Genomic DNA, 144,179 nt, shown 5'->3' on the forward strand with positions numbered 1-144,179 from the left:
AACACACCATACAGGATACTGGTCCCCATATAACGCTCCATACAGAGTACTGGCCGCCATAAAATGCTCCATACAGGATACTGGCCCCCATAAAATGCTCCATACAGGATACTAGCCCCCATAAAATGCTCCATACAGGATACTGGCCCCATAAAATGTTCCATACAGGATAATGGCCCACATATAACGAACCATAAAGAATACTGACCCCCTTATAACACTCCATACAGAGTACTGGTCCCCATATAACGCTCCATACAGAATACTGGCCCCCATATAATGCTCCATGCAGGCTGTTCCTCCCTTATAATGACCCATGCTGGATGTCACCCCCCTTATAATGCCCCATGCAGGATGTCGTCTCCCACCCATATAATGCCCCATGCAGGATGTCACTTCCCCCCCTTTTAATGCCCCATGCAGGATGTCACTTCCCCACTCCTTTTAATGCCCCATGCAGGATGTCACTTCCCCTCCCCTTTTAATGCCCCATGCAGGATGTCACTTCCCCTCCCCTTTTAATGCCCCATGCAGGATGTCACCCCCCCATTATAATGCCCCATGCAGGATGTCACCTCTCCCACCCCCTTCCTTATAATGCTCCATGCTGGATGTCACTTCCCCCCTTTTAATGCCCCATGCAGGATGTCACCCCCCCTTATAATGCCCCATGGAGGATGTCACCCCCCATATAATACCCCATTCAGAATGTCACCCCCCCCATATAATGCGCGGTTTAAAGACATCACAGTGCAGCAGTCGCGGAAGAGACCGGAGCTGCTGTGGAGGCATGGGGTGAGGTAAGTATTGTGCCGGGGCCCTGAGCAAGCGGGGGGAAGCGGAAGCTGACACAGCTCTCCTCTGCTCATGGATCCCATAGCGCGGCGGCGTGCCCGACGGTGAGTGGGTCCCCCCGCCTTCTCAGGGCAAGGCACTTGCCCGGGTGCGCCGGGTGCTGATGCCGGCCCTGCTCCAATGTTCCTTGCAAGAGATGTAGATATGTTGATATGGTACATATGTTGGTGATATAGTGGTGGTGAAGGATGAGGATATGGAGAAGGAGGAGGACACGAGCAAGTAGACAAAATCAGGAAGTGTGTACCTATGTCTGGGTGTGAAGACAGAGGTGCATGGGAATAGAGTTAGACCTCCCCAAACAAAAGACACTGTATTTGAGTTTATGTTACGCTGCTATCATTCATTGGTGTTGAGAAGTCTGGCCCAATCCAGCCCTTGTTCATTTTTATAAGAGTCAGCCTGTCAGCATTTTCACTTGACAGGCGGATGTGCTTATTGGTTATAATTCCACCAGCGGCACTAAAAACCCGCTCTGACTAAATGCTAGTGGCAGGGCAGGCCAGGACCTCCAAGGAGTAGACAGCCAGTTCATGTCATGTGTCCAGCTTTGATACCCAATAATTATAAGGCACAGAGGAATCACGGAGGACGTTGGTACGGTCGGCAAGGTAGTCCCTCACCATCTTCCGAAATGTTTCCATCCTTGTTAGAGTGCCCCGCGCCTCAGGGCCTGTGCGATGGGAGGGTCTGAAAAAAACTGTCCCAGAACTTTGACAGTGTTCCCCAGCCTCTGCGGTATTGCATTTGTGGCTCTCTAGCCAGTCCTCGCTGGTTGTCCAACAAACTGTGACCTCTGCCGCCAGCGTTTTCAGATGGGAATTTTTTAAATAATTCCACAACAAGAGCCTTCTCGAAATTCCCCATTTTATTAGGCCTGTGCTGCACAGGAATAAGAGACAGAAAGTTCTCCTTGTAGCGGGGGTCTAGAAGTGTCACCAACCAATAATGACTGTCACTCAAAATTTGGACAACGCGAGGGTCACGGGAAAGGCAGCGTAACATAACTCAGCCATGTGTGCCAGACTGCAAAGAGGCAAGACTTCCATGTCCTCACCAAGATGATGACTGACCATGCTCTCATCCTCATCCTCTTCCACCTCCTCCCTGTCCTCAGGCCATCCACGCTGAACAGACGGTATGACAGTTGTGCAGGTAGTACCGTCTTTAGCGAAGGAAACTAGCTCATATTCTTCTTTCTCCTCCTCCTCGTCCTCCTCATTGTCACCCAATCCACATTGGGATGAGATGAGGCTGGGCTATGTGGAATCACACTGTATGGTTCCTTGCTCCATCTCATCATGCTCCACCTGCAATGCATCCTCTTTAATTGTGAGCAGAGAGCGTTTCAGAAGACAGAGAAGCGGGATGGTGACGCTAATTATGGCATCATTGCTGCTCACCATCTTGGTGGAGTCCTCAAAGTTTTGGAGGATGGTACACATGTCTGACATCCATGTCCACTCCTGAGGTCTTTTGTGTGGAGTCTGATCTGAATACTGACGGCCATATTGATTCTGGTAGTCAACAACTGCCCTATTCTGCTCACAAATCCTTCCCAACATCTGTAATATGGAGTTCCAATGCATGGGGACATCGCAAATCAATCGGTGAGCTGGAGGCTGTAAACACTGCTGTAGCACGGCAAGGGTGGCAGAAGCTGTAGCTGACTTTATAAAGTGGGCACACAGGTGGCGCACTTTAACAAGCAGATCCAACAGATCCGGGTAGGTTTTGAGAAACCCCTGAACCATGAGGTTAAGCACATGGGCCAGGCATGGTAGGTGTGTGTCAGAGCCGCCACCAGGTTTTGGCCATTGTCACACACATACGACCATGCCTGGCTGTAGGGTAAGTGGTGTCTGCCACAGATCTGCCTGCTCTTTCAGAGCTGTCCACAACTCTTCAGTGTTGTGCGGTTTTTCACCTAAGCATATTAGCTTCAGCACAGCCTGTTGCCACTTGGCCGAGGCAGTGTTGCAGTGCTTCCTGCTTGCGACTGAAGTGGTCATTTCAGAGATGGAGGCTGAAGAGTAGTAGGAAGTGCAGGAGCTGTAGAATGTGGGGGCAACCCTGATTGACCCAGGGTCTGCAATCCTCGGCGTTGGGAAGGTCCGACTGGGTCCCGGCTTCCACTATATTAACCCAGTGTGCTGTCAGCGAGATGTACCATCCCTGCCCACAAGCACTTGTCCACGTGACCGTGGTTAGGTGGACTTTACCAGTAACTGCATTGTCGAGGGCATGGCTAATGTTGTGGGACACGTGCTCGTGTAATGAAGGGACAGCACACAGGGAAAAATGGTGGGGACCGAGTACCGAGGGATGGCCGCCACCATCAGGTTGCGGAAAGCTTCAGTCTCCATGTGCCTTAAAGGCAAAATTTCGAGCGCAAGCATTCACAAAATGTGTGAAATTAATAGTGTGGCCTGTGGGGCATTGGCTGCGTATTTGCGCTTGCTTTCCAAGGACTGGGGTAGGGACAACTGAATGCTGCACTGGGACAAGGATGTGGGCGTGCTTGCTGATGATGCTATTTGAGAGTGTGCAATGACTGGTGCAGGGCGGGAGGCATCTTGGCATGCACCATGGATAAGGGATTGTCGTACACGCCCAACAGCGGAAGCAGTGGTGTCACTTGCAGACACTGTTGCTGGAACCTGGGGTTTCACCAACTTAGTTTGATGCTTTGCTATGATGTGCCTGATCATGCTGGTGGTGGTCAGAGTGCTAGTTTTGCTACCACTGCTGATGCTGGCCTGGGAGGTGGTGCAAATGGTCTTTTTGGGGTTATCTGCAGAGTCTTTAAAAAATAACCAGACTTGGAAAGACTTAACAGTTGTACTGGCAACTTCCGTCGTGTTGGCGTTACGAGGAATGCTTTCCCGACTTGTGTCTGTGGCCACAACACTGCTTCTTCCTGCCTGTTGTGGTGCTACACCTCACTCTTCCTGTGTGCTGCTGTCCTCGCTCTGTATGTCCCCCTGCCAGGTTGTGTCAGTTACTATATCATCCACCACCTCTTTTTCCACTTCCGCACCTTGGCCCTCCTCCTGACTTTCTGGCAATTGTGTCTCATCATCATCCACCTATCATGACAGTAATTGCATTTTCACATCGTCGCCTTCATGTGACCGTAGCTGTTAAAATATTTGGGCATCGCTACAAGAATTCTCCTCTTGACTCGCTTGAAGCTGGCCAGGTCGAGAGGCCCAAATCTACATATGGAAAAGTGAACAGCTCTTTAGAGTGTCCAAGTGTCGGGTCAGTTGTCTCTGGGCACTCGGCATGGTGGGAGGAAGGAGGATCAGGATGAGGAATATGCGGTCCAGACTCACGGTTACTGAGACTTGATCGTGTGGAAGACAGGGTGGTGATGGTGGTGGCAAAGTGACTGGAAGCATTATGTGCTATCCAACCAACAACCTTTTGACACTGCTCTGGGTTCAATAGTGGCATACTGCGGTCCCCTAGTAATTGAGACAAGAAGGTGGATCGACAAGATGTGGGTGTTTGTTGTAGCACAGTTTCAGCTTGCCCACGGCCATGTCCTCGGCCTCTACATGCTCCATCACCATCATGTCCACTTCCCCGTCCCTTGCCACGCACCTTGCCCATTTTAAATGGAGGACAATATTTTCCACGTTCACGAGAAATGGCTGATTTTGGAACGCAGTTATATGTGATACGTCTGACAGAGAACCACGGTTTTAAATTGCAGGCCTGTAATTTACTAATATTATTCTACACAGAGACCTAGCGTGAATAGCTTGACAGACACACTGCAACAGTATTTAAATGGAAGAAATGGCTGATTTTGGAACAGTCTTAAAATTGATATATCTGACAGAGAACCAAGGTTTTAAATAGCAGGCCTGTAATTTACTAATACTATTCTTCACAGACACCTAATGTGAATAGCTTGCCCGTCACACTGCAACAGAATGGAAATGGAAGAAATGTCTGATTTTGGAACAGTCTTATAGGTGCTATGTCTGACAGACTATCACGGTTTTAAATAGCTGGCCTGTAATTTACTAATACTATTCTTCACAGACACCTAGTGTGAATAGCTTGACTGACACACTGCAGCAGAATGGAAAAAGAGGCCAATATTTTCCACGTTCCATTCAAATTTCTGGATTTTTATTGCTGAAATATGGAACAGATAACTGGCTTTATTCTGCAGTGCTAACAAGCAAATGGACCAGAAAAATGTTGTATTCTGGATTGCTTTTTAAGCAAATAACCAATATTAAGCTAAAAAAAAAATTGCCCTGGCCCCTGATATCTGGAGCTATGTCTACAAATATCTGTAATTATTACAGCAGCAGACAGGACGCTCTTGTGCTGTATCATACACTGCAGTCTGCCACATACCCTGCCTGCCTGCCTATCTCCTGCTATCACCACTGAATATATGCAGCTGGATTAGTCCTCAGAAGGACTGTTAGTTTAGTTGGATATATATATATATATGTTGTGGAATACTTATACTAACTATAAACAAGCAAATCTCTCCCTGACTCAGCAGCACCTCTCCCTACTCTGCCTGTTTCCCGGGTAGAGTAAGACGAGCATAGCGCCAGGTCTTATATAGACCTGATGATGCTGTGCGGCCAGCCAATCACTGTAATGCCCACAATCAACATGGCTATGGCATTACAGTGCATGGCAGGCAATCCCTGCATTTTCATATGCTCTCTAAAGAGCGCCAAACATTCAGGGACGGAACCCGAGTTCCCGCCCGTGCAACCCGGAAATACTCGCCAAGCTTGTCGAGCACCGTGATGCTTGGGTGAGTACCGAGCACGTTTGCTCATCGCTAGTGATTTGAAAACAGCATTTTTAATGTCTTAGGGTTTATTTAAAAATCTTGTCATGCCATTTGAGTTATCCAATGCACCTTCTTTGATTGCACTGGAAGATATGTTGTAATTTACCTGGGTGATATTCTGTTTTATTTCACCCAATTTGGGCTCTCACCAGGAATATATCCATATACTATTACAAGGATTGAGTGTTGCACAATACAAAGTTATATTGTGGTACCATGTTAGCCAGAAAAATCGATGTAAATACTTTTAAGCCCAAAAATGACAAAAGTATTCTCGGAGTGATACCATTATTGACTAACCAGAAAAAAAAAATATATACAATCTTTCAGAGCACAGAGGCTCCTTCTTCAGGCCGTATTACAACTGAATTGATAAGACAAAAGGCATAACATTTAAGAGATGTCACAGTAAGACATTTGTTCATGAGGTGTAAGGGGTGATGCCTCCTAATGATAAGTCAAAGAGATCAAATTTATGACCTTTCATTTCAAGGACGACAGAGAAAAAATGTTGTAATATTGCCTGAAGAAGGAGCCTCTGTGCTCTGAAAGCTTGCACATATATATATTTTTTCTGGTTAGCCAATAAAGGTATCACTCTGAGAATACTTTTGTCATTTTTGGACATAAAAGTATTTACAAGGAATGAGTGAAAACTGTTGCTAAATTAGAGAAATGTGTTGTTTCTGTTCAGGAAAATTCGTTCTTGGGGTTTATTTTGTCAGAAGAAGTTGTTTAATATGGACCCTGGGAGGGTGCAGGCCATAATTGATTGAATTCAACCTCATGAATTTAAAGCTTTGCAACATTTTCTTGCATGATAAAGTTGTAATGTGTAGGGTCACTGGTTTCCTTTTGTTCTTTGAACCTTCTGTAGTTTGGTGACATCACTGTTTCGGGTCCGGATGGTGGAACCACTGTGCCGTGGAACAATGAGAGTTTGGGGGGGCATAACTAGGGGCCTCATCCAGACCAACCCTGCCAATACAGCGGCTTAGTCGACACCATGAGCCAGGGAAGGACCAGAAAGGTGGGCCAGGTGCTACTCCACGACCGACTTTGTGTGAGAGCAGGTGACTACCACAGGAGAGATGACAGACTCCGACTGACACGGCAGATAGACTGGCAGATGAGCACGGTTGGTAGGCAGGAAGGCACTGCTGGTAGGAGGATAGGTACGACTGGTAGGCGGACAGGCGAACACGGCTAATAGACAGGCTGGCTGGCTGCACTGGGACCTGAGGTCTGAAGAGAATGTTACTGCACAAATTAAAACATTGCACAGGCACCTCCATTTTGGGGGAGGTGCCTTAAATAGAGGATGTCCTCCGGCCATTGGCCAGGGACATTTTAGGACAGCACGCGTGGCCCCTTTAAGAAGCAGGGAGCACGCGTGCCCTCAGCACAGTGCCCTGGGATCTATGCGTGGTGCGCACAGAGTGGGAGACAGGAGGAGGAGTGGCGGGCGCAGGACCGGGGCAGCGGCTGTAAGGGGGTCAGCATCTCTTCCGGGTAGGAGGCAGAGACGCCGGTGCTACAGTACTCCTTTATGCCCCATCTTCTTCAAGCCCACAAGAAACTTTTCCAGAAGAAGAGGAGCGTGAATGTTCTCCCTGGGCTCCCATGACCTCTCCTCAGGACCAAACCCCTTCCAATCCACAAGAAAAAACGTTTTTCCTTTTACCCTCTTAGTAGCCAGAATGTTCTCTACCTTAAAAATGTCCTCAGTGCAGACTGGAGCTGGAGTGGTCCCCGGATCATCAGAGAAAGGATTGCGATTGACATGTGTTTTGGAAAATGGGAAAAAAATCCAAGTGCAGTGAGAAAAAAACAAATTTTAACATTGTTTTTTTGGAATTGTTTTTATGGAGTGCATTATGTGGATTTTCCTTGTCAGTAGGGTTACAGTGATACCAAACTTATCCATTTTTGAAATTATTTTAGTGGTGAAAACAAAATCCTAAAAAATAAATAAAAAAAAATCATGTTGTCATTATCCAAGACACGTAGCATTTGAATTTTTTGGTCAATATTGCTGTATGAGTGCATATTTATTGTGCAGCAAGAGTGGTTTATCCTGATGAAGAAGTATGTTTACGTTGACAAATAAAAAACGTATTTAAACAATTCTGGTCTCCTATTCTATTTTGGACCATTGGCAGCGTGGATTTCTACCCACTTCCAGTCTAAAAAGTTTCTAAGACATGATGTGAACATAGAACAAGGTGGAAAATGAAGATGACTCTCGTTTGTGTTTAAACTCCCTGATAGCTTATAACACTCCCTTTAGTTTATGAGTTTACATTAGAGTCAATTATTTATTTGACCTTTAATTATCTCTTTGTTGCAGTAATTGCACAATTTTGAAGACCTTTAAATGAAAAGCTTCAAGTATAAAGGCAGTTTGCGATAAGCTGTCATATTATCTTTGGCACGCCCTGAACTATTGCTGTGTCTGAGAGTACCTTTTCTGTCACAGTAATATTTCTGTACAATGCAAGAATCACTTTCAAATACTAAAATTATACCAGAGAACATTTCCATTATGGAAATGTCATCTAGTCCTGTGGTTTCTCATGCTCTGTAATGCCATCAATTTTACATTAATAACCATTTATTTTGTTGTCGTAGCTTGTCGTCCCAGGGGTTCACTATGTGAAACATTCCATAAGTGCAGTACATGCTCGTGAAGCCAGGGCAGGCGTTTGATAACCATGCATACACATTGTCTTCTAAGCCGTCTACAACTCAGTACCATGTAGAACACTAGCCCTATAATAAGTAATGCTCCCATGGACAAGTATAATAGAGATTTTCTGTTTGGCTTTGCTGATCTTATGCAGTGATAAAGAAAATGATAGAGTACACATGAAAAAATGAAAGTGTGTGTTTAATCTTAAAATACTGTCTTTGTTGAAATGTCCCTTTGATTGTTAACTATAAAAACAATTTCCGAATTCTAAGGATATTAGGTTAATTTAATCTGTTAATTCTGAATCTGTCACCTCCCTGGGCGATATCAGACTATGGCCATACAGGTGATAGAAAAGAATCTCTACATGCCTGTATGGCCCATAGTAGAGGTCTGATTGCAGAGAAATCAGTTTTTATAAGCTCTGTTTTCCAGAGGCTTGGCTTCAGGGGGACTCCAAGCAAACCCACCCTATCTGCTTATTATTCCCCTAAATTGCCGCCTCGGTGATAAATTATCATACTCCCCCCCTCCCCTGTCCTGTGACGTGCCCTGTTCTGCCATGGAGAGCGCTTTGCTTCCCTCCGGCCCCGTTTGGCTACGTACTGCGCCATAGTCTTGTATTGCGCAAGCGTCGGGGAGTCACTGAGACTTCCACTCCAGTGACCCCCGGCACATATTGGGAAGGTCTGATCCCCATTTCCGCTCTCCACTCTGAATCTTTTCGGCCATACGATCTATATATAAAGGTACATATGTGTGTGTGTATATGTATATGTATATACACTGCTCAAAAAAATAAAAGGAACACTCAAATAACACATCCTAGATCTGAATGAATGAAATATTCTCATTGAATACTTTGTTCTCTACAAAGTTGAATGTATATAAGGAAAAAAAAGGGAAAATTTCAGCCTACCATGCATATGCCATAAGGGTCCACTGGTGCACGGAAATCCTTGGTAGCAAATCCAGGGATGAGAAGCAGTAGGAAGTAGAATAGAAAAACTCCAGCACCTTCTCCGTATCCATCACAAGAAATGTAAAGGTAAAATGTCCATTTTATTATTTCCATTAAAAAAGTGCCATATGTAAGGCAGACCATACGCGTTTCGAACCAAACAAGGGTTCTTAATCATAGATTACATTGCTATAGTTAAAAGACACATATATACATATGGACTGAAAACAAAAGAGAAAATAGGGTGGAGACAACAAAGAACAGGAAGTTCATTAGTGAATGAAAATCCTCCTGAGGATAATTGCTCAATAATATGCATAAATGAAACTTATGTGCATGGTATGCTGGCAAATTAAGTACACCATTAGAAAAAAGTATCAAAAAATGTACATTAGATCATTGCAAAAATTGAGGACATTTGCAATGCGAGAGTTAAGTTTGAGAATCCATGAGGCTTCTCTGGCTAAGAGAAGCTTGCCTCTATCTCCTCCACGTATTTGTCTTTGCACCTTATCTATACCAATAACCTTAAAGGTACAGTCACACTTAGCGACACTACAGCGATCCCGACAACGATACGACCTGGCAGGGATTGTTGCTGCGTCGCTGTGTGGTCGGTGGTGAGATGTCAAACAGTCAGATCTTCCCAAAGACGGAGCAATGATAGGGAGACCCGTAGCGACCTGTATAACGATGCAACGCAAATGCACGCCTATGTGTCTCAGTTCTGAATCGCCAACGAGGTCGTTGGTAAGGTGTCAAACACACCGATGCATGCTGCCCAGCGAGACCTCAACGATGAAAAAATGGTCCAGGCCAGCGATCTCACAGCAGGATCTCACGACCAGCGATCTCACAGCAGAGACCTGGTCGCTGCTGCGTTTCAAACGTAGCGAGATCACTGCTGAGGTCGCTGTTGCGTCACAAAACTTGTGACTCAGCAGCGATCTCGCTAGCGATCTCGCTTAGTGTGATGGGGGCTTAAGTGTGGAAAAATCAGCAGTGAAAATCAGTAAAATGTTTGCTGAGCCCTGACATGGAGCGACTCACTGCATTAGGATTCGGAGTCGCTCCAGTAACATGCTCTGCGATGCGTCTTCTGAGCATGCGGCTAGTGCAACCCACAGAAAATTTTTCAAGATGTGCACAGTGCTTGATAAATGACATATGAAATAATAAAGTGCTTGATATTATATATTTTGCCTGCACTGTCAGTAAATGTCTGGGTCTTAAACATAAATTTGCAAATATTACACTTGGCGCCTCCACATTTATAGGATCTAGTGTTGAGCGAGCATGCTCGACACTGCTCGGCATCTCACTACTCGGGATGTTCGGCGAGCACCGAGCATTTCCGGGTTACTCGGGTGGGATCTCGGGTCTCTGCCCTGCATGTTTGGCGCTCTTTACAGAGCAAATGAACATGCAGGGATTGCCAGCCAGTCACGGTAATGCCGCAGCCATGTTGGTTGTGGTCATTACAGTGATTAGCTGGCCGCACAGCATCACCTCAAGTATTTAAAAACGGGCGCTGCCATCTTGTACACAGTCGCTCCAGATCACACAGTGTAGGGAGAGTGCTGCTGAGCTAGAGAGAGATTTATACTGCGAAATACAGTGGTGGCCAAAAGTATTGGCACCCCTGCAATTCTGTCAGATAATACTCAGTTTCTTCCTGAAAATGATTGGAATCACAAATTCTTTGGTATTATTATCTTCATTTAATTTGTCTTTAATGAAAAAACACAAAAAGAATTGTCCTAAAGCCAAATTGGATATAATTCCACACCAAACCTAAAAAAGGGGGTGGAAAAAAGTATTGGCACTGTTTGAAAAATCATGTGATGCTTCTCTAATTCGTGTAATTAACAGCCCCTGTAACTTACCTGCGGCACCTAACAGGTGTTGGCAATAACTAAATCACACTTGCAGCCAGTTAACATGGATTAAAGTTGATTCAACCTCTGTCCTGTGTCCTTGTGTGTACCACATTGAGCATGGAGAAAAGAAAGAAGACCAAAGAACTGTCTGAGGACTTGAGAAACCAAATTGTGAGGAAGCATGAGCAATCTCAAGGCTACAAGTCCATCTCCAAAGACCTGAATGTTCCTGTGTCTTCCGTGCGCAGTGTCATCAAGCAGTTTAAAGCCCATGGCACTGTGGCTAACCTCCCTAGATGTGGACGGAAAAGAAAAATTGCCGAGATTTCAATGCAAAATTGTGCGGATGGTGGATAAAGAACCTCGACTAACATCCAAACAAGTTCAAGCTGCCCTGCAGTCCGAGGGTACAACAGTGTCAACCCGTACTATCTGTCGGCGTCTGAATGAAAAGGGACTGTATGGTAGGATACCCAGGAAGACCCCACTTCTTACCCCAAGACATAAAAAAGCCAGGCTGGAGTTTGCCAAAACTTACCTGAGAAAGCCGAAAATGTTTTGGAAGAATGTTCTCTGGTCAGATGAGACAAAAGTAGAGCTTTTTGGGAAAAAGCATCAACATAGAGTGTACAGGAAAAAAAAAGAGGCATTCAAAGAAAAGAACACGGTCCCTACGGTCAAACATGGCGGAGGTTACCTGATGTTTTGGGGTTGCTTTGCTGCCTCTGGCACTGGACTGCTTGACCGTGTGCATGGCATTATGAAGTCTGAAGACTACCAACAAATTTTGCAGCATAATGTAGGGCCCAGTGTGAGAAAGCTGGGTCTCCCTCAGAGGTCATGGGTCTTCCAGCAGGACAATGACCCAAAACACACTTCCAAAAACACTATAGAATGGTTTGAGAGAAAGCACTGGAGACTTCTAAGGTGGCCAGCAATGAGTCCAGACCTGAATCCCATAAAACACCGGTGGAGAGATCTCAAAATGGCAGTTTGGAGAAGGCACCATTCAAATATCAGGGACCTGGAGCAGTTTGCCAAAGAAGAATGGTCTACAATTCCAGCAGAGCATTGTAAGAAACTCATTGATGGTTACCGGAAGCGGTTGTTCGCAGTTATTTTGGCTAAAGGTTGTGCAACCAAGTATTAGGCTGAGGGTGCCAATACTTTTGTCTGGCCCATTTTTGTAGTTTTGTGTGAAATGATCAATGATTTGATTTTTACTTCATTCTCTTTTGTGCTTTTTCCTTGCAAGCAAATTATATGAAAATAATAATACCAAAGAATTTGTGACTGCAATCATTTTCAGGAAGAAACTGAGTATTATCTGACAGAATTGCAGGGGTGCCAATACTTTTGGCCACCACTGTAGGTAGTGCAAGGTCTCCAAAGCCTGCAAAATCAAACAAACAGTCCTTCTTAGGACTAATATCCATCCCAGATATCAAGCAGGCAGGCAGGCTGTATAGGAGACGCAGTAGTTATACCAACAAACACTGCATTACAGTCCTATGTGCTACCGCTGCTCCAAATTGCTAGACTTAGCCCCAGGTCTCAGGGGACAGGAAAAATCCTTTTTTTTTCATCTAAATCCTCTTTTTTTTTTCCTCAGTCAGACTGTACAAATGCCCGTCTTATTAACCTTTTGGTATTTTTTCCCCAATAAAAAAAAATTGAGTGTGTCTGTGAGTGTTCAGACACAAATATATCTGTTTAAAAGAGTCTGGTTTTGGCCAGATAACTAGAACTGTGGTTTTTCAGTTCCACGGTTCAAATCTCTGAATTATCCACTTTTTGCCTTTTTTCCATAAAAAAAACAGTTTGAGTGTCTCTCTGACTGTTCAGACACAAATATATGTATTTAAAAAAGTCTAGTATACTCCAGGAAATTAGAACTGTGGTTTTCCACTTCCACGGTTCAAATCTGGGTGTAATCCACCTTTTTGCCTTTTTTCCTTTAAAAAAAACAGTTTGACTGTTCAGACACAAATATATCTGTCTAAAAGATTCTGGTGTAGGCCAGAGAAATACAACTGTGCTTTTCCTCTTCCACGGTTCACATCAGGGTGTAATCCACCTTTTTGCCTTTTTTACATAAAAAAAAACTGTTTGATTTTCTCGCTGACTGTTCAGACACAAATATATCTGTTTAAAAGGTTCTGGTGTAGGCCAGAGAACTAGAACTGTGGTTTTCCTCTTCCATGGTTCAAATCTGGGTGTTATCCAACCTTTTTGCATAAAAAAAACAGTTTCAGTGTCTTGCTGACAGTTCAGACACAAATATATCTGTTTAAAATATTCTAGTGTAGGCCAGAGAAATAGAACTGTGCTTTTCCTCTGCCACGGTTCAATCTGGGTGTAAACCACATTTTTGCCTTTTTTCGATAAAAAAAAAATGTTTCAGTGTCTCGCTGACTGTTCAGACACAAATATATCTGTTTCAAAGATTCTGGTGTAGGCCAGAGAACAAGAACAGTGGTTTTCCTCTTCCACAGTTCAAATCTGGGTGTAATCCACCATTTTGCCTTTTTTACATAAAAAAACATTTTCAGTGTCTCGCTGACTGTTCAGACACAAATATATCTGTTTAAAAGATTCTGATGTAGGCCAGAGAAATAGAACTGTGGTTTTCCTTTTCCACGGTTCAAATCTGGGGGTAATCCACCTTTTTGCATTTTTTACATAAAAAAAAACAGTTTCAGTGTCTCGCTGACTGTTCAGAACAAATATATCTGTTTAAAAGATTCTGGTGTAGGCCAGAGAACTAGAACTGTGGTTTTCCTCTTCCACGGTTCTAATCTCCTTTTTATTACCCTTTTGCAATTGATAGTGCGAGTGTAAGCTATTTTACTTCATTTACAATGGGCAAGGCGCGTGGCAAGGGACGTGGAACTGGACGTTCTGGTGATGGTGATAGTGCAGAGGATGGGGCCAAGGCCAAGGTGAAAATGTGCCACAACCAACAGCCACATCTTCTCGCTCCCAGTTCTTGACCAAATTACTAGGGAAGCACACAACAACACCACTATTGCAAACTGATCAGTGTGAACAGGTTATTAATTAGATAGCAGATAAGACTTCCAGTCACCTGGGCACCACCACCTCCGGTGTGTCTTCCACACGGTCAAGTGTTAGTAGCCGTGCATCTCGACCGCATACTCCTCCTCATACTGATGCTCCTTCCTCCCACCATGCAGAGTGTCATCAGACAGCAACTGATCCCACCCTTGCACACTCTGAAGAGCTGTTCACTGGTCCATTTCCATATTTGGACCCCCGCCTGCTCCGCTTGAAATGGTGTAGGAGAAGATCCCATGTAGCGATGGCCAAATATTTGAACAGCCATGGCCACAGGAAGTTGACGCTGGCAATTTGTCACAAGTGGTGGACGATGACGAGACACAATTGCCACGAAGTGAGGAGGAGGACAGTGGTGCGGAAGTGGAAGAGGAGGAGGTGGTGGATGATCTAGTAACTGACCCAACGTGGCAAGAGGACATGCAGAGCGAGGCCAGCAGCAAACAGCGGGAGGGAGGCAGAGTACCCCAGCAGGCAGGAAGAAGAAATGTGGTGGCTGCAGACAGAAGGCAGGCAACAGTTCCCCGTAACACCAACACGAGGGACGCTGCCAGTACAACCGGTAGGTCTTCCAGAGTCTGGAATTTTTTTAAAGACTCTGCTGATAACCCCAAAAAGGCCATTTGTACCACCTGCCAGGCCACCATCAGCAGGGGTGACAAAACTACCAGCCTGACCACCACCAGCATGATCATGCACATGTCAGCAAAGCACCCGACTTTGTGGGGCGAACCCCAGGGTCCACAACCAGTGTCAGTGGGTGTCACCACTGCTTCTTCCGCTGTTGTGCATGTATGCGAACCCCATGTTGTGCATGCAAGGCTATCCCCTGTCCATACTGCATGCAAAGATGCCCCCTCCTCTCAGTCTTCACTTGTTATGGCAGTTTCTCAACAAACAGCATCAAAGTCCACGATCACGTCCCAACGCAGCGTTCAATTGTCCAAATCCGAGAGCTTTGAACGAAAGCGCAAATTCGCAGCCAACGCCCCACAGGCCACAGTCCTAAATTCGCACATTTCACGACTGCTTGCGTTGGAAATGCTGCCTTTTAGGCTGGTGGAGACGGAATCCTTCCGTAACCTTATGGCGGTGGCCGTCCCTCGGTACTCGGTCCCCAGCTGACACTATTTTGCCTGGTATTTCATCCCCGCACTACACAAGAACGTGTCCCAAAACATCTGCCGTGCCCTCAACAACGCAGTTACTGGCAGAGTCCACCTGACAACGGACACGTGAACATGTGCTTGTGGCCAGGGACGGTGCATCTCCCTGACGGCAGACTGGGTAAACTTAGTGGAAGCCAGGACCCAGTCGGACCTAGAGACGGAACACATCCTCCCCACACCGAGGATTGCGGGCCCTATGTCAGTCAGAGTTGCCCTCACAGTGTGCAGCTCCTGCGCATCATCCTCCTCCTCCTCATGTTCAGCCTCCATCTCAGATATCACCACATCAGTTACAAGCTGGAAGCACTGCAGTACTGCCTCAGCCAAGTGGCAACAGGCTGTGCTGAAAGTCATAAGCTTAGGTGATAAACCTCACACTGCTTGTGAGTTGTGGACAGCTGTGAAAGAGCAAGCAGATCTGTGGCTGAGACCGCTGAACCTACATCCAGGCATGGTCGTGTGTGACAATGGCCGTAACCTGGTGGCGGCTCTGATGCGAGATCACACACGTACCATGCCAGGCTCATGTGCTTAATCTCGTGGTTCAGCGGTTTCTTAAATCGCACTCTGCTCGTCAAAGTGCGCCGCCTGTCAACTCATTTTCGGAAGTCAGCTACAGCTTCCGCCGCCCTTGCTGCGTTGCAGCAGTGTCTGCAGCTTCCGGCACACCGACTGGTGTGTGATGTCCCCACACGTTGGAACTCTACCCTTCACATGATGCAAAGGGTTTGTGAGCAGAAGAGAGCAGTTGTGGAGTACCAGCTGCAACAAGGCCGTCGATATTCTGGTCAGACTCCACACATAAAACCTCAGGAGTGGACCTGGATGTCTGACATATGTACCATCCTGACAAACTTTGAGGAGTCCACCAAGATGGTTAGTGGGAAGACCCCATCATTAGCGTCAGCATCCCACTTGTCTGTCTTTTGCAGCGCTCTCTGCAGAGAATTAAAGAGGAGGCATTGCAGCCAGAGTATGATGAGATGGATCAAGAAGCCGTAGCGGGCAATTACACACAGCCCAGCCTCACCTCATCCCAATGTGCATTGGGGGACAATGAGGTAGAGGAGAAGGAGGAGGAGGAGTGTTACACACATGCCCGGACTGACTGGCGTGAGCGTGATTAGTGATCCCACTGTACCATGAACCGAGGAGTGCCTGGAGGGGCATAACTGAGTATAGACCCGATTCGACCAAGGTCGCACGGCGGCTTAATCGACTCCGTGAACCAAGGAGGAACCGAGCAGAGGGACCAGGTGCTACTCCAGGTCAGACCCCGGTCACAGTTGTTGACCCACACCGGGGAATGCAGGAACAGGCAGGTTAGACTGGCATACAGGCAGGTGGGTATTGGCAGGCACGGCTGGTATGCAGACAGGTGGATACTGGTAAGCACGGCCGGTATGCAGACAGGTGGGTACTGGCAAGTATGGCTAGTATGCAGACAGGTGGGTACTGGCAAGCACGGCTGGTATGCAGACAGGTGGGCAATGGCAAGCACGGCTGGAATGCAGACAGGTGGGCACTGGCAAGCACGGCTGGTATGCAGACAGGGAGGTACTAGCAGGTTGGAGCGCAGGCTGGATAGGGTCCAGTACAGACTGTGAGACAGGTACAGAGCCGCAGATGCGGTAGTCAAGCAGAGTAGAGCGAAACCGCCGGAGCGGAGGACAAGGCAGAGCAGAGATGAGCTGCTGGTGTGGTGAGCAAGCAGAGCGGAGTGAAAACCTCAGATGCGGTGGGCAAGGCAGAGCATAGCGGAACCGCCGGAGTGGTGGACAAGGCAGAGCAGAGATGAACCACCGGAGAGGTGGACAAGGCATAGCAGAGCAAAACCGCAGGTGCGGTGGACGAGGCAGAGCAGAGCGAAACCGCAGGTGCGGTGGATGAGGCAGAACAGAGCGAAACCGCAGGTGTGGTGGACAAGGTAGAGCAGAGCGGAACAGCCGGAGCGGTGGGGAAGGCAGAGCAGAGAGAAGCCACCAGAGCGGTGGGTAAGGCAAAGCAGAGGGAAGCCGCCGGAGCGGTGGGCAAGTCAGAGCAGAGAGATCCCGCTGGCGCGGTGAGCAAGTCAGTGCAGAGAGAAGCCGCCGGAGCGGTGGGTAAGGCAGAGCAGTGGGAAGCCACCGGAACTGTGGGCAAGTCAGAGTAGAGAGAAACCGCTGGCTCGGTGAGCAAGCAGAGCCGGACAGGGCTGAAGGTGCACACAGAGAGGACAGGGCTCTGTTTACATGGAACAGACTGGAAAATACAGGAAGATGGCTAGAACACAGGAGGAGGATACGGAGGAAGGGAAAAGGGACAAGCAGAGCCAGATACACACAAGGTACTTACTATGAAGTAGCGAGTGGACACAAAACTCACAAACAGAAGTACAGAGACAACGAGTAGGAGTTAGGTGCAGGTTCAGATACTGCAGGAAAAGGGAAGGTACGGACATAGAGACAAAAAGGTAACAGGCTAGGATATAGTTCAGACAGGAACTGCTACTGCAATGAGATACAAGAACGGGCCTGGGTATACAGCCCCCAGAGTGGCGGAAACAGACTAGAAGTCACAGATAACAGGTCTGGGTATACAGCCCCCAGAGGCGGAAACAGACAAGAATTCACAGATAGCAGGACTGGGTATACAGCCCCCAGAATGGCGGAAACAGACAAGAAGCAGAACTGGACCTGGCAACTTCAGAGTCAAGGAGCACACTGAAAGTTAGTGTTGCTCAGGCACCTCCTTCTGGGTGGAGGGGGTTTAAATATCCAGTGACTCACAGCAATAGGCTGGAGACACACTAGGTGTGCGCCCACAGCAGCTATAAGAATCAGGAAGTAACCAGGCCACCGCTCTAAGCAGTCAGTCAAGAGACAAGCACACAGCATGAACTGGAGCAAGGTTTGCAGGCTGGACTGACAGGTAAGATTGTGGTCTTGCATAGTGGGAGGTGGTGCACTATGCAAGCACGCCGCCAGGGATGTTACAAGGAGGAAGAACAGTAGCTGGTATCATGCGCTGTAGACGGTAGTACCTGTACAACTGTCATACCGTTGGTTCAGCGTGGGTGGCCTGAGGACAGGGGGGAGGAGGAGGAGAGCATGGTCAGTCGTCATCTTGGTGAGGACACGGAAGTCTTGCCCGTTACCAGTCTGGCACTCATGACTGACTTTATGTTACGCTGCCTTAACAGTGACCCTCGCGTTGTCAAAATGTTGGGTGACAGTCATTACTGGTTGGTGACACTTTTAGACCCCAGCTACAAGGAGAACTTTCACTCTCTTATTCCTGAGGTGGAGAGGTCTACAAAAATGGGGCAGTGCCAGAAGGCCCTTGCTGCAGAACTGTTAAAAAAAAATTCCCATTTGAACACGCTAGCGGCAGAGGTCACAGATCGTTGCCCAACCAAGTCATACAGGCGAGAGAGACGCAACTCCAATCCAGCAGAGGCAGGGGAACACTGTCAACATTCTGGGACAGTTTTCTGAGACCCGCCCAGCTTACAGGCCCTGAGGCGCGGGATACTCTCACAAGGAGTGGAAAGTTTCAAAAGAAGGTGACGCAGTACCTTGCCGACCGTACCAGCATCCTCCGTGATTCCTCTGTGCCTTTTAGTTATTGGGTATCCAAGCTGGACACTTGGAATGAACTCGCTCTGTACGCCTTTGAGGTCCTGGCCTGCCCTGCCGCTAGCGTGTTATCGGAGCGTGTTTTTAGTGCCGCTGGGGGAATTATAACTGATAAGCGCACTCGCCTGTCAACTGACAATGCTGACAAGCTGACCCTTATCAAAATGAACAAGGGCTAGATTGGGCCAGACTTCTCATCACCACCAAATGACAGCAGAGTAACATAAAGCCAAATCCATTGTGTTATTTCGGGAGGTGTATTCCCATGCAAAGCTTCACACCCACACATGGGTATACGCTTCCTCCTTTCGACTGTCTTTTGCTCTTCTCTAGTGTTGAGCGAGCACTAATATGCTCAGGTGCTCGAAGCTCGGGCCGAGCACACTGTGATACTCGGGGGCTCGACCCAATGTTAGTGTATGGGAGAACCGAGCATTTTTGCGGCGGCAACCCCGGCAGTCTGTAGAAAGCCTAAAAAGTGCCCAAAACGATAGTGACAGTGCTCAAATGACATGTGGACAGCATGGGGATCGCCCCAGGAAGCATTTCTGACCCCCAGGTCACTGCTGTCAACAACGTGGTCAGAGGTATTAAGCCACTTTTACGGGCTCACAATAAAACGTTCAAAAACGAAACTGAAACTGCTTTCCTGTGAAATATGTTTAGGAACATCCTTTCCATGGTAAAGACTTGTGTATAAGGTAAAATAAATAACCAAAAATAAAAATACTCCTCCAAACCTTGGGCTATGTTCACAAGTAGCATTTTTTATGAGTTTTTGAACTTTTGTATTGCTTTCAACCGTGACAAATGTATTCTCCGGGAAATGTCATTTTAACATTTTACTACCTTATCTGGTCATGTGCTGTGTGACACATGCATACAGTGCTGAAAAGACATGGGAACAGCATGGGGAAGACCCCTGGAAGCATCTCTGACACCCAGGTCACTGCCTAAAAGTGTGCCCATCAGAAGTGATCCTTGCCGCATCAGAAGATGCAGACTTGCAACTATATGTAACATACCTGGCGGCGTCCTTGCATAGTGGTCCATCTCCCACTGTGCAAGAGCGCGCACTTGATCTCCAGTCCAGGGTGTCTCTTTGGCTTCTCTCCATGCTGTCTGTTTGCTTCTGTGTCTGCTGCTTAAGGGCGGCGCCCGATCACTTCCTGCTTTTTGTACCTGCTGTGGGCACACCCCTTGTGCGTCCTCAGCCTATTGCTGTCTGTCACCTGTTATTTAAACAGCTGCCCCAATTAACCTATGCCTGAGCATCTTGCCCTGTCAGTTGGCTTTTGTCTCTGACATGCCAGGTCCTGTTTATGTTACCTGTCTTGCAGTATCTGTTCCCATGTCTGTACTGTGTGCGATCTGTGTATCTTAACCTGCAGTCTGTACTCGTTCCTTGCCTGTTTGTTCCGCCTTCCTGGAGGCTGTATTTCCAGGCTAGTCTGAACACGCTCCTTGCCTGTTCGTCTCGCCTCTCTGGGGGCCGTATTCCCAGACCCGCTCCTGTATCCCGCTGCAGTGTCTGTCTCCTCCGTACACTCAGTACCAGTCTGAACTCTCTCCTATCTTTTACCTGTTTTTTCTCTATGTCCGTTCCTTTCCTTTTTCTGCAGAGTCTGAACTCGTACCTAACTCCTGCTCGTTGTCACTGTACTTCCGTTTGTGAGTTTGTGGTCCACTCGCTACTTCTCTGCAAGTACCCTGTGGGTATCTGGTTCTGCCTTTCCCTTCTAGTCTGTTCCGTGTGAACAGAGTCCTGTTCCCTCTGCGTCTGCGGTTTTCGCTTTGCTCAGCTCTGTCCGCCGCGTCTGCGGTTTTCACTTTGCTCAGCTCTGTCCGCCGCGTCTGCGGTTTTCGCTTTGCTCAGCTCTGTCCGCCGCGTCTGCGGTTTTCGCTTTGCTCAGCTCTGTCCGCCGCGTCTGCGGTTTTCGCTTTGCTCAGCTCTGTCCGCCGCGTCTGCGGTTTTCGCTTTGCTCAGCTCTGTCCGCCGCGTCTGCGGTTTTCGCTTTGCTCAGCTCTGTCCGCCGCGTCTGCGGTTTTCGCTTTGCTCAGCTCTGTCCGCCGCGTCTGCGGTTTTCGCTTTGCTCAGCTCTGTCCGCCGCGTCTGCGGTTTTCGCTTTGCTCAGCTCTGTCCGCCGCGTCTGCGGTTTTCGCTTTGCTCAGCTCTGTCCGCCACGTCTGCGGTTTTCGCTTTGCTCAGCTCTGTCCGCCGCGTCTGCGGTTTTCACTTTGCTCAGCTCTGTCCGCCGCGTCTGCGGTTTTCGCTTTGCTCAGCTCTGTCCGCCGCGTCTGCGGTTTTCGCTTTGCTCAGCTCTGTCCGCCGCGTCTGCGGTTTTCGCTTTGCTCAGCTCTGTCCGCCGCATCTGCGGTTTTCGCTTTGCTCAGCTCTGTCCGCCGCGTCTGCGGTTTTCGCTTTGCTCAGCTCTGTCCGCCGCGTCTGCGGTTTTCGCTTTGCTCAGCTCTGTCCGCCGCGTCTGCGGTTTTCGCTTTGCTCAGCTCTGTCCGCCGCGTCTGCGGTTTTTGCTTTGCTCAGCTCTGTCCGCCGCGTCTGCGGTTTTCGCTTTGCTCAGCTCTGTCCGCCGCGTCTGCGGTTTTCGCTTTGCTCAGCTCTGTCCGCCGCGTCTGCGGTTTTCGCTTTGCTCAGCTCTGTCCGCCACGTCTGCGGTTTTCGCTTTGCTCAGCTCTGTCCGCCGCGTCTGCGGTTTTCGCTTCGCTCAGCTCTGTCCGCCGCGTCTGCGGTTTTCGCTTTGCTCAGCTCTGTCCGCCACGTCTGCGGTTTTCGCTTTGCTCAGCTCTGTCCGCCTCGTCTGCGGTTTTCGCTTTGCTCAGCTCTGTCCGCCGCGTCTGCGGTTTTCGCTTTGCTCAGCTCTGTTTGCCGCGTCTGCGGTTTTCGCTTTGCTCAGCTCTGTCCGCCGCGTCTGCGGTTTTCGCTTTGCTCAGCTCTGTCCGCCGCGTCTGCGGTTTTCGCTTTGCTCAGCTCTGTCCGCCGCGTCTGCGGTTTTCGCTTTGCTCAGCTCTGTCCGCCGCGTCTGCGGTTTTCGCTTTGCTCAGCTCTGTCCACCGCGTCTGCGGTTTTCGCTTTGCTCAGCTCTGTCTACCGCGTCTGCGGTTTTGAATTTGTCTCCTAGTCTGTACTGGACCCTACCCAGCCTGTGCTCTAGTCTGCCTGTTCCTGTATTCCCCGGTGTGGGTCAACAGCCGTGTCCGGAGTCTGACCTGGAGTAGACCCTGGTTCCTCTGCTCGGTTCCTCCCTGGTGCACTGGCGTCGTATGCCGTCGTGCGACCTTGGTCGGATCGGGCAGATACTTAGTTACGCCCCTCCAGGCACTCTCCGGTTCATGGCACAGTGGAATCACTACATAAACACGCACACGCCAGTCAGTCCGGGCGTGTGCATTACAGCATGCTCAGGCCATGGTTCCCGTTGAGCCCCACGGCCTTCGCTCTCTGAGACTTTTTCCAGCGAATACGTGCATTAAAAATAAATAAAATTTTTTTTTTTTTTTCTCTAGCTGAGTTCCAGGCGAATTACGCACCCGTCCAGATGGATCTATCAGCTCTCGTTCCTTCGGATCCACCACGTTACTATGGGGATCCAAGACAGAGTCGTGCATTTGTGGAGCAATGCATGCTACACTTCAAGTTCTACCCTCTTTGTTTTCCCACCGATCGGGTTAAGGTGGGATTCATTATGTCTAACCTAGCGGGTGATGCCTTGGAATGGATCAACCCCCTATGGGAAACACAGGATCCTATTGTCCTGGACATAATGGCCTTCCTGGTGGCCTTTCTAATGGTCTTCGATGATCCTAACCCGGAGGCTCCTGCTGAAGCTTCACTTCCCAGTATCCCGGAGCAGCAGCGATGGGTAATGTGTGTGGGTAGCGCAATAGTCCTCCAGCCCAATGAGACTACTGCCCACCCAGAATCCTCACAGGGTGACTACACTCTCCGGAATACTTCTCCCAACCTCAAGAGGCAGTCTAGACGTAGAGGCAAGCCGTCACGCCAGGGTCTGTCCTCCCTGAGACCTCCTGACCCCAACCTTGAAGTCCCTACTGAAGCTTCATCTCCCTGTATCCTGGAGAAGCCCCAATGGGTAATGTGCGTGGGTAGTGCACCAGTTCTCCTGCCCGAAGAGACTGCTGCCCACCCAGAATTTACACCGGAGGACCCCCTGATGCCTCCTGAATCCCCCGGGATACCACTTGAGGACAATTGGAGAGAGACTTCCCTATACCCTGCACCTGATACCTCGCCCGCTTCGTCCAGTGAGTTCGACCTAGTGTTCTCCGAAGCAGAGGTTACCCCTGAGTCTCTATACCCCTCCGATCAGGCGGAGGATCTCCAGTTGTCTCCTGAACCCTTCCGGGTGCTACCTGGTAGCGAATGGACAGAGACTTTCCTATACTCGGTACCTGATATCTCGGCTGCTTCATCCAGTGAGTCCAACCTAGTGTACTCTGAAGCAGAGGTTACCCATGAGTCTCTTCACCCCTCCGACCTGGCGGAGGACCTCCAGTTGTCTCCAGAACCCTTCGGGGTGCCACCTGGTAGCGAAAGGACAGAGACTCTCCTATACTCTGTACCTGATACCTTGCTCGCTTCATCCAGTGAGTCCCACCTAGTGTACTCCGAAGCAGAGGTTACTCCCGAGTCTCTACATCCCTCCGACCAGGCGGAGGACCTCCAGTTGTCTCCAGAACCCTTCGGGGTGCCACCTGGTGGTGAATGGACAGAGACTTTCCTATATCCTGGATCTGATGCCTCGCTTGCTTCGTCCAGTGAGTCCGACCTAGTGTACTCTGAAGCAGAGGTTACCCATGAGTCTCTACACCCCTCTGACCAGGCAGAGGACCTCCAGTTGTTTCCTGACTCCTCCGGGGTACCACCAGATAACAAAGAGACAGTGACTTTTTCTCACCCTGTACCTGATAACCCGTCTATTTCTTCCTGTGAATTTGACAAGATGTACCTCGAAGCAGAGGTTATCCCCGAGTCTCTACACCCCTCCGACCAGGCGGAGGACCTCCAGTTGTCTCCTGAACCCTTCGGGGTGCTACCTGATAACGAATGGACAGGTTCTCTTCTATATTCGGTACCTGATACCTCGCCCGCTTCATCCAGCGAGTCCGACCTAGTGTACTCCGAAGCAGAGGTTACCCCCGAGTCTCTGCACTATTCCGACCCGGCGGAGGACCCCCAGTTGTTTTCTGAATCCTCCTGGGTACCACCAGATAACAAGGTAACAGGGACTTTTCTACACCTTGTACCTGATACCTCGCCCATTTCATCCTGTGAGTTTGACAAGATGTACCCCGAAGCAGAGGTTACCCCCGAGTCTCTGCACTCCTTCAACCCGGCGGAGGACTTCCAGTTGTTTCCTGAACCCTCTGGGGTGCTACCTGATAATAAGTGGAGAGAGACTTCCCTGTGTGCTGTTCCTGGTACTCCACATGTTTCGTCTGTTGCTGAGGATCGCTGGATAGGAGGTAGCATCCTAGCTAACCAGATGAGACCAGTTTCTCTAGTGGACAGTGGAAGTGATCTCCTTGAAGTAAAGGATTGGCCCTCGAATTCCCTGCGGAACATTCTGGCAGGCCTGAAGAAGAGGGGGCGTAAGGGGGGGGTACTGTAACATACCTGGCGGCGTCCTTGCATAGTGGTCCATCTCCCACTGTGCAAGAGCGCGCACTTGATCTCCAGTCCAGGGTGTCTCTCTGGCTTCCCTCCATGCTGTCTGTTTGCTTCTGTGTCTGCTGCTTAAGGGCGGCGCCCGATCACTTACTGCTTTTTGTACCTGCTGCAGGCACACCCCTTGTGCGTCCTCAGCCTATTGCTGTCTGTCACCTGTTATTTAAACAGCTGCCCCAATTAACCCATGCCTGAGCATCTTGCCCTGTCAGTTGGCTTTTGTCTCTGACATGCCAGGTCCTGTTTATGTTACCTGTCTTGCAGTATCTGTTCCCATGTCTGTACTGTGTCCTATCTGTGTATCTTAACCTGCAGTCTGTACTCGTTCCTTGCCTGTTTGTTCCACCTTCCTGGAGGCTGTATTTCCAGGCTAGTCTGAACACGCTCCTTGCCTGTTCGTCTCGCCTCTCTGGGGGCCGTATTCCCAGACTCGCTCCTGTATCCCGCTGCAGTGTCTGTCTCCTCCGTACACTCAGTACCAGTCTGAACTCTCTCCTATCTTTTACCTGTTTTTTCTCTATGTCCGTTCCTTTCCTTTTTCTGCAGTCTGAACTCGTACCTAACTCCTGCTCGTTGTCACTGTACTTCCGTTTGTGAGTTTGTGGTCCACTCGCTACTTCTCTGCAAGCACCCTGTGGGTATCTGGTTCTGCCTTTCCCTTCTAGTCTGTTCCGTGTGAACAGAGTCCTGTTCCCTCTGCATCTGCGGTTTTCGCTTTGCTCAGCTCTGTCCGCCGCGTCTGCGGTTTTCGCTTTGCTCAGCTCTGTCCGCCGCGTCTGCGGTTTTCGCTTTGCTCAGCTCTGTCCGCCGCGTCTGCGGTTTTCGCTTTGCTCAGCTCTGTCCGCCGCATCTGCGGTTTTCGCTTTGCTCAGCTCTGTCCGCCGCGTCTGCGGTTTTCGCTTTGCTCAGCTCTGTCCGCCGCGTCTGCGGTTTTCGCTTTGCTCAGCTCTGTCCGCCGCGTCTGCGGTTTTCGCTTTGCTCAGCTCTGTCCGCCGCGTCTGCGGTTTTCGCTTTGCTCAGCTCTGTCCGCCGCGTCTGCGGTTTTCGCTTTGCTCAGCTCTGTCCGCCGCGTCTGCGGTTTTCGCTTTGCTCAGCTCTGTCCGCCGCGTCTGCGGTTTTCGCTTTGCTCAGCTCTGTCCGCCGCGTCTGCGGTTTTCGCTTTGCTCAGCTCTGTCCGCCGCGTCTGCGGTTTTCGCTTTGCTCAGCTCTGTCCGCCGCGTCTGCGGTTTTCGCTTTGCTCAGCTCTGTCCACTGCGTCTGCGGTTTTCGCTTTGCTCAGCTCTGTCCACCGCGTCTGCGGTTTTCGCTTTGCTCAGCTCTGTCCACCGCGTCTGCGGTTTTCGCTTTGCTCAGCTCTGTCCAACGCGTCTGCGGTTTTCGCTTTGCTCAGCTCTGTCCACCGCGTCTGCGGTTTTCGCTTTGCTCAGCTCTGTCTACCGCGTCTGCGGTTTTGAATTTGTCTCCTAGTCTGTACTGGACCCTACCCAGCCTGTGCTCTAGTCTGCCTGTTCCTGTATTCCCCGGTGTGGGTCAACAGCCGTGTCCGGAGTCTGACCTGGAGTAGACCCTGGTTCCTCTGCTCGGTTCCTCCCTGGTGCACTGGCGTCGTATGCCGTCGTGCGACCTTTGTCGGATCGGGCAGATACTTAGTTACGCCCCTCCAGGCACTCTCCGGTTCATGGCACAGTGGAATCACTACATAAACACGCACACGCCAGTCAGTCCGGGCGTGTGCATTACACTATACCTGTGCAAGTCCTTGTCCCAGGGCAGTGTTCAATTGTACCTCCCCCATTCCTTGCAATGCAAGCGCAAGTATGCAGCCAGCCACCCACCCACCACCAGGCTGCAATACCATACTGCTTGCTTGCACTTGAAATTGGGCCTTTTAGGCATGTGGAAGCGGAATCTGGCCACCACATCATGGCTGCGTCGGCCGTCTGGTATCCATACTCAGTCCCCAGCCGCCCGGCGGTCGGGTGTCCACGCTTGGTCCCCAGCCGCCAGGGGGCAGCCGGGTGCCCACACATGGTACCCAGCCACCCCGCGGCCGGGTGCCCACACACGGTCCCCAGCCGCATGGGGGTGGCCGGTGTCCATAAACAGTCCCAAGCCACCCCTATTTCAAGGACAGCCTAAATACAAACATGTGGACAAGTGAATGTGGCCAGGGATGGTCCCTCTGACTGACGACGTTACACTGGGTTCATATTGTGGAAGCCGGGACACAGTTGGACATTGGGATGCAACACGTCCTCCAGACATAGAGGATTGCGGGTCCTGGGTCAATCAGGCTTCAACACAAAGTTCAGAAGGTAGACACAATGAGTAAATTATTCATGATCATGAGTGAATCCATCTCCTTAGCTTTCTGTTCCTTGGAATGCAAGCGCATGTATGTAGTAGCGGCTACGCCTGAGGTGATCAGCGTTTTGGCGCATATCCTACCTCCTCCGAGGATTGCTGGATGTTTTCCTGCTACTATCCCAGTTCTTTGACTCCCGTTAAAACAAAGCTTCAGGTGATGAATGATGGATGAGGTGGTGGCACATCAATATCAGGCCAGTCAACCACACATGTCTTGTAGGATATGTTTCTGTACCAAAAGGAGTGGTTCGGCTACACAGTTATAGGGCATACAGTCAGTGCAATGCCTACCAAAAATTTCGAGCCACTCCAATGCCCCTTGTAAGTGACATAGAGGTTAGAGGGCCTTAACTAAACCATTTTTTCCATTTATAGCAAATGGGTCTCCTGTACACTTTTGGCCTAAGCAGTGAATGGAAGGCTTTCCAAAAATTATGAGGAACTGCAATGCCCCTTGAAACAGACGTGGATTACAGCCTACTAAAAACCTACCCATTATTGGGGAGTGGGTCTCACTTAGTGTTCGCCTACTATGTATTGAAAAGCAAAAGCTGACTAAAATTAGGAGGAAATGCAATGCCCGTTGGAAGAGTCGTGGAGGATATAGTTAATTAAAAACAACATTTCAATGCCCCTTGGAAGAGCTGTGGAGTTCAGAGTGGTTTAACAAGACGGTTTTAATGCCCCTTGGAAGAGACGTAGAGGTCACAGTAGCTTAACAAGACAGTTTTAATGCCCCTTGGAAGAGTGGTGGTGGTCGCAGTGGAATAAAAAGACAATATCAATGCCCCTTGAAAGAGTGGTGGAGGTCACAGTAGCTTAACAAGATGGTTTTAATGCCCCTTGGAAGAGCTGTGGAGTTCAGAGTGGTTTAACAAGACTGTTTTAATGCCCCTTGGAAGAGTGGTGGAGGTCACAGTAGCTTAACAAATCGGTTTTAATGCCCCTTGGAAGAGACGTTGAGTTCAGAGTGGTTTAACAAGACGGTTTAATGCCCCTTGGAAGAGAAGTGGAGGTCACAGTAGCTTAACAAGACGGTTTTAATGCCCCTTGGAAAGGTGGTGGAGGTCGCAGTAGCTTAAGAAGACGGTTTTAATGCCCCTTGCAAGAGCCATGCAGTACAGCATATTAAAAACATTATTCCCATAATTGGAGAGTCGGTCTCCCATAGTCTTTGCCTGTGCCTTCCAAGCAAAAGCTGACAAAAATTAGGACGGAGGAACTTGCAATGCTGGCAAAAACGGACCACGGTCACCCTGGTGGTATAGTGGTGGTGGAGGCTGAGGATAAGGAGAAGAGCAAAATACGGCCGAAATGAGTAAGCGTATACCAATGTGTGGGTGTGAAGCGGTGCATGGGAATACACCTCCCGAAATAACACAGTGGATTTGACTTTGTTACTCTGCTGTCATTTGGTGGTGATGAGAAGTCTGGCCCAATCAAGCCCTTGTTCATTTTGATAAGTGTCAGCTTGTCAGCATTGTCAGTTGACATGCGAGTGCGCTTATCAGTCATAATTCCCCAAGCGGCACTAAAAACATGCTCCTTTAACACGCTAGCGGCTGGGCAGGCCAGGACCTCCAAGGCGCACAGAGCGAGTTCATTCCAAGTGTCCAGCTTGGATCCCCAATAATTAAAAGGCACAGAGGAATCACGGAGGACGCTGGTACGGTTGGCAAGGTACTCCCTCACCATATTTTGAAACTTTCCACTCCTTCTGAGAGTACCCCGCACCTCAGGGCCTGTAAGCTGGGCGGGTCTCAGAAAACTGTCCCAGAATGTTGACAGTGTTCCCCTGCCTCTGCTGGATTGGAATTGCGTCTCTCTTGCCTGTATGCCTTGGTTGGTCAACGAACTGTGACCTCTGCCACTAGCGTGTTCAGATGGGAATTTTTTTAACAGTTCTGCAGCAAGGGCCTTCTGGTACTGCCCCATTTTTGTAGACCTCTCCACCTCAGGAATAAGAGAGTGAAAGTTTTCCTTGTAGTGGGGGTCTAAAAGTGTCACCAACCAGTAATGACTGTCACCCAACATTTTGACAATGCCAGGGTCACGGTTAAGGCAGCGTAGCATAAAGTTAGCCATGCGTGCCAGACTGGTAACGGGCAAGACTTCCGTGTCCTTACCAAGATGACGACTGACCATGCTCTCCTCCTCCTCCTCCCTGTCCTCAGGCCTCCATGCTGAACCGACAGTATCACAGTTGTACAGGTACTACCGTCTACAGCGCATGATACCAGCCAGTCAGTCCGGGCATGTGTGTAACACTCCTCCTTCTCCTCCTCCTCTCCCTCATTGTCCCCCAATGCACGTTGGGATGAGATGAGGCTGGGCTGTGTGTAATCGCCCATTACGGCTTCTTGATCCATCTCATCATACTCTGGCTGCAATGACTCCTCTTTAATTCTCTGCAGAGAGAGTTGCAATAGACAGACAAGTGGGATGCTGATGCTAATGATGGCGTCATCGCTACTCACCATCTTGGCGGACTCCTCAAAGCTTGTCAAGATGATACATATGTCAGACATCCAGGTCCACTCCTGAGGTCTTTTGTGTGGAGTCTGACCTGAATATCGATGGCCTTGTTGCAGCTGGTACTCCACAACTGCTCTCTTCTGCTCACAAATCCTTTGCAACATGTGGAGGGTAGAGTTCCAACGTGTGGAGACATCACACACCAGTCGGTGTGACGGAATCTGCAAACGCTGCTGCAACACATCAAAGGTGGAGGAAGCTGTATCTGACTTCCGAAAATGAGCTGACAGGCGGCGCACTTTGACGAGCAGATCTGGCGACTCGGGGTACGATTTAAGAAACCGCTGAACCACGAGGTTAAGCATATGAGCCAGGCATGGTACGTGTGTGATCTCGCCTCGCCCAGTTTATGGCCATTGTCACACACGACCATGCCTGGATGAAGGTTCAGCGGTCTCAGCCACAGATCTGCCTGCTCTTTCACAGCTGTCCACAACTCACAAGCAGTGTGAGGTTTATCACCTAAGCTGATGAGTTTCAGCACAGCCTGTTGCCGCTTGGCTGAGGCAGTACTGCAGTGCTTCCACCTTGTAACTGATGTGGTGATATCTGAGATGGAGGCTGAACATGAGGAGGAGGATGATGCGCAGGAGCTGTACACTGTGGGGGCAACTCTGACTGACATAGGGCCCGCAATCCTCGGTGTGGGGAGGATGTGTTCCTTCTCAAGGTCCGACTGGGTCCCTGCTTCCACTATGTTTACCCAGTGTGCCGTCAGGGAGATGTACCATCCCTGGACACAAGCACTTGTGCACGTGTCCGTTGTCAGGTGGACTCTCCCAGTAACTGCGTTGTTGAGGGCACGGCAGATGTTTTGGGACACATTCTTGTGTAGTGCGGGGATGGCCCACTGGGTAAAATAGTGTCGGCTGGGGACCGAGTACCGAGGGATGGCCACCGCCATAAGGTTGCGGAAGGATTCCGTCTCCACCAGCCTAAAAGGCAGCATTTCCAATGCAAGCAGTCGTGAAATGTGCGAATTTAGGACTGTGGCCTGTGGGGTATTGGCCGCGAATTTGCGCTTTCGTTCAAAGGTCTGGGATATGGACAATTGAACGCTACGTTGGGTCGTGGACGTTAATGCTGTTTCTTAAGAAACCGCCATAACAAGTGAAGACTGAGAGGAGTGGGCATCTTTGCATGCAGTATGGACAGGGGATTGCCTTGCACGCACAACATGGGGTTCTCTTACACGCACAACAGTGGAAGAAGCAGTGGTGACACTCGCTGACACTGGTCGTGGAACCTGGGGTTCGCGCCACAAAGTTGGGTGCTTTGCTGACATGTGCCTGATCATGCTGGTGGTGGTCAGGCTGGTAGTTTTGTGATGCTGGCATGACAGGTGGTACAAATGGCCTTTTTGGGGTTATCAGCAGAGTCTTTAAAAAAGTTAAACTGTTGCCCGCCTTCTGTGTGCGGCCACCACACTGCTTCTTCGTGCCTGTTGGGGTACTCTGCCTCCCTCCCCCTGTGTGCTGCTGGCCTCGCTCTGCGTGTCCTCCTGCCACATTGGGTCAGTTACTAGATCATCCACCACCTCCTCCTCATTTCCTGCTCAATCCTCCTGCACCACCTCTGTGCACCACGATCCTCCTCCTCACTTCGTGGCAATTGTCTCTCGTCATTGTCCACCACTTGTGACGAATTGCCAGCGTCGTCTTCCTGTGGCCATGGCTGTTCAAATATTTGGGCATTGCTATATGGGATCTCTTCTTCCACCACTTCAAGCAGAGCAGGCGAGGGACACAAACATGGAAATGGACCAGTGTACTGCTCTTCAGAGTGTCCAAGTGTGTGACCAGTTGCTGTCTGACGACACTCGGCATGGTGGGAGGAAGGAACATCAGGGTGAGGAGGAGTATGCGGTCAAGACTAACGGCTACTAAAACTTGACCAACTTGACCGTGTGGAAGACAGACAAGAGGTGGTGGTGCCCAGGTAACTGGAAGTATTATCCGCTATCCAATTAATAACCGGTTCACACTGATCATTTCTCAATACTGGTTGTTACGCTCACGCCCGGACTGACTGGCGTGAGCGTGATTAGTGATCCCACTGTACCATTAACCAAGGAGTGCCTGGATCCGACCAAGGTTGAACGGTGGCTCAGTCGAATCCGTGAACCAAGGAGGAACCGAGCAGAAGGACCAGGTGCTACTCCAGGTCAGACCCCGGTCACAGCTTTTGAACCACACCGGGGAATGCAGGAACAGGCAGGTAGACTGGCATACAGACAGGTGGGTATTGGCAGGCACGGCTGGTATGCAGACAGGTGGGTACTGGTAAGCACGGCTGGTATGCAGACAGGTGGGTACTGGCAAGCACGGCTGGTATGCAGAGAGGTGGGTACTGGCAAGCACAGCAGGTATGCAGACAGGTGGGTACTGGCAAGCACAGCTGGAGTGCAGACAGGGAGATACTGGCAAGCACGGCTGGAGTACAGACAGGGAGGTACTGGCAGGTTGGAGCACAGGCTGGATAGGGTCCAGTACAGACTGGGAGACAGGAACAGAGCCGCAGATGCGGTAGACAAGCAGAGTAAAGTGAAACCACTGGAGCGGAGGACAAGGCAGAGCAGAGCGGAACCGTCGGAGCGGTGGACAAGGCAGAGCAGAGCGAAACCGCCGGTGCGGTGAGCAAGCAGAGCAGAGCGAAACCACAAGTGCGGTGGACAAGGCAGAGCAGAGCGAATCCACCGGAGCGGTGGACAAGGCAGAGCAGAGAGGAACTGCCGGAGCGGAAAACAAGGCAGAGCAGAGGGAAACTGCTGGTGCGGTGAGCAAGCAGAGTGGAACGAAACCGCAGGTTGCAGAGGACAAGGCAGAGCAGAGTGAAACCGCTGGAGCAGTGGACAAGGCAGAATAGAGAGGAACCGCCGGAGCGGTGGACAAGGCAGAGCAGAGGGAAACCGCAGGTGCGGTGAGCAAGCAGAGAAGAGTGAAACCGCAGGTGCGGTGGACAAGGCAGAGCAGAGCGGAACTACCGAAGCGGTGGGCAAGGCAGAGCATAGAGAAGCCGCCGGAGCTGTGGGTAAGGCAGAGCAGAGGGAAACCGCTGGCACGGTGAGCAAGTCAGAGCAGAGAGAAGCCGCCGGAGTGGTGGGTAAGGCAGAGCAGAGGGAAGCAGCCGGAGCGGTGGGCAAGTCAGAGCAGAGAGAAACCGCTGGCGCGGTGAGCAAGCAGAGCCGAACAGGGCTGAAGGTGCAGGCTGAGAGGACAGGGCTCTGTTCACATGGAACAGACTGGAAAATACAGGAAGATGGCTAGAACACAGGAGGAAGATACGGAGGAAGGGTAAAGGGACAAGCAGAACCAGATACACACAAGGTATTTACTATGAAGTAGCGAGTGGACACAAAACTCACAAACAGAAGTACAGAGACAACGAGTTGGAGTTAGGTGCAGGTACAGATACTGCAGGAAAAGGGAAGGTATGGACATAGAGACAAACAGGTAACAGGCTACGATATAGTTCAGACAGGAACTGCTACTGCAATGAGCTACAAGAACGAGACTGGGTATACAGCCCCCAGAGTGGCGGAAGCAGACTAGAAGTCAGAGATAACAGGCCTGGGTATACAGCCCACAGAGTGGCGGAAACAGCTTAGAAGACAGAAATAGCAGGCCTGGGTATGCAGCCCCCAGGGTGGCAGAAACAGACAAGATAACAGGCCTTGGTATGCGGCCCCCAGGGTGGCAGAAACAGACAAGATACAAGACAAGACCTGGCAACACAGAGGCAAGGAGCACACTGAAAGTTAGTGTTGATCAGGCACCTCCTTCTCGGTGGAGGGGGTTTAAATATCCAGTGTCTCACAGCAATAGGCTGGGGTCGCATAAGGAGTGCGCCCACTGCAGCTATAAGAATCAGGAATTAAACGTGCCGCCGCCCTAAGCAATCAAACAAGAGACATGCACACAGCATGAACTAGAGCAAGGTTTGCAGGCTGGACTGATGGGTAAGATTGCGGCCTTGCATGGTTTGAGGTGGTGCACTATGCAAACACGCCGCCATGGATGTTACACTGGTGTTGTAGTGTGCTTCCCTAGTAATTCGGTCAAGAAGTTTGAGCAAGAAGATGTGGCTGTTGGTTGTGGCACATTTTCACCTTGGTCACGGCCCCGTCCTCTACACACACCGTCACCAGAACATCCAGTTCCACGTCCCTAGCCACGCGCCTTGCCCATTGTAAATGAAAAAAGGAGATTAGAACCTTGGAAGAGGAAAACCACAGTTCTATTTCTTTGGCATACACCAGAATCGTTTAAACAGATAGATTTGTGTCTGAACAGTCAGGGAGACACTATTACTGTTTTTTTTACGGAAAAAATGACAAAAGCAGGATAGTACAGAGATTTGAACCGTGGAACTGCAAAACCACAGTTCTAGTTATGTGGCCAACACCAGAATCTTTTAAACAGATATATTGGTGTCTGAACAGTCAGGGAGACACTATTACTGTTTTTTTTTATGGAAAAACGGCCAAAAGCTGGATAACACAGAGATTTGAACCGTGGGACTGCAAAACCACAGTTCTAGTTATCTGGCCTACACCAGAATCCTTTAAACAGATATATTGGTGCCTGAACAGTCAGGGAGACACTATTACTGGGTTTTTTTATGGAAAAATGGCCAAAAGCTGGATAATGCAGAGATCTGAACTGTGGAACTGCAAAACCAAAGTTCTAGTTATCTGGCGTACACCAGACTCTTTTGAACAGATATATTGGTGTCTGAACAGTCAGGGAGACACTATTACTGTTTTTTTTTATGGAAAAAATGCCAAAAGCAGGATAATACAAAGATTTGAACCGTGGAACTGCAAAACCAAAGTTCTAGTTATCTGGCCTACACCAGACTCTTTTAAAAAGATACAGTATATTGGTGTCTGAACAGTCAGGGAGACACTATTACTGTTTTTTTTATGGAAAAAATGCCAAAAGCAGGATAATACAGAGATTTGAACTTTGGAACTGCAAAACCACAGTTCTAGTTATGTGGCCTACAGAAGAATCTTTTAAACAGATATATTTGTGTCTGAACAGTCAGGGAGACACTATTACTGGGTTTTTTTTACGGAAAAACGGCCAAAAGCTGGATAATACAGAGATTTGAACCGTGGAACTGCAAAACCACAGTTATAGTTATGTGGACTACACCAGAATCTTTTAAACAGATATATTTGTGTCTCAACAGTCAGCAAGACACTATTACTGTTTTTCTGTACCGAAAAAATGCCAAAAGCAGGATAATAAAGAGATTTGAACCGTGGAACTGCAAAACCAAAGTTCTAGTTATCTGGCCTACACCAGACTCTTTTAAACAGATACATTGGTGTCTCAACAGTCAGGGAGACACTATTACTGTTTTTTTTTACGGGAAAAATACCAAGAGCAGGATAATACAGAGATTTGAACTGTGGAACTGCAAAACCAAACTTCTAGTTATCTGGCCTACACCAGAGTCTTTAAACAGATATATTGGTGTACAATCTGACTGAGAAAAAAAAAATACAGGATTTAGATTAAAAAAAAAGGATTTTTCCTGGCCCCTGAGACCGGGGGATAAGTCTAGCAATTTGACCGGCAGGAGCACACAGGACTGTAATTCACTGTTTGTTGGTATAACCACTGCGTCTCCTATACAGCCTGCCTGCCTGCCTGATAACTGGGATGGATATTAGTCCTGAGAAGGACTGTTTGTTTGATTTGGCAGGCTTTTGAGACCCTACACTACCTCTTTCGCACTATATATCTCTCCCTAACTCAGCAGCACTGACCCCACACTGTCTGATCCCGGGCGACTGCGTCCAAGATGGCGGCGCCCGGCTTTAAATACTCGAGGTGACGCTGTGCGGCCAGCCAATCATTGTAATGCCCACAAACAACATGGCTGCATTACAGTGACTGGCTGGCAATCCCTCCCTTAATATGCTGTACTGCATGGCTCTTGTAAGGGGCACTGCAAGTTCCTCCGTCCTAATTTTTGGCAGCTTTTGCTTGGAAGGCATAGGCAAAGACTATGGGAGACCCACTCCCCAATAATGGGAATAATGTTTTTAATATGCTGTACTGCATGGCTCTTGTAAGGGGCATTGCAAGTTCCTCCGTTCTAATTTTTGGCAGCTTTTTCTTGGAAGGCATAGGCAAAGACTATGGGAGACCCACTCCCCAATAATGGGAATAATGTTTTTAATATGCTGTACTGCATGGCTGTTGTAAGGGGCATTGCAAGTTCCTCCATCTTAACTTTTAGCAGCTTTTGCTTGGAAGGCATAGGCAAAGACTATGGGAGACCCACTCCCCAATAATGGGAATAATGTTTTTAATATGCTGTACTGCATGGCTCTTGTAAGGGGCATTGCAAGTTCCTCCGTCCTAATTTTTGGCAGCTTTTGCTTGGAAGGCATAAGCAAAGACTATGGGAGACCCACTCCCCAATAATGGGAATAATGTTTTTAATATGCTGTACTGCATGGCTCTTGTAAGGGGCATTGCAAGTTCCTCCGTCCTAATTTTTGGCAGCTTTTGCTTGAAAGGCATAGGCAAAGACTATGGGAGACCCACTCCCCAATAATGGAAATAATGCTTTTAATATGCTGTACTGCATGGCTCTTGTAAGGGGCATTAAAACTGTCTTGTTAAGCCACTGTGACCTCCACGTCTCTTCCAAAGGTCATTGATATTGTCTTTTTATTCCACTGGGACCTCCACCACTCTTCCAAGGGGCATTGATATTGTCTTTTTATTCCACTGCGTCCTCCACCACTCTTCCAAGGGGCATTGATATTGTATTTTTATTCCACTGCAACCTCCACCACTCTTCCAACTGGCATTGATATTGTCTTTTTATTCCACTGGGACCTCCACGTCTCTTCCAAGGGGCATTAAAACCATCTTGTTAACCTATTGTGACTTCCACGTCTCTTCCAAGGGGCATTAAAACCGTCTTGGTAAACCACTCTGAACTCCACACCTCTTCCAAGGGGCATTAAAATGTTCTTTTTAATTACCTCTAACCTCCACGACTCTTCCAACGGGCATTGCATTTCCTCCTAATTTTAATCAGCTTTTGCTTTTCAATGCATAGGCAAACACGAAGGGAAACCCACTCCCCAATAATGGGTTGAAGGTTTTTAGTATGCTGTAAGGGGCATTGCAATTCCTCATACTTTTTTGAAAGCCTTCCATTCACTGCTTAGGCCAACAGTGTACAGGAGACCCAGTTGCTATAAATGGAAAAAACGGTTTAGTTAAGGCCCTCTGACCTCCTTGTCACTTCCAAGGGGCATTGGAGTGCCTTGAAATTTTTGATAGGCATTGCACTCACTGTATGCCCTATAACTATGTAGCCGAACTGCTCCTTTTGGTACAGAAACATATCCTACAAGACATGTGTGGTTGACTGGCCTGATATTGATGTGAATGGTCCCTGTTCCTCCTGCTCTTTCTCCTTTGCCACCACCTCATCCATCATTCATCACCTGAAGTTTTGTTTTAATGGGAGTCATAGAACTGGGATAGTAGCAGGAAAACATCCAGCAATCCTCAGAGGAGGTAGGATATGTGCCAAAACGCTGACCACCTCAGGCCTAGCCGCTACTACATACATGTGCTTGCATTCCAAGGAACAGAAAGCTAAGGAGATGGATGGCCCCATGATCATGAATAATTTACTCATTGTGTAGGAGGCCGACCACTACTGCTGTCTACCTTCTGAACTTTGTGTTGAAGCCTGATTGACCCAGGACCCGCAATCCTCTATGTCTGGAGGACGTGTTGCATCCCAGTGTCCAACTGTGTCCCAGCTTACACAATATTAACCCAATGTGAAGGTGTCAGTGAGGTGGACCATCCCTGGCCACATTCACTTGTCCACGTGTTTGTGGTTAGGCTGTCCTTCCCACTAAATGCACTGGGGAGGGCACACTCTAATGTTTTTGCATGTTCGCTTGTGTATAAGGTGCACCGGGACAAATAGGGGTGGCTGGGGAACGTTTATGGACACCCGGCTGACCCCAGGTGGCTGGGGACCGTGTGTGGGCACCCGGCCGCAGGGCGGCTGGGACCGAGTATGGACACCCGGCCGCCGGGCGGCTGGGGACTGAGTATGGATACCCGGCCGCGGACGCAGCCATGAAGTGGTGGCCAGATTCCGCCTCCACATGCCTAAAAGGCCCAATTTCAAGTGAAAGCAAGCAGTATGGTATTGCAGCCTGGGGGTGGGTGGGTGGCAGGCTGCATACTTGCACTTGCATTGCAAGGAATGGGGGAGGTACAATTGAACACTGCCCTGGGACAAGGACTTGCACAGGGATAGTTGCAAGTCTGCATCTTCTGATGCGGCAAGGATCACTTCTGATGGGCACACTTTTAGGCAGTGACCTGGGTGTCAGAGATGCTTCCAGGGGTCTTCCCCATGCTGTTCGCATGTCTTTTCAGCACTCTATGCATGTGTCACACAGCACATGGCCAGATAAGGTTGGAAAATGTTGTTTCCCGGTGAATGCATTTGTCACGGTTGAAAGCAATACAAAAGTGCAAAAACTCATAAAAAATGCTACTTATGAACATAGCCCAAGGTGTGGAGGAGTATTTTTGTTTTTGATTATTTATTTTACCTTATACACAAGTCTTTACCCTGGAAAGGATATTCTTTAACATATTTCACAGGAAAACAGTTTCAGTTTCGTTTTTGAACATTTTATTGTGAGCCCGTAAAAGTGGCTTAATACCTCTGACAACGTTGTTGACAGCAGTGACCTGGGGGTCAGAAATGCTTCCTGGGGCAATCCCAAAGCTGTCCCCATGTCATTTGAGCACTGTCACTATCGTTTTTGGCACTTTTTAGGCTTTATACAGACTGCCGGGGGTGCCGCCGCAAAAATGCTCGGGTCTCTCATAGACTAACATTGGGCTTCTTTGCTTGGGTCGATCACCAGAGTATCATGGTGAGCTCGGCCCGAGTTTCGAGCACCCGAGCATTTTAGTGGTCGCTCAACACTAATAGGATCCATTAATATGAAGCCAGGTGTCTGACCTTGGGCTTTTGGTGGGCAAAAAACTTGGAGATAATACATTTCCTATATTGGGGGATTTTTTAGCCACAAAATTAATTCCTTCCTTAAGGATGTTCTGAAGTGCTTTGTTCTGAAACGCAGCAAATCTACATATACCTGCGGGTTTGCTGCGTTTCAATGTTCCTCAATGGCAGCGAATTTGCAGCGTAATCGCGGTAGAAATGGTCATGCTGCGTTTTGCAAAGCAGTGCGAATTTGGCGCGCAAAGTAGCGCATCATATGCACAGCACATCCAAATTCACATTGCTTTGCACGGCAGACTGTTTTACAAGCGTTAAAACGCCGCAAAAACGCTACAAAAACGCTACGTGGGCACATAGCCTAAAGGTTATTGGTATAGATAAGGTGCAAAGACAAATATGTGGAGGAGATAGAGGCAAGCTTCTCTTTGCCAGAGAAGCCTCATGGATTCTCAAACTTAACTCTCGCATTCCCAATGGTCTCAATTTTCGCAATGATCTAATGTACATTTTTTGATACTTTTTTCTAATGGTGTACCTAATTTGCCAGCATACCATGCACATAAGTTTAATTTATGCTTATTATTGAGCAATTATCCTCAGGAGGATTTTAATTCACCAATGAACTTCCTGTTCTTTGTTGTCTCCACCCTATTTTCTCTTTTGTTTTCAGTCCATATGTATATATATGTCTTTTAACTATAGCAATGTAACCTATGATTAAGAACCCCTGTTTAGTTCGAAACACGTAAGGTCTGCCTTACATATGGAGCTTTTTTAATGGAAGTAATAAAATGGACGTTTTAACTTTACATTTCTTGTGATGGATACGGAGAAGGTGCTGGAGTTTTTCTATTCTACTTCCTAGAAAGTTGAATGTGCTGACAACAAAATCACACACAAATCATCAATGGAAATCAAATTTATTAACCAATGGAGGCCTGAATTTGGAGTCACCCCCAAAATTAAAATGGAAAAACACACTACAGGCTGATCCAACTTTGATGTAATGTCCTTAAAACAAGTCAAAATGAGGCTCATTATTGTGTGTGGCCTCCACATGCCTGTATGACCTCCCTACAACGCCTGGGCATGCTCCTGATGAGGTTGTGCATGGTCTCCTGTGGGATCTCCTCCCAGACCTGGTATAAAGCATCCGCCAACTCCTGGACAGTCTGTGGTGCAACGTGACGTTGGTGGATGGAACGAGACATGATGTCCCAGATGTACTCAATCGGATTCCGGTCTGGGGAACAGGCGGGCCCGTCTATAGCTTCAATGCCTTCATCTTGCAGGAACTGCTAACACACTCCAGCCACATGAGGTCTGGAATTGTCCTGCATTAGGAGGAACCCAGGACCAACCGCACCAGCATATGGTCTCATGTGTGTCTGTATACACAACTATGTGTGTGTGCATTTATACGTGTGTGTGTGTGTGTGTGTATATGTACAGCTCTGGCAAAAATTAAGAGACCACTGCAAAATTTTCATTTTCTCTGATTTTTCTCTTTATAGGTATATTTCGGAGTAAAATGCAGATTGTTGTTTTATTCTATAAACTACTGACAACATGTCTCCGAAATTCAAAGCTAAAAATGTTGTATTTATTTGCAGCAAATGAGAAATCGTCAAAATAATAAAAAAGAAACAGTGCTTTCAGACCTCAAATAATGCAAAGAAAACAAGTTCTTTTTCATTTTAGAAACAACAATACTCATGTTTTAACTCAGGAAGAGTTCAGAAATCAATATTTGGTGCAATAACCATGATTTTTAATCACGGCTTTCATGCCTCTTGGCATGCTTTCCATCAGTCTTTCACACTGTTTTTGGGTGACCTTATGTCACTCCTGGCACAACAGTTCTTCTTTGTTTGATGGCTTGTGACTATCCATCATCCTCTTGATTACATTCCAGAGGTTTTCAATGGGGTTCAGGTCTGGAGATTGGGCTGGCCATGACAGGGTCTTGATGTGGTTCTCCTTCATCCACATATTGATTAACCTAGCTGTGTGGCATGGGGCATTGTCCTGCTGCAAAAAACAGTCCTCAGAGTTGAGGAAGCAAGTGTTTTTCAAGGATAACCTTGTATGTGGCTTGATTCATACATCCTTCGCAAAGATTAACCTGCCCAATTCCAGCCTTGCTGACGCATCCCCAGCTCATCACCGATCCTCCACCACATTTCACAGTGGGTGCAAGACACTGTGGCTTGTATGCCTCTCCAGGTTTCCGTCTAACCATTAGACGACCAGGTGTTGGGCAAAGCTGAAAATTAGACTCATCAGAGAAGATTGCCTTACTGCTGTCCTCTATGGTCCAATCCTTATGGTCTTTGCAAACTTCAGCCTGGCTCTCCTTTGCTTCTCATTGATTAAAGGCTTTTTTCTAGGTTTACATGACTTGAGGCCTGCCTCTAGGAGCCTGTTACAAACTGTTCTTGCCGTGCACTTCACCCCAGCTGCCATTTGCCATTCCTTTTGTAGGTCACTTAATGTCATCCTGCAGTTGCTGAGTGACATTCGAATAAGATGACGGTCATCCCGGTCAGTGGAGAGACGGTTTCGCCCTCTGCCGGTCTGTAGCTTTGTTGTCTCCAATGTCTGCTGCCTGATCTTGTTGTAATGGACTGCCATCTTTGAAATTTTAAGGATGGAGGCAACATGACGCTCACTGCATCTCCCTGCTAGTAAAGCCAGAATCGAGCCCTTCTTTTCCTCATTCAAGACTTTTCTTTTCAACTCCTTTGTCATGGTTAAAAGTTATATTTTCATTCAAATTACTTTTGGGCTATTTCTAGCACTTGTTTTGCCATCCAGCTTGTCCTATTGCAAGAGGATTTGTGAAGACCACAGCAGTGTTTTTAATAAGATTTGGTTCAGGTGATCACCTAATCAGAAGCACATTAAGTAGAATGAGGTATACTTTGGTTGGAATTCAACTGACACTGGAATGGAATGGCTGTCAGACATGTAGAGATGGGAATTTTTAGAAAACTGTGCAGTGGTCTGCAATGTATGTATATATATATATATATATATATATATATGTGTGTGTGTGTGCATAAAAAAAAAAAAATATATATATATATATATATATATATATATATATATATATATATATATATATATGTGTGTGTGTGTGTATATATACATACACATACACACGATATATGCGTGCCCACATCATATTGTAAAATTGCACCATCTGGAGCTCATTGGGCAGCTTTTATTGATTAAAAACATCAATTTAAAAAATAAAACGTCCCCCACCCCTCTTTTTTGTACCAGTGAAAGGTTAAACAGACAGTTGGGAGGCTTTTTTTTTTAAATAAAATGATTAATCACGTAAATTGTGTGTGTGTGGGATGGGGAGGGGTATTTAATTACATGATTTTTGTGTGTGTATTTTTAATTTTATTACCGGGTTAGTAATGGGGGTGTCTGACAGACGCCTTTCCATCACTAACCCCAGTGCTTGATGCCTGCGGACATTACATAGCTGTCATCAACCCTAAATACCATGCACTCAAACACACACATATATATAATAATATATATATTATAATATATATATATACACACACGCACACACACGTGTATACACACACACACAAGTATATATACACACACATACATGTACACACATGTATATATATATATATATATATATACACACACACACACATATATACACACACACACATATATATACAAACGTGTATATATATACAAACACACACACACACATATGCAGGCCTGGACTGATAATTAGAGATGAGCGTTGTTCTACTCGAACTGTTCGCCAATCTCAAATTCGAGCTGTTTTGGGCGGTGTTCGAGCCGTTCGGCGAACACGAACAATTTGAGAAAAATTCGGCTGTTCGAGGTTATGTTCGATAACTGTTCGTGCACCAAAATCATAACTGGATTTTTTCTCAGTAATGATGAAAATTAATGTTAATACGCAGTTTGAGTGTACAACGGGGTGGGGGGAGGGGCAGGGGATGGATCTCTGCAGGAACAATGAAGATCTCCATTTTTTTTTTCTCTTTCCCGCATTTACTGTGGGGAGGTGCAATCTGTCAGCCTATCAGCAGCGCACACACGGAGCGAAGTGCTTTTTTTCACACAAGCAAGGGCATGTGTCATTAGCAGTGTATGTCACATGTCCTTGCCCTATAAGACCAAGCCATTTTCCCCGTCGCCACCATTTTCTCACTGCTGCAGCTGCGTGTTAGACGGCACCGCTGTTGCTGTGTGCGCTATACCTTGTTAATTTCAAGCCAATTTTCGCACAAATCTACAGATAGCTTGGGAGTAGGGAATAGAGATGAGCGTTGTTCTACTTGAACTGTTCGCCAATCTCAAATTCGAGCTGTTTTGGGCGGTGTTCGAGCCGTTCGGCGAACACGAACAATTTGAGAAAAATTCGGCTGTTCGAGGTTATGTTCGATAACTGTTCGTGCACCAAAATCATAACTGGATTTTTTCTCAGTAATGATGAAAATTAATGTTAATACGCAGTTTGAGTGTACAGCGGGGTGGGTGGAGGGGCAGGGGATGGATCTCTGCAGGAACAATGAAGATCTCCATTTTTTTTTCTCTTTCCCGCATTTGCAGTGGGGAGGTGCAATCTGTCAGCCTATCAGCAGCGCACACACGGAGCGAAGTGCTTTTTTTCACACAAGCAAGGGCATGTGTCATTGGCAGTGTATGTCACATGTCCTTGCCCTATAAGACCAAGCCATTTTCCCCGTCGCCACCATTTTCTCACTGCTGCAGCTGCGTGTTAGACGGCACCGCTGTTGCTGTGTGCGCTATACCTTGTTAATTTCAAGCCAATTTTCGCACAAATATACAGATAGCTTGGGAGTAGGGAATAGTTGTGATTGCAGTCCTTTTAAGGACTAGGTTACAGCATTTCCTACGACTTTTATCAGGGAGGTCTGTGCTCTTAAATAGATAGGTTGTGGGAGTAAAGACTAATTGTAATTGGAGTCCTTTTCAGGACTAGGTTACATGAGTTCCTATCAGTTTTTGCCAGGCAGGTCTGTGCCAGTGCTGTGCAAGTTTTTTTCACAGCATTTGGCTGAATCTAGCAAAGCTAATCCTTTTTGGCCTATTGCAGAGTGTGTTAGTCAGTGGAGTAGCCTATCTGTGTTGCAAGATATAACACCTGTGTATAGAATACCAATTTTTTTACTGCACCTAGTGAAGTAAAATCTTTTGGGCATAGCATCATTCTATTAGTCCATCTATACTGACCTCCATCAGGTTGCAAACTGAATATAATTTTTTTCTGCATCTAGCTCTGAAAAAATATTTGGGCTTCTAGCAGTGTGTGGGACTTGGTCTATTAGTCCATCTATACTGACCTCCATCAGGTTGCAAATTAAAAATAATTTTTTTCTTCATTTAGCTCTGAAAAAATATTTGGGCTTCTAGCAGTGTGTGGGACTTGTTCTATTAGTCCTTCTATACTGACCTCCAGCAGGTTGCAAATTGAATATAATTTTTTTCTGCATCTAGCTCTGAAAAAATAGTTGGGCTTCTAGCGGTGTGTGGGACTTGGTCTATTAGTCCATCTATACTGACCTCCATCAGGTTGCAAATTAAAAATAATTTTTTTCTGCATCTAGCTCTGAAAAAATATTTGGGCTTCTAGCAGTGTGTGGGACTTGGTCTATTAGTCCATCTATACTGACCTCCATCAGGTTGCAAATTAAAAATAATTTTTTTCTGCATCTAGCTCTGAAAAAATATTTGGGCTTCTAGCAGTGTGTGGGACTTGGTCTATTAGTCCATCTATACTGACCTCCATCAGGTTGCAAATTAAAAATAATTTTTTTCTGCATCTAGCTCTGAAAAAATATTTGGGCTTCTAGCGGTGTGTGGGACTTGGTCTATTAGTCCATCTATACTGACCTCCATCAGGTTGCAAATTAAAAATAATTTTTTTCTGCATCTAGCTCTGAAAAAATATTTGGGCTTCTAGCAGTGTGTGGGACTTGTTCTATTAGTCCATCTATACTGACCTCCATCAGGTTGCAAATTAAAAATAATTTTTTTCTGCATCTAGCTCTGAAAAAATATTTGGGCTTCTAGCAGTGTGTGGGACTTGTTCTATTAGTCCATCTATACTGACCTCCATCAGGTTGCAAATTAAAAATAATTTTTTTCTGCATCTAGCTCTGAAAAAATATTTGGGCTTCTAGCGGTGTGTGGGACTTGGTCTATTAGTCCATCTATACTGACCTCCATCAGGTTGCAAATTAAAAATAATTTTTTTCTGCATCTAGCTCTGAAAAAATATTTGGGCTTCTAGCAGTGTGTGGGACTTGGTCTATTAGTCCATCTATACTGACCTCCATCAGGTTGCAAATTAAAAATAATTTTTTTCTTCATTTAGCTCTGAAAAAATATTTGGGCTTCTAGCAGTGTGTGGGACTTGTTCCATTAGTCCTTCTATACTGACCTCCAGCAGGTTGCAAATTAAAAATAATTTTTATCTGCATCTACAGTACCTCTGAAAAAATATTTGGGCTTCTAGCAGTGTGTGGGACTATTTGTATTAGTCCATCTATACTGACCTCCATCAGGTTGCAAATTCAAAATAATTTTTTTCTGCATCTAACCCAGCCAATAGTTTTGGCCTAATACCACAGTTTGGCCACTCAGCTCTGCTCGGTTACCATCCATTGTTTTTTTGTGCAAACAACTCCAGAGTTGTGAATTAGTTAACCACCAAAATGAGTGGAAAAAGGCCTGCTGCTGGTGGAAAGGGGAATAGGTGTGTTGGGAAGGGTAAAAAAGGTTGCGTCCGTGGGGTAGGTGTTAAAGCAACAGTAACATCTGCAGAAGAAAGACCATCTTCCAGCCAAACTAAAATGTCTACTTCTTTTAGCGGACAATGTGATAAGATCCCTTTCTTACGGCCACGCCAATCGCTACAAATTCCAGATGAGGCACAAAAACAGCAGGTGCTTCAACGGATATCAAGTGCTCCTTTAAGTGGGCTCTCCTCCACATCAACTTCAACATCACAAATACTCCAGTCCTCAAAGGTGTCACCCAAATCGCACTTGCTTCCTCACAGCTCCCAAATCTCCAGCTGCCCGTCTGAGTATGAGGTAGAACAGATGGTTGAGTCTGCAGAGCTGTTTACTCATACTATAGCCTGGGAATCAGAGGTCGACTCCAGCGCTTCTGTGAATCCAGACGAGGAAATGATCTGCACTGATGCCCAGAATCTTTATGAGTCGGATCCAGGACCAGACGCAGAAGGTTCTGACCATAATGTAGACCCTCGTTCCCAAACTGTAACTCCTGTTGGTGGAGACAATGAGGAAGACGATGATAAGACTCAAATACCTGATTGGAGCGACAACTTTAGTTTTTTGTCAGGGCAGGAACAGGTTGGCTCTGAGGACGACGGGTGTGATAACGCACAGGGTGATGATGATGAGGTCGGAGATCCCACTTACTGTCAACCCACAGTCAGCCAAGAGATGAAGTCAGCAGAGGAGGTGGAGGAAGATGCTAGTGACGACGAGGTCAGGTTGCGCCTTCCTGGACAGAGACGTAGTACTGGAAGCACGTCAACAACTGCATCCTCAAACACAACTCTGCCTCTCACCACAAGTCGTGGTGGCTCTTCAGGTCGCATGGGTGCTAAGCCTTGCATAGCCTGGGCATTTTTTCAGATCGATAAAGATGACCCAACTCGTGTTATCTGTAACATTTGTCAGCAAAAGCTAAGTAGAGGCCAAAAAATACATAGTTTGAGTACTTCATGCATGAACCGGCACATGGACATGAAGCATAAGTTGCAGTGGGAAGCTCAGTGTGCTACAATGCGGCCTAGCCGGCCGGGCCAATCACCGTCTGCCATATCTTGTGCATCCGCGGCCTCTTCATCCTCTGTGACTGGGGGGACAGCAGTCACACCTATTTTGGGGCGCAGACCTGCCACCTCTTTACCCGCAACAGCCAGCGTGATTGGCAGGTCATCATTTTCTGTGGAGGTGGTAACACCAGCTGGTGTTGAGCGCTGTCCGACATCGATAGCACCACCTTTGGATCAAGGTAACCTAACATGTCCGCCTGCATCTTCCTCACAGACCGGCAGTTTGCCGGGGACACCCTTATCAACCCCGTCTAAGCACAATAGCCAGCCCTCGGTCCCTCAGATGTGGACAAGTAAAAGACCATTTCCTCCTAGCCATGAGAAAGCTAAGAGGTTGAATTTCACCATCTGCAAGCTCTTGGCTACAGAAATGCTGCCTTTCCGCCTGGTGGACACAGAGGATTTTCGAGACCTTATGTCCGTCGCAGTGCCCCAGTACCAGATGCCCAGTCGGCACTACTTCTCAAAGAAAGGTGTGCCTGCGCTCCACCAGCATGTCGCACACAACATCACCGCTTCTTTGAGAAACTCTGTGTGTGACAGGGTGCATTTCACCACAGACACTTGGACGAGTAGGCATGGACAGGGGCGTTACATGTCGCTGACTGGGCACTGGGTAACTATGGTGACAGCAGGACAAGGGGCTGCTGTCCAAGTCTTGCCGTCCCCACGAGTTGTGCGTCAATCCTCTTTATGTCAAAGTTCCTCCACTGCTTCTACCTCCTCAACCTCCTCTCGGTCTTCCACCTGCACCCAACCCTGTCTGGTCATGCCACAAGCTTTCTACCTGCGCAGAAGGGATCCTGCACACCTCCTTACTATGCTGGCAGTAGGGCTCAACGTCATCAGGCGGTTTTTACATTGAAATGTCTGGGAAATGTGAGTCACACAGCTGAGGAGTTGTGGTCAGCTCTGGAGAACCAATTTCATGAATGGTTGTCTCCACTGGACCTGAAACCAGGGAAGGCCGTGTGCGACAATGCTGCAAACCTGGGTGCGGCCCTTCGCCGGGGCAATTTCACACACGTGCCTTGTATGGCTCACGTGTTGAACCTGGTTGTCCAGCAATTTTTAGCCCACTATCCTAGACTAGATGGCCTTCTGCAGAGGGCACGGTCGCTGTGTGCTCACTTCCGCCGTTCGCATCCCGCAGCTCAGCGACTTACATCTCTACAGAAGTCGTTGGGCCTGCCACTTCACCGGCTAAAATGCGATGTGCCTACCCGGTGGAATTCAACTCTGCACATGTTGCAGCGACTGTGGCAGCACCGACAAGCCCTGGTGCAATACGTTCTGACGTATAGCCTGGGCCAACGAGATTCAGAGGTGGGGCAAATCACGCTGGAGGAGTGGTCTCAGATCAGGGACCTATGCACCCTTCTGCACAGTTTTGAAATGGCGACGAAGATGTTTAGTGCTGACGATGCCATTATCAGCATGACTATTCCGGTGATTTACATGCTGGAGCACATGTTAAACAGAATTCGGAGTCAGGTGGTGGCACAAGAGGAGGTGGAGGAAGTAGAGGAGGAGGAGTTGTATGCGGAAGGGCTAACATCTGCAAGGTCCAGACGGTCGGCAGCACCAAGGCGGCAGGCATGTTAGGGTGGGGGAGATGGTTTTACCAGGGCGCATGGTAGCAGCCAAACTAGTGAGGAAGGTGCAGGAGCCCAGGAAGAAGTGGAGGACGAACTGATGGAAGACTCATCAGATGAGGGAGACCTTGATCACATTTCTGTTGTGCGAGGTTGGGGGGAGAGGACAGAGGAAGGAAGCATGATTGTTACCTCGCCACCAACACAACAGGGACTTGGTGCTCCTGGATGCGCAACACACATGAGTGCCTTCTTGCTGCACTACCTGCAACATGACCCTCGAATTGTGAGAATTAGAAATAATCCTGACTACTGGGTTGCCACACTGTTAGATCCCCGGTACAAAAGTAAATTTGCCGAAATTATTTCTGCCATAGAAAGGGATGCACGCATGCAGGAGTATCAGCAGAGACTGTTGCAGAATCTTACATGTGCTTTTCCACAAAATACCAGTGGTGCACGTAGTGAATCTCACAGTTCCAACTTGCCAACCGTGGGACCGTCAAGTGTTCAGCACTCAAACCGTAACAGAACCACAGTATCTGCTGGTAACATCAATTTTGCGGAATCATTTCACCACTTTTTTAGCCCATCCTTTGCAAGGCCACAGGAGACAAGAAGTCTGACACATAGTCAACGCCTAGAGACGATGGTACAGGAGTATCTCCAAGTAAACATTGAAGCCACGACTGTGTCACTGGACCCTTGCTCTTTTTGGGCTTCCAATCTGGATAAATGGCCGTAGCTAGCCACTTACGCCTTGGAGATCTTGTCATGCCCCGCAGCCAGCGTTCTGTCTGAACGTGTGTTCAGCGCTGCTGGTGGTGTGCTGACAGATAAGCGCACGCGGCTCTCCACTGATAATGTAGACAGACTCACGTTCATAAAGATGAACAAATCATGGATCCGAAACGACTTTTCTACCCCTGTGTCATCCTGGGGAGAGTAAAAGCTTGATGATTGGTTAAAATCACCCTACCAACCGTTTTAAGCTTTCAAATTACTAATCATGTTTATCTGTATCTTGACTGGAAAATAATTTGGGCTTTGTAGCAGTGTGCAGCACTGATCCTATTAGGCCATCTATACTAAAGCTTCACCAGATTTAAAATTAAAAATAATTTTTAGCTGCATCTAGCCCGGAAAATAATTTTGGGGCTCCGAGATGCGCAAGGCACATAAGTGCCTTCTTGCTGCACTACCTGCAGGATGACCCTCATATTGTCAGAATTCGAAGTAATCATGACTACTGGGTTGCCACACTCTTAGATCCCCCAAACTTTTCGATCAACCTTTTCATTTTAATAAAGACCAAAAAAATGGTCATTTTTGAAATTATAAGCATTAGCAGGTTGTTAGAAACTGAAATCAAACAGTTTTCAACTCAAAACTTTATTCTAGGTGATGTTACATTTTCACATAGGACCCCTTGTTCGAAAGGAGCTTCTGAACTCTCTCGTCCATTGAATTTGTCAGGTTTTGGATGGTTTCTGCTTCAATTGTTTTGCATGAGGACAGAATACCCTCCCAGAGCTGTTGCTTAGATGTGAACTGCCTCCCGCCATCATAGACACTCTTTTTAATGATGCTCCAAAGGTTCTGAATGGGGTAGAGGTCAGGGGAGCATGGGGGTCACACCATAAGTTTGTCCCCTTTTATGCCCATATCAGCCAGAGATGCAGATGTTTTATGTGCAGCATGAGATGGTGCATTATCATGCAGAAAAATGATCTTGCTGTGAAATACACGGTTCTTCTTCTTGAACCATGGCAGGAAGTGCTGTTTGAGAAAATCCACATACATTATGGAGTTCATCTTTAGCGCCTTCAGGGATCCTAAAGGGGCCGACAATCTCTCTCCCCATGATTCCAGCCCAAAACATTACTCCACCTCCTCCTTGTTGGCGCTGTAGCCGTGTTTGCGTGGGGTGTCCATCAACCAGCCATCCTCCACTCCATCCATCTGGACCATCGAGCGCTGCACGGCACTCATCCGTGAACAAAACAGTTTTGAAATCAGTCTTCATGTAATGTTTGGCCCACTGGAGCCGTTTCTGCTTGTGTGAAGTGGATAGAGGAGGTCGACAGGATGGCGCATGCACAGCTGCAAACCTCTGAAGGACCCTGCATCTTGTTGTTCGGGGGACGTTGGAGGCACAAGCAGCTTCAAAAACTTGTTTGCTGCTATGACAAGGCTTTTTTGCCGCTGCTCTTTCAACCTGACGTAATTGCCTGTAGGAAAGAGTCCTCAATTTGCCCTTATCAGCACGCACACGTGTGTACTGTGAATCAGCTACATACTTCTTGATTGCCAAGACACTTCATCCTGATCATCGCACAATGTTGATTGTAGTCATGCCTTGACCTAAACACTCCACAATTTGTTGCTTCTCAGCAGCCGACACATCCTTTTTCTTTCCCATTTTGGCAGAAAATGTAGGCTGCTTAATAATGTGAGAGAGCCTTCTTAAGTAGTCTTGCCTTTCATTGGACACACCTGCCAAACTAATTAGCACAGGTGTCTGCAATTGCTTACAGTGATATAAAGAGCCCTGACACACATCACCATCAATGAGTTTAACTGACAAACAAACAAATTCTTCCCTTATCACTCCTAAACACTTTTTGTATAATAATTTGGAACGCAGTGTACATGTGCTTTTCCACAAAACACCAGTGGTTCACGTAGTGAATCTTACAGTTCTAACTTGCCAACCGTGGTCTGTATGGAGTTGTTCAATAAAGGGCCCAAAATTAAGATAACATAGATGGGAGAGGTCTCTATGAATAGGAATTCCTAAGTATTTGATACCCTGTGAGGGCCAGGCAAAGGGAAAGTTGGATGGATGGAATCCTATATGGATTTGGGGAGGGAGACATCGAGGGCCTCAGACTTCGCTGCATTGATTTTAAAATTTTACCATGTAACAAAGTGATCTATTTCAGCCATAACAGCATGGATGGATATATGTGATTGAGTGATATATACTAGGACATCATCAGCAAATAGAGAGCACTTGTACTCGGTGCCTCCCACCTCAATCCACCTAATATTGGGGTTATGGCGAATTGATGAGAGCAGGTGCTCCGTCACTAGGATGTATAAGAGAGGGGACAGAGGACATCACTGCCTTGTCCCATTGGTGATTGTGAAAGGTGATGAAAATGTTCTGACGCACACCCTGGGCCTTGGGACACCCGGAGCCGGACCCTTTTTGGTGGATGCTGGTGGTTGTAGTCTTCGTGGCGGCGACCCAGTTCCGTGGCTCAGGGCGGTCAAACCAGTGGCGGAACTATTTATGTGGTTTTCATGTTTAAATGTCCGACTACGCCACCCGTGGATTGCGGTCAGAGTGAATCGCCGCTACAGGGCAGACCACTGAGGCTGGTGTTGTGGGTGCAGCAGAGCGTAGCATAACTCCCCACGGGAGGAGTATAGCCTCAGGGCAGTGTATGCGGAGGATGGGGGTGATGGTGCAGGGCAGCAGCAGTAACGACACAGAGTCAGTGATGCAGTTCAGGGCCTTTACTCACAGTTCTTATTATCCAGACCACGTCTGCAGGTAACGGCTGCCCACGTCGTACTGTGCTCACCAGGTGAGGGGCTCAGACAACTCCCAGATAACTTTGGAGCACTTCACAGGACCCCCTTTGTGTGTCCTTTGTCTGGCCTTTCTTACCAACACTTCTGTCCGGCTGCCTCGGGCCTCCTCTTGGTAAATTTGGCGCCAGTTTCCCTGACCCTATGTGGTGCTTTCCTAGCGGGTGTAGCGAGGGGCTGCGCCACATAAAATGTCAGAGCCTCCGGTTTCTAGCTGAGGGTCGTTTCCTGCCTCCACTAGTTCGGGGACCGGTCTCCCCCTTTGGCCTGACCCCTCCACGCAGGTGGATTCGGGCGTGCGGTGGCGACTCGCCCGTCCGCACCCCTGGGATCCCTTCATTCCTCGTTCCTGGAGCCTTCTCCGCTCCTCTTCCTTCCTTCTCCCTCTTCCAGGCCTGGGCCTCTGTTACTAGGCCCGCCTCCGGAGCAGAGCTCATGCAGAGCCCCTGCTCCCTGCCACTTCTGCTCAGACTTCTCTGCACTGAACTAAGATGGTGCCCAACTTTTATACTCCCTTCTCAATGCACCCAGGAACTGCTTCCTCCCTGCTCCTGCACTACAGGGTTCCCCTTCCTCAGTGTTCCCTCCCCCCACTCCAGCCAGGGACAGGGACTGTCGTGCCCATCTCAGGGGCATATTGGTCGCCCTGCCCCACGGCAATGTGGTGTAATGCATGCAGGTGTCGGGTCCTGATCCACACTCCATCCTTACCTGAGAGTGAGATATCACACCTCTGGGTGAGGTGAAATACGTCTGTAGCAACCGAGCCCTCAGGGTGCTACAGTTCCATTTATCTTCAGCCTAGGTGACGTATTGCGATACAGGGCCGTGATTTTGGCTATAAAAGGGTCCCCTAGACCCCTACCCCAAGCTTTTTAAGAGAATCATATATGGCGTGCCAGGAGACTCTATGGAATGCTTTCTCAGCATCCAACGAGAGTATCTAATTACAAATTTTTAACTGCATCTAGCCCAGGAAATACTTTGTGCCTAGTAGCAGTGTCTGCTAGTGAGCGGATTATGCCGGCTGTTAAGCAAGCTGCACCACCTGTAGTTTAGACACTTAATTTTTTCTAAGGAAATGCTTCGGGACCATGGGATACTTAGTGAAGAGCATCAGGAGGCACCCCAAGGCATAGGGGCTGGGACTGGCAGTAGGATGCCTTGCGGTGGACAGCCGAGCTCGATCCTTATAAAAGCTTTTTAACTGCAGCAGCTTTAGTGGACGCTACTGGAGCTGGAATTACCGCGGCTGCTGGCATGAGACTTGCCCTCCAATAGATCCTTGTAAATGGATTTAAAGTGTATTCATTCAAATTAGAGAGACAATTTAAATTAAAAATCTTAGAGCTGCCTCCACCACAGGGGGGCTTGCTTGACCCACCAGCGGACAGGCACCAGTATTGGGAGAGGGGGGCTGGCCGTCAGGGTTCACCGCGGCTCTGGCACAAACCCGGCGACACGGAGGTGGCACGGGCAGGAGCGGACTGGCCGTGTCGGCTTCTCACTTTTTGGATTTTAGAAGGGCATGACATGCCTATATCTGTGTCTCCCCCTCCTTTTACTCCTCCACCTCTTTTATTTTCGCATGACTATATGTACTTGTCACTTTTCCATGTGTTAGTTATGTCTTCTGAGCAGTTTGTCAGCTTTTGGACACCTTTGAAGGTGTTTTCTATGTGTTTCTATGTGCTTTTGTTTGCCTGCCATTGGTTTTAACGGTGTTCGAAGGTGTTCGACGAACAGTTCGACGAACAGTTCGGCGTACACACGGGTGTTCGACGAACCGAACCGAACTCGAACACTACGGGGGTGGCTCAACACTAGTAGGGAATAGTTGTGATTGCAGTCCTTTTAAGGACTAGGTTACAGCATTTCCTATCACTTTTATCAGGCAGGTCTGTGCTCTTAAATAGATAGATTGTGGGAGTAAAGACTAATTGTAATTGGAGTCCTTTTCAGGACTAGGTTACATCAGTTCCAATCAGTTTTTGCCAGGCAGATCTGTGCCAGTGCTGTGCAAGTTTTTTTCACAGCATTTGGCTGAATCTAGCAAAGCTAATCCTTTTTGGCCTATTGCAGAGTGTGTTAGTCAGTGGAGTAGCCTATCTGTGTAGAATACCAATTTTTTTACTGCACCTAGTGAAGTAAAATCTTTTGGGCATAGCATCATTCTATTAGTCCATCTATACTGACCTCCATCAGGTTGCAAATTGAATATATTTTTTTCTGCATCTAGCTCTGAAAAAATATTGGGCTTCTAGCTGTGTGTGGGACGTGTTGTATTAGTCCATCTATACTGACCTCCATCAGGTTGCAAACTGAATATATATATTTCTGCATCTACCTCTGAAAAAATATTGGGCTTCTAGCTGTGTGTGGGACTTGTTCTATTAATCCATCTATACAGACCTCCATCAGGTTGCAAACTGAATATATTTTTTTCTGCATCTACCTCTGAAAAAATATTGGGCTTCTAGCTGTGTGTGGGACTTGTTGTATTAGTCCATCTATACTGACCTCCATCAGGTTGCAAACTGAATATATTTTTTTCTGCATCTACCTCTGAAAAAATATTGGGCTTCTAGCTGTGTGTGGGACTTGTTCTATTAATCCATCTATACAGACCTCCATCAGGTTGCAAACTGAATATATTTTTTTCTGCATCTACCTCTGAAAAAATATGTGGCCTTCTAGCAGTGTGTGGGACTTTCTCTATTAGTCCATCTATACTGACCTCCATCAGGTTGCAAACTGAATATAATTTTTTCCTGCATCTAGCTCTGAAAAAATATTTGGCCTTCTAGCAGTGTGTGGGACTTTCTCTATTAGTCCATCTATACTGACCTCCATCAGGTTGCAAATTAAAAATAATTTTTATCTGCATCTACAGTACCTCTAAAAAAATATTTGGGCTTCTAGCTGTGTGTGGGACTTGTTCTATTAGTCCATCTATACTGACCTCCATCAGGTTGCAAATTGAATATAATTTTTATCTGCATCTAGCTCTGAAAAAATATTTGGCCTTCTAGCAGTGTGTGGGACTTTCTCTATTAGTCCATCTATACTGACCTCCATCAGGTTGCAAATTAAAAATAATTTTTATCTGCATCTAGCTCTGAAAAAATATTGGGCTTCTAGCTGTGTGTGGGACTTGTTGTATTAGTCCATCTATACTGACCTCCATCAGGTTGCAAATTAAAAATAATTTTTATCTGCATCTACAGTACCTCTGAACAAATATTTGGGCTTCTAGCTGTGTGTGGGACTTGTTCTATTAGTCCATCTATACTGACCTCCATCAGGTTGCAAATTGAATATAATTTTTATCTGCATCTAGCTCTGAAAAAATATTTGGCCTTCTAGCTGTGTGTGGGACTTTCTCTATTATTCCATCTATACTGACCTCCATCAGGTTGCAAATTAAAAATAATTTTTATCTGCATCTAGCTCTGAAAAAATATTTGGCCTTCTAGCAGTGTGTGGGACTTTCTCTATTAGTCCATCTATACTGACCTCCATCAGGTTGCAAATTAAAAATAATTTTTATCTGCATCTACCTCTGAAAAAATATGTGGGCTTCTAGCTGTGTGTGGGACTTGTTCTATTAATCCATCTATACAGACCTCCATCAGGTTGCAAACTGAATATAATTTTTTTCTGCATCTAGCTCTGAAAAAATATTTGGCCTTCTAGCAGTGTGTGGGACTTGTTCTATTAGTCCACCTATACTGACCTCCATCAGGTTGCAAATTCAAAATAATTTTTGTCTGCATCTAGCTCTGAAAAAATATTTGGCCTTCTAGCAGTGTGTGGGACTTTCTCTATTAGTCCATCTATACTGACCTCCATCAGGTTGCAAACTGAATATATTTTTTTCTGCATCTACCTCTGAAAAAATATTTGGGCTTCTAGCTGTGTGTGGGACTTGTTCTATTAGTTCATCTGTACTGACCTCCATCAGGTTGCAAATTGAATATAATTTTTTTCTGCATCTAACCCAGCCAATAGTTTTGGCCTAATACCACAGTTTGGCCACTCAGCTCTGCTCTGTTCCCATCCATTGTTTTTTTGTGCAAACAACTCCAGAGTTGTGAATTAGTTAACCACCAAAATGAGTGGAAAAAGGCCTGCTGCTGGTGGAAAGGGGAATAGGCGTGTTGGGAAGGGGAAAAAAGGTTGTGTCCGTGGGGTAGGTGTTAAAGCAACAGTAACATCTGCAGAAGAAAGACCATCTTCCAGCCAAACTAAAATGTCTACTTCTTTTAGCGGACAATGTGATAAGATCCCTTTCTTACGGCCACACCAATCGCTACAAATTCCAGATGAGGCACAAAAACCGCAGGTGCTTCAACGGATATCAAGTGCTCCTTTAAGTGGGCTCTCCTCCACATCAACTTCAACATCACAAATACTCCAGTCCTCAAAGGTGTCACCCCAATCGCACTTGCTTCCTCACAGCTCCCAAATCTCCAGCTGCCCGTCTGAGTATGAGGTAGAACAGATGGTTGAGTCTGCAGAGCTGTTTACTCATACTATAGCCTGGGAATCAGAGGTCGACTCCAGCGCTTCTGTGAATCCAGACGAGGAAATGATCTGCACTGATGCCCAGAATCTTTATGAGTCGGATCCAGGACCAGACGCAGAATGTTCTGACCATAATGTAGACCCTCATTCCCAAACTGTAACTCCTGTTGGTGGAGACAATGAGGAAGACGATGATAAGACTCAAATACCTGATTGGAGCGACAACTTTAGTTTTTTGTCAGGGCAGGAACAGGTTGGCTCTGAGGACGACGGGTGTGATAACGCACAGGGTGATGATGATGAGGTTGGAGATCCCACTTACTGTCAACCCACAGTCAGCCAAGAGATGAGGTCAGCAGAGGAGGTGGAGGAAGATGCTAGTGACGACGAGGTCAGGTTGCGCCTTCCTGGACAGAGACGTAGTACTGGAAGCACGTCAACAACTGCATCCTCAAACACAACTCTGCCTCTCACCACAAGTCGTGGTGGCTCTTCAGGTCGCATGGGTGCTAAGCCTTGCATAGCCTGGGCATTTTTTCAGATCGATAAAGATGACCCAACTCGTGTTATCTGTAACATTTGTCAGCAAAAGCTAAGTAGAGGCCAAAAAATACATAGTTTGAGTACTTCATGCATGAACCGGCACATGGACATGAAGCATAAGTTGCAGTGGGAAGCTCAGTGTGCTACAATGCGGCCTAGCCGGCCGGGCCAACCACCGTCTGCCATATCTTGTGCATCCGCGGCCTCTTCATCCTCTGTGACTGGGGGGACAGCAGTCACACCTGTTTTGGGGCGCAGACCTGCCACCTCTTTACCCGCAACAGCCAGCGTGATTGGCAGGTCATCATTTTCTTTGGAGGTGGTAACACCAGCTGGTGTTGAGCGCTGTCCGACATCGATAGCACCACCTTTGGATCAAGGCAACCTAACATGTCCGCCTGCATCTTCCTCGCAGACCGGCAGTTTGCCGGGGACACCCTTATCAACCCCGTCTAAGCACAATAGCCAGCCCTCGGTCCCTCAGATGTGAACAAGTAAAAGACCATTTCCTCCTAGCCATGAGAAAGCTAAGAGGTTGAATTTCACCATCTGCAAGCTCTTGGCTACAGAAATGCTGCATTTCCGCCTGGTGGACACAGAGGATTTTCGAGACCTTATGTCCGTCGCAGTGCCCCAGTACCAGATGCCCAGTCGGCACTACTTCTCAAAGAAAGGTGTGCCTGCGCTCCACCAGCATGTCACACACAACATCACTGCTTCTTTGAGAAACTCTGTGTGTGACAGGGTGCATTTCACCACAGACACTTGGACGAGTAGGCATGGACAGGGGCGTTACATGTCGCTGACTGGGCACTGGGTAACTATGGTGACAGCAGTACAAGGGGCTGCTGTCCAAGTCTTGCCGTCCCCACGAGTTGTGCGTCAATCCTCTTTATGTCAAAGTTCCTCCACTGCTTCTGCCTCCTCAACCTCCTCTCGGTCTTCCACCTGCACCCAAAGCCAGTCTGGTCATGCCACAAGCTTTCTAACTGCGCAGAAGGGATCCTGCACACCTCCTTACTATGCTGGCAGTAGGGCTCAACGTCATCAGGCGGTTTTTACATTGAAATGTCTGGGAAATGTGAGTCACACAGCTGAGGAGTTGTGGTCAGCTCTGGAGAACCAATTTCATGAATGGTTGTCTCCACTGGACCTGAAACCAGGGAAGGCCATGTGCGACAATGCTGCAAACCTGGGTGCGGCCCTTCGCCGGGGCAATGTCACACACGTGCCTTGTATGGCTCACGTGTTGAACCTGGTTGTCCAGCAATTTTTAGCCCACTATCCCAGACTAGATGGCCTTCTGCAGAGGGCACGGTCGCTGTGTGCTCACTTCCGCCGTTCGCATCCCGCAGCTCAGCGACTTACATCTCTACAGAAGTCGTTGGGCCTGCCACTTCACCGGCTAAAATGCGATGTGCCTACCCGGTGGAATTCAACTCTGCACATGTTGCAGCGACTGTGGCAGCACCGACAAGCCCTGGTGCAATACGTTCTGACGTATAGCCTGGGCCAACGAGATCCAGAGGTGGGGCAAATCACGCTGGAGGAGTGGTCTCAGATCAGGGACCTATGCACCCTTCTGCACAGTTTTGAAATGGCGACGAAGATGTTTAGTGCTGACGATGCCATTATCAGCATGACTATTCCGGTGATTTACATGCTGGAGCACATGTTAAACAGAATTGGGAGTCAGGTGGTGGCACAAGAGGAGGTGGAGGAAGTAGAGGAGGAGGAGTTGTATGCGGAAGGGCTAACATCTGCAAGGTCCAGACGGTCGGCAGCACCAAGGCGGTAGGCATGTGAGGGTGGGGGAGATGGTTTTACCAGGGCGCATGGTAGCAGCCAAACTATTGAGGAAGGTGCAGGAGCCCAGGAAGAAGTGGAGGACGAACTGATGGAAGACTCATCAGATGAGGGAGACCTTGATCACATTTCTGTTGTGCGAGGTTGGGGGGAGAGGACAGAGGAAGGAAGCATGATTGTTACCTCGCCACCAACACAACAGGGACTTGGTGCTCCTGGATGCGCAACACACATGAGTGCCTTCTTGCTGCACTACCTGCAACATGACCCTCGAATTGTGAGAATTAGAAATAATCCTGACTACTGGGTTGCCACACTGTTAGATCCCCGGTACAAAAGTAAATTTGCAGAAATTATTCCTGCCATAGAAAGGGATGCACGCATGCAGGAGTATCAGCAGAGACTGTTGCAGAATCTTACATGTGCTTTTCCACAAAATACCAGTGGTGCACGTGGTGAATCTCACAGTTCCAACGTGCCAACCGTGGGACCGTCAAGTGTTCAGCACTCAAACCGTAACAGAACCACAGTATCTGCTGATAACATCAATTTTGCAGAATCATTTCACCACTTTTTTAGCCCATCCTTTCAAGGCCACAGGAGACAAGAAGTCTGACACATAGTCAACGCCTAGAGACGATGGTACAGGAGTATCTCCAAGTAAACATTGAAGCCACGACTGTGTCACTGGACCCTTGCTCTTTTTGGGCTTCCAATCTGGATAAATGGCCGGAGCTAGCCACTTACACCTTGGAGATCTTGTCATGCCCCGCAGCCAGCGTTCTGTCTGAACGTGTGTTCAGCGCTGCTGGTGGTGTGCTGACAGATAAGCGCACGCGGCTCTCCACTGATAATGTAGACAGACTCATGTTCATAAAGATGAACAAATCATGGATCCGAAACGACTTTTCTACCCCTGTGTCATCCTGGGGAGAGTAAAAGCTTGATGATTGGTTAAAATCACCCTACCAACCGTTTTAAGCTTTCAAATTACTAATCATGTTTATCTGTATCTTGGCTGGAAAATAATTTGGGCTTTGTAGCAGTGTGCAGCACTGATTCTATTAGGCCATCTATAATAAGCTCCACCAGATTTAAAATTACTAATCATGTTTATCTGTATCTTGACTGGAAAATAATTTGGGCTTTGTAGCAGTGTGCAGCACTGATCCTATTAGGCCATCTATACTAAAGCTTCACCAGATTTAAAATTAATAATAATTTTTAGCTGCATCTAGCCCGGAAAATAATTTTGGGACTCCGAGAGGCGCAAGACACATAAGTGCCTTCTTGCTGCACTACCTGCAGCATGACCCTCATATTGTCAGAATTCGAAGTAATCATGACTACTGGGTTGCCACACTCTTAGATCCCCCAAACTTTTCGATCAACTTTTTCATTTTAATAAACACCAAAAAAATGGTCGTTTTTGAAATTATAAGCATTAGCAGGTTGTTAGAAACTGAAACAAACAGTTTTCAACTCAAAACTTTATTCTAGGTGATGTTACATTTTCACATAGGACCCCTTGTTCGAAAGGAGCTTCTGAACTCTCTCGTCCATTGAATTTGTCAGGTTTTGGATGGTTTCTGCTTCAATTGTTTTGCATGAGGACAGAATACCCTCCCAGAGCTGTTGCTTAGATGTGAACTGCCTCCCGCCATCATAGACACTCCTTTTAATGATGCTCCAAAGGTTCTGAATGGGGTAGAGGTCAGGGGATCATGGGGGTCACACCATAAGTTTGTCCCCTTTTATGCCCATATCAGCCAGAGATGCAGATGTTTTATGTGCAGCATGAGATGGTGCATTATCATGAAAAAAATGATCTTGCTGTGAAATACACAGTTCTTCTTCTTGAACCATGGCAGGAAGTGCTGTTTGAGAAAATCCACATACATTATCGAGTTCATCTTTAGCGCCTTCAGGGATCCTAAAGGGGCCGACAATCTCTCTCCCCATGATTCCAGCCCAAAACATTACTCCACCTCCTCCTTGTTGGTGCTGTAGCCGTGTTTGCGTGGGGTGTCCATCAACCAGCCATCCTCCACTCCATCCATCTGGACCATCGAGCGCTGCACGGCACTCATCCGTGAACAAAACAGTTTTGAAATCAGTCTTCATGTAATGTTTGGCCCACTGGAGCCGTTTCTGCTTGTGTGAAGTGGATAGAGGAGGTCGACAGGATGGCACATGCACAGCTGCAAACCTCTGAAGGACCCTGCATCTTGTTGTTCGGGGGACGTTGGAGGCACCAGCCTCCAACGTCCCCCGAACAACAGGATGCAGAGTCCTCAATTTGTCCTTATCAGCACACACACGTGTGTACTGTGAAACAGCTACATACTTCTTGATTGCCAAGACACTTCATCCTGATCATCGCACAATGTTGATTGTAGTCATGCCTTGACCTAAACACTCCACAATTTGTTGCTTCTCAGCAGCCGACACATCCTTTTTCTTTCCCATTTTGGCAGAGAATGTAGGCTGCTTAATAATGTGAGACAGCCTTCTTAAGTAGTCTTGCCTTTCATTGGACACACCTGCCAAACTAATTAGCACAGGTGTCTGCAATTGCTTACAGTGATATAAAGAGCCCTGACACACATCACCATCAATGAGTTTAACTGACAAACAAACAAATTCTTCCCTTATCACTCCTAAACACTTTTTGCATAATAATTTCTAACACAGTGTACATGTGCTTTTCCACAAAACACCAGTGGTTCACGTAGTGAATCTTACAGTTCTAACTTGCCAACCGTGGTCTGTATGGAGTTGTTCAATAAAGGGCCCAAAATTAAGATAACATAGATGGGAGAGGTCTCTATGAATAGGAATTCCTAAGTATTTGATACCCTGTGAGGGCCAGGCAAAGGGAAAGTTGGACTGGATGGAATCCTATATGGATTTGGGGAGGGAGACATCGAGGGCCTCAGACTTCGCTGCATTGATTTTAAAATTTGACCATGTAACAAACTGATCTATTTCAGCCATAACAGCATGGATGGATATATTTGATTGAGTGATATATACTAGGACATCATCAGCAAATAGAGAGCACTTGTACTCGGTGCCTCCCACCTCAATCCACCTAATATTGGGGTTATGGCGAATTGATGAGAGCAGGTGCTCCGTCACTAGGATGTATAAGAGAGGGGACAGAGAACATCCCTGCCTTGTCCCATTGGTGATTGTGAAAGGTGATGAAAATGTTCTGACGCGCTCCCTGGGCCTTGGGACACCCGGAGCCGGACCCTTTTTGGTGGATGCTAGTGGTTGTAGTCTCCGTGGCGGCGACCCGGTTCCGTGGCTCAGGGCGGTCAAACCAGTGGCGGAACTATTTATGTGGTTTTGATGTTTAAATGTCCGACTACGCCACCCGTGGATTGCGGTCAGAGTGAACCGCCGCTCCAGGGCAGACCGCTGAGGCTGGTGTTGTGGGTGCAGCAGAGCGAAGCATAACTCCCCACGGGAGGAGTATAGCCTCAGGGCAGTGTATGCGGAGGATGGGGGTGATGGTGCAGGGCAGCAGGAGTAACGACACAGAGTCAGTGATGCAGTCCAGGGCCTTTACTCACAGTTCTGATTATCCAGACCACGTCTGCAGGTAACGGCTGCCCACGTCGTACTGTGCTCACCAGGTGAGGGGCTCAGACAACTCCCAGATAACTTTGGAGCGCTTCACAGGACCCCCTTTGTGTGTCCTTTGTCTGGCCTTTCTTACCAACCCTTCTGTCCGGCTGCCTCGGGCCTCCTCTTGGTAAACTTGGCGCCAGTTTCCCTGACCCTATGTGGTGCCTTCCTAGCGGGTGTAGCGAGGGGCTGCGCCACATAAAATGTCACAGCCTCCTGTTTCTAGCTGAGGGTCGTTTCCTGCCTCCACTAGTTTCGGGGACCGGTCTCCCCCTTTGGCCTGACCCCTCCACGCAGGTGGATTCGGGCGTGCGGTGGCCACTCGCCCGTCCGCACCCCTGGGATCCCTTCGTTCCTCGTTCCTGGAGCCTTCTCCGCTCCTCTTCCTTCCTTCTCCCTCTTCCAGGCCTGGGCCTCTGTTACTAGGCCCACCTCCGGAGCAGAGCTCATGCAGAGCCCCTGCTCCCTGCCACTTCTGCTCAGACTTCTCTGCACTGAACTAAGATGGTGCCCACCTTTTATACTCCCTTCTCAATGCACCCAGGAACTGCTTCCTCCCTGCTCCTGCACTACAGGGTTCCCCTTCCTCAGTGTTCCCTCCCCCCACTCCAGCCAGGGACAGGGACTGTCGTGCCCATCTCAGGGGCATATTGGTCGCCCTGCCCCACGGCAATGTGGTGTAATGCATGCAGGTGTCGGGTCCTGATCCACACTACATCCTTACCTGAGAGTGAGATATCACACCTCTGGGTGAGGTGCAATACCTCTGTAGCAACCGAGCCCTCAGGGTGCTACAGTTCCATTTATTTTCAGCCTAGGTGACGTATTGCGATACAGGGCCGTGATTTTGGCTATAAAAGGGTCCCCTAGACCCCTACCCCAAGCTTTTTAAGAGAATCATATATGGCGTGCCAGGAGACTCTATGGAATGCTTTCTCAGCATCCAACGAGAGTATCTAATTACAAATTTTTAACTGCATCTAGCCCAGGAAATACTTTGTGCCTAGTAGCAGTGTCTGCTAGTCAGCGGATTATCCCGGCTGTTAAGCAAGCTACACCACCTGTAGTTTGGACACTTCATTTTTTCAAAGGAAATGCTTCGGGACCACGGGATACTCAGTGAAGAGCATCAGGAGGCACCCCAAGGCATAGGGGCTGGGACTGGCAGTAGGATGCCTTGCGGTGGACAGCCGAGCTCAATCCTTATAAAAGCTTTTTAACTGCAGCAGCTTTAGTGGACGCTACTGGAGCTGGAATTACGTGGCTGCTGGCATGAGACTTGCCCTCCAATAGATCCTTGTAAATGGATTTAAAGTGTATTCATTCAAATTAGAGAGACAATTTAAATTAAAAAGCTTAGAGCTGCCTCCACCACAGGGGGGCTCGCTCGACCCACCAGCGGACAGGCACCAGTATTGGGAGAGGGGGGCTGGCCGTCAGGGTTCACCGCGGCTCTGGCACAAACCCGGCGACGCGGAGGTGGCACGGGCAGGAGCGGACTGAACGTGTCGGCTTCTCACTTTTTGGATTTTAGAAGGGCATGACATGCCTATATCTGTGTCTCCCCCTCCTTTTACTCCACCTCTTTTCTTTTCGCATGACTATATGTACTTGTCACTTTTCCATGTGTTAGTTGGGTCTTCTGAGCAGTTTGTCAGCTTTTGAACACCTTTGAAGGTGTTTTCTATGTGTTTCTATGTGTTTTTGTTTGCCTGCCATTGGTTTTAACGGTGTTCGAAGGTGTTCGACGAACAGTTCGACGAACAGTTCGGCGAACACACGGGTGTTCGACGAACCGAACCGAACTCGAACACTACGGGGGTGGCTCAACACTACTGATAATCTGCCTTATCTGGCAGATGCCCGGTGGGCCGGTCTGTTAGGTCGTAAAATGGGCTGCCTGGCTACAGTTGTCAGTGTACCATTGTGTAGCAGTGAGTCCTGCATTCTGTGGAGTCTGAGGTTGTCTGCTTATCTACTTATCTTTATGGTAGATAAATAAGCAAAATGACTGGACAACTCAGAGTTCTAAGAGTTTAGGAAGGTTACTCCACAAAGCATCTGGACACAGATTTGACAAGCAGGTCTCCTATATCATGCTCTAATTAGTAGCTTCTAATGCTCCTGGTTGCAGAGTTTGCCCTGAAGTTCATCATTGTCAGAACAGACATTCATACACAGGTATATAAGTGCCAACCTCCTGCAGTATTTACTGGAAAAATACTAATGTGGTCACAAAATGACAGTGTCCATGAAGCAGAGCTGAACTGTGTTCAGTTGGCAATGATACCAGAAGTGACAAGGTGACTGGCTGAGAAGCTCCTATTGATACTTGCTCATGGCAGCTGCAATTTGAGATGGCCTTTTAATTTTGTGGATGATGGGCTCAGAAATTAGGTGATGTTCACATCAAGCATACAAGCTATCAACCACACTAAATATATCCATAGGGTCAGTGATATAAATTGAAGTTCAGGGGTCCAAATGCAAAATCTCCAACGGGACCCTGGCAATCATGGGCCTCTAATAGTATTGGTCTTCTCATAAGGGCTTAAAGGACCCCTTAGACTCCATGGCCTGCGTGAGACTGCAAGCCCTGAACCAATTGGAGTTACGCCCCTGCCTAGGGCTCCACTCAACAAGCAGAGCCAAAAAGGATGTACTTTTGTCCTGATTTTTCTGGTTTACTGTATTTTTTTTTCTTGTGTTTTGTAATAGCTTAGTATAGTACTCTATTTCATATAAAGGCCCCAATTCATTAAGACTGGTGTTTTGTATGCCAGCCTTAATGAGGAGAGTGAAGGAATAAGATGTGCCGAATTCCTTAAGAAGCACAAGCCACTTATTGAATTTGGCACATTTACTGAGGCATCTCTGTTCACCTTGCCAGAAATGTTACTCCAGTCAGAGGCTGTAGTAATACTTTTGGTGTAAGAAACGCTCCCAGTTTATATGAATTTTTTAATGTGTTTTCTACAATCATCTTTAAAAAACAAACATACCTGGTTTCAAGGGTTTACCATGACAGAGAAGAGCCAGAAGACCACAGCGTCTGAGTTCACATACTCCTGGATTGAATAGAAGCACTTCTCCCTCTTATTAAATGATGCTGGCTTCTTACAGCAGTTCAGGAGTTAAATTGATCAACCTCGAGTCTCTGTAGCTTCCTTCCTGGAAGTTCTCAGATTGCCAGTGTTAAGTCTTGTACTGCCTGGTGAGGAGTGGAGGATTCATTGTTCGGTAGAGGCAGGAGCGGACACTGACTGCTTGGGGCCCCTGACCAAGAAATGTGTCTGGGCTTCCCACCTTTTATGGCGACAAAGCTACACATGTGTATATAGAGTCACACACACATATATACCTCTTACATGGCCTCCTTTATTATGTATATTGCCATCCCTTATTACACAGTGCCCTCTCTTGTTATGTACAGCACCGTCCCTTATATATTGGATTATTTATAGCCCCTGTCTTTATTACATACCGTCCTCTCTTGTTAGATGTATAATGCAATGGGAAAGCTTCTTTTCTGATGGAGGAGCTGATGGACTGGTCTTCGGGTCACCTGCTGCTCCATCAGCAGTCATTGTATATCTAATAAGAGACAACTATGTAATTAAATGAGGGCGCTGTGACTGACAAAAGTAACAAGAATACGCTATGTAAGGGACAGCACTGTACATAACTGCAGAGGAAGCTATATACTAAGAGATGGCACCATATATAACTAGAGAGGATGGTAGGTAATAAGGGAGGGTGTTATACATAATAAAAGAGGAAGCTACAAGTATATAAATAAGGATGGCACTATACATAATAAGTGAATACACTATATACTAAGGGACTGTGCTATACATAATAAGGCTATATTCCTGCATCCGTGTGCAGTGTCGGTGTGCTGCCTGCTTTTACAGATGCATTAAGCATGTCCTATTCTAATCCTCAAAATCAGATCAAAACAGGACGTTCTCTGACCCTCACAGATCTCATTCTCAAATCCGTGATTTTTATGGATGTGTGAATAGATCTATAAAAGTCTACGAGTCCGTGGACCATACAATAAAAAAATCTGGCAGCACACGGACATTTCACACAAATGTGAGAATGCAGCCTAAGGGATTTTACAGATAACATTATGACTCCAAGTCAAACAGTGCAGATACAGAATAATATTTACATCCAGGCACTTACCACTGATGTCTCATCTGATCAGAGTCGGTTTCTGCTGCTTCTTCTCCATCTGGTCAGACCTTCATGTCAACATCTCCCAGCTACGACTTGTCTTGTCACGATTTTCTCCAGCCTAGAAAATAGCAAGGTCACATACAGTACAGACCAAAAGTTTGGACACACCTTCTCATTTAAAGATTTTTCTGCATTTTCATGACTATGAAAATTTTACATTCACACTGAAGGCATCAAAACTATGAATTAACACATGTGGAATTATATACTGAACAAAAAAGTGTGAAACAACTGAAAATGTGTATTTTATTCTAGGTTCTTCAAAGTAGCCACCTTTTGCTTTGATGACTGCTTTGCACACTCTTGGCATTCTCTTGATGAGCTTCAAGAGGTAGTCACCTGAAATGGTTTTCACTTCACAGGTGTGCCCTGTCAGGTTTAATAAGTGGGATTTCTTGCCTTATAAATGGGGTTGGGACCATCAGTTGTATTGTGCAGAAGTCTGGTGGATACACAGTTGATAGTCCTACTGAATAAACTGTTAGAATTTGTATTATGGCAAGAAAAAAAGCAGCTAAGCAAAGAAAAATGAGTGGCCATCCTTACTTTAAGAAATGAAGTTCAGTCAGTCCGAAAAATTGGGCAAACTTTGAAAGTGTCCCCAAGTGCAATTTCAAAAACCATCAAGCGCTACAAATAAACTGGCTCACATGAGGACCGCCGCAGGAAAGGAAGACCAAGACTCACCTCTGCTTCTGAGGATAAGTTTATAAGAGTCACCAGCCTCAGAAACCGCAGCTTAACAGCAGCTCAGATTAGAGACCAGATCAATGTCACACAGAGTTCTAGCAGCAGACACATCTCTACAACAACTGTTAAGAGGAGACTTTGAGCAGCAGGCCTTCATGGTAAAATAGCTGCTAGGAAACCACTGCTAAGGACAGGCAACAAGCAGAAGAGACTTGTTTGGGCTAAAGAACACAAGGAATGGACATTAGACCAGTGGGAATCTGTGCTTTGGTCTGATGAGTCCAAATTTGAGATCTTTGGTTCCAACCACCATGTCTTTGTGTCTTTGTGCGACAAAGAAAAGGTGAACGGATGGACTCTACATGCCTGGTTCCCACCGTGAAGCATGGAGGAGGAGGTGTGATGGTGTGGGGGTGCTTTGCTGGTGACACTGTTGGGGATTTATTCAAAATTGAAGGCATACTGAACCAGCATGGCTACCACAGCATCTTGCAGCGGCATGCTATTCCATCCGGTTTGCGTTTAGCTGGACCATCATTTATTTTTCAACAGGACAATGACCCCAAACACATCTCCAGGCTGTGTAAGGGCGATTTGACCAAGAAGGAGAGTGATGGGGTGCTACGCCAGATGACCTGGCCTCCACAGTCACCAGACCTGAACCCAATCGAGATGGTTTGGGGTGAGCTGGACCACAGAGTGAAGGCAAAAGGGCCAACAAGTGCTAAGCATCTCTGGGAACTCCTTCAAGATTGTTGGAAGACCATTTCCGGTGACTACCTCTTGAAGCTCATCAAGAGAATGCCAAGAGTGTGCAAAGCAATCATCAAAGCAAAACGTGGCTACTTTGAAGATATATGTATACACACACACACATATATAATATACACACATATATGTATATACTGTATACACACACACACATATATATGTATACACACATATGTGATGTGTGTGTATACATATATGTGTGTGTGTAAATATGTGAGTGTGTGTATATACACACATATATATATATATATGCTTATATATATATATATATATGTGTGTGTGTATATATATATATACATGTGTATATATACACACTCATATATATTTATACATATACACACATGTATACACTGTGTGCAGAATTTTTAGGCAAGTTGTATTTTAGAGGATTATTTTTATTATTGATCAACAACTTTGTTCTCAATCAACACAAAAGACTCATAAATATCCAAGCTTAATATTTTTGGAAGTTGGAGTGGGCTTTTTTTCGATTTGGCTATCTTAGAAGGATATCTGTTTTTGCAGGTAACTATTACTGTGCAGAATTATTAGGCAACTTAATAAAAACCAAATATAATCCCATCTCACTTGTTTATTTTCACCAGGTAAACCAATATCAGTGCACAAAATTTAGAAATAAACATTTCTGGCATGCAAAAAGAAAAACCCAAAAAATTAGTGATCTATATAGCCACCTTTCTTTACGATGATACTCAACAGCCTTCCATCCATAGATTCTGTCAGTTGCTTGGTCTGTTTTCGATCAACATTGCGTGCAGCAGCCACCACAGCCTCCCAGACACTGATCCGAGAGGTGTACTGTTTTCCCTCCCTGTAGATCTCACATTTTATGATGGACCACAGGTTCTCTATGGGGTTCAGATCAGGTGAATAAGGGGGCCATGTCATTATTTTTTCTTCTTTTAGACCATTACTTGCCAGCCACGCTGTGGAGTAGTTGGATGCATGTGATGGAGCATTGTCCTGCATGAAAATCATGTTTTTCTTGAACGATACCGACTTCTTCCTGTACCACTGCTTGAAGAAGTTGTCTTCCAGAAACTGGCAGTAGGTCTGGGAGTTGAGCTTCACTCCATCCTCAACCCGAAAAGGTCCCTCAAGTTCATCTTTGATGATACCAGCCCATACCAGTACCCCACCTCCATCTTGCTGGCATCTGGGTCGAAGTGGAGCTCTCTACCCTTTACAGATCCAGCCTCTGGCCCATCCATCTGGCCCATCAAGAGTCACTCTCATTTCATCAGTCCATAAAACCTTTGAAAAATCAGTCTTAAGATATTTCTTGGCCCATTCTTGATGTTTTATCTTATGTTTCTTGTTCAAAGGTGGTCGTTTTTCAGCCTTCCTTACCTTAGCAATGTCCCTGAGTATCACACACCTTGTGCTTTTTGATACTCCAGTAACATTGCAGCTCTGAAATATGGCAAAACTGGTGGCGAATGGCATCTTGGCAGCTTCACGCTTGAGTTTCCTCAATTCATGGGCAGTTATTTGGCGCCTTTTTTGGCCAACACGCTTCTTGCGACCCTGTTGGCTATATGCCATGAAACGCTTGATTGTTCGGTGATCACGCTCCAAAAGTTTGGAAATTTCAAGACTGCTGCATCCCTCTGCAAGACATCTCACAATTTTGGACTTTTCAGAGCCCGTCAAATCTCTCTTCTGACCCATTTTGCCAAAGGAAAGGAAGTTGCCTAATAACTAAGCACACCTAATATAGGGTGTTGATGTCATTATTCAACACCCCTCCTCATTACAGAGATGCACATCACCAGATTTACTTAATTGATAGTTGGCTCTCAAGCCTATGCAGCTTGGAGTAGGACAATATGTATAAAAAGTACAAAGTGATCAAAATACCCATTTGCCTAATAATTCTGCACACGGTGTACATGTGTGTGTGTATATATACATATATATACATGTATGTGTGTGTATATATACATGTGTGTGTGTGTATATACATATGTATATATACAGTACAGACCAAAAGTTTGGACACACCTTCTCATTTAAAGATTTTTCTGTATTTTCTTGACTATGGAAAATGTACATTCACACTGAAGGCATCAAAACTATGAATTAACACATGTGGAATTATATACTTAACAAAAATGTGTGAAACAACTGAAAATATGTCTTATATTCTAGGTTATATTCTAGGTTATATTCTAGGTTCTTCAAAGCAGCCACCTTTTGCTTTGATGACTGCTTTGCACACTCTTGGCATTCTCTTGATGAGCTTCAAGAGGTAGTCACCGGAAATCGTCTTCCAACAATCTTGAAGGAGTTCCCAGAGATGCTTAACACTTGTTGGCCCTTTTGCCTTCACTCTGCGGTCCAGCTCACCCTGAACCATCTCGATTGGGTTCAGGTCATCTGGCGTAGCACCCCATCACTCTCCTTCTTGGTCAAATAGTCCTTACACAGCCTGGAGGTGTGTTTGGGGTCACTGTCCTGTTGAAAAATAAATGATGGTCCAACTAAACGCAAACCGGATGGAATAGCATGCCGCTGCAAGATGCTGTTGTAGCCATGCTGGTTCAGTATGCCTTCAATTTTGAATAAATCCCCAACAGTGTCACCAGCAAAGCACCCTTACACCATCACACCTCCTCCTCCATGCTTCACGGTGGGAACCAGGCATGTAGAGTCCATCTGTTCACCTTTTCTGTGTCGTTTTTGGGTCATTTTCCTGTTGTAGGATGAAATTGGCTCCAATCAAGCGCTGTCCACAGGGTATTGCATGGCATTGCAAAATGGAGTGATAGCCTTCCTTATTCAAAATCTCATTTACCTTGTACAAATCTCCCACTTTACCAGCACCAAAGCAACCCCAGACCATCACATTACCTCCACCATGCTTGACAGATGGCGTCAGGTACTCTTCCAGCATCTTTTCAGTTGTTCTGCGTCTCACAAATGTTCTTCTGTGTGATCCAAACACCTCAAACTTTGATTCGTCTGTCCATAAAACTTTTTTCCAATCTTCCTCTGTCCAATGTCTGTGTTCTTTTGCCCATAATAATCTTTTTCTTTTATTAGCCAGTCTGAGATATGGCTTTTTCTTTGCCACTTTGCTCTGAAGGTCAGCATCCCGGAGTCGCCTCTTCACTGTTGATGTTGACACTGGCGTTTTGTGTATACTATTTAATGAAGCTGCCAGTTGAGGAGCTGTGAGGTGTCGATTTCTCAAACTAGAGACTATAATGTACTTGTCTTGTTGCTCAGTTGTGCAGCGGGGCCTCCCACTTCTCTTTCTACTCTGGTAAGAGCCTGTTTGTGCTCTCCTCTGAAGGGAGTAGTACACACCATTGTAGGAAATCTTCAGTAGGAAATCTTCAGTTTCTTGGCAACTTCTCGCATGGAATAGGCTTCATTTCTAAGAACAAGAATAGACTGTCGAGTTTTACATGAAAGTTCTCTTTTTCTGGCCATTTTGAGAGTTTCATAGAACAAACAAATGTAATGCTCCAGATTCTCAAAGGAAGGTCAATTTTATAGCTTCTCAAATCAGCCAAACTGTTTTCAGCTGGGCTAATATACTTGTGCAAGGGTTTTCTAGGGTTTTCTAAACAGCCTTCTTACACAGTTAGCAAACACAATGTACCATTAAAACACTGGAGTGGTGTTTGTTGGAAATGGGCCTCTATACACCTATGTAGATATTGCAATAAAAACAAGACGATTGCAGCTAGAATAGTCATTTACCACATTAACAATGTATAGAGTGTATTTCTGATTCATTTAATGTTAGCTTCATTGAAAAAAATGTGCTTTTCTTTCAAAAATAATGAAATTTCTAAATGACCCCAAACTTTTGAACGGTAGTGTGCGTATGTATGTATGTATGTTTATGTATATACACTGCTCAAAAAAATAAAGGGAACACTCAAATAATACATCCTAGATATGAATGAATGATATATTCTTATTGAATATTTTATTCTGTACAAAGTTTAATGGGCTGACAACAAAATTACACAAAAATCGGTGGATGGAGGGAGAAATGATGTCCCAGATGTGCTCAATCGGATTCAGGTCTGGGGAATGGGTTGGCCAGTCCATAGCTTCAATGCTTTTATCTTGCAGGAACTGCTGACACACTCCAGCCACATGAGGTCTAGCATTGTCCTGCATTAGGAGGAACCCAGGGCCAACCACACCAGCATATGGTCTCACAAGGGGTCTGGGGATCTCTTCTTGGTACCTAATGGCAGTCAGGTTACCTCTGGCGAGCACAAGAAGGGCTGTGCGGCCCTCCAAAGAACTGCCACCCCACACCATTACTGACCCACTGCCGAACCGGTCATGCTGAAGGACGTTGCAGGCAGCAGATCGCTCTTCACGGCGTCTCCAGACTCTGACATGTATGTCACATGTACTCAGTGTGAACCTGCTTTCATCTGTGAAGAGCACAGGGTGCCAGTGGCGACTTTGCCAATCCTGGTGTTCTGTGGGAAATTCCAAGCGTCCTGCATGGTGTTGGGCTGTGAGCACAACCCCCATCTGTGGACGTCGGGCCCTTATACCACCCTCATGGAGTCAGTTTCTAACCGTTTGTGCAGACACATGCACATTTGTGACCTGCTGGAGGTCATTTTGCAGGGCTCTGGCAGTGCTCCTCCTGTTCCTCCTTGCACAAAGGCGGAGGTAGTGGTCCTGCTGCTAGGTTGTTGCCCTCCTACGGCCCCCTCCACATCTCCTGGTGTACTGGCCTGTCTCCTGGTAGCGCCTCCAGCCTCTGGACACTACGCTGACAGACACAGCAAACCTTCCCACAGCTCGCATTGATGTGCCATCCTGGATGAGCTGCACTACCTGAGCAAATTCTGCGGGTTGTAGAGTCCATCTCATGCTACCACGAGTGTGAAAGCACAACCAACATTCAATTGACCAAAACATTAGCCAGAAAGCAATGGTACTGAGATGTGGTCTGTGGTCCCCACCTGCAGAACCACTCCTTTATTGAGGGTGTCTTGATAATTGCCAATAATTTCCATCTATTGTCTATTCCATTTGCACAACAGCATGTGAAATTGATTGTCAATCAGTGTTGCTTCCTAAATGGACAGTTTGATTTCACAAAAGTTTGACTTACTTGGAATTATATTCTGTTGTTTAAGTGTTCCCTTTATTTTTTTGAGCATTGTGTATGTATATGAATATATATACAACCCCTGGCAAAAATTATGGAATCACTGGGCTCGGAAGATGTTCATTGAGTTGTTTAATGTTGTTGAAAAAAAGCAGATCACAGACATGGCACAAAACTAAAGTCATTTCAAATGGCAACTTTATGGCTTTAAGAAACACTAAAAGAAATCAAGATTAAAAATGTGGTACTCAGTAAGGGTAATTTTTTTCAGACCAAGCAGAGGGAAAAAATTATGGATTCACTCAATTCTGAGGAAAAAATTATGGAATCACCCTGTAAGTTTTCATTTCCAAAACTAACACCTGCATCAAATTAGATCTGCTCATTAGTCTGCATCTAAAAAGGAGTGATTACACCTTGGAGAGCTGTTGCACCAAGTGGACTGACATGAATCATGGCTCCAACACGAGAGATGTCAATTGAAACAAAGGAGAGGATTACAAACTCTTAAAAGAAGGTAAATCATCACGCAATGTTGCAAAAGATGTTGGTTGTTCACAGTCAGCTGTGTCTAAAATCTGGACCAAATGCAAACAACATGGGAAGGTTGTTAAAGGCAAACATACTGGTAGACCAAGGAAGACATCAAAGCGTCAAGACCAGAAACTTAAAGCAATATGTCTCCAAAACAGAAAATGGACAAAACAAATGAGGAACGAATGGGAGGAAACTGGAGTCAATGTCTGTGACCGAACTGTGAGAAACCACCTAAAGGAAATGGAATTTACATACAGAAAAGCTAAACATTAGTCATCATTAACACCTAAACAGAAAAAAACAAGGTTACAATGGGCTAAGGTAAAGCAATAGTGGACTATGGATGACTGGATGAAAGTCATATTCAGTGATGAATTGCGAATCTGTATTGGGCAAGGTGATGATGCTGGAACTTTTCTTTGGTGCCGTTCCAATGAGATTTATAAAGATGACTGCATGAAGAGAACATGCAAATTTCCCCAGTCATTGATGATATGGGTCTACATGTCAGGTAAAGGCACTGGGGAGATGGCTGTCATTACATCTTCAATAGATGCCCAAGTTTACATTGATATTTTGGACAGTTTTCTTATCCCATCAATTGAAAGGATGTTTGGGGATGATGGCATCATTTTTCAAGATGATAATGCATCCTGCCATAGAGCAAAAACTGTGAAAACATTCCCTGAAAGAAGACACATAAGGTCAATGTCATGGCCTGCAAATAGTCCTGATCTCAATCCAATTGAAAATCTTTGGTGGAAGTTGAAGAAAATGGTCCATGACAAGGCTCCAACCTGCAAAGCTGATCTGGCAACAGCAATCAGAGAAAGTTGGAGCCAGATTGATGAAGAGTACTGTTTGTCACTCATTAAGTCCATGCCTTAGAGACTGCAAGCTGTTATTAAAGCAAGAGGTGGTGCAACAAAATACTAGTGATGTATTGGAGTATTCTTTTGTGTGTTTGTTTTTCATGATTCCATAATTTTTTCCTCAGAATTGAGTGATTCCATAATTTTTCCCTCTGCTTGGTCTGTGTAAAGGGAAGTGTCCTAGGTTGTACATGTATATATGTATCTGTATGCTAACCATGCTTGCAGATAAGTATACATGTATATATTGGCCTCACATCTCCCTATGTGTTTCAGTCTGTTTGCTGCTGCTGGGGGGAGGATCAACAGAATGTCCAGCCATGTACTAAAACAGGTTTGGCTGGACATGAACAAAGACCTTAGCCAGTGGGCGAGGAATAATACCTCATTTGCTGTGCTGGACCTAAAACCCAAGAGCCCACATGTGCTAAGCCCCTTTTGGACTCTTGGAGACGATGGACACAACACATGGCTGAGTATCTATCTTCTCCTGTAACTCTTTATTTACTAGCCCTACATACCCTGTACTAACCCTCCTAGATATTGATATCCTTGTATTCTATATATAGGGAAAGTTAGTATAGTTGGGTGGGCCGCATGAGTGATTAGGAAACATGGGTGGAAAATAGGGTATTGGGAATTGTAGATTGTTATTATTATTGTGTACTGTGTTAGTGGGATAAATAGTAGTATATTAACTGTAGACTTTTGTGTAATAGATACTTTTTATTAGCACACTGTTTTGTCTCAGTTGGTATATAGTATAAGGCACAGATAACTACTGGATATTAATTATTAATAGTCAAGTTTGATGTTAATAGTTAATATCGGACCTCAATAGAGGTGTAGGAGAGTTCCCCATTAATAACTGATATTTTTGGAGGGAATCTCGTCCTTTAACAGACTGAAAAATATTACCCTTACTGAGTACCACATTTTTTTTCTTGATTTCTTTTAGTGGTTCTTAAAACCCTAAAGTTGCCATTTGAAATGACTTTAGTTTTGTATATAAAGAAGGTAAAATCCGGTGCCACATGCGATAAATCCTTTTATTCCAAAAATAAAAATCACAACATGTCCCTAGGAGGGGAACAACTGGACACGTTTCGAGGACACAGCCCCTTAATTGAGGAATACAACTGGACAACATCACATGTTATCCAATTACAGTCCTCATGCCAAGACATATGATTAATGGCCTGCATTAGATGCTTTGTATCTTTTATCATACCTGGTGATCCCTCCAGTAAGACACGTAATCTGGAATCCACTCACCCTGAAAGTCTCTCATGGAGGGAATGTATACCCGCCACGATTGGCCTCAGGGGAGGCGGAAACACAGACTTATGCGTCTTAGGGGGGGCATGAAAAATCGGGATTACAGGCTGGTCAAGAGACAAAAAATCCTTCATCTTGGAATCAATGGCTCCAAGAGCTACTCCTTCCTCCAGTAGCTTGTTTAATTTTAATGTAAATTTTTTTGTGGGATCAGAGACTAAGGGGCGGTAGGTGGTGGAATCAGATAATATATCTTCTACCAGTTTTTATATAATCCTGAATCCAAAATCACCACCGACCCCCCTCTTGTCTGAAGGTCTAATGACAATGTTAGAATTAGCCCTTAGGGAGATTATTGTTTCCCTTTCCCTTTTGGAAAGATTATTTGATACTCTCAATTTTCCATCATCCAAAAGATCATTTAGATCCCTTTCCATTGCGGCTTGAAAGGAATCCATAGCTGGTATCCTCGCCGCGATGGGATAATAATTTTCATTGGATGTAGTAAAATTGGATATTTCCAAATCATTTCTGAATTTCATACATTTTTTGATCTCAACATTATTTTCCAAATGGTGTAAATCCTTGACACACATGATTTCCTGTAACCCCATATGTAATGGATACCAGTCAGACAATATAGGAGGGACACAAACATGATCCGTAGAGACCTGAAGGATGTTTCTATCATAGAAATGTCTTTTAACTGCTAAATTCCTTGTGAACTTGTTTACATCCTTCAATGTTTGAAATAGATCAGCATTTTTATTAGGTACAAAATTTAAACCTTTCTCCAAACTTTAAGCTCATGTTCAGAAAAAATGCAAGCAGATAAATTGTGAACAGAGACTATATCTATGTTATTTATTTCCTGTATTTTTTTTTTCCTCCTTCTCCGTGAGCGCCGCTTCGGCCTTTGTTGTCGTTTTTTGAAACAGTACAGTCATGGCCAAAAGTATTGAGAATGAGACAAATAGTAATTTTTCCAAAGTTTACGGCTTCATTTTTTGTAATGGCAATTTGCATATACTCCTGAATGTCAAAGAGTGATCAGCTTAACAGCAATTACTGTACTTGCAAAGTCAATATTTGCCCAGAAAATAAACTTTAACCCCCAAAACACATTTCAACATCATTGCAGTCCTGCCTTAAAAGGAGCAGCTAACATCGTTTTAGTGATTGATCCATTAACACAGGTGTGGGTGTTGATGAGGACAGGGCTGGCGATCAATCAGTCATGATTAAGTAAGAATGACATCACTGGACACTTTAAAAGGAGGCTGGTTCTTGGTATCATTGTTTCTCTTCAGTTAACCATGGTTATCTCTAAAGAAACACGTGCAGCCATCATTGCACTGCACAAAAATGGCCTAACAGGGAAGAGTATCGCAGCTACAAAGATTGCACCTCAGTCAACAATCTATCGCATCATCAAGAACTTCAAGGAGAGAGCTTCCATTGTTGTCAAAAAGGCTCCAGGGCGCCCAAGAAAGACCAGCAAGCTGCGGGATCGGACTACCAGCAGTGCCGAGCTTGCTCAGGAATGGCAGCAGGCTGGTGTGAGTGCTTCTGCACGCACTGTGAGGCGGAGACTCTTTGAGCAAGGGCTGGTTTCAAGGAGGGCAGCAAAGAAGCCACTTCTCTCCAGAAAAAACATCAGGGACCGACTGATATTCTGCAAAATGTACAGGGAGTGGACTGCTGAGGACTGGGGCAAAGTCATTTTCTTTGATGAATCAAATTTTCGATTGTTTGGGACATCTGGAAAACAGCTTATTCGGAGAAGAAGAGGTGAGCGCTACCACCAGTCTTGTCTCATGCCAACTGTAAAGCATCCTGAAACCATTCATGTGTGGGGTTGCTTCTCAGCCAAGGGAATCGGCTCACGCACAGTCTTGCCTAAAAACACAGCCATGAATAAAGAATGGTACCAGAATGTCCTCCAAGAGCAACTTCTCCCAACCGTCCAAGAGCAGTTTGGCGCCCAACAATGCCTTTTCCAGCATGATGGAGCACCTTGCCATAAAGCAAAGGTGATAACTAAATGGCTCATGGAACAAAACATAGAAATTTTGGGTCCATGGCCTGGAAACTCCCCAGATCTTATTCCCATTGAGAACTTGTGGTCAATCATCAAGAGACGGGTGGACAAACAAAAACCAACAAATTCTTGCAAAATGCAAGCATTGATTATTCAAGAATGGACTGCTATCAGTCAGGATTTGGTCCAAAAGTTGATTGAGAGCATGCCAGGGAGAATTACAGAGGTCTTGAAGAAGAAGGGACAACACTGCAAATATTGACTTGCTGCATTAACTCATTCTAACTGTCAATATAACCTATTGGTACTCATAATATGATTGCAATTATATTTCTGTATGTGATATAAACATCAGACAAACACTAATAAAAACCAGAGGCCAGCAGATCATGTGAAAATATAATTTTGGTGTCATTCTCAAAACTTTTGGCCATGACTGTAGATGTTGAGGCATATCTGGTATATCATGCTCTAAAAGAGCCATTCCCATCCTGACCAGAAACCGACACATCTGATTCATCTGTGCTTACTGATGAGACAGGTGAAGAAAAACTCACTTGTCCAGGTAGATTTCTCAAAATGGATTTTATGGTGCCTCATTTTGTGGAATTTTTAGGATTTTTAGGTGTGCTAGTGGCAGATGAAAAACGAGTTTTTCCAGGAGTATGATGTTTCCATGCATAGACAGAATCACTCTCATAGTCTTTTAGATCCCGTTTATACTTGGAACTTTTTAAATCAATGATAGTCTTTTCAAGTTCATCGATTTTTTTTATGCATATTCTCATATAGTGATTTTTTTTTCTTTTGTGTGTTTTTTTTCCCCTAAGTTTATATCTGAATATTCTATGTGAATTCGTTGCATGCAAATCTTGTCTAAGTAGGAGTTAATATCCTAACTTGTATACTAATCTATCACACATGTTTAGGGGTGGTCACAGTTTTTATTATAAATGTGTTGTTTTTTAATTCATTTGTATACTGACGATTAAAGGGCTGTGTTCTCGAAACGCGTCCAGTTGTTCCCCTCCTAGGGACATGTTGTGATTTTTACTTTTGGAATAAAAGGATTTATCGCATGTGGCACCGGATTTTACCTTCTTTATATATCCTTGCAAGTGTATGCTGGACACTAATCCGTGAGCCTGGGATTCCTGTGAGTATCAGGTTATATGATCTAATTATCTTTTTTCACTTTAGTTTTGTGCCATGTCTGTGATCTGCTTTTTTTCAACAACATTAAACAACTGAATGAACATCCTCTGAGCCCGGTGATTCCATAATTTTTGCTAGGGGTTGTGTGTACTGTATTTTTCGGACGATAAGACGTACTTTTTTCCCCCCAAATTTGGGAGGAAAATGGGGGGTGCGTCTTATGGTCCGAATGCAACTTACCGGTGGTGGTGGAGCAGGATCGCAGGGCTGTGGCGGAAGAAGAAGTGAGGCGGGCCGGTATCTGGCTGGGGGCCGGGGCCGGTGCATTGCTGTGAGCGGAGTGGCAGAGCAGTGTGAGCGGATTGCGGTGGCCGCTGCCATGTTCCTGAAGATGTGCTCTACAGGAAAATGGCTGCCGGAGCCGGCGCATGCACTCTGCCGAGTCGGTGGCCATTTTTCTGTAGAGCACAGCTTCATAAAGATGGCCGCGGCCACCGGAAGCTGCTCACTCTGCTCTCCCACTCCGCTCACAGCAATACACCGGCCACGGTACCCGGCCAGGCTCGGCCCCCAGCCAGACACCGGCCTGCCTCACCTCTTCGTCCGCCACTGCCCTGCGATCCCGCTCCACCACCACAGCAATACACCGGCCCTGGCACCAGGCCACCAGCACCCCAGCCCCCCAGCACCCCAAGTATGAGGCCAAGAGGACCAGGGCACCAGACCACGAGCACCCCAGGTACCAGGCCACCAGCCCCCAGCACCCCAGGTACCGGCCCCCAGCACCCCAGGTACCAGGCCACCAGCAACAGGCCACCAGTATCCCAGGCCACCAGCACCCCAGGTACCAGGCCACCAGCACCTCGGTCCCCAGGCACCAGCACCAGGCCACCAACAGCCCAGGTACCAGGCCCCCAGGCACGAGCACCCCAGGTACCAGGCCACGAGCACCCCGGCCCCCAGTACCTGAAGTACCAGGCCCTCAGCACCCCAGGTACCAGGCACCAGGCCACCAGCACCCTGGCCCCCAGCACCCCAGCGCTAGGTACCAGCACCAGGCCCCCAGCACCCCAGGTACCAGGGCACCAAGCCCCCAGCGCCAGGCCCCTAGCCACCAGGTACCAGCATGCCTCCACTTCCGCCGGCTTCCTGAAGGACCCTGCCTCCTGTGACCCCAGCTCCACCTCCCCCCCAGGTAAGATACCTATTCAGACCTCTTCTTCCACTGCCGTCCTGCGATCCCGCTCCACCACCACAGCATTACACCGACCCCGGCAACAGGCCCTCAGCACCCCAGCCCCCCAGCACCCCAGGTACGAGGCCACCAGGACCAGGGCACCAGAGCCCCACACCCCAGGTGCAAGGCCCCCAGGTACCAGGCCACTGGCCCCCAGCACCCCAGGTACTGGCCCCTAGCACCCCAGGTACCGGCCCCCAGCACCACAGGTACCAGGCACCAGCACCCCAGGTTCCAAGCCCCCAGCACCCCAGGTACCAGGCCACCAGTATCCCAGGCACCAGCACCCCAGGTACCAGGCTACTAGGACCCCGGCCCCCAGGCACCAGCACCCCAGGTACCAAGCCACCAGCACCCCGGCCCCCAGCACCCCAGGTACCAGGCCACCAGAACCACAGGTACTAGGCACCAGGCCACCAGCACCCTGGCCCCCAGCACCCCAGAGCCAGGCACCAGCACCAGGCCCCCAGCACCCCAGGTATCTGGCCACCAGCACCCCAGGTACTAGGCACCAGGCCACCAGCACCCTGGCCCCCAGCACCCCAGCGCCAGGCACCAGCACAAGGCCCCCAACACCCCAGGTATCAGGGCACCAAGCCCCCAGCGCCAGGCCCCACCAGGTACCAGCATGCCTCCACTTCCGCCGGCTTCCTGAAGGACCCTGCCTCCTGCGACCCCAGCTCCACCACCCCACCAGGTAAAAGCAGGGGAGGAGAGGGGGGAATATGATAATTTATCACAGAGGCGGCGATTTAGGGGAATAATAAGCAGATAGGAGGGGATTGCTTGGCGTCCCCTGGAATACAGAGTTAGTAAAAACACATTTCTCTGCAATCAGACCTCTACTATGGGCAATACAGGTATGTATAGACTTACGTTTCTATCACCTGTATGCCCAAAGTAGAAGTCTGATATCGCCCAGGGGGTGACAGATTCCCTTTAAGTAGACATGTTCTTTGACTATGCAAAATTTCTATCTGTCGCTTGTTCCAATTTTATATAAGATTTACTGTAAGTGATTGGAATTCACCTGAATCTTATATCCAAACATGTAAACAGATACATCACATCTTGAACATGACTTTCACAAATCTCATACATTTTAGACATGTACTATATAGTTTATAAGGAACCTGAAAGCTGATTCATGCTGCCCAACCATGGGAAGCATAAGTCATACACTGGTTATTTCATTTCAGCCAGGTATTTTGTATCATGAAACGCTGCAGTGTTTCAGAGGACACATACAGTGGGTACGGAAAGTATTCAGACCCCTTTAAATTTTTCACTCTTTGTTTCATTGCAGCCATTTGGTAAATTCTAAAAAGTTCATTTTTTTCTCATTAAAGTACACTCTACACCCCATCTTGACTGAAAAAAAAACAGAAATGTAGAAATTTTTGCAAATTTATTAAAAAAGAAAAACTGAAATATCACATGGTCATAAGTATTCAGACCCTCAGACCCTTTGCTCAGTATTGAGTAGAAGCACCCTTTTGAGCTAGTACAGCTATGAGTCTTCTTGGGAATGATACAACAAGTTTTTCACACCTGGATTTGGGGATTCTCTGCCATTCTTCCTTGCAGATCCTCTCCAGTTCCGGCAGGTTGGATGGTGAACGTTGAAGAGGTTTTCATCCAGGATATCTCTGTACTTGTCCGCATTCATGTTTCCTTCAATTGCAACCAGTCGTCCTGTCCCTGCAGCTGAAAAACACCCCCATAGCATGATGCTGCCATCACCATGTTTAATTGTTGGGATTGTATTAGGCAGGTGATGAGCAGTGCCTGGTTTTCTCCACACATACCACTTAGAATTATCACCAAAAAGTTCTATCTTCGTCTCATCAGACCAGAGAATCTTATTTCTCATAGTCTAGGAGTCCTTCATGTGTTTTTGAGCAAACTCTATGCGGGCTTTCATATGTTTTATACTAAGGAGAGGCTTCCATCGGGCCACTCTGCCATAAAGGCCCGATTGGTGGAGGGCTGCAGTGATAGTTGACTTTGTGGAACTTTCCCCCATCTTCCTACTGCGTCTCTGGAGCTCAGCCACAGTGATCTTGGGGTTCTTCTTTACCTATCCCACCAAGGCTCATCTCCCATGATTGCTCAGTTTGTCTGGACAGCCAGGTCTAGGAAGACTTCTGGTGGTCCAAAACTTCTTCCATTTAAGGATTATGGAGGCCACAGTGCTCTTAAGAGCCTTGAGTAATGCAGAAATTCTTTTGGAACCTTGGCCAGATCTGTGCCTTGCCACAATTCTGTCTCTGAGCTCCTTGGGCAGTTCCTTTGAGCTCATGATTCTCATTTGGTGTGACATGCACTGTGAGCTGTGAGGTCTTATATAGACAGGTGTGTGCCTTTCCAAATCAAGTCCTATCAGTTTAATTAAACACAGTTGGACTCCAATGAAGGAGTAGAACCATCTCAAGGAGGATCACAAGGAAATGGACAGCATGTGACTTAAATATGAGTGTCTGAGCAAAGTGTCTGAATACTTATGACTAGTGATGAGCGAGCATGCTAACTACTGTTCGGTGCTCGCCCGAGCATCTCACTGCTCGAGATTCTCGGCGCTCACCGAATATTTCCGGGGTTGCTCGGTGGGAGCTTGGGTCCCTTCCCTGCATTTTTGGCGCTCTTTAGATCAACAATCAACATGCAGGGATTGTTTGCCACACACTGTAATGCCGCAGCCATGTTGTTTGTGGCATTACAATGATTGGCTGGCCGCACAGCGTCATCAGGTCTATATCAGACCTGGCGCCTCCATACTCGTCACAGTCATTCCGGAATCAGAAAGTGTAAGGAGAGCTGCTGCTGAGCTAGGGAGAGATTTGCTTGTTTCTAATTAGTGTAGGTATACCAGACTATATTAGAGACACATATCCATCTCAACTAACAGTCCTTCTGAGGACTAATCCAGCTGCAGAGATATCAGTGCTAGGCAGGCAGGCATGGTATATAGCAGACTGCAGTGCACATAGCAAGAGGGTCCATTCCAGTTCTGTCTGCTGCAGCTCCAGACAGGAAGAGGTGGAGACGGAGCCTGCTGTGAGCTGCGAGGCGTGTGTTTGGTGTGTGGAGAGAGCTCCTGGGAAGAGAGGTTTTTTCCATCTGGGACTTTTTGTTTGCCCCCTTCCCAGGGAAAAAAGCTCGTGGTGGGACTGGCCTCCGGGGCTGGGCCCCCTGCTCCCACCTCCCGGTTTAAGCTGGCGGGGGGGTGGGAGGAACACCAACCCGGCTAAGGCTGCAAGATCAGGCCAAGTACCCTATATTTATTATGCAACTTTGCTTTACATTTATATATAATGATGGTAGGGTATGAGATATATTTTTGTCTTTTGTAGGTTTTGCTTCTTTTTGCTAGTGTGAACATGCTCCTATTTCTTACATGTCTACCATCTTAGACCTCAGTTCATATTGCTTGGTTTTTTAAGATCAGGCCAAGGTAGCAAGGGTTCCGGCATGAGGACCTGGAGGACCCCCGAGGCTACAACCGTGGCATGCCCCCTGACGAAGGCCTGCCGAAACACGTGTAGGGGTGACACTATAAAGCCCCCCTCTTTCGCCCTCTTTTACTTACCATCGTTACTTGCAATTTGGGTAACTATTGGCCGTTTACTTATATATTTTGCTTTTCATTTCCTATAGGCTCTACTTACCCTTTTCTTGTATACTATCAGATATTTGGGAATTGTCTCTTCTGGTGTTGCTACTGATGTATGTATTTGTGGTGTTATTATTATACACCCTTGAACTGCTATCTACATTGGGTTACTGTGGGGGCTCTTTGGTGTCCTTTGTTTTTTAATTACATATGTGGCACCTTGTGCCTTTAAGCTCTTTAATGAACTATTTTTGTATATTCTTGATATGTGCCTTCAATAAAATTATATTTTTTCTATGCTTATCTGGGGCTTTGTTGTCGCTTTCCTTTTTCTCTTATTTTTTCAAGATCAGGCCAAGGCAGCAAGGGTTCCGGCATGAGGACCTGGAGGACCCCCGAGGCTACGACCGCGGCAGCTCCTCCCTCCGGAGGTAGGTCGAGTACGAGCAGAGGTGCTGCAGCGGTGCCCCTTTATTTGGGTACCAAGGTGGCGAGGGAGGCAACCGTCACCTATGCCTCCCGTATCCATGTGCACCTCTGCGAGTATGAGGACGCCTCAAAGAAGCTAAGATCCCTCTGGGGGGAGTTGAGGATAGCTCAGGAGAGGTCCGAGAGGGCCTTTGGCAGCAAGAAGCCTGAGCTATCTGCCGCGGTCCGGAAGATCAAACGTGCCATTCAAGAGCTGGAATACCGCAGATGCATCATCTTGGCGGTCAGTGGACCCTTTAAGGAGAAACTGGAGAATGATGACCGGTTCAGAGCCATGACCGGTGGGGCTCTGGAGGGGTAGCAGGGCCCCGGCCTGGCAGTGCAGGAGGAAGAAGTATGCGTTGAGGAGGTTGCACCCTACCCACCGCCTGGTGTCCTGGTAAGTGATCTCCAGGCATCGCATAGCGGGATAGCCCATGAGCAGATGGCTCTCCCGTTTGATTCTGGCCCTTCAGAGGGCAGCGGGAGCGAGGATGAGAAGGATGGTAGTAGTAGCAGTGAGGGGGGCTGCCTCATCATGCAGCAGATCCAGCAGATCGAGTCCCCGGCACGTTTTGGTCAGCTTGCGTTCGGGGACGAGATCTGCGAGGATGAGGCACCTGGGAGGGGGATGAAGAGAAAAGCAAAAAAAAAGATGAGAAAAACATCAGTTGCACACAAGTTTGTGTATGTCCCCCTCTCTGGGGCCCCCCTGTCCCGTTGTGCGGCACCCGCCACAAACCCCGGCTTGGACTCTGTTGTGGGTCCGCAGCGAGGGAGGGTGGAGAATATAGGCCATGGCACGCAGAGCGCTGCCTCTGTTTGTGGTAATGGAGGCAGTGGATCAGAGGTGTCTGATATGGAGCATGGCGCGGAGGGCGGCCCGACGGTGGGTGTCATCTGTGTTTGTGCTCGGGCTGGATCCCCTGTAAGAGGGGGGTCTGGCCTGGCACCTGGTGCACCTGCTGGCATGCAGGGAGTGGCATGTACATCTGCCACTGCCTCCTGCGCTGCCGGCGGCGCACCGACAGCCGGGGCCGCACCTCCAGCGGCGTGTGCTGGGGTGTCTGGGTCCCTCACACACGGATCCGCTAATTATGGATCATTTTTAGGGACCCAGGCAACTGGTAAGGTAAAGGGCACGGGGCCTGTGGCTCCAACAGAGCTGGCTCATAAGGGAAAGGTGGGGCCTGCACCCCTGGCGGGATCAGCGGCGAGGTCGGGGCCCCCTGCGCAGGGGCCCAGTAATGGGTCAGCCCGGGGGGTGCTGAGGGGGAGTGGCCTAGCCTGGGGCTGGCCGCCGGAGATGGTGTGGCCAGGTTATATGTGGCCAAGGGTGTGATGTTAGGGGGTGCTGTGCCCCTGAGAGCTGGTGCCGCTGGTCCAGGGGCCCCATGTGAGTAGACCCGGTTCTGGGTCAGTTTCGGGGGTCCCAGTGCAGCCGGCTTCGGGGGGCGCGGCCTCCCTGTCATCCATGGCGCCGGTTGGAGTGGCCTCGGAGGCCTCCACCGTGCTGCCTGGTGTGGGGGACGTGGCCTCAAGTTGGCGTGGCTTCAAGTTGGCGTGGCTTAGCGCTGACAGCTACTAAGAGTGCAGCAAAAGTCACTGCTGAGAGCAGTAGTGCCACAGCTGTGGCGGACAATAGAGGGGGTGCCTGCCTGTCGGGGTCCTCTGTGTCCATAGGCTAATCTGGGGCAATGGCTCCGGCAAAAATGGCAGCAGCACCTGGCTCCCAAAACCCCTCGGCAGGGAATGTGCTGCCAGCAGGTGGCGGCAGTAATAATGCAGCAAGCAATGCCGAAGACAAAACTGGTGGTAAAAAGTGTGCCCAGAAACAAAAAAACTGTGACCCCAGTGTGCATGTGAGTGGGAGTGGGGCGAGTGGGGTAACTGTTGACATGGATGGGGATGCCGTGGGTATGGATGTGTCTGTGGTTGAGGATACGAGTGTTGGTGTGTCTGTGGCAGGGAGTAAGAAGGGTATGTCTGTTGGTAGTGGGGGGAGTGGGGACAGTGCTGGTCCATCTGCTCCCCCGGCAGCTAGTCCCCGGAGTTTTGCAGGGGTAGTAGCCGGGGCCTCGGGGTCTTCTCGGGGGGCTTCCTCACCTCTGGACCTCAGGGATAGTGACTTGCGACGCCATTTCCTGGAGACCCTCAAGAAGGGAGAACGGACGATCGAGTTAGAGGGAAGAGAGGTGGTCCTGGCCTTTTGGCTGGATAGACATGGCCTGGCCGCCTTCCAAGATAAAAGGGAGGGGGAGACAGTGTGTTCCCTTCCGACAGCCGGGCAGGGGGTGACCAGGAGGAATGTGATCCTTCTTCGGTGGAGGGGCAGTGAAGCGTGCCCGTCAAGAGCGAGGTTCGTGGAGCTCCTCCTGAAGATGAACTTCAGGGCGACTGACATCTTTGCCCTAATCCATCCTTTTGGTACCCCCATCTTCGACATCAGTTTTGTTCGGCCAGAGGGCCTAGAGCTTTTCTGGTCGAATTTTGGACTCGTGAAGGGGGAGTCCGGCTGGCGAGACTTTGCCGTGCAGGCGGTGTCTCGCCAAAACGGAGTAAAGAGAGTGACCGTTCTACCCAATAACGAGTCACTCTCTGGTATTGACATCGTGACAAGGCTTTCTCGCTATGGAGAGGTCATGGACGTCCCAAAGAAGAACAGGGACGAGTTTGGCTTTTGGTCAGGGGGCTGGACCTTCATGATGAGGTTGAAGGTCTCAGGCGGTACTGTCACCCACATTCCCTCCTCAGCATTTCTGGAGAGGGACAAGATCCTGATCTTCTACCAGGGGCAACCAAAGGTCTGCCACAGGTGCGGTGAACCCCGCCACTTCAGCGTGGGCTGCAAGGTGCAGAAATGTGCCTTGTGTGGCGGGGTAGGTCATCTTGCCGCGGCCTGTGGTGACATTAGGTGTCACCTGTGTGGTGACCGTATAGCCACTGCCCCCGCTCCTTTTCTAACACCATCTCTGGTCAGGCCAGGGAGAGCCGTGGGGGGGGGGGTCCCCAGTGGTGCATCCTCTGCTGGAGCTGGAGGTGGGGGCGGGAGAGGAGCTGAGGGGCCAGTGAGGGAAGGCGAGGCCAGTACATCTGCCCACCAGTGGCATCAGGTGAGGCACCGTGGCGGTAGGGGGCAGGATAAGTCTCAGGCGACTGGGGTGATGTCTGTCCCCTCCCCAAAGCGGCAACCGGAGCCCCTGAGGCCCTGGGGGAGGAGGCGGTGAGTGAGGAGATCAAGAGGATGGAGAGGGAGGAGGCGGCTGCTTCTTCATGAGGGGACAGGAGCTCTGGCTCATTAATATCTATGGTCGACAGTCAAAGTGGGACCATATATGTCTCTTCCTGAAGATAAAGCCCTATCTTTTTTATGAGCTGGCAGGTGGTCTTCTGTGGGGACTTTAATACTATAATTAGATCCCGTGATAGCGGAGGCCCCGGAGACCGAAGGCTGGCTTTTGATAGTAATACCATTAATAGCATAGCAAGCGAAGCTCGCCTGGTGGATGTCCACATCCGGCACACCCCAGGTCATGGGGGTTTCACCTTTCATAGGGGTAGTTGTAGGTCTAGGTTAGATAGGTTTTTTTTAAAGGAAGAAGCCGTCTCTTCTGCAGTGTCCGCTGTTGAGGTGGAATTCTCCGATCACTGTTTCATTTTCTTTTCCGTGAATGTTATAGAGACTCCCCGGATAGGGAGAGGCCTATGGAATCTGAATTCATCCCTGTTGGAAGAAGCGGATGTAAGACAATCCTTTGAGGAATTTCTTCAGAGCCAGGTACCTCTCTTGGGTCTCTGTAGCAGTAAGTCTGAGTGGTGGGAGATCTTCAAAAGAAGGGTTGCGGGGTTCTTCCATCAGCTCTCGAGCCTCAGAGGCCTGAACAGGTACCGCCTGTATCGGGAGTTTGGGAGGAAACTCGAGCAGCTCGTCTCGACTGTAGGGGACCGTGAGGAAATCTCCAGGGTGAAGGCCTTGCTCAAGGGGTGCCAGTATGATAGGCACACATCCTTAATTTTTAAGAGGGATTTCGGGAAGTACCGCTCGCCCGACCCCTACAGGAACTGCAGGATGTCAATGGGTTGTAAGATGGTAACAGGACTGATCGACAGTTCGGGATCCCTGAGCAGATCCAAATCAGGGATCCTGGAGGTGGTCAGATCCTTCTACTCGCACCTCTTGGGGAGGAGGGATCCAGATCAGGATGAGATGTCGGCTTTCCTGGCTGAAACCATCCCTGAGCCAGGGGATGACCCCTCTCTTCATGTTTTGGCAGAAGCAATCAGGGAAGAGGAAGTGAGATGGGCCATTGATGGACTCCGGCCCAAAAAATAACCCGGTCCGGATGGCTTAACATCCGAGTTTTACAGGACTTTTAGGGACTTTTTGGTCCCCCTGATGACTGAGGTTTTTAATGAATGTCTCTCCTGGGACATTCTGCCCGGTTAAATGAGGAAGTCCACCATGATTATTCTGTCGAAGGGTAAAGACTCGTCCCGTATTGAGAATTGGCGTCCCATAGCGCTTCTCAATACGGACCAAAAGATTCTGGTAAAGGTGCTTTTTAATCAGTTGGTGAAATTTGCGCCCTGGCTCCTTTCGGGGGCCCAACACTGCTCTGTTCCAGGCCGCAGTACTTTTAGTGCTGTGCTCGGTGTCCGAGAGGCAGTGGAGCAGAGCAGGGCAGGTCGCTGGAAGGGTTACTTGCTGTCCTTAGACCAGGCGAAGGCCTTTGACCGGGTTAACCATGAGTACCTCTGGTCCGTCCTTCTGAGGTACGGTCTGCCTGGGAGGTTTGTTGATTGGTTGAGAGTGTTATACAATGGGGCAGAGACTTTTCCGCTCGTGAACGGATGGGTCGGACACCCTTTTGAGGTGAAGTCTGGTGTCCGCCAGGGCTGTCCTCTGAGCCCACTGTTATACGTGTTCTCGAACGACCCCTTTTTAAGGAGGGTGGAGCGCGGACCGTTGGTGGGAGTCGGGATGGAGCGGGCGGAGCCAGAGGCCACCTTGAGGGTTGTGGCGTACGCCGACGATGTTTCCCTTTTTGTATCCTCGAGAGAGGAGGCAGACTGGGTCATGTCTGAGGTTGAGCGCTTCTCGGTGGCATCTGGGTCCATGATCAACCAGGATAAGTGTGAGAGTCTCTGGCTGGGAGGGGGAGATCCAAGTTTTGATCTCCCGGACACCCTTCCAGGGCCTCAGGCCACAGCAAAAATTTTAGGCATCAGTTTCGGCCCGGGGGACTATCCCCAGCAAAATTCGGAGGGCAGACTTAAGATCGCCGCCCAGAAGGTGGACCAGTGGAAGGGTTGGTCCTTGACCCTGAGGGAAAGGGTTAGCCTGGCCAAAGGTTATTTGCTCCCTTTATTAATATACCTGGGCAGCGTCTGCATCTTGCCAGAGCCTCTTTGGACGCGGGTCTACATCCTGTTCTTCCAACTATTATAGGGGAATAGACTGAACCTAATCAAGAGGGAGCAGGAACTCTGATGACCGGGATTGTCCCCGCAAGGAGTGTGGCGGCATGCTTGAAAGCATGGATCACTTCCTGCTTCAGTGTCCCTTTAATACAGAGATCTACAGTAGGGTGGGTGCTTCCATTGGCTGGCCTAGGCTGGCGGGCCTATCCTATGCGGAGTGGGCCTATGGGGCATTCTGGTCCCTTGGTGGCCGAGATCGGGGCACTGTTTTCTTAGTTAGTTTAGTGACTAGGTTCTACACGTGGAACGCACGGTGTTTAGTGTCCACCCAGCTGAAAGCCCTCCCCCGGGAAGAGGTGATTAGGAACATCCGGGGTGACCTGGCAAAAGTGCGCTCGCTGGAGTATGAGAGGCTGGGTGCAGGGAGGGCCTCCCTTCTATGGAGGGGGTTCTCATTTAATGTGCCCTAGGGAGAGTTAGGTTCTGTGTGCTTGTGATAGGGTGAGTTTAGTCTTTTTATCTTTATTTGTAGGGTCAGATAGATGTTTAGGGACAGGGAGGGACAGATTGGGACAGTCTTTAGGGACAGGTAGTTAGTATTAGGTTGGTAGTGAGGGTCAGTGAGGGACAGGTAGGGACAGGTGGGGAAAGATCGGTAGGGTGGTAGGGACAGTTTTTTCTTTTTCTTTATTAGAGAGGGATAGGTTGCTGTGTGGTAGATTAGGGTGAGAGCCTCTGTAGTCTCCAGTTCCCGGTGGTGGGCTATTACCCTCACGTGTAGTTTTTTGTTTTATGGTATTGGAACCCATATATAGGGCTTGCAAGCACCGAACTTGGGTCTGATTTTGGTTCATGGTTGTTGTTTATGGTAATGTGATTACGTTATTAGGTTTATTGTAATGTTATAAAGTTGTGTATATTATTTTTTCTATGTATGTGTATTATGATGTGTGTGTGTGTGGGGGGGGGTTTAGTGTAGGTTGAGTGGAGGGATTCAGGGGGGAGGGGGGAAGGGTTTGGTGGATGGGTTGGTGATATGGACATCCTAAAATGGATGAAAAAAGGGCAAAAGGACCTGGTATCTTTGTGGGCCGCAAACTTTAGTGGGACCCTGGTGTGATGAGGCCACAGACTGTCGTGGGACCTTGGGTGTTGGGAGTGGGAAAATTTAGTTTAGGTTAGTAACAAAAAAAAAGTTTGCTGTGTATTAAGCTTTCGGCCAGGTGGCCTATTTCTTTAAATTTTTGGCAGTGGGCCAGTTTGTTGTATTCTTTTGGGGGGTTAGTTATTAATGCATGGGTATGAATGTGAGTGAATGTTGGAAGGGGATATTTTGGTTATAAAAAAAAAAAAGTTAAGGTCTTCCCTTGCTGGGGGGGATTTTGGGAAAATGGCCATTTTATGTTCTATGAACATTGCAGGACATTTTTGCTTTATAAGTTTAACTGGACATTATAATTTTGGACTTGTTGGGGTTTCCTTTGGGTTGTGTTTTGTTGGGGTTTTGCATTTTGTTCTTTTTATAATGTGTATTTATGGTTTGTTTTATACTTTTATAATAAAATAGTTCCAGTTCTGTCTGCTGCAGCTCCAGACAGGAAGAGGTGGAGGCGGAGCCTGCTGTGAGCTGCAAGGACTTCTTGGCTGTGTGGAGAGAGCTCCTGGGAAGGGAGGTTTTTTCCATCTGGGACTTTGTCTGCCCCTTCCCAGGAAAGCAGGCTTGCTTGTGGATTAGCCTCCGGGGCTGGGCCCCCGGCACCTGCCCCCCGGTCCAATCCGGCGGGGGGTGGGAGGAATACCATCCCGGCTAGGATGACCAGGTCCAGACAAGGCAAGGGGTCCGGCATGAAGACCAGAAGTACCCCCGATGCCATGGCCGCGGCGGCTCCTCCCCCCAGAGGTAGGTCGAGTGTGAGCAGGGGTGCTGCAAGGGTGCCCCTTGAGTGGGGCACCAAGAGGGCGAAGGAGTCGACTGTCAGCTATGGCTCCCGCATCCATGCGCACCTCTGCGAGTATGAGGATGCCTCAAAGAAGCTAAAATCCCTCTGGGGGGAGTTGAGGGTAACTCAGGAAAGGTCCGACAGGGCCTCTAGCAGCAAAAAGCCTGAGCTATCCGCAGCGGTCAGGAAGATTAAGAAGGCCATTCAGGAGGTGGGGAGCCGGCAGTGTGCCATCCTGGCCGGAAGTGGGCCATTCTGGGAGAAACTTGAAAACGACGACCGGTTCAGAGCCATGGCCGGTGGATCTCTGGAGGGGTCAAGGAGCTCCAGCCAGTTGGTGGTGGTGGAGGAGGAGGAAGAGGACTGCAAGGAGGAAGTCACGCCCTACCCATCAACTGGTGGCCTGGTAAGTGATCTCCAGGCATCGCATAGCTGAATTGCCCCTGAGCAGATGGCTCTCCCGTCTGAGTCTAGCCCTTCAGAGGGCAGCGGGAGCGAAGGGGAGGATGAGGATGACGGTAGTAGTATAGAGTGGGGCTGCCTCGTCATGAAGCAGATCAGGCAGATCGAGTCCCCGGTACGTTTTAACCAGCTGACGTTCCGGGACGAGATCTGCGAGGACGAGGCAACCGGGAGGGGGTTGAAGAGGAAGAAAAAAAAAGCTAAGAAAAAGAAAACATCGGTAACACATACATTTGTGTATGTCCCCCTCTCTGGGGCCCCCCGGTCCCGTTGTGTGGCACCCGCTACCCACACCGGCTCGGGCTCTTTTGTGGGTCCACAGTGAGGGAGCGGGGAGACTGTAGGCCATGGCACGCAGAGCGCCACCTCTGTTTGTAATAATGAAGGTGGTGTGTTGGATGTGTCTGACATGGAATATGGCACGGAGGGCAGCCTGGCGGCAGGCAAAACCAGTGGAGGTGCTCAGGCTGGGTCCCCTGTGAGAGAGGGGGCTTGCCTGGCACCCGGTGTGCCTGCTGGCATGCGGGGGGTGATGAGCGTAACTGCCGCTGCCACCCGCACTGCTGGCGGCACTCGGGCAGCCGGGGCCGTATCTCCGTCGGCGTGTGCTGGGGTGTCTGGGTCCCCCACTCACGGATCCGCTAAAAATGGATCACCTTTGGGGACCCAGGCACCTGGTAAAGCACCTGGCAAGGCAAAGAGTGCGGGGCCTGCGGCTCTGGCAGAGCTGGCTCGTAATAAGAAGGTGGTGGGGCCTGCTCCCCTGGCGGGGTCCGCAGCAAAGTCGGGGTCCCCGGCGCAGGGGCCCAGTAATGGGTCAGCGCTGGGGGCTCCGCCGCTGGTGGACACTGAGGGGGAGTGGCCTAGCCTGGGTCCGGCCGCCGGAGTTGCCGTGGCCAAGCTCTTTGTGGCCAAGGGTGTGACGCTAGGGAGTGCTGTGCCCTGGGAACTGGTGCCGCTGGACCAGGGACCCCTGAGAGTAGACCCGGCTCCGGGTCGGCTTTGGGGGTCCCGGCGTGGCCGGTTTTGGGGGGCGTGGCCTTCCTGGCATCCCCTGGGAGTGGCCTCAGAGGGCCGCAATGTGCAGCCCATCTTCTCGCTCGACCTTTCTGTCCCAATTAATAGGGGACCGCATAACACCACTATTGAACACAGAGCAGTGTGAAAAAGTTATTGGTTGGATAGCAGATAATGCTTCCAGTCACTTAGCCACCACCACCCTATCTTCGACACGGTCAAGTCTCAGTAGCTGTGAGTCTGGACGCATATTCCTCACTCTGATACTCTTTCCTCCCCCCTTGCCAAATGTCCAAAGACAGCTGATCCCATACTTGGACACTCAGAGGAGCTGTTCACTTTTCCATTTATACATTCGCACCTCTTGCCTTGTCCACTTGAAGTGGGGCAAGAGGAGAGTGCATGTAGCGACGCCAAAATATTTTATCAGCCACGGTCATATGAAAGCGACGGTGGTAAAGTGTCACAAGAGGTAGACGATGATGAAACACAATTGCCAGAAAGTCAGGAGGAGGACCAGAGTGTGGAAGTGGAAGACGAGGTGGTGGATGATATAGTAACTGACCCAACCTCGCAGGAGGACATGCAGAGCAAGGACAGCAGCACACAGGAGGAGGGAGGCAGAGCACCCCAACAGGCAGGAATAAGCAGTGTGGTGGCCGCAGACAGAAGGCGAGCAACCGTTCCCCATAACACGAACATGACAGAAGTTGCCAGTACAACTGTTAGGTCTTCCCGAGTCTGGTTGTTTATTAAAGACTCTGCCGATAACCTCAGAAAGGCCATTTGTACCACCTGCCAGGCCAGCATCAGCAGGGGTAGCAAAACTACCAGCCTGACTACCAACAGCATGATCAGGCACATGGCAGAAAAGCACTCGACTTTGTGGGCCGAATCTCAGGTTCCAGGAACAGTGTCTGAGGGTGACACCACTGCTTCTCCGCTTTTGTGCGTGCAAGCCAATCCTCTGTCCATAGTGCATGCGAAGATGCCTCCTGCTCTGCACCTGTCTTTGCACACTCTCAACTAGTACCATCAGCAAGCACGTCCTTGTCCCAGTGCAGCGTTCAGTAGAACATACCCCAGTCCTTGGAATGCAAGCGCAATTATGTAGCCAACGCCTCACAGACCAAACTACTAAATTACTACATCTTGCAAATGCTTGCACTCAAAATGTTGCCTTTTATGTTCGTGGAGACAGCAAAGTGGCAACAGGCTGTACTGAAGCTAATATGCTTAGGTAACAAACCGCATAATGGTGAAGATTTGTGGACAGCTCTGAAAGAGCAGGCAGATCTGTGGTTGACACCTGTGAGCCTACAGCCAGGCATGTTCTAGTTTGACAATGGCCGGAACCTGGTGATGGCTCTGAGGTGAGGCGAGCTCACATATGTGCCATGCCTGGCCCATGTGCTTAACCTCGCAGTTCAGCGGTTTCTCAAAACGTGCCCGGATCTATCGGTTCTGCTTGTCAAAGTACGCCGCCTGTGTGCCCATTTTAGAAAGTCAGCTACAGCTTCCGGCGCCCTTGCCGTGCTTCAGCAGCGCTTGCAGCTTCCAGCTCACCGACTGGTGTGTGATGTTCTGATGCGTTGGAACTCTACACTGCAGATGTTGGGAAGGATTTGTGAGCAGAAGAGGGCAGTTGTTGTGTACCAGCATCAACAAGGCCGTCGGTATTCACTTCAGACTCCACACAAAAGACCTCAGGAGTAGACATGGATGTCAGACATATGTACCATCCTCCAAAACTTTGATAACTCCACCAAGATGGTGAGCGGCGATGACACCATAATTAGAATCACCATCCCGCTTCTCTGTCTTCTGAAATGCTCTCTGCTCACAATCAAAGAGGATGCATTGCAGGCGGAGCACGATGAGATGGAGCAAGGAACCATACAGGGTGATTACACACAGCCACGCCTCATCTCATCCCAACGTGGATTGGGTGACAATGAGTAAGAGGAGGAAGAGGAGGAGGAAGAACAGGAGCTAGTTTCATGCGCTATAGTCGGTACTACCTGCACAACTGTCATACCGTCTGTTCAGCGTGAATGGCCTGAGTTCAGGGAGGAGGAGGAGAAGAGCATTGTCAGTCTTCCTCTCGGTCTTGCATAGTGGGAGGTGGTGCACTATGCAAGCACACCGCCAGGGATGTTACAAGGAGGAAGAACAGGAGCTGGTATCATGCGCTGTAGACGATAGTACCTGTACAACAGTCATACCGTCGGTTCAGCGTGGGTGGCCTGAGGACAGGGGGGAGGAGGAGGAGAGCATGGTCAGTCGTCATCTTGGTGAGGAGACGGAAGTCTTGCCTGTTAGCAGTCTGGCACACATGGCTGAGTTTATATTACGCTGCCTTTCCCGTGACCCTCACGTTCTCAAAATTTTGGGTGACAGTCATTACTGGTTGGTTACACTTCTAGATCCACGCTACAAGGAGAACCTTATATCTCTTATTCCAGGGGCGGACAGGTCTGCAAAAATGGGACAGTACCAGAAGGCCCTTGTTGCGGAACTATTTAAAAAATTCCCATCTGAAAACGCTGGCGGCAGAGGTCACAGTTCGTTGGACAACCAAGGAGTACAGGCAAGAGAGACACAACTCCAATCCAGCAGAGGCAGGGGAACACTGTCAAAGTTCTGGGAGAGTTTTCTCAGCTCCTCCCATCGCGCAGGCCCTGAGGCGCGGGGTACTCTTACAAGGAGTGTAAAGTTTGGGAAGATGCTGAGGGAGTACCTTGCCGACCGTACCAACATCCTCCGTGATTCCTTTGTGCCTTATAATTACTGGGTATCCAAGCTGGACACGTGACATGAACTGGCTCTCTATGCCTTGGAGGTCCTAGCCTGCCCTGCCGTTAGCGTTTTATCAGAGCGGGTTTTTAGTGTCGCTGGTGGAATTATAACTGATAGGCGCATCCGCCTGTCAACTGAAAATGCTAACAGGCTGACTTTTTTAAAAATGAACAAGACCTGGATTGGGCCAGACCGCAACACCACTGAATGATAGCAGCGTAACATAAACTCAAATCCAGTGTCCTTTTTTGGGAGGTGTATTCCCATGCACCTTTTCACACCCACACATGGGTGTACGCTTCCTGATTTTGGCTATTTGCTCTTGTCCTTCTCCTTCTCCTCATCTTTATCCTCCACCACCATATCACCAGGGTGACGGTGGTCCATGATGCAACACTCACATCATTTTTTTAAAGGGTGTTTATGATGCCCATAAAAAAAATTTTTATACAGTATGTTCATGCATACCCCCAGGGGTAAATGTTTGTCAGCCCATACACTTAGTGCATGGGCATTACAAGTATAGGAGACCCACTCCTTTCTAATGGGAACATTTTTTTTGAGGCCCTCTACGTCTCTTCCAAGGGGTATTGGAGTGCCTCCCAATTTTTGGCAGCCCTTGCATTCACTGCATAGGCAAACAGTATGGAAGGCCTACTTCCTAATAATGGGAAAATTGTTTTCAGGAGGCCCTCCTCTAAGGGGTTTTGGTGTGCGTCCAAATTTGGCCAGCCCTGCCACTCACTGCATACGCAATAACAGTATAGGAGACCCACTCTTTAGTAATGGGAACAACAAAGCATAGCCGGCTGAGGGCTCTCTAACAATAGTGAGGGCTGACTGCTGGCCCTTTAAGGATAGGCTGCCTGATGGCCCTATAAAAATAGGCTTTGTGGCTTTCAGAGTCCCTCCTTCATAAATGAAACAGGATGTGTCTGATCTTGTCTCACACACCACATGGCCAGATAAGGTTGTAAAATGTTAAAATGACATTTCCCGGTGAATGCATTTTTCACGGTTGAAAGCAATACAAAAGTGCAAAAAACGCATCAAAAACGCTATGTGTGAACATAGCCCAAGATGTAGAGGAGTATTTTTGTTTTTGGTTATTTATTTTTCCTTATATACAAGTCATTACCCTGGATAGGATGTTCCTTAACATATTTCCCTGGAAAATTCATTTTGGTTTTGTTTTTGTATGTTTTATTGTGAGTCCGTAAAAGTGGCACAATACCTCTGACAACGTTGTTGACAGCAGTGACCTGGGAGTCAGAAATGCTTTCAGGGCTCTTCCCCATGCTGTTCCCATGTCATTTGAGCACTGTTCCCATCGATTTGGGCAATTTTTAGGCCCTCTGCAGACCGCCGGGGGGAGCCGCCTGAAAAATGCTCGAGTTTCCCATAGACTTGCATTGGCTCATTGCTCGAGTCGAGCACCCGAGCATTCCAATTTGCTCGACCCAAGCATCGAGCACCAGAGCATTTTAGTACTCGCTCATCACTACTTATGATCATGTGATATTTCAGTTTTTCTTTTTTAATAAATTTGCAAAAATTTCTACATTTCTGTTTTTTTTCAGTCAAGATGAGGTACAGAGTGTACTTTAATGAGAAAAAAAAAACTTTTTAGAATTTACCAAATGACTGCAGTGAAACAAAGAGTGAAAAATTTAAAGGGGTCTGAATTCTTTCCGTACCCACTGTATGCTTAAAAGGAACCTGTCAGCTGCCTTAACACCCTTTAATCATGATTGTATTTCAAACATTGTAATGCATCTTTTTTACGGCCTAGCGATTGGTAGATAAATATAAAACAAACTTTAAACGTGAGCTCGCTGTATGCAAATCAGTGGATAAGCAGTCGGGGGGAATTGATTTCCCTGTACTAAATCGTCCTCTAATCATGCAAGCGAGTCCCTGTGACCATGTGTGACATGATTTTCAAGAGATACGCCACTCTGCCTATCTCGCCCATGCTTGCAATATTCTGATTCCCTGGGCATGAGCAGTGCCCTGATCGCATTGAGTGTATACCCAGCTTCATCTAAGTTACAGATTTTTTTTTAATATCTTTCCAACAATAAATAAAGTACATCATGAGCTTCCAAGTTTTTAGCTTTTCTTTTAGCCTGAGATACTGACTTTCTTCACCAAAGTTCAACATGCCACACAAAAAAGAGCACATGAATGTGATCTATAGCAAAGCCTCTTTACGAACACTAGGGACCCTAACAAACCTTTCTTCATACTCCCAGACGAAAAGGCCACAGCAAGGGAGTGTGTGTTATCCCATCACCAAAGAGTAGTGAGACCTTGTCTTGCTGAGGACTTTATACTGGGCTGCTACCCCAGTGTCATTCGAGAGCCACAGACTGAGCCTGCTTTCTCCCTAAAAGGTTAAAACAAAAAGGTGAGAATCTGATTCCAGAGCTTGTTTTAAATGAAAGTGGACATTACCAGTGTGAGACATGTAACTAACACAACAGTAGAACTGATAGTTGTCTTCTTGCAAACACATTTACTGCAGCTCTCATAGCTGTGGCGTATTACAACACTAGCTGCCTGCGGCCTGTGAAATGGAAGCTGAAGCACTGAGAGTACACCTGCAGATATAATGTGTCAGTTCTAGTGATGAGCGAGCACTAAAATGCTCGGGTACTCGTTTTTCGGGTCGAGCAAATTGGAATGCTCGAGTGCTCAGACCGAGTAACGAGCCCAATGTAAGTCTATGGGAAACTCGAGCATTTTTCCGGCAGCTCCCTCTGGTGGTCTGCAGAGGGCCTAAAAATTGCCCAAATCGATGGGAACAGTGCTCAAATGACATGGGATCAGCATGGGGAAGACCCATGGAAGCATTTTGGACACCCTTGTCACTGCTGTCAACAATGTTGTCAGAGGTATTTCGCCACTTTTGCGGACTCACAATAAAACATGCAAAAAAGAAACCATAATGGATTTTCCTGGGAAAAATGTTAAGGAACATCTTTTCTAGGGCAATGACTCGTATATAAGGCAAAATAAATAAACAAAAATACTCCTCCACACCTTGGGCTATGTTCACACGTAGCGTTTTTGATGCACTTTTGCATTGCTTTCAACCAAGACAAAAAATGGCTGCAATACTATACTGCCAAATTTTTGACAGCTGCTTGCAATTAAAATGTGGCCTTTTAGGCTCATGGAGGCAGAAGCTGTCCAAGACCTCATGGCAGCGGTGGTCGGTTGTCCATACTCGGTCCCAACCGCCACTATTTCTCCCGGTGTCGTCTCCACCTTCCACAAGCAGAGGTCCCACAACATTACCCGTGCCCTCCCCAGTGCACTTACTGGGAAGGACCTAACCACAAACACGTGGACAAGTGAATGTGGCCGGGGACGGTACCGAGCCAATCCACAGCTTGTCGGTGAGAGTTATATTTCACAACAGCCATATTCTTTAGCTCGGTGAAAGGACTTGGGAAACCATATCTACTCCAGCTGTCATTTCTCCCAGGAAGTCCTCTAATGCAGCTTGTCGCATAAGCAATGGCAGCCCGTCCAACATCAGCACGCACTTGTCGTTGGTGCTTTGACACACAAACATCTTTCTTTGCCTTTTAATTTCATGACTACAGAGTTGGGCAATGGCCTGATCTGCAATGCGGTTTGAGAAATAACATGCAATTAAGCACGTCCAATCCACATTAAAAAAAGCAGCCATAGAGTGTCCGGGAACCTTCCCACACACTTTTCTTAGCCACGGCTGCTTCTCGGCAGGGTTGGATGGACCCACCAGAGAACCAAAGACTCCTACGGTGGGCCCTGGCTTCTCCATCAGGAGAGTTCATAGTGCAGTGGTGAGGCAAAGATGATGATAGAGGCCACCATTTGCTTAAGTATGCAGCCAGCCACCTACCCATCCACAGGCCGCAATAGTAAGCTGCCAGATTTCTGGGCAGCTGCGTGCACTTGAAAAGTGGCCTTTTAGGCTCATGGAGGCAGAAGCTTTTCACAACCTCATGGCAGCAGCAGCCGCATGTCCATACTCTGTCCCCAGCTACCACTATTTCTCCCGGTATCATCTCCGCCTTCCCCAAGCAAGGGTCCCTGAAGATTACTGCTGGTACTTTTCTGTGAGAATCTGCTTGCCTCCTACCAGCCTGGAATATTTCCAGTGAACTATGGTAGGACGCCATGGTATTAGCACTGCCCCCAGTACCAGTAGCAAAGCCATCCCCAATTTCCTTCTCAGAAATTTTATTTGGTAGACTGAGTGGCTGCCCAAATACATTAGTTTCTCACAAAGGAGCTGAAGATAGAGTGGCAGTAGGTGCAAGTTTATCCAGCCTGTTAGATCTCACAGGGTGAATGGCAGCACATTGGCTCAGTGGTTAGCACTGAAGCCTTGCAGCGCTGGGATCCTGGGTTCAAATCCCAGCAAGGACAACATCAGCAAGGATTTTGTATGTTCTCCTTGTGTTTGCGTGGGTTTCCACCTCAGTAAAAAAAAGAGCCATATTTTCCGGGAACCTTCCCACACACTTTCTTAGCCAGGATTGCTTCTCGGCAGGGTTGGACGGTCCCACCAGAGAATCCTCGGGTGGGCCCTGGTTTCTTCTTCAGGAGAGGTCATGATAGTGCAAACTTTTCAGCAGAAAGGTGAGCCCTCAGAATCAAATCCTCTAGTGGGCTTAATGTTTTTCAGTTTGAAACTGCTTCTCAGTGGGGGTTTAATTCACCACAGCCATATTCTTTACCTCGGTGAAAGGACTGGCATAGAGAGAAACCGAATCTACTCCTGCTGTCATTTCTCCATCGCCAGGTTCTGCCCATTGTCACACACGACCATGCCTGGCTGTATGTTCAGCGGTGAGAGACACAGATCAGGTTGCTGTGTTACAGCTTTCAAGAACTCTGTAGCGGTGGCCGGTTAGTCACCTAAACATATTAGCTTCAGCACAGCCTGTTGCTGCTTGGTCGAGACATTGCTGCAGTGCTTCAAGCTTGTGACTAATGTGGTCATTTCGGAGATGGATGCTGAAGAGGAAGAGGAGGTGCAGGAGCAGTAGAATGTGGGGGCAACCCTGATTGATCCAGGGCCCACAATCCTTGGTGTCGGGAGGACATGTTCCATCCCAAGGTCCGACCCGACTGGGTCTCGACTTCCACTATATTAACCCAGTGTGTTTTCTGCGAGATGTACCGTCCCTGCCCACAAGCACTTGTCCACGTGCCCCTGGTTAGGTGGACTTTCCCAGTAACGGTGTTGTTGAGGGCATGTCTAATATTGTGGGACACGTGCTCGTGCAATGCTGGGATGGCACATCGGGAGAAATAGTGGCAGCTGGGGACCAAGTACCGAGGGATGGCCGCCGCGATCAGGTTGCAGAAAGCTTCCGTCTCCATGAGACTAAAAGGCAACATTTTGAGCGCAAGAATTCGTGAAATGTGTGAATTTAGTAGTGTGACCTGTGAGGCGTTAGCTGCGTATTTGCGCTTGTGTTCCAAGGACTGGGGTAGGTACAACTGAACACTGCGCTGGGACAAGGTCGTGGACCTGCTTCCTAATGGTGCCACTTGAGCGTGTGCAATGACAGGTTCAGGACGGGAGGCATCTTGGCATGCACCATGGACAGGGGATTGGCGTGCACACACAACAGCGGAAGAAGCAGTGGTGTCACTCGCAGATATTGCTGCTGGACCCTGGAGTTCGGCCCACTTAGTCGGGTGCTTTGCTGCCATGTGCCTGATCATTCTGGTGGTGGTCAGGCTGGTAGTTTTCCTACCCCTGTTGATGCTGGCCTGGCTGGTGATGCAAATGGCCTTTTTGGGGTTATTTGCAGACTCTTTAAAAAATAACCAGACTTGAGAAGACCTAACAGTTGTATTGGCAACTTCCGTCGTATTGGCGTTATGAAGAATGCTTTCCCGCATTGTGTCTGCAGCCACCACACTGCTTCTTCCTGCCTGTTGTGGTGCTATGCCTCACTCCCCCTGAGTGCTGCTGTCCTCGGTCTGCGTGTCCCCCTGCCAGGTCGGATCAGTTACTATATCATACACAACCTCATCTTCCAATTCCACACCCTGGTTCTCCTCCTGAATTTCTGGCAATTGTGTCTCATCATCATCCACCTCTTGCAACAGTAATTGCACTTTACCACCGTTGCCTTCATGTGACTGTGGCTGCTCCAATATTTGGGCATCGCTACACGCGTTCTCCTCTTGACTCGCTTGAAGCTGGCCGGGCGAGATGCCGATTCTACAAATGGAAAAGTGAACAGCTCTTCGGAGTGTCCAAGTGTGGCATCAGTTGTCTCCGGGCACTCAGCATGGTGAGAGGAAGGAGGATCAGGGTGAGGAATATGCAGTCCAGACTCACGGCTACTGAGACTAGACAGTGTGGAAGACAGGGTGGAGGTGGTGGTGGCCAAGTGACTGGAAGCATTATCTGTATCCAACCAATAACCTTTTCACACTGTTCTGTGTTCAATAGTGGTGCTCTGCAGTCCCCTAGTAATTGGGATAGGAAGGTCGAGCGAAAAGAAGTGGGAGTTTGTTGTGGCACAATTTCACCTTGCCCACAGCCACGTCCTTGGCCTCTGCATGCACTATCACAATCAACTCCACTTCCCCGTCCCTTGCCACTCACCTTGCACATTTTTAATGGAGGACAATAATTTCAACGTTCACGAGAAATGGCTGATTTTGGAACGCAGTTATATGTTATATGTCTGACAGATAACCACGATTTTAAATAGCAGGCCTTTAATTTACTTATATTTTTCTACACGGAGACCTAGTGTGAATAGCTTCACCGACACACTGCAACAGAATGGAAAAGGAGGCCAATATTTTCCATGTTCAGTTCAAATTTCTGGATTTTTATTGCTGTAATATGGAACAGATCTGGTTTTATTCTGCAGTGAGCAGAAAAATGGTGTACTCTGGATTGCTTTTTAAGCAAATAACCAGGATTAGGATAAAAAAAAGTTTTCCCTGATATCTGGGGCTGTCTAGAAATATCTGCAATTATTATAGCAGCAGCTGACAGGTCGTTCAATGGACCCTCTTTTGCTGTATTATACACTGCAGTCTGCCACATACCCTGCCTGCCTAGCACTGATTATATGCAGCTGGATTAGTCCTCAGAAGGACTGTTGGTTCAGATTGATATAGATATATTTTGTGGAATACCTATAAAACTATGAACAAGCAAATCTCTCCCTGATGCAGCAGCAGCTCTCCCTACTCTGCCTGATTTCGGGGTAGACTGTGACGAGCATGGCAGCGCCAGGTCTTATATACTCCTAATGATGCTGTGCAGCCAGCCAATCACTCTAATGCGTCAAACATGCAGGGAGGGGACCCGAGTTCCCGCTGAGCAACCTGGAAATACTCACCGAGCTCGTAAAGCACAGTGATGCTCAGGCGAGTACTGAGCAGTGGCGAGCGCATTCTCTCATTACTAGTCAGTTCTGATCACACGCAGCTCTGCAGTGCAATCAGGAGAGCAAAGAGCAGCCATTACATGTCTCACACTGATAACGCCTCCTTTTATTTAAAATAAACTCTGGAGGCAGATTCTCATGGAGATTTATGTCCAACCCATAGCCTGTAACAGCTCATTTACATATAATAAAAATGTGGATTTCTATGGAATAAGACAATAGGTCACAAATATTAAGGTATGTGTTATGACTAGAGATGAGGGAACATGCTCTCCACTGCTCGGTACTCGCTCGAGCATCACTGTGCTCGACAACCTCGGGGCTCGTCGAGTATTTCCAGGTTGCTCAGGCGAGAACTCGGGTCCATGATGGTGCATGCAGAGGCTGAGGACGTGGTCGTGGGTAAGCTGAAATTGTGCCACAACAAACACCCACATCTTGTTGCTCGACCTTTCTGTCCCAATTACAAGGGGACCGCAGTACACTACTATTGAACACAGAGCAGTGTCAAAAGGTTGTTGGTTGGATAGCAGATAATGCTTCCAGTCACTTTGCCACCACCACTACCACCCTGTCTTCCACATGGTCAAGTCTCAGTAGCCATGAGTCTGGACCGCATATTCCTCAACCTGATCCTCCTTCCTCCCACCATGCCGAGTGCCCGGAGACAACTGATCCCACAATTGGACACTCTGAAGAGCTGGTCACTTTTCCATTTGTAGATTTGGGCTTCTCGCTCGGCCAGCTTCAAGCGAGTCAAGAGGAGAACGTGTGTAGCGATGCCCAAATATTGGAGCAGCCACGGTCACATGAAGGCAACAGTGGGAAAGCGCAATTACTGTTGCAAGAGGTGGATGATGATGATGATGAGACACAATTGCCAGGAAGTCAAGAGGAGGACCAGGGTGTGGAATTGGAAGACGAGGTGGTGTATGATATAGTAACTGACCCAACCTGGCAAGGGGACACACAGGGCGAAGACAGCAGCACACAGGAAGAGAGAGGTGTAGCACCACAAAAGGCAGGAAGAAGCAGTGTTGTGGCCGCAGACACAAGGCTGGCAACCGCTCCTCATAACACCAACACAACAGAATTTGCCAATACAACTGTTAGGTCTTCCCGAGTCTGGTTGTGTTTTAAAGACTCTGCAGATAACCCCAAAAAGACCATTTGCATCACCTCCCAGGCCAGCATCAGCAGGGGTAGCAAAACTACCAGCCTGACCACCACCAGCATGTTTAAGCCCATGGCACCAAAGCACCTAAGTGAGCCAAACCTCAGGGTCCAGAAACAGTGTCTGCGGGTGACACCACTGCTTCTTCCACTGTTGTGCATGAATGCTAATCCCCTGTCCATGGCGTATGCCAAGATACCTCCACTCCTGCATCTGTCGTTGCACACTCTCAACTAGCACCATCAGCAAGCATGTCCACGTCCTTGTCCCAGGGCAGCATTCAGTTGTACCTACCCCAGTTCTTGGAACGCAAGGGCAAATACGCAGCCAACTCCCCACAGGCCACACTACTAAATTCACACATTTTGCGAATGCTTGCGCTCGAAATGTTGCCTTTTAGGCTCATGGAAACGTAAGCGTTCCGCAACCTGATGGTGGTGGCCGTCCCTCTGTACTCGGTCCCCAGCCACCACTATTTCTCCCGGTGTGCCATCCCCGAATTACGCGAGCACGTGTCCCACAACATTAGCCGTGCCCTCAACAACACAGTTACTGGGAAAGTACACCAAACCACAGACATGTGGACAAGTGCTTGTGGGCAGGGACGGTACATCTCACTGACGGCACACTGGGTTAATATAGTGGAAGCCCAGAGCCAGTCAGACCTTGGGACGGAACACATACTCCCTATGCCGAGGATTGCGGGCCCTGGGTCAATCAGAGTTGCCCCCACATTCTACAGCTCCTGCACCTCCTACTCTTCTTCAGCCTCCATCTCTGAAATGACCACATCAGTTGCAAGCTGGAAGCACTGCCTCGGCCAAGCGGCAACAGGCTGTGCTGACGTAATATGCTTAGGTGACAAACCGCACAATGCTGAAGAGTTGTGGACAGCTCTGAAAGAGCAGGCAGATCTGTCGCTCACACTGCTGACCCTACAGCCAGGCATGGTTGTGTGTAGCAATGGCCAGAACCTGGTGGCAGCTCTGAGGCGAGGCAAGCTCCCACATATACCATGCTTGGCCCATGTGCTTAACCTCATGGTTCAGCAGTTTATCAAAAACTACCTGGATCTGACGAATCTGCTTGTCAAAGAACACCGCTTGTGTGCCCATTTAAGAAAGTCAGCTATAGCTTCCACCGCCCTGGCCGTGCTTCAGCAGCGTTTGCAGCATCCTGCTCACCGACTGATCTGCAATGTCCCCATGCATTGGAACTGTACATGGCAGATGTTGGGAAGGATTTGTGAGCAGAAGAGGGAAGTTGTTGAGTACCAGCATCAACAAGGCCATCGGTATTCAGTTCAGACCTCAGAAGTGGATGTGGATGTCAGACATATGTACCATCCTCCAAAACTTTGAGCACTCCACCAAGATTTTGAGCGGCGATAATGCCATAATTAGCATCATCATCCCACTTCTCTGTCTTCTGAATCGCTCTCTGCTCTCAATTAAAGAGGATGCATTGCAGACAGAGCACAATGAGAGGGAGCAAAGAACCATACAGGGTGATTCCACATAGCCCAGGCTCATTTCATCCTAATGTGGATTGGGTGACAATTAGGAAGAGGAGGAGGAAGAAATGGAGCTAGCTTCCTGCGCTATACACAGTACTACCTGCACAACTGTCATACCGTTGTTAAGCGTGGGTGTCCTGAGTACAGGGAGGAGGAAGAATAAAAGTGGGATGAGGAGGAGAGCATGGTCAGTCGTCCTCTTGGTGATGACATGGAAGACTTGCCTCTTTGCAGTCTGGCACACATGGCTGAGTTTATGTTACAATGCCTTTCCCGTGACCCTCGCATTGTCCATATTTTGGGTGACAGTCATTACTGGTTGGTGACACTTCTAGACCCACACTACAAGGAGAACTTTTTGTCTCTTTTTCCCACACAGGACAGGCCTAATAAAATGGGGCAGTACTTGAAGGCCCGGGTGCGGAATTATTAAAAAAATTCCCATCTGAAAACGCTGGTGGCAGAGGTCACAGTTCGTTGGACAACCAAAGAGTACAGGTGAGAGAGACACAAATGCTATCCAGAAGAGGCTGGGGAACACTGTCAAAGTTCTGGGACAGTTTTCTCAGACCCTCCCATCGCACAGGCCCTGAGACGTGGGGTACTCTCCCAAGGTGGGAAAGATGGTGAGGGAGTACCTTGAAAACATACCGACGTCCTCCGTGATTCCTCTATGCCTTATAATTATTGGGTATCCAAGCTGGACACGAGGCATGAACTGGCTCTCTATGCCTTGGAGGTCCTGGCCTAAACTGCTTCTAGCATTTGATCAGAGCGGGTTTTTAGTGTCGCCGGTGCAATTATAACCGATAGGCGCATTCGCCTGTCAACTGAAAATGCTAACAGGCTGACTTTTATAAAAATGAACAAGGCCTGGATTGGGCCAGACCTCAACACCATCGAATGATAGCAGCGTAACATAAACTCAAAAACAGTGGTTTTTTTTAGGAGGTCTAACTCTATTCCCATGCACCTCTGTCTTCACACCCAGACAAGGGTATACGCTTCTGATTTTGTCTATTTTATCTTGTCCACCTCCTTCTCCTCATCCTCCACATCCTCCTTCATATCACCACCATATCTACCATATCACCATATCTAAGCCTCTTGCAAGGGGCATTGGAGTTCCTCCAAATTTTTGGCAGTCATTGCATTCACTGCATAGGCAAACAGTATGGAAGACCAATTTCCTATTAATAGGAACATTGTTTTTAGGATGTCCTCTGACTACAACATCTATTGCAAGGGGCATTGGAGTGCCTCCAAATTTTTGGCAGGCGTTGCATTCACTGCATAGGCAAACAGTATGGGAGACCCACTTCCTAATAATGGAAACATTGTTTTCAGGAGGCCCTCCGACCTCTACGTCTCTTACAAGGGGCATTGGAGTTTCTACAAAGTTTTGGCAGCCGTTAAATTCAATGAATAGGCAAACAGTATGGGAGACCCACTTCCTAATAATGGGCACATGATTTTCAGGAGGCCCTCCGACCTCTATGTCTTTTGTATGGGGCATTGGAGTGCCTCCAAGTTTTTGAAGCTGTTGCATTCACTATATAGGCAAACAGTAAGGGAGACCCACTTCCTAATAATGGGAACATTGTTTTCAGGAGGCCCTCCGACCAGTAGGGCTCTTGCAAGGGGTATTGGAGTGCCTCCAAGTTTTTGACAGCCATTGCATTCATTATATGGGCAGACAGTATGGGAGACTCCCTTCCTAATAATGGGAACATTGTATTCAGGAGGCCCTCTGAACACTACATCTCTTGCATGGGGCATTGAGTTCCTACAAATTTTTGACAGCCGTTGCATTCAATGCATAGGCAAACAGTATGGAAGACCCACTTCCTAATAATGGGAACATTGTATTGAAGAGGCCCTCCAACCTCCACGTCTCTTGCAAGGTGCATTGGAGTTCCTTCAAATTTTTGCCAGCCATTGCATTCACTGCATAGGCAAACAGTATGTGAGATCCACTTCATAATAATGGGAACAATATTTTCAGGAAGCCCTCCAACTTCTACGTCTCTTGCAAGGGGCATTGGAATTCCTCCAAATTTTTGGCAGCCATTGCATTCACTGCATAGGCAAACAGTATGGGAGACCTACTTCTTAATAATGGGAACATTATTTTCAAGAGGCCCTCCGACCTCCACGTCTCCTGCAAGGCGCATTGCTGTTTCTTCACATTTTTGGCAGCCATTCCATTCACTGCATAGGCAAACAGTATGGGAGACTCACTTCCTATTAATGGGAACATTGTTTTCAGTAGGCCTTCTGACTTCTACGTCTCTTGCAAAGGGCATTGGAGTTCCTCCAAATTTTCAGCAGCCGTTGCTTTCACTGCATAAACAAACAGTATGGGAGACCCACTTCCTAATAATTTGAACATTGTTTTCAGGAGGCCCTCCAACCTCTATGTCTTTTGCAAGGGGCATTGGAGTGCCTCTAAATTTTTGCAGCCGTTGTATTTTCTGCATAGGCAAACAGTAAGGTAAACCCACTTCCTAATAATGGGATTATTGTTTTCAGGTGGCCCTCTAACCTTGGTCGCTTGCAAGGGGCATTGAAGTGCCTACAAATTTTTGACAGTCATTGCATTCACTACATAGGCAAACAGTATGGGAGACCCACTTCCTAATAATTTGAACATTGTTTTCAGGAGGCCCTCCAACCTCTACGTCTTTTGCAAGTGGTATTGGAGTTCCTCCAAATTTTTGGCAGCCGTTGCATTCACTGCATAGACAAACAGTATGGGAGACTCACTTCCTAATAATGGATACATTGTTTTCAGAAGGCCCTCCGACCTCTATGTCTTTTGCAAGGGGCATTGGAGTTCCTCCAAATTTTTGTCAGCCGTTGCATTCACTGCATAGGCAAACAGCATGGGAGACCCACTTCCTAATGATGAGAAAATTGTTTTCAGAAGGCCCTCTGACCTCTACATCTTTTGAAAGGGGCATTGGAGTTCCTCCAAATTTTTGTCAGCCGTTGCATTCACTGCATAGGCAAACAGCATGGGAGACCCACTTCCTAATGATGAGAAAATTGTTTTCAGAAGGCCCTCTGACCTCTACATCTTTTGCAAGGGGCATTGGCGTTCCTCCCATTTTTTGGCAGCCGTTGCATTCACTGCATAGGGAAACAGAATGGGAAACTCACTTCCTAATAATGGATACATTGTTTTCAGAAGGACCTCCGACCTCTATGTCTTTTGCAAGAGGCATTGGAGTGCCTCTAAATTTTTGCAGCCATTGTATTTACTGCATAGGCAAACAGTAAGGGATACCTACTTCCTAATAATGGGAGTATTGTTTTCAGGATGCCCTCCGACCTCTATGTCTCTTGCAAGGGGCATTGAAGTGCCTACAAATTTTTGCAGCCATTGAATTCACTACATAGGCAAACAGTAGGGGAGACTCACTCCCTAGAAATGGGAGCATTGTTTTCAAGAGGCCTTCTGACCTCTATGTCTCTTGCAAGGGGCATTGGAGTGCCTACAATTTTTTGACAGCCATTGCCTTCACTACATAGGCAAACAGTATGGGACACCCATTTCCTAATAATGGAAACATTGTTTTCACGAGGCCCTCCGACCAGTAGGTCTCTTGCAAGGGGTATTGGAGTGCCTCCAAGTTTTTGGCAGCCATTGCATTCACTGCATGGGCAGACAGTATGGGAGACCCATTTCCTAATAATGGGAACATTGTTTTCAGGAGGCCCTCTGACCACTACATCTCTTGCATGGGGCATTGAAGTGCCTCCAAATTTTTCGCAGCTGTTGCATTCATTGCATAGGCAAAAAGTATGGGAGACCCACTTCCTAATGATGAGAAATTTGTTGTCAGGAGGCCCCCTGACCTCTTCATCTTTTGAAAGGGGCATTGGAGTTCCTCCAAACTTTTGGCAGCAGTTGAAATCACTGCATAGGCTAACAGTATGGGAGACTCACTTCCTAATATTGGATACATTGTTTTCAGGAGGCACTCTGACCTCTACGTCTCTTTCAAGGGGCATTGGAGTTCCTCCAAATTTTTGGCAGCCATTGCATTCACTGCATAGGCAAACTGTATGGAAGACCCATTTCTTATTAATAGGAACATTGTTTTTAGGATGTCCTCTGACCGCTACATCTTTTGTAAGGGGCATTGGAGTTCCTCCAAATTTTTGGCAACTGTTGCATTCAATGCATAGACAAACAGCATGGGAGACCCACTTCATAATAATGGTAACATTGTTTTCAGGAGGCCCGTTGACCTCTACGTCTCTTGAAAGGGAAATTGGAGTGCCTCCAAATTTTTGACAGCCGTTGCAATCACTGTATATGCAAATAGTATGGGAGACCCACTTCCTAATGATGGGAACATTGCTTTTAGGAAGCCCTCCGACCTCTACGTCTCTTGCAAGGGTCATTGTGGCAGATCCACTTCCTAATAATGGGAACATTGTTTTGAGGAGTCCCTCCGACCTCTACGTCTCCTGCAGGAGACATTGGAGTTCCTTCAAATTTTTGGCAGCCATTGCATTCACTGCATAGGTAAACAGTATAGGAGACCCACTTCCTAATAATGGAAACATTGTTTTCAGGAGGCCCTCCGACCTCTACATCTCTTGCAAAGGGCATTGGAGCTCCTCCAAATTTTTGGCAGCCGTTGCATTCACTGCACAGGCAAACACTATGGGAGACCCACTTCCTAATAATGGGAACATTGTTTTCAAGAGGCCCTCCGACCTCCACGTCTCTTTCAAGGGGCATTGGATTGCCTCCAAATTTTTATTAGCCATTGCATTCAGTGCATAGGCAAACAGTATGGGAGGCCCACTTCCTAATAATGGGAACATTGTTTTAAGGAGGCCCTCTGACTTTTAGGCCTCTTGCAAGGGGCATTGGAGTGCCTCCAAATTTTTGGCAGCCTTAGCTTTGACTGCACAGGCAAACAATCTTGTAGATCCACTTCCTAATAATGGGAACATTGTTTTCAAGAGGCCCTCTGACCTGTAGATCTTTTGCAAGGAGCATTGGAGTTACCCCAAATTTTAGCAGCCATTGCATTGACTGCATAGTTAAACAGTATGGGAAACCCACTTCCTATTAATGGGAACATGGTTTTCAGGAAGCCCTCCAACCTTTACGTTTCTTGCAAGGGGCATTGGAGTTCCTTCAAATTTTTGGCAACTGTTGCATTCACTGGATAGGCAAACAGTATGGGAGACCAACTTTCTAATAATAGTAACATTGTTATCAGTAGGCCCTCCGACCTGTAGATCTTTTGCAAGGGGAATTGGAGTTCCTCCAAATTTTAGCAGCCATTGCATTCACTGCATAGGCAAACAGTATAGGAGACCCACTTCCTAATAATGGGAACATGGTTTTCAGGAGGCTATCCAACCTCTACGTCTTTTGCAAGGAGCATTGTGTCAGATCCACTTCCTAATAATGGGAATATAGTTTTCAGGAGGCCCTCCAACCTGTAGATCATTTGCAAGGGGCATTGGAGTTCCTCCAAATTTTAGCAGCCGTTGCATTCACTGCTTAAGCAAACAGTATAGGAGACCCACTTCCCAATGAAGGTAACATTGTTTTCAGGAGGCCCTCCGACCTTTTTGAATTTTGCAAGGGGCAATGGAGTGCCTCCAAATTTTTGGCAGCCGTTGCACTCACAGCATAGGCAAACAGTATGGGAGACCCACTTACTAATAATGGGAGCATTGTTCTCAGGAGGCCCTCTGACCTCTATGTCTTTTTCAAGGGGCATTGAAGTGCCTCCAAATTTTTGGCAGCTGTTGCATTCACTGGATTTTCAAACACTATGGGAGACCACTTCCTAATAATGGGAACATTGTTTTCAGGAGGCCCTCCGACCTGTAGATCTTTTGCAAGGGGCATTGGAGTTCCTCCAAATTTTTGGCAGCCATTGCATTCACTGCATAGGCAAACAGTATGGAAGACCCATTTCTTATTAATAGGAACATTGTTTTTAGGATGTCCTCTGACCGCTACATCTTTTGCAAGGGGCATTGGAGTTCCTCCAAATTTTTGGCAACTGTTGCATTCAATGCATAGACAAACAGCATGGGAGACCCACTTCATAATAATGGTAACATTGTTTTCAGGAGGCCCGTTGACCTCTACGTCTCTTGAAAGGGAAATTGGAGTGCCTCCAAATTTTTGACAGCCGTTGCAATCACTGTATATGCAAATAGTATGGGAGACCCACTTCCTAATGATGGGAACATTGCTTTTAGGAAGCCCTCCGACCTCTACGTCTCTTGCAAGGGTCATTGTGGCAGATCCACTTCCTAATAATGGGAACATTGTTTTGAGGAGTCCCTCCGACCTCTACGTCTCCTGCAGGAGACATTGGAGTTCCTTCAAATTTTTGGCAGCCATTGCATTCACTGCATAGGTAAACAGTATAGGAGACCCACTTCCTAATAATGGAAACATTGTTTTCAGGAGGCCCTCCGACCTCTACATCTCTTGCAAAGGGCATTGGAGCTCCTCCAAATTTTTGGCAGCCGTTGCATTCACTGCACAGGCAAACACTATGGGAGACCCACTTCCTAATAATGGGAACATTGTTTTCAAGAGGCCCTCCGACCTCCACGTCTCTTTCAAGGGGCATTGGATTGCCTCCAAATTTTTATTAGCCATTGCATTCAGTGCATAGGCAAACAGTATGGGAGGCCCACTTCCTAATAATGGGAACATTGTTTTAAGGAGGCCCTCTGACTTTTAGGCCTCTTGCAAGGGGCATTGGAGTGCCTCCAAATTTTTGGCAGCCTTAGCTTTGACTGCACAGGCAAACAATCTTGTAGATCCACTTCCTAATAATGGGAACATTGTTTTCAAGAGGCCCTCTGACCTGTAGATCTTTTGCAAGGAGCATTGGAGTTACCCCAAATTTTAGCAGCCATTGCATTGACTGCATAGTTAAACAGTATGGGAAACCCACTTCCTATTAATGGGAACATGGTTTTCAGGAAGCCCTCCAACCTTTACGTTTCTTGCAAGGGGCATTGGAGTTCCTTCAAATTTTTGGCAACTGTTGCATTCACTGGATAGGCAAACAGTATGGGAGACCAACTTTCTAATAATAGTAACATTGTTATCAGTAGGCCCTCCGACCTGTAGATCTTTTGCAAGGGGAATTGGAGTTCCTCCAAATTTTAGCAGCCATTGCATTCACTGCATAGGCAAACAGTATAGGAGACCCACTTCCTAATAATGGGAACATGGTTTTCAGGAGGCTATCCAACCTCTACGTCTTTTGCAAGGAGCATTGTGTCAGATCCACTTCCTAATAATGGGAATATAGTTTTCAGGAGGCCCTCCAACCTGTAGATCTTTTGCAAGGGGCATTGGAGTTCCTCCAAATTTTAGCAGCCGTTGCATTCACTGCTTAAGCAAACAGTATAGGAGACCCACTTCCTAATGAAGGTAACATTGTTTTCAGGAGGCCCTCCGACCTTTTTGAATTTTGCAAGGGGCAATGGAGTGCCTCCAAATTTTTGGCAGCCGTTGCACTCACAGCATAGGCAAACAGTATGGGAGACCCACTTCCTAATAATGGGAGCATTGTTCTCAGGAGGCCCTCTGACCTCTATGTCTTTTTCAAGGGGCATTGAAGTGCCTCCAAATTTTTGGCAGCTGTTGCATTCACTGGATTTTCAAACACTATGGGAGACCCACTTCCTAATAATGGGAACATTGTTTTCAGGAGGCCCTCCGACCTGTAGATCTTTTGCAAGGGGCATTGGAGTTCCTCCAAATTTTAGCAGCCGTTGCATTCACTCCATAGGCAAACAGTATGGGAGACCCACTCCTTTTTAATGGGAACAAGTCGTACTCGTTACTATTGTCGAGCTCCATGTGTCTTTAAATTGTTAGTGAGGTTTTTCCTAAAATTTGGCAGCTGTTGTACTTTCTGCATACCATATAACTGGATAGCAAACACTCTTTTTTGTAAAGGGAACATGTCGTTACTGTGACCCAGCTCTATGTGTCTTTAAATAGTGGGGTTTTTCTTAAATTTTGGCAGGCGTTGTTAGATGAGATATAGCCTATAATGTAAAGCTTGTAGCTAAATACTTATGTGTTGTCAAGCATCATTTTTAAAAATGTATAAAGGCTTTGCTGTTTTATTTCCATGGAGGATAGAAGAATAGGATAGATATAACATCACAGTGTAGCAGGAAGCATGATGACAATATATGGTGCTGACTGTGAAAGGGTTTCACCACAGAAATTCTTTGTAAAGTGTTAAAAATAAAACTTAGTTTTTTGCTTTGTTGAGGTGGGAATTAAGTGGCCACCTTCTAGATAAAGGTCAAGTGTGAAAGGCTTTTCAGTAGGAGATAAAAAGGATTGTTCAGATGGATATAGTGCAATGGCTTAGTCTTTGATAAGTAATATTTCCTTCTTACAATCCATTGTGGGAAGCTGGGTTGAGGCCAAATGGAATTCTCTCAGCAATCGTGAATTCCCATTAAACTGTGACTAGACTCAAGAGACCATTGACCATTTCAAAGACACAGCTTGTGCCCATAAGAGGTACTATTATTGCAACGATTCTAACACAGGTATCATGTGAAGTATTTCCGATATGGCAAAAAGATAAGGAAAACTAAATCTTGTTAAAAGTCTAGAATTATACTTTTTCAACCCGAAGAGTTGGTTTTTAAAGCAAAACAACAGTAATTCAAGGATATATTTTTGTTCTATATATTGGTATTGTTTCCTGCCTTCACTCATGTTCTGCTTATTTGTTAAAACTTGTTAATGAGTATCTGTAACAGAAAACTACTGGGATTACTGACAGATTTCTCTGGGTTATTTATTTTCTTAAATCAACTGAAGTGACAGTTTTAGTGTTCACAAGCAAAATACTGTACGGTATATTACTGAAAGTATTAAAAAAATGTACAGCATTATGTCAGTATTAACATTTATTTACACACAATGTAACATACATTTAAAAAGCACAGAAACAGTTATATTACTAAATTATTTTTTATTACTTATTTATTTTACTTTCTTATATAGAGCCATCATATTCCATAGCGCTTAACGGACATTATCATCATTGGCTACTCTGGGGCTCCCAATCTAAATTCCCTATTAGCATGTATTTGTTGTTATATCATTATGCCATGCTCAGCTTGTAACGTTTCCTGTTAGTTTTTAATTAGAATGACTATAAATTATAGCTGTGTCCGAGATCTTGAAGTGTGTCTCTTCCAGAACACAAAATTTAATTTTTACCACCCCGCTCCGTTGTTCAATCTTCAAAAGGTGGATGAATAAACATCTACTTGTCCAGACTGTCAGACCAAAGTGAGAAAAATGAAAGGACTATCACTTATTTAATAAGTACAATCCCCAACCCCCGTACCTTAATTGTAACATATCACCACCACAGGAGGCTGAAATATGCCAAGACCTGGAAGCTTAACTATGACCAAGAAAATCACAAGTGGAGCCATTGAGTGGATATTTTTTCTTTTTTTTTAAGCAGCGGCATGTGGATGAGATTAGAAAAAGCTCATCCAGTTGGCTAGTATTGAAAATCTCTGAAATACCATAAAATCGAAGTGAGATGAAGTAGTATGTCTTACCTGATGAGGTGGATCCTTAAAGCCTTTGGTCCAGATGAGAAGACGGAAAGCAGAAAGGACTGATGACCTTGATGAACATTGAGAATTGGCCAGAGTAACGAAGGCTGTAGAGGCTGGATTGCAGCTGGAGCAATGGAGGCTGAAATGGACTACAGGAAAGTCAGAGATTGATCTAGTAGAGTAGTGGAACAGATGAGCTTGATAGGTCTAGAGACTCATCTTTGGTGAAGTAGCAGAGCCCAGTGATATAGCAGAGCCTGGTATGTCTGGAGACACATGGAGTGTAGTCTGATGTTTCACATGCACTCATAAACTTGAATGGCTGCGCGTAATTATGGCGCCACTCGCAGCATACTGTGATTTTATTCTCATGCCGAATTGGCAAACAGCAGATCAACACTGCCCCATAGTCTAATATTTTACCAAGTGCGATCCAATAAAACATTGGATAGCACTCATCCGATGAATATGCTCGTGTGAGTGAGTCCTTATGGTAATGTCTAGCAATGTAGCAGAGTGGGGTCTGTCAGCAGACACACATGGTAATGGAGCAGAGCCCAGCAACTTAGTGGAGCCCACTTGTTATAGTGTAGTAGATTCCAGGGGTCTTAGCAGAACTAAATATGTCAGAAGGCACCTCAGTAGTAAAGAGCTATGATGTGGCGGAGCCAAGATGTTGTACCAGAGCTAAGTATGTCAGATGGCATTGATAGCAAAAACAGTAAAGTTGCTGAATATTAATTATTCTAGCTTTTTCAAAATATTTTTATTACATTACATCAAATGATATTTTTTATAATTCATTTACAGTGCACTGGACACGGTAACATTTTCATTTTTCGGGTTCTGGCAGGTCAATTGTAGCATTTAATGAACATGGTAAAAAAAAAAAAAAAAAACTATTGTGGAATTGCACTTTTTTGCAATTTCACCGCACTTGGACTTTTTTCCCCATTTTCCAGTACACTATATGGTAAAAAGAATAGTGTCATTCAAAAGTACAACTCGTCCTACAAAAAACAAGCCACATGGCCATGTTGATGGGAAAATAAAAAAGTTATAGCTCTGAAAGGGGAGCAAAAACGAAAATGCAAAAATAAAAAGTACCAACGTCGTGAAGGGTTTAAAGGGAATCTATTACAAGGTCTTTGCTACCCTATCTGAAAGCATGCTGATATAGGGACAGAAAATCTTATTCAGCAATGTATCACTTACTGGGCTGTTTGATATAATTTTGATAAAAATACTGTTCTATATGCTGCAGATCTAGCAGTTCTCTGAATGTTGAGCTCTGTATCACCCCGCCCACACCACTGATTTGCAGCTGGGGTGGGGTTGTACAGAGCTCATGCATATGGAAGACTACCTGGCAGCAAATTTACCAATCCTCTAATGATAATCTTCTTCTGATAAAACAGTGATTTTTATCATAAATGCTAAGGAAATCAAGAGTTTAACCCCTCTACAACCTTAGATGTATACATAGGTCAAGGTCGCCTGGTACTTAACGACCATGGATATTTTGATATGTCATGGCGATCGCTCACGCAGGGGCTGTGCACGCTCAGTCGCCACTGGGTGTCAGCTTATTCTGACAGCTGACACCCAGCGCTCAGTGCCAGGAGCAGTGCCCGCACCGCTCCTGGCACATTAATCACTTATACTGCATGAGGAATGGCGTAAAAAACAAATAAAAAAAAATCTTCAACTGCTGTTAATTTGTTCATTCTGTCTCCCAAAGATCACAGTAAAGGAACACAGTAGCTTAGCTACCGGAGGGGGTAGAGGGAGCGATGACTCTACAATCTTAGGGGCCCACCCGGAGCTACGCCAGTGTAACTGTACAGTTAAACTCTGGGGCATAGCAGGGACACTCGATGTCCCTGCCCGACCAGCGGCCACTATGGGGCCCTTGAGCATGGGGGACCCCAATGCCAGCATCAGGCCCCCCCGATCATCACTGCATGTTCAGTGATGAGAGAAGGAGCGCGACGCTCCCTCTCCCATCAGTCACCCTCTGCGTCTGACGTCACTGATGTCATCGCTTGGTGCGCGGCCCGCTGTTCTGCGATGTACGTGCGCTGGGAGCAGCGGGGGGACGAGGAGGAGAGGTGAGTATTGTGTTTATTTTTTTCCTATGAGGTGCATTATACAACCCCTGGCAAAAATGATGGAATCACCAGGCTCGTAGGATGTTCATTCAGCTGTTTAATGTTGTTGAAAAAAAGCAGATCACAGACATGGCACAATACTAAAGTAATTTCAAATGGCAACTTTAGGGCTTTACGAAACACTAAAAGAAATCAAGATTAAAAATGTGGTACTCAGTAAGGGTAATTTTTTCAGACCAAGCAGAGGGAAAAAATTATGGAATCACTCAATTCTGAGGAAAAAATTAAGGAACCATGAAAAACAAACACACAAAAGAACACTCCAATAAATCACTAGTATTTTGTTGCACCACCTCTAGCTTTAATAACTGCTTGCAGTCTCTGAGGCATGGACTTAATGAGTGACAAACAGTACTCTTCATTAATCTGGCTCCAACTTTCTCTGATTGCTGTTGCCAGATCAGCTTTGCAGGTTGGAGTCTTGTCATGGACCATTTTCTTCAACTTCCACCAAAGATTTTCAATTGGATTGAGATCCGGACTATTTGCAGGCCATGACATTGACCTTATGTGTCTTCTTTCAAGGAATGTTTTCACAGTTTTTCTCTATGGCAGGATGCATTATCATCTTGAAAAATGATGTCATCATCCCCAAACATTCTTTCAATTGATGGGATAAGAAAAGTGTCCAAAACATCATTGTAAACTTGGGCATTTATTGAAGATGTAATGACTGTTATGATCTGCTACAAGCACTAAGGAAAGACAGGAGATCTGTCCCTGCAATAGAACTAAGCTGGATCCCTACGATGTAATGGGGAACCTGATCCTGCGATCAGACCCGCTAAAGTCCTCGGCTAGTCTGAACGAAGACCTATAGATGTGAGGAAGGGATCCCTACAAGAACTAGGGACTGGGAGAAAGATGGACACCTCCTAGCAGAAATTGTAGCAGAAAAGACAAACAAACAACAAAGAACATAGAGGTCCGAAGACCTAGCAAAACTGACTGAGAAAGGTGACAGAGCACCAAGCTAGCTCAAGAGTAGAAATTACAATGAAGTCCAGCAAGGCCAGGAGGGCGGAGCAGGATTAAATAGGCAAAAAAGGTCATGTGACCAGCAAACTAGAAAAAAACTAACAGGAGAGTTCTAACAATGACAGCCATCTCCCCAGTGCCTTTACCTGACATGCAGCCCCATATCATCAATGACTGTGGAAATTTCCATGTTATCTTTATGCAGTCATCATTATAAATCTCATTGGAACAACACCAAACAAAAGTTCCAGCATCATCACCTTGCCCAATACAGATTCGCGATTCATCACTGAATATGACTTTCATCCAGTCATCCACAGTCCACGATTGCTTTTCCTTAGCCCATTGCAACCTTGTTTTTTCTGTTTAGGTGTTAATGATGGCTTATATTTAGCTTTTCTGTATGTAAATCCCATTTCCTTTAGGTGGTTTCTTTCAGTTCGGACACAGACCTTGACTCCAGTTTCCTCCCATTCGTTCCTTATTTGTTTTGTTGAGCATTTCTTGTTTTGGAGACATATTGCTTTAAGTTTCCGGTCTTGATGCTTTGATATCTTCCTTGATCTACCAGTGTGTTTGCCTCTAACAACCTTCCCATGTTGTTTGTATTTGGTCCAGATTTTAGACACAGCTGACTGTGAACAACCAACATCTTTTGCAACATTGCATGATGATTTACCTTCTTTTAAGAGTTTGATAATCCTCTCCTTTGTTTCAATTGATATCTCTCGTGTTGGAGCCATGATTCATGTCAGTCCATTTGGTGCAACAGCTCTCCAAGGTGTAATCACTCCTTTTTAGATGCAGACTAACGAGTAGATCTAATTTGATGCAGGTGTTAGTTTTGGAAATGAAAATTTACAGGGTGATTCCATAACTTTTTCCTCAGAATTGAGTGATTCCATAATTTTTTCCCTCTGCTTGGTCTGAAAAAAATTACCCTTACTGAGTACCACATTTTTTATCTTGATTTCTTTTAGTGTTTCTTAAAGCCCTAAAGTTGCCATTTGAAATTACTTTAGTTTTGTGCCATGTCAGTGATCTCCTTTTTTTTCAACAGCATTAGACAACTGAATGAACATCCTCCGAGCCTGGTGATTCCATAATTTTTGCCAGGGGTTGTACTACAGACTGCCTATGGAGTGCATTATACTACAGACTGCCTATGGGGTGCATTATACTATTGTCTGCCTATGGGATTAATTATACTATAGTCTGCCTATGGGGTGCACTATACTATAGTCTGCCTATGGGGTGCACTATACTATAGTCTGCCTATGGGGTGCATTATACTATGGGGTGCAATATTCTATAGTCTGCCTATGAGGTGCTTTATACTACAGACTGCCTATGGGGTGCATTATTCTATAGTTTGCCTATGGGGTGTATTATGCTATACTCTGCCTATGGGGTGAATTATACTATAGTCTGCCTATGGGGTGCATTATTCTATAGTCTGCCTATGGGGTGCATTATTCTATAGTCTGCCTATGGGGGTGCATTATACTATAGTCTGCCTATGGGGGTGCATTATACTATATTGAGGTACATTATACTATATGGAGGCCTATGGGGTGCATTATACTATATGGAGGACTATGGGGAGTGCATTATACTATATGGAGGACTATGGTGAGTACATTATACTATATATAGAGTCTGCCTATGGGGGTGCATTATACTATATATAGGCTATTTATACAGTGTTGGGATTACAGTTGAGGTCATACAGTGTGGGAGATAATGTGGGGTCTTTTAACATTGTGGGGACCATCATACAGTGTTTGAGACATCAGTTTGGAGGCTACTAAGGGGTCAGTATACTGTGTGCGGGGTACTATACAGTGAGGGTGAATTATACTTTGTATAAGAGAGCATCATACTGTGTAGAGTGGAGCTGTACAGGAGGGGAGACTCAGGACATTATTAAATGTTAAGTGGGCACTTATCATTATAGGGGAACTCAGGTTATTGTGACAGTCAAAGGGGCACACAGGGGGCATTATTACTTTCAAGGGGGCAAATGTGGGCACTGTTTTCTAGGGCACTTGCACACGGCATTACTATATTCTGGAGGTTTGCTTTACCATCAAGAGAGCACACAGCAGGTGGAGTAATAGGGACACAAACAGCAACAGTGGCTCAGTATTGGAGTATCAGCAGGATGAGAAGTTTTTGTTGGTTGGGAATAGATGGGGACGGTGCCTGAAATGTAAGGAGTCAAATGTGTCTTTGTTGTGATCTCTGCAGATGAATCCTGGATGGAGAAGTTGTCGTGTCAGTCTTGCCCAGATGAAAAAGACGGGAAAAGTAAACAATTTAATCAGAAAGAATGTCAGCTATAAGTCACTATATATAACTGTGCTGTGATCTCTTATATGTTCTTTAGGGCGAGCATCTATCAATATATGTCACCATTTGGCGGTAATATCAGTGCTGGTCTTTGTATAGAGATTATTTTCAATAACAGTGTAATGGGGCTCAGGGTGGCAGTCATGGGCGAGGATCGCTTCTTTGACACCCCGGCCCGCTACAGGAAATATTGTACTGTGTGGTTGCATGTGCAACGATGCTTTGAGATCTGAGATCTCCACAATCCCTGTTAATGCGCTGGGTGCAGAACTGTCCCGTTTAACCCTCTCAGTCAAGAAGCCAAACCAGCTGTTATAAACAGTGTTCTTTTTATGCACAAACAGGTGAACTTAGAGTAGCAGGTTATGCATTCTTCATCACTTGCCACACAGTACTCAGGCTCTATTCTCAGAGTTACAGTCTGCACTTTGTTTCTGGCAACAGGTACAGCACAGTAGTGAGGAGAGATCTTAAATGCCTGCATTTTCTTAGGGGTAGAGTCATACGGGTCCACGTGCGTCATTATGCCCTGATCCCCTGTGTCCTTGCTTATATCAGTCCCAGGGGCCACTCATAGAGATGTGCTCCCTGTTTCAGTACCCACAGCAGGGCAATGCCTTGTCTCAAGGTCCCTTTTTCGCTGGACAGTACGCTTCAGTACCCACAGCAGGACGCTATCTCATCCCAAGGTCCCCTTTCTCGCTGGCCAGTATGTTTCCTGGACTTCTAAGCTTTTCTGAAGGTTTCCCCACTTGCCTGTGTCGTCCTGCTGCCTCTGTAACTAGATCCTTGTCCTCATGAGCCTTGTAGTTCCACACCAGGAACAATCTGTCTTTCCTCTTTCTCTTACTTTTCTAGACTGACTAAAATGTATCCCTTCTCTCAGAATCCACAAAACTCCCTCCCACTATGGGTTGTACTTCTAATTAACCCTCAAACTGTCTTTGTGTCTGATGTCTCTATCTGGGCAGATTTCACCTACATTCTATACCAGAGTGAAAAGAAAGACAGTGACATCTTGTGGCCTCCGGTCAACACTGCAGCCCATAGGGAAATAACCATTAAATACATAGCAGTAACATGCATGTAAAATACATTCAACCAACAGAAATATCAGAGGACTGAGATGCCATCCTCACCACCCTTACAACAGCGTGGTCATCTGCTGAGGTTCTCCTACATCCACTATCTGGGTGCGCCACCATAGTTGTATTCAGGGTTACCTGATTAAGGGCTCACTCAGAAGTTTTGCCCCCGTTGAACCAAAACCCTAGCTACGCCTCTGCTCGGCTCACATTTATCCTGCTGTAGTGTGAACATTAAAATTGATATTTTGAGTCCATATTGAAATGTACAGAATGTATTCAAACCAGCATTGGTCTGGTCAGGTATTCAGAATTAGATAAGGCTCATTCTGTTATTCTGGATCTCTTTGCAGCATTTGACACTGTGGATCACCAGCTCCTCCTCACGGTGCTCCACTCTATCAGGCTCAAGGACACTGTTCTCTCTTGGTTCTCCTCCTCTCTCTCTGATCGCTCCTTCACTGTGTCTTTTGTCGGCTCCTCTTCCTCCTCTTTTACCCTTACTGTCGGGGCTCCTCAATGATCGGTCCTAGGCTCTCTCTTTTTCTCCTTATACACCAGTAGATTTGGTTTCCAGTACCATCTCTATGCTGAAGACACCAAATTATACACATCGTCTCCTGACCTCACCCCTGAATTATTACAAGACACCAGCGATTGTCTTTCCGCCATCTCTAACATTATGTCCTCCCTCTATCTGAAACTGAACTCATCAAAAACTGAACTTCTTGTGTTTCCTCCCTCCACTAACCTACCTATGCCCAATATTGCCATCTCCGTGTGTGGCTCCACCATTACTCCCCAGTAACAGGCCTGCTGTTTCGGGGTCATACTTGATTCAGATCTTTCCTTCTCTCCCCATATCCAATCACTCGCCCGCTCATGCCATCTCCACCTCAAATCACGTAAAAATTAATTCATCGCACACTCATAGGAAGTTTTGCTTTTTAGTGCCAATTTATTCATACAAATGAAATGTAGGAAAAATAACAGTGGTGAAGGCGACAATAGGTAGACGTTTCGGCCACACTGGCCTTATTCATTAAGTCGCTATTGTATCAAGTTTGTTTTAGTAGGAAGGCACCATAGAATGTAGAGAGAAGTTCCAGTCAGAAGCTTAACAAAAGACAGGGGTTCATCAGTCTGTGGAGAGCTGCAGTTCCTGTATCAGGGGTGTCTCTAGATGGGGAGTCCCATAAATGGTAGAAGTGGATGGCACAGGCAGCGTTCCCAACAGCCTAAAAAAGTGTGAATCAACTGAAAATATGTCTTATATTCTAGGTTCTTCAAAGTAGCCAGATTTTGCTTTGATGACTGCTTTGCACACTCTTGGCATTCTCTTGATGAGCTTCAAGAGGTAGTCATCGGAAATGGTTTTCATTTCACAGGTGTGCCCTGTCAGATTTAATAAGTGGGATTTCTTGCCTTATAAATGGGGTTGGGACCATCAGTTGTGTTGTGCAGAAGTCTGGTGGATACACAGCTGATAGTCCTACTGAATAGACTGTTAGAATTTGTATTATGGCAAGAAAAAAGCAGCTAAGTAAAGAAAAATGAGTGGCCTTCATTACTTTAAGAAATGAAGGTCAGTCAGTCTGAAAAATTGGGAAAACTTTGAAAGTGTCCCCAAGTGTAGTTGCAAAAACCATCAAGCTCTACAAAGAAACTGGCTCACATGAGTACCGCCCCAGGAAAGAAGACCAAGAGTCACCTCTGCTTCTGAGGATAAGTTTATCCGAATCATCAGCCTCAGAAATCGCAGGTTAACAGCAGCTCAGATTAGAGACCAGGTCAATGCCACACAGAGTTCTAGCAGCAGACACATCTCATCAACAACTGTTAAGAGGAGACTTTGTGCAGCAGGCCTTCATGGTAAAATAGCTCCTAGGAAACCACTGCTAATGACAGGCAACAAGCAGAAGAGACTTGTTTGGGCTAAAGAACACAAGGAATGGACATTAGACCAGTGGAAATCTGTGCTTTGGTCTGATGAGTCCGACGCAGAAAAGGTGAAAGGATGGACTCTATATGCCTGGTTGCCACGGTGAAGCATGGAGGAGGAGGTGTGATGGTGTGGGGGTGCTTTGCTGGTGACACTGTTGGGGATTTATTCAAAATTGAAGGCATACTGAACCAGCATGGCTACCACAGCATCTTGCAGCTGCATGCTATTCCATCCGGTTTGGGTTTAGTTGGACCATCATTTATTTTTCAACAGGACAATGACCCCAAACACACCTCCAGGCTGTGTAAGGGCTATTTGACCAAGAAGGAGCGTGATGGGGTGTTACGCCAGATGACCTGGCCTCCACAGTCACCAGACCTGAACCCAATCGAGATGGTTTGGGGTGAGCTGGACCGCAGAGTGAAGGCAAAAGGGTCAACAAGTGCTAAGCATCTCTGGGAACTCCTTCAAGATTGTTGGAAGACCATTTCCAGTGACTACCTCTTGAAGCTCATCAATAGAATGCCAAGAGTAGTGTTGAGCCACCCCCGTAGTGTTCGAGTTCGGTTCGGTTCGTCGAACACCTTCGAACACCATTAAAACCAATGGCAGGCAAAAAAAAACACCTGGAAACACATAGAAAACACCTACAAAGGTGTCCAAAAGCTGAAAAACTGCTCAGAAGACACAACTAATGTAGTGCCGGCGTCCCTGCCCTCTGCTAGGCAGGGACGCTGTTCCCCTCACCGCTCTGCTCCGTGCCCGGCGTCCCTCTCCCGCTCTGCTGGCAGCGCGCGCTCCTTACCGGCCACTGTGCTTAGGGCGCGCGCGCGCGCCCTCCCTCCCTCTTAAAGGGGCCGCGCGCGCCGTCCTAAGGAGTCCCCGGCCAATGGCCGGAGGACTTTACCATATATAAGGCACCTCCTCCAAAATGGAGGTGCCCGAGCAATGTTGTTGCACTGTTCACTACTCTGCTTCAGCCCTCAGGTCCCGTTGCCAGTTACCTGCCAGTTACCTGCCAGATTCCTGCCTGATTATCTGCTACCTGCCTGCTAGTCTGAGGTCCGACGGTCTGCCTTGCTACTCCTGTCAGTCTGTCTAAGAACCAGCCTGCCCGCTCACCTGGGAGCGCACACCAGCCACCTGCCTGCTTGCCTGAGGTCCGACGGTCTGCCTTCCTACTCCCGTCAGTCTGTCTATGGACCAGCTTGCCCGCTCACCTGGGAGCGCTCACCTGCTACCTGCCTGCTAGTCTACCTGGAGGCTCCGCCGTCACATGCTGTGACCACCTGCCTGTCCAGTGACTCCTGCTCGCTCACCTGGGAGCGCTCATCTGCTGCCTGTCTGCTAGCCTACCTGGAGGCTCTGCCGTCACGTGCTGTGACCACCCGCCTGTCCAGAGACTTCTGCCCGCTCTCCTGGGAGTGCTCATCTGCCGCCTGTCTGTTGGTCTTTCTGGAGGCTCCGCCGTCACATGCTGTGACCACCCGTTTATCCAGAGACTCTCGCCTGCTCACCTGGGAGCTCAAGTCTACCATCAGCCGCCACAGGTCGTACCAACCCTTTACCCAGAGACTGCCCCGGTCACTTGCCGTGACCACCTGCCCGTTCACCGAGAGACTGCCCCAGTCACTTGCCGTGATCTCCTGCCCGTTCTTCCAGAGACTGTCCCGGTCACTTGCCGTGACCATCTGCCCGTTCACCCAGAGACTGCCCCAGTCACTTGTCGTGATCTCCTGCCCGTTCTTCCAGAGACTGTCCCGGTCACCTGCTGTGACTGCCTGCCTGGTCGCCACCTGCTCCCTTACAAGGACTGCCCCCTTGTATAGTAGCTCAGAGGTTCCGCCTCCCAGACCCGTTACAGTTTGCTCGGGCCATGGAACCCGGTGGCACCCAAGCTCCCTCGCTCTCGGACCTCTGTCATGAACTGTCCCGTCAGAGGTCCCAACAGGAGTCCATCCTGGGTCACCTGCGGAATGTCAATTCTCGCCTGGACACTCTGACTGCTCCACCAGCAACCACCGCCAGTGCCATGACTCGCAACCCGGCAGCTCCGCTGCCCACCAATACCATGGTATCCTACCCCGGACCCCGGCTTTCTGCACCTCCTCGCTTCGGAGGCGACCCCGCCCAGGCTCGGGGCTTCATTAATCAGTGCACCCTGCACTTAGAACTATTGTCCCACCAGTTTAACTCCGACCGGGAAAAAATTGCCTTCATCATGTCCCATCTCACCGGGGAGGCCCTGGCCTGGCTAAATCCTCTATGGGAGAGAGGAGACCCCCTGGTGCCCGACCTGCCTGCCTTCCTCACGGCTTTCCGGAAAGTCTTCGATGAACCCGGACGGAAGACCTCATCCGCATCGTCTCTGCTACGCCTCCGTCAGGGAAGTCTCACCGTGGGCCAATATGCCATACGGTTCCGTACCCTTGCCTCGGAGCTGGCCTGGGATAACGACGCTCTGGTATCCGTCTTCTGGGAGGGTCTGTCCGGCCGTATTAAAGATGAACTTGCCGGTCGGGACGTTCCTACCACTCTCGATGACCTAATAACTCTTGCCACCCGGATTGACCTACGGTTCCAGGAGCGTGCCAAAGAGGTCACCCGTGAGAGGAGGTTTCCACGTCTAGCTCCTACTTTTCAGAAACCCGTCACTCCCTCCGTCTCTCCCCAGGTACACTCTCCTGAGCCTATGCAGGTCGACCAGACCAAGATGGTCAAAACCCGTCAGGACTTACGCCGTGCCGAGGGGAGCTGCTTCTACTGTGGCAGTAAGGAGCACCGGATCCGTGCCTGCCCAGAGAGGTCGGGAAACGCCTGTGTCTAGGTTCGCTCAGAGAGGTCGACCTAGACAAGAATAAATCCTCTCCATCTCTGCTGCTGTCAGTTTCAATCGTCTGCGGGGAGAACCGTTATTTCGAACTAGCCCAACTGGACTCTGGAGCAGCCGGGAATCTTATTTCACAGTCCCTGGTAGAGAAGTACCGCATCCCCACCAAACCTCTGGCTGTACCCTTGTCTGTTGCTGCCGTGGATGGGGGTCTCTTACCACGCCCCATCCAACTCATCACCGAATCCATTACTCTGCAAGTGGGAATGCTGCATTCTGAGAGTATCTCCTTTCATGTTCTGCCTGGACTCTCTCACGCCCTCCTGCTAGGTCTACCTTGGCTCCAGAGACATGCACCCGTGCTTGACTGGCAGACCGGAGAAGTCCTTCGCTGGGTACAGGACTGCCATAAGACCTGTCTGGTTCCCGTCCATCCCGTCCGTCCTTCTCCTACCCCAGCTAATCTACCTGGACTTCCGATTCCTTATTGGTCTTATGCTGATGTCTTTAATAAAAAGGAAGCAGAGACACTACCTCCTCATAGACCATACGACTGCCCTATCGACTTGTTACCCGGTACTACTACTCCCCGTGGGCGTATTTATCCATTATCCGCTGCTGAGACCCGGTCGATGTCCGAATATATTGAGGAGAATCTGGCCAGGGGATTCATCCGGAAGTCTACCTCCCCGGCGGGAGCAGGCTTCTTCTTCGTAAAAAAGAAGGACGGCTCTCTCCGTCCCTGTATAGACTATAGAGGCCTTAACCAGATCACGGTGAAAAATAAGTACCCCCTTCCGCTCATTCCGGAGTTATTTGATCGTCTGAGAGGGGCTAGAATCTTCACCAAACTGGACCTCCGTGGGGCTTACAACCTGGTTCGTATCCGTCAGGGGGATGAATGGAAGACGGCATTCAACACCCGGGACGGCCACTATGAATATCTGGTAATGCCCTTTGGCCTCTGTAACGCTCCTGCCGTCTTTCAAGAGTTGGTCAATGACATCTTCCGGGACCTTCTCTACTCCTGCGTAGTGGTGTACCTGGACGACATCTTGGTCTTCTCTCCGGATCTCCAGACTCACCGGAGGGATGTTCGTCAGGTCCTGCTCAGGCTCAGGCAGAACCATCTCTACGCTAAATATGAGAAGTGCCTCTTTGAGCAGACCTCGCTTCCGTTTCTGGGCTACATTATCTCTCAGACCGGCCTACAAATGGATCCTGAGAAACTGTCTGCCATCGAGAAATGGCCCCGACCAGAGGGGTTGAAGGCTATTCAACGGTTCCTGGGCTTCGCCAACTATTACCGCCTCTTCATCCCGCACTTCTCTTCCCGGACTGCCCCAATTTCCGCGCTCACCCGTAAGGGTACTAATCCCAAAGAGTGGCCGCCCGAAGCAGAGGAGGCCTTTCTTTCCCTAAAACAGGCCTTCTCTTCCGCCCCGGTGCTGCATCGCCCGGACGGCAACAAGCAGTTCTTCCTGGAAGTTGACGCCTCCTCCTCTGGAGCCGGAGCGGTACTTACTCAAAAATCATCTTCCGGGAGAATGGTAACTTGTGGCTTCTTCTCCAAACTCTTCTCCTCTTCTGAGCGCAACTATTCCATAGGAGACCGAGAGTTATTGGCCATCAAGCTGGTGTTGGAGGAGTGGCGTTACCTACTCGAGGGGGCTCTTCATCCGGTAATAATTTACACTGACCACAAGAACTTGGCTTACCTCCAGCATGCCCAGAGACTTAACCCGCGCCAAGCCCGGTGGTCCTTGTTTTTTGCTCGCTTTGATTTTGTTCTTCATTTTCGCCCGGCTGACAAAAACGTCAAAGCAGACGCCTTGTCCCGATCCTTTCTGGTGTCCGATCTTGAGGAAGAACCTAAACATATCATCGATCCCGCCAGAGTAATGCAGGTGGCTCCCGTGAGTCTAAATCGTCTCCCTCCCGGTAAGACGTTTGTTTCAGTACCTGATCGGGAGAAGATCCTACACTGGGGCCATTCGTCTAAACTAGCTGGCCACGCCGGTCAGAAAAAGACCCTCCAGCTTATTGCCCGGAACTATTGGTGGCCTACCCTGCACAAGGACATAATAGACTTTGTTTCTGCCTGTGTGTCCTGCGCCCGCAACAAAGTCCCGAGACATCTGCCAGCCGGACGCCTCCTTCCGCTTCCTGTACCTGCTGCCCCCTGGCAGCATATAGCAATGGACTTTATAACAGATCTTCCCGTCTCTGCCGGTTGAACGGTCATTTGGGTGGTCGCTGACCGCTTTTCCAAGATGGCTCACTTTATTCCCCTGCCAGGCCTTCCGTCTGCACCCGAGCTGGCTAAAGACTTTATCCGCCACATCTTCCGTCTTCATGGCCTGCCCCTCCACATCGTGTCGGATCGTGGGGTACAGTTCACCTCACGTTTCTGGAGAGCCACTTGTAAACTACTAGACGTCACCCTGGACTTCTCTTCCGCTTACCACCCACAGTCCAATGGTCAAGTGGAGCGGATCAATCAGAACCTGACAAGTACCTCCGGCACTTCGTTAATGCCCACCATTGTGACTGGGTGGATCTCCTACCATGGGCCGAGTTCTCTTATAATAATCACGAGAGCGAATCCTCCTCCAAATCCCCGTTTTTTGTAGTCTTTGGTCAGCATCCTCGGATTCCTTTTCCTGTCTCCACCTCTGTGGACAACCCGGGTGCGGAATCTCTCGTTAGCAAATTTTCCTCCATATGGGAGAGTACCCGGTCCGCACTCCTTCTGTCATCCGAGCGTATGAAAAGACACGCTGACAAAAAACGCCTGGATCCTCCACAATTTCGTCCAGGAGATAAAGTCTGGCTCTCATCTAAATATGTTCGACTCAAGATACCTTCTTACAAGTTAGGGCCTCGGTTCATCGGTCCTCTGGAGGTCATCAGTCAGATCAACCCGGTGGCCTATAAATTGAAACTCCCGGCCAACTTACGGATCCCTAACTCCTTCCATGTATCTCTCCTCAAACCCGTGGTGCTTAACTCTTTTTCCAAGTCTACAGGTACGCCTCCTGCTCCGGTTTCTGCTGAGGACGAGTTTGAGGTAGAGAACATTCTTGCCACCAAAAGGGTAAGAGGAAAGACCTTTTTTCTGGTAGATTGGAAGGGGTTTGGTCCTGAGGAGAGAACGTGGGAGCCCCGGGAGAACATCCATGCCCCTCTCATCCTAGCTAAATTTCTATCTGGCCTAAAAAAGGGGGGGCCTAAAGGGGGGGGTACTGTAGTGCCGGCGTCCCTGCCCTCTGCTAGGCAGGGACGCTGTTCCCCTCACCGCTCTGCTCCGTGCCCGGCGTCCCTCTCCCGCTCTGCTGGCAGCGCACGCTCCTTCCCGGCCACTGTGCTTAGGGCGCGCGCGCGTGCCCTCCCTCCCTCTTAAAGGGGCCGCGCGCGCCGTCCTAAGGAGTCCCCGGCCAATGGCCAGAGGACTTTACCATATATAAGGCACCTCCTCCAAAATGGAGGTGCCCGAGCAATGTTGTTGCACTGTTCACTACTCTGCTTCAGCCCTCAGGTCCCGTTGCCAGTTACCTGCCAGTTACCTGCCAGATTCCTGCCTGATTATCTGCTACCTGCCTGCTAGTCTGAGGTCCGACGGTCTGCCTTGCTACTCCTGTCAGTCTGTCTAAGGACCAGCCTGCCCGCTCACCTGGGAGCGCACACCAGCCACCTGCCTGCTTGCCTGAGGTCCGACGGTCTGCCTTCCTACTCCCGTCAGTCTGTCTATGGACCTGCTTGCCCGCTCACCTGGGAGCGCTCACCTGCTACCTGCCTGCTAGTCTACCTGGAGGCTCCGCCGTCACATGCTGTGACCACCTGCCTGTCCAGTGACTCCTGCTCGCTCACCTGGGAGCGCTCATCTGCTGCCTGTCTGCTAGCCTACCTGGAGGCTCTGCCGTCACGTGCTGTGACCACCCGCCTGTCCAGAGACTTCTGCCCGCTCTCCTGGGAGCGCTCATCTGCCGCCTGTCTGTTGGTCTTCCTGGAGGCTCCGCCGTCACATGCTGTGACCACCCGTTTATCCAGAGACTCTCGCCTGCTCACCTGGGAGCTCAAGTCTACCATCAGCCGCCACAGGTCGTACCAACCCTTTACCCAGAGACTGCCCCGGTCACTTGCCGTGACCACCTGCCCGTTCACCCAGAGACTGCCCCAGTCACTTGCCGTGATCTCCTGCCCGTTCTTCCAGAGACTGTCCCGGTCACTTGCCGTGACCATGTGCCCGTTCACCCGGAGACTGCCCCAGTCACTTGTCGTGATCTCCTGCCCGTTCTTCCAGAGACTGTCCCGGTCACCTGCTGTGACTGCCTGCCTGGTCGCCACCCGCTCCCTTACAAGGACTGCCCCCTTGTATAGTAGCTCAGAGGTTCCGCCTCCCAAACCGTTACAACTAACACATGGAAAAGTGACAAGTCCATATAGTCATGCGAAAAGAAAAGAGGTGGAGGAGTAAAAGGAGGGGGAGACACAAATTTAGGCATGTCATGCCTTTCTAAAACCAAAAAAGTGCGAAGCCGACATGGCCAGTCCGGACCTCTGTGTCGCCGGGTTTGTGCCAGAGCCGTGGTGGACCCTGACGGCCAGTCCCCCTCTCCCAATACTGGTGCCTGTCCACTGGTGGGTCGAGCGAGCCCCCCTGCGGTGGAGGCAGGTCTAATCTTTTTAATTTAAATTGTCTCTCTAATTTGAATGAGTACACTTTAAATCCTTTTGCAAGGATCTATTGAAGGGCAAGTCTCATGCCAGCAGCCACGGTAGCAGGAAGAGGAAGAGGCGGAGTCTGCCATGTGCTGCTGTGTTTGAGGTGTGGAGAGAGCTCCTGGGAAGGGAGGTTTTGTTTTTCCATCTGGGACTTCTTGTCTGCCCCCTTCCCAGGAAAGCAGGCTTGCATGGGGACTGGCCTCCGGTGCTGGGCCCCCGGCTCCCACCTCCCGGTCCATGCCGGTGGGGGGTGGGAGGAACACCACTTCGGCTAAGGCAGCAACATCAGGCCAAGCACCTGGCGAGGGGTCTAGCATGAGGACCAGGCTGAGGAGGAACCCTGAGGCCATGACCGCGGCGGCGGCTCCTTCCCCCAGAGGTGGGTCGAGTGCGAGCAGAGGTGCTGCGGAGGTGCCCCCTGATTGGGGCACCAAGGTGGCAAAGGAGGCTACCATCAGCTATATCACCTGTGTCCACGAGCACCTCTGTGTGTATGAGGAAGCCTCAAAAAAGCTAAGATCCCTCTGGGGGGAGTTGAGAGCAGCTCAGGGGAGGTCCAAGAGGGCCTCCAGCAGCAAGAAGCCTTCGCTGTCTGCCGCGGTCCGGAAGATCAAGCTGGCCAAAAATGAGTTGGAGGATTGGAGATGTACCATCTTGGCAGGCAGCGGACCCTTTAAGGAGAAGCTCAAGAATGAGGACCGGTTCAGAGCCTTGACCGGTGGGGCTCTGGAGGGGTCTCAGAGCCCCAGCCAGGTGGTGGAGGACATGGAGGAAGAGGAGGCATGCCCTGAGGAGGTCGCGTCCTACCCACTGTCTGTTGGCCTGGTAAGTGATCTCCAGGCGTCGCATAGCGGGATAGCCCCCCAGCAGATGGCTCTCCCATCTGATTCCTTCCCTTCAGAGGGCAGCGGGAGCGAGGGGGAGGATGAGGAGGAGGGGAGTAGTAGTGAGGGGGGGCTGCCTCATCAGGAAGCAGATCCAGCAGATCGAGTCCCCGTTTCATTTTGGTCAGCTAACATTCGGGGATGAGATCTGCGAGGAGGAGGCACCTGGGAGGGGTAAGAAGAGGAAGGCGAAGAAAAGGCAGAAGAAAACTCCGGTCGCACATAAGTTTGTGTATGTCCCCCTCCCTGGGGCCCCCCTGCCCATTGTGTGGCACCCGCTACCCACCCCGGCACGGGCCCTGTTGTGGGTCCGCAGCAAGGGAGCGGGGAGAATATAGGCCATGGCACGCAGAGCGCTGCCTCTGTTGGTAATAATGGAGGCAGTGGGGCGGATGTGTCTGACATGGAGCATGGCGCGAAGGGTGGTCCATCGGTGGTTAACATCAGTGGTGGTGCTCAGGCTGGACCCCCTGTGAAAGGGGGGTCTGGTCTGGCACCTGGTGCACCTGCCCGTGTGCGGGGGGTGGTGGGTGCATCTGCTGCTGCCCCTAGCACTGCTGGTGGCGCACCGACAACCGGGGCCGCATCTTCGGCGGCGCGTGCTGGGGTGTCTGAGTCCCTCACACATGGATCCGCTAAAACTGGATCACTTTTGGGGGCCCAGGTACCTGCTAAGCTCAAGGGCGCTGGTCCTGCGGCTCCGGCAGAGCCGGCTCATAAAAAGGTGGGGTCTGCTCTCCTGGCGGGGTCCGCGGCAAAGTCGGGGCCCCCTGCGCAGGAGCCCATTAACGGGTCTGTGCGGGGGGCTCCGCCGCCGGTGGATGCCGAGGGGGAGTGGCCTAACCTGGGGCCAGCCGCCGGAGCCAGGCTCTTTGCAATCAAAGGTGTGACGCTGGGGGGTGCTGAGCCCCTGGGAGCTGGTGCCGCGAGTCAAGGGGCCCCCGTGATTAGACCCGGTTCTGGGTCGGCTTCGGGGCTCTGGCGCAGCCGGCTTCAGGGGGCGTGGCCTCCCTGGCATCTGCTGCACCAGTGGGCGTGGCCTCAGAGGACCTCTCTGTTCCTTCGGTGCAGGGGCGTGGTCTCGAGGGCAAGCCCCACCCCCGTGTGTGGCTCCGCCCGAAGAGGGGCTAAGTGCCAACGGCGCGGCCAGCTGGGAGCAGTGGTGCCACAGCCGCAGTGGAAAGCAGCAAAAAAGAAGCCTGTCGGTCGGAGTCCCCTGCGTCTGGGGGTTTACCAGGGGCAGGGGCTCCGGCTGTGAGGGTGTCAGGAGAAGCAGGACTGGTCGGAGTTACTCCTGTTTCACTTCCCGTCTCACTTCCTGTGGGTGGAACAGGAGGCTCTGCCAGTGATGCAGGAACTATGCTGCTAAAGCCTTGTAGTGTCATTCTTAAAGGGCCAGTAGCACCTGGCAAGCAGAACCCCCCGGCAGGGAAGGTGCCTCAAATTGGAGGTAAAGCCTCACAAAAACTAAAACATTGTGACCCCAGTGTGCATGGGAGTGGGAGTGGGGTGAGTGGGGTGAATGTTGACATGGATGTGGATTGTGTGGGGATGGATGTGTCTGCGGCTGTGGATACGAGTGTTGGTATGTCTGTGGCAGGGGGAGAGAGTGGAGTGGCTGGTAGTAGTGGGGGGCTTGGGGAAGGGGCTGGTCCATCTGCCCCCCGCTGCGAGCCCCCGGTCTTTTGCAGGGGTGGTAGCCGGGGCTTTGGGGGTTCCTCTGGGGGCTTCCTCACCTCTGGACCTCAGACTTGCGACGCTGTTTCTTGGAGGCCCTCAAAAAGGGAGAGCGGACGATCGAGGTAGAGGGAAGAGAGGTGGACCTGGCCTTTTGCCTGGATAGACATGGCCTGGCCGCCTTCCAAGATAAAAGGGAGAGGGAGACGGTATGGTCCCTCCCGACAGCCGGGCAGGGGGTGGCCAGGAGGAATGTGGTCCGTCTTCGGTGGAGGGGCAGTGAAGCGTGCCTGCCGAGAGCAAGGGTCATGGAGCTCCTCCTGAAGATGGACTTCAGGGCGACCGACATCTTTGCCCTAATCCATCCTTTTGGTACCTCCATCTTCGACATCAGTTTTGTTCGGCCAGAGGGCCTAGAGCTTTTCTGGTCGAATTTTGAACTGGTGAAGGGGGAGCCCGGCTGGCGAGACCAAAATGGTGTTAAGAGAGTGACCGTTCTGACCAACAACGAATCACTCTCTGGAGTGGATATAATGACGTGGCTGTCCCGTTATGGGAAGGTCACGGACGTCCCAAAAAAGAACAGGGACGAGTTTGGCATTTGGTCAGGGGGCTGGACCTTCATGGTGAAGTTGAAGGTTTCAGGCGGTACTGTCACCCACATCCGCTCCTCAGCATTCCTGGGCAGGGACGGGATCCTGGTATTCTACCAAGGGCAACTGAAGGTCTGCCACAGGTGCGGTGATCCTCGCCACTTCAGCGCGGGCTGCAAGGTGCAGAAATGTGCCTTGTGTGGTGGGGTAGGTCATCTTGCCGCAGCCTGTAGTGACATTAGGTGTCACCTGTGTGTTGATCTAGGTCACCCGTATAGCCGCTGCCCCCGCTCCTTTTCTAATACCATCTCTGGTCAGGCAGGGGAGAGCCGTGGGGTGGTCCCTGGCGGTGCATCATCTGCTTGAGCCGGAGGTGGGGGCAGGAGAGGAGCTGAGGGGCCTGTGAGGGATGGCGAGGCCGGTACATCCGCCCACCAATGGCAGCAGGTGAGGCGCCGTGGGGGTAGGGGGCAGGATAAGCCTCAGGCAACTGGGGTGATGACTGTCCCCTCCCCAGAAGCGGCAGCCGGAGCTCCTGAGGCCCTGGGGGAGGAGGCGGTGAGCGAGGAGATCAGGAGGATGGAGAGGGAGGAGGTGGCTGCTCCCGGGGACTCCTCCCAGTATGAAAGTCTGGACGAGGAGGTGGTGGAGCAGCCTAAAAGATCAGGTGACAGTAAGACTGGTAAGAGTCGGAATCGGAGGAACAGAAAAGGGGCAAAAACATCTAAGGCCCCCCCCTGGCCGCTAAGGTGCCGACGGAAGGGCTCACCGGCTCCCCTCTGATTCCCCTCTCCAACCGGTTCCAAACCCTTGACGACTCTGCTGGGTCGGAGGTCGAGGGTGAGGGACCGGCAGTAATGTCTGGGGTGCCTTCAGGGAATGGCGGGGTCCGTCCTCCGGGGGACTCAGTTTCCCCTGGGGGGGGACTGCCCCGGGGTCCGGAGGTGAGGAACGCGTTACGAGGAAGGAGGTGTCCGGACAGATGGATACCTTGGTATCACTTAAGAGGAGGGGAAACTCGGGCTCCTCCTCGGATGGTGAAGGGAAGAAATCTGGGGGTATGGTAAAGAATAAGGCCATCTAACTCAATCACCCATGATGGCGGAACCTACCCCGTTGACTCTGGCATCGATTAATGTTGCCAGTATTAAGTCAGATGCGGCTAGATTCACGGCCTTTGATTTTTTCACCCGAGTTGAGGCTGATATTTTATTTTTGCAGGAGACCAGACTAACGGACATGGGGGCCATTTACGAGGCACGGAGGGAGTGGAGGTGCGGGCCCTCATACTGGTCTCTTGCGGCCGAGACGTATAGCGGGGTAGCTGTCCTTTTTAAGGCCGCTTCGGTGGAATGCAGATGGGTGATTGAGATAGAAATGGGGAGGTGCTTGGTCCTTGACATATTCATGAGGGGACAAGAGCTCCGGCTTATTAATATCTATGGCCCACAGTCTAAGTGGGACCGTAAGTGTCTCTTTTTACGAGCCGGCAGGTGGTCTTCGGTGGGGACTTTAACACTGTAACTAGGTCCCGTGATAGGGGAGGCCCCGGTGACCAGCTGGCTTATGATAGTATAGCCCTGAATAGTATAATGAGTGAAGCTCGCCTGGTGGATGTCCACATCCGGCACACCCCAGGTCATGGGGGATTCACCTTTTATAGGGGTAGTAGTAGGTCCAGGATAGATAGGTTTTTTTTAAAGGAGGAGGCCGTCTATACTGCAGTGTCCGCTGTTGAGGTGGAATTCTCCGACCACTGTTTAATTTTCTTTTCCTTGAATGTTACAGAGACCCCCCGGATGGGGAGAGGCCTATGGAAGCTGAATTCGTCCCTGTTGGAAGAAGCGGAGGTGAGACAATCCTTTGAGGAGTTTCTTCAGAGCCAGGTACCACTTTTGGGTCTCTGTAGCAGTAAGTCTGAGTGGTGGGAGATCTTCAAAAGAAGGGTCGCAAGGTTCTTCCGTCAGCTCTCGAGCCTCAGAGTCCTGAACAGGTACCGCCTGTATCAGGATCTGGGGAGGAAACTTGAGCAGCTCGTCTCGACTGGAGGGGACCGTGAGGAAATCTCCAGGGTGAAGGCCTTGCTCAAGAGGTGTCAGTATGATAGGCACACGTCCTTCGTTTTTGAGAGGGATTTTGGGAAGTACCGCTCACCCGACCCCTACAGTAACTGCAGGATGTCAGTTAATTGCAAAGTGGTAACGGGACTGATCGCCAGTACAGGATCCCTGAACAGATCCAAATCAGGGATCCTGGAGGTGGTCAGATCCTTCTACTCACACCTCTTGGGGAGGAGGGATCCTGATCGGGATGAGATGTCGGCTTTCCTGGCTGAAGCCATCCCTGAGCCAGGGGATGACCCCTCTCTTCATTTTTTGACAGAGGTGATCAGGGAAGAGGAAGTCAGACAGGCCATTGATGGGCTCCGGCCCAAGAAATCGCCTGGTCCGGATGGCTTAACATCCGAGTTTTTCAGGACTTTTAGGGACTCTTTGGTGCCCCTCATGACTGAGGTGTTTAATGATTGTCTCTCCTCGGACATTCTGCCTGATTCAATGAGGAAGTCTGCCCTGATTATTCTGTCAAAGGGTAAAGGCTCTTCCCGTATTGAGAATTGGCATCCCATAGCGCTTCTCAATACGGACCGAAAGGTTCTGGCAAAGGTGCTTTTTAATCGGTTGGTGAATTTTGCGCCTTGGCTCCATTCGGGGGCCCAGCAATGCTTTGTTCCAGGCCGCAGTACTTTTAGTGCTGTGCTCGGTGTCTGAGAGGCAGTGCAGCAGAGTACGGCAGGTCACTGGAAGGGGTACTTCCTGTCTTTAGACGAGGCGAAGGCCTTTGACCGGGTTAACCATGAGTACCTCTGGTCCGTCCTTCTGAGGTACGGTCTGCCCGGGCGGTTTGTTGATTGGTTAAGAGTGTTATACAATGGGGCAGAGACTTTTCTGTTTGTGAACGGTTGGGTTGGACACCCTTTTGAGGTGAAGTCTGGTGTCCGCCAGGGCTGTCCTCTGAGCCCACTGTTATACGTGTTCGCGATCGACCCCCTTCTAAGGAGGGTGGAGCGCGGACCGTTGGTGGGAGTCGGGATGGACCGGGCGGAGTCAGAGACCACCTTGAGGGTAGTGGTGTATGCCGATGAAGTTTCCCTTTTTGTATCCTCGAGAGAGGAGGCGGATTGGGTCATGTCTGAGGTTGAGCGCTACTCGGTGGCATCCAGGTCCATGATCAACCGGGATAAGTGTGAGAGTCTCTGGCTGGGAGGGGGAGATCCAAGTTTTGATCTCCCGGACACCCTTCCAGGGCCTCAGGCCACAGCAAAAATTCTAGGCATCAGTTTCGGCCCGGGGGATTATCCCCAGCAAAACTGGGAGGGCAGACTGAAGATTGCCGCCCAGAAGGTGGATCAGTGGAAGGGTTGGTCCTTGACCCTGAGGGAAAGGGTTAGCCTGGCCCAGGGGTATTTGCTCCCTTTACTAATATACCAGGGCAGCGTTTGCATCTTGCCAGAGCCTCTTTGGACATGGGTCTACAGCCTGTTCTTCCAGCTATTGTAGGGGAATAGGCTGAACTTAATCAAGAGGGAGGTCACGTACCGCACGAGGAGACTAGGAGGGTTGGGTATGGTCAACCCAGTGGTGTTTTTAGTAAACACCTTTCTTAAGGCTAACATCGCCAACCTCTGGTTAGGGAGGGCTGCTCCGTGGGTATTCTCCTGTTGGGGGTGGTTTCAGCCTTTCATCCAGGAATGGGAGACGGGAGGGCAGGTGAAGGACCTGCGAACGCCTCATGGGCATCTTCCGGCTTACACTACCCCAGTTCTGAAGGTGATCCGCCGGTGGGGTCTGGGAGTGTGAGAGATCAGGACCTTGTCGAGAAAACTACTTGACAATAGGGTTCTGTTGACCCACTTCCAGAAGCCCATGGCGCTCAAGGATTGCCCAAGCTGGGACCTGGAGGTGGGGCTCGGGCTTTTGAACTCAAAACCGATCCCCGTGAAGTTTTGGGACTTGGCTTGGCACTGCTTCCATGGGAGACTGTGTGTGAGGGACAACCTGAAGTACAGGAACTCAGATGACCAGGATTGTCCCCGCGAGGAGTGTGGCGGCATGCTTGAAAGCATGGAGCACTTCCTGCTTCGGTGTCCCTTTAATACAGAGGTCTACAGCAGGGTGGGTGCTTCCATTGGCTGGCCTCGGCTGGCAAGCCTTTCCTATGCAGAGTGGGCCTATGGGGCATTCAGGTCCCTTGGTGGCCGAGATCGGGGCACGGTTTTCTTAGTTAGCTTAGTGACTAGGTTTTACACATGTAACGCACGGTGTTTAGTGTCCACCCAGCAGAAAGCTCTCCCCAGGGAGGAGGTGATTAGGAACATCCTGGGTGACCTGGCGCTCGCTGGAGTACGAGAGGCTGGGTGCAGGGAGGGCCTCCCTTCTATGGAGCGGGTTCTCATTTAATGTGCCCTAGGGATAGTTAGGGTCCTGTGTGCTTGTTTATAGGGTGAGTTTAGTCCTTTTTATATTTATTTGTAGGGACAGATAGATGTGTAGGGACAGATGGGGATAGTCTTTATGGTCAGGCAGTTAGTATTAGGTTGGTAGTGAGGGCCAGTGAGGGACAGGTAGGGATAGATAGGGAAAGATTGGTAGGGACTAGTGTTGAGCCACCCCCGTAGTGTTCGGGTTCGGTTCGGTTCGTCGAACACCGGGATGTTCGAGGAACTGTTCGTCGAACTGTTCGTCGAACACCTTAGAACACCGTCGAACACCGTTAAAACCAATGGCAGGCAAACAAAAACACATAGAAACACATAGAAAACACCTGCAAAGGTGTCCAAAAGCTGACAAACTGCTCAGAAGACACTCTATTTAAAAAAGCCGGCCGGCAAATTCAGCAGCGGCATACACCGGTACCCGACAATTTAGACAAGCAGGAATAGAGCATCACACATAGATTAGATAGATAGAAACATGTCACTCACACATATAAGAAGCACAGTGACAGTGTTGGTTACTTCACTTGTCATTTAGTGTAAAGGATTTATTAAAAAAAATATTAGTGTTTTCATGCACCGTCTCTTTAAAAAAGCCGGCCGGCAATTCAGCAGCGGTACCCGACAATTTAGAACAGAAAGATAGAGCATCACACATAGATTAGATAGATAGAAACATGTCAGTCACATATATATGAAGTACAGTGATAGTGTTGGTTACTGTACTTGTCATTTAGTATTAAAATAAAGGATTTATTATTAAAAAAATTGGCGTGGGGTTCCCCTTAATCTTAGGCTCTAGCGGAGGTTAAGCAGACGGCTGGGGCAGATGTTTGAAGCCTGGGAAGGGGGTAATACCCACGGAGCTTCCCAGGCTACTAATATCAGCCCCCAGCTGAATACATAGCCTTTACTAGCTATTAAAATGGGGGACCCCCCAAAAAAAATGACGTGGGGTCCCCCCTAATTTAATAGCTAGCAAAGGCTAGGCAGACAGCTGGGGGCTGATATTAATAGCCCAGGAAGGGAGCCATGAATATTGGCCCCCTCCCAGGCTAGAAACACCAGCCGTCAGCCGCCCCAGAAATGGCGCATTCATAGGATGCGCCAATTCTGGCACTTAGCCTCGCTCTTCCACGCTGCCCTGGTGCGGTGGCAGGGGGTAATAGGGTTGGGGTTGATGTCAGCTTATAATGCCAGCTGACATCAAGCCCAGGTTAGTAATGGAGAGGCGTCTATAAGACACCCCCATTACTAACCCCATAGTCAAAGTTAAAAAAAACACAAACACCCAGAATAAAGTCCTTTAATTGAAATAAAGACACAATCCTTTATTGTTCTAAATTAAACCATACTTACCATCACGCCCATTCCAGCTGAAGCCAACGATCTCCTGCAATAAAAGAAAAATAATAAAGCAACCTCATCCTTACCTTTCCATGGTTCCCACGACAGCTTCAGCTCTGCTACATCGAGATGACAGGCTGGACCGCAGCAGAACGCTGCCATCCAGCCTGTCATCCCGCAGACACTGAGAAGCGCAGGCTTGCTTGCGCTGCTCAGCGTCTCTCTGTGACGACATCCAGATGAGCCGAGTTCATGTCCAATGAACTCGGCTCACCTCATGCACGTCACTGACAGCGTGGGAAAATTCTCACGCTGAAGCGCTGATTGCAGGAGAATTTTCCCACGCTGTCAGTGACGTGCAGGAGGTGAGCTGAGTTCATTGGACATGAGCTCACCTCATGCACATCACTGACAGCGTGGGAGAATTCTCCTGCACTCAGCACTTCAGCGTGAGAATTTTCCCACGCTGTCAGTGACGTGCATGAGGTGAGCCGAGTTCATTGGACATGACCTCGGCTCATCTGGATGCCGTCACAGCGAGACAGTGAGGAGCGCAAGCATGCCTGCGCTTCTCAGTGTCTGCGGGATGACAGACTGGATGGCAGCGTTCTGCTGCTGTCCAGCCAGTCATCTCGATGTAGCAGAGCTGAAGCTGTCGTGGGAACCATGGAAAGGTAAGGATGAGGTTGGTTTATTATTTTTCTTTTATTGCAGGAGATCGTTGGCTTCAGCTGGAATGGGTGTGATGGTAAGTATGGTTTAATTTAGAACAATAAAGAATTGTGTCTTTATTTCAATTAAAGGACTTTATTCAGGGTGTTGTGTTTTTTTTAAATACTTTACTAGAAATTCATGGCGGTCATGTCTAATACTGGCGTGACACCATGAATTTTGGGCTTGGGGCCAGCTGATAATACCAAGCTGGCCCTAACCCCTTTATTACCCAGTGAGCCACCGCACCAGGGCCCTGGATGAGTTGGGTACAGCGCCAGAAGATGGCGCTTCTATGAACGCGCCATTTTCCGGGGTGGCTGCGGACTGCAATTTGTAGCGGGGGGGGGGCCCAGAAAGCTTGGGCCTCCCTGCGCTGCAGATTCCAGCCCCCAGCTGCCTAGTTGTACCTGGCTGGACACAAAAATAGGGCGAAGCCCCACTTCAATTTTTTTCAATTATTTCATGAAATTCATGAAATAATTAAGAAAAAAAGGGCTTCCCTATATTGTTGTGTCCGGCCAGGTACAAATAGGCAGCTGGTGGATGGGGGCAGCCCGTTCCTGCCTGCTGTACCTGGCTGGACACAAATATAGTGCGAAGCCCCACTTCAATTTTTTTTAATTATTTCATGAAATTCATGAAATAATTAAGAAAAAAAGGGCTTCCCTATATTGTTGTGTCCGGCCAGGTACAAATAGGCAGCTGGTGGATGGGGGCAGCCCGTTCCTGCCTGCTGTACCTGGCTGGACACAAATATAGTGCGAAGCCCCACTTCAATTTTTTTAAATTATTTCAGGAAATTCATGAAATAATTTAAAAAAAATTGACGTGGGGCTTCGCACTATATTTGTGTCCAGCCAGGTACAGCAGGCAGGAACGGGCTGCCCCCAACCACCAGCTGCCTATTTGTACCTGGCCGGACACAACAATATAGGGAAGCCCTTTTTTTCTTAATTATTTCATGAAATAATTTAAAGAAAATTGACGTGGGGCTTCGCCCTGTTTTTGTGTCCAGCCAGGTACAACTAGGCAGCTGGGGGCTGGAATCCACAGCGCAGGGAGGCCCAAGCTTTCTGGGCCACCCCCGCTGCAAATTGCAGTCCGCAGCCACCCCGGAAAATGGCGCGTTCATAGAAGCGCCATCTTCTGGCGCTGTACCCAACTCATCCAGGGCCCTGATGCGGTGGCTCACTGGGTAATAAAGGGGTTAGGGCCAGCTTGGCATTATCAGCTGGCCCTAAGCCCGAAATTCATGGGGTCACGCCAATATTAGACATGACCACCATGAATTTCTAGTAAAGTATTTAAAAAAAACACAACACCCAGAAAAAAGTCCTTTAATTGAAATAAACACACAATTCTTTATTGTTCTAAATTAAACCATACTTACCATCACGCCCATTCCAGCTGAAGCCAACGATCTCCTGAAATAAAAGAAAAATAATAAAGCAACATCATCCTTACCTTTCCATGGTTCCCATGACAGCTTCAGCTCTGCTACATCGAGATGACAGGCTGGACCGCAGCAGAACGCTGCCATCCAGCCTGTCATCCCGCAGACACTGAGAAGCGCAGGCTTGCTTGCGCTCCACAGTGTCTCTCTGTGAGGGCATCCAGATGAGCCGAGTTAATGTCCAATGAACTCGGCTCACCTCATGCACGTCACTGACAGCGTGGGAAAATTCTCCTGCACTCAGCGCTTCAGCGTGGGAGAATTCTCACACTGAAGCGCTGAGTGCAGGAGAATTCTCCCACGCTGTCAGTGACGTGCAGGAGGTGAGCTGAGTTCATTGGACATGAGCTCACCTTATGCATGTCACTGACAGCATGGGAAAATTCTCCTGCACTCAGCGCTTCAGCGGGAGAATTCTCACGCTGAAGCGCTGAGTGCAGGAGAATTCTCCCACGCTGTCAGTGACGTGCAGGAGGTGAGCTGAGTTCATTGGACAAGAGCTCACCTTATGCACGTCACTGACAGCATGGGAGAATTCTCCTGCACTCACCGCTTCAGCTTGAGAATTTTCCCACGCTGTCAGTGACGTGCATGAGGTGAGCCGAGTTCATTGGACATGAACTCGGCTCATCTGGATGTCGTCACAGAGAGACGCTGAGCAGCGCAAGCAAGCCTGCGCTTCTCAGTGTCTGCGGGATGAGAGGCTGGATGGCAGCGTTCTGCTGCGGTCCAGCCTGTCATCTCGATGTAGCAGAGCTGAAGCTGTCGTGGGAACCATGGAAAGGTAAGGATGAGGTTGCTTTATTATTTTTCTTTTATTGCAGGAGATCGTTGGCTTCAGCTGGAATGGGCGTGACGGTAAGTATGGTTTAATTTAGAACAATAAAGGATTGTGTCTTTATTTCAATTAAAGGACTTTATTCTGGGTGTTTGTGTTTTTTTTAACTTTGACTATGGGGTTAGTAATGGGGGTGTCTTATAGACGCCTCTCCATTACTAACCTGGGCTTGATGTCAGCTGGCATTATAAGCTGACATCAACCCCAACCCTATTACCCCCTGCCACCGCACCAGGGCAGCGTGGAAGAGCGAGGCTAAGTGCCAGAATTGGCGCATCCTATGAATGCGCCATTTCTGGGGCGGCTGACGGCTGGTGTTTCTAGCCTGGGAGGGGGCCAATATTC

This window comes from Phyllobates terribilis, unplaced genomic scaffold (genome assembly GCF_046119375.1).
Source record: "Phyllobates terribilis strain yellow unplaced genomic scaffold, ASM4611937v1 Scaffold_1__5_contigs__length_1240528914, whole genome shotgun sequence".
In the NCBI taxonomy this organism is placed as follows: Eukaryota; Metazoa; Chordata; class Amphibia; order Anura; family Dendrobatidae; genus Phyllobates; species Phyllobates terribilis.